The sequence below is a fragment of the Pomacea canaliculata genome, linkage group LG2, assembly GCF_003073045.1.
Source record: "Pomacea canaliculata isolate SZHN2017 linkage group LG2, ASM307304v1, whole genome shotgun sequence".
Lineage (NCBI taxonomy): Eukaryota > Metazoa > Mollusca > Gastropoda > Architaenioglossa > Ampullariidae > Pomacea > Pomacea canaliculata.
The window spans coordinates 2,115,910-2,260,088 of record NC_037591.1 but is presented as its reverse complement, the minus strand read 5'-3'; the positions used below and the strand labels follow the sequence as shown (position 1 = coordinate 2,260,088).

The 144,179-nt window shown below is 43.1% G+C and overlaps 5 protein-coding genes across 17 annotated transcripts; 2 read left to right on the top strand and 3 right to left on the bottom strand.

The window, feature by feature from the left end:
• Positions 1-10,406: 10,406 nt before the first annotated feature.
• On the top strand, positions 10,407-17,447 carry LOC112557554 (transcription factor HES-1-like). Its single transcript, XM_025227495.1, is given in 5 exon segments — positions 10,407-11,283; positions 14,414-14,509; positions 14,782-14,869; positions 15,114-15,620; positions 15,623-17,447. Coding segments are annotated over 5 exon segments (1,398 nt in total). The 5' UTR covers positions 10,407-11,208; the 3' UTR covers positions 16,255-17,447.
• Positions 17,448-81,178: 63,731 nt separating this feature from the next.
• LOC112557649 (dol-P-Man:Man(5)GlcNAc(2)-PP-Dol alpha-1,3-mannosyltransferase-like) lies at positions 81,179-88,699 on the bottom strand. Its single transcript, XM_025227639.1, has 9 exons — positions 88,518-88,699; positions 87,782-87,881; positions 87,151-87,298; positions 86,566-86,726; positions 86,304-86,424; positions 85,989-86,194; positions 84,334-84,398; positions 83,627-83,762; positions 81,179-83,430 (listed from the first exon to the last, which is right to left on the bottom strand). Exons 1-9 carry the CDS (start codon positions 88,666-88,668, stop codon positions 83,250-83,252), a joined length of 1,269 nt encoding a protein of 422 aa, XP_025083424.1. The 5' UTR covers positions 88,669-88,699; the 3' UTR covers positions 81,179-83,249.
• Positions 88,700-90,262: 1,563 nt separating this feature from the next.
• LOC112556221 lies at positions 90,263-102,395 on the bottom strand. 8 transcript variants are annotated; one of them, XR_003097643.1, is made up of 12 exons: positions 100,452-100,890; positions 99,676-99,934; positions 99,068-99,198; positions 98,350-98,489; positions 97,758-97,950; positions 97,172-97,432; positions 96,729-96,919; positions 95,990-96,101; positions 95,528-95,783; positions 94,822-95,021; positions 91,099-94,140; positions 90,263-90,667 (listed from the first exon to the last, which is right to left on the bottom strand). XR_003097643.1 is itself a non-coding variant. In XM_025225028.1 (11 exons), exons 1-11 carry the CDS (start codon positions 102,356-102,358, stop codon positions 94,034-94,036), a joined length of 1,944 nt encoding a protein of 647 aa, XP_025080813.1. In that variant the 5' UTR covers positions 102,359-102,395; the 3' UTR covers positions 90,263-94,033. The 8 variants fall into 8 exon arrangements, 6 of the variants coding, with proteins under 6 accessions (XP_025080813.1, XP_025080811.1, XP_025080814.1 ...); XR_003097644.1 differs by having other exon boundaries at positions 91,847-94,140; XM_025225028.1 differs by lacking the exon at positions 100,452-100,890 and adding an exon at positions 102,265-102,395 and having other exon boundaries at positions 90,263-94,140.
• A 340-nt stretch (positions 102,396-102,735) lies between these two features.
• On the top strand, positions 102,736-136,036 carry LOC112556219 (protein SFI1 homolog). Of its 6 annotated transcripts, none has more exons than XM_025225018.1 (36): positions 102,736-102,868; positions 103,942-104,028; positions 109,152-112,508; positions 113,167-113,278; positions 114,818-114,897; positions 115,103-115,328; positions 115,628-115,713; positions 116,102-116,215; positions 117,749-117,835; positions 118,782-118,871; positions 119,064-119,255; positions 119,677-119,907; positions 120,139-120,273; positions 120,547-120,644; positions 121,215-121,401; positions 121,686-121,790; positions 122,193-122,409; positions 122,663-122,838; positions 123,900-124,087; positions 124,397-124,478; positions 124,801-124,855; positions 125,067-125,273; positions 126,495-126,638; positions 127,040-127,241; positions 127,785-127,875; positions 128,111-128,228; positions 128,575-128,719; positions 129,441-129,531; positions 129,789-129,960; positions 130,171-130,384; positions 130,561-130,705; positions 131,092-131,308; positions 131,506-131,667; positions 131,922-132,057; positions 132,396-132,506; positions 133,502-136,036. In XM_025225018.1, the coding sequence occupies exons 4-24, from the start codon at positions 113,213-113,215 to the stop codon at positions 127,124-127,126; spliced, it is 2,853 nt and encodes a 950-aa protein (XP_025080803.1). In that variant the 5' UTR covers positions 102,736-102,868; positions 103,942-104,028; positions 109,152-112,508; positions 113,167-113,212; the 3' UTR covers positions 127,127-127,241; positions 127,785-127,875; positions 128,111-128,228; positions 128,575-128,719; positions 129,441-129,531; positions 129,789-129,960; positions 130,171-130,384; positions 130,561-130,705; positions 131,092-131,308; positions 131,506-131,667; positions 131,922-132,057; positions 132,396-132,506; positions 133,502-136,036. The 6 variants fall into 6 exon arrangements, with proteins under 6 accessions (XP_025080803.1, XP_025080806.1, XP_025080809.1 ...); XM_025225021.1 differs by having other exon boundaries at positions 127,750-127,875; XM_025225024.1 differs by lacking the exon at positions 117,749-117,835.
• A 101-nt stretch (positions 136,037-136,137) lies between these two features.
• On the bottom strand, positions 136,138-143,784 carry LOC112556220. Its single transcript, XM_025225025.1, has 7 exons — positions 143,705-143,784; positions 141,285-142,899; positions 140,720-140,968; positions 140,061-140,224; positions 139,173-139,412; positions 138,342-138,536; positions 136,138-137,543 (listed from the first exon to the last, which is right to left on the bottom strand). Exons 2-7 carry the CDS (start codon positions 142,873-142,875, stop codon positions 137,481-137,483), a joined length of 2,502 nt encoding a protein of 833 aa, XP_025080810.1. The 5' UTR covers positions 142,876-142,899; positions 143,705-143,784; the 3' UTR covers positions 136,138-137,480.
• Positions 143,785-144,179: the final 395 nt, after the last annotated feature.

Genomic DNA, 144,179 nt, shown 5'->3' with positions numbered 1-144,179 from the left:
CTCCGTGTCTAGCACGGCCACCCCATCTCACCCCACCCCACCCTACCCCACCCCCACCACTCCTGCAAGAAAACAGCAGAAAAAAGACAAACGACAAGAGTCGGTGTGTGGGGTCAAGAGGTCGTGGACAGCTTGTTGGAGACAAGGTAGGAACAAGCGGGTGGTCTGTGGAGGAAAGCGATACACACTTGTAGCCACGGGTAGTCGTGCGTCACCTCCCTGCAGGTTGGGGTGGGGATGCTGTGAGGGAGGGACAGGACAAAGATGAACACCGGAAGTTTGTGACAGGTGAGCTTGGTCTACGAGTTGGTTGTAACACCTGTATCAGTGGGTGTCCTTTGATGTTTATTGTCATAACACTAACGGTGTCGTAATTACACTCCATCGTCATGACAACAGTGATAATGAGGTAAAGGTGTCACAAATACGCCGACTGACCGAGACTTAATATATGACTTGTATTTAAATTATTATTAGAATGATGACAAGTCATCTAGTTGATGATCTTTGTTGTTGTTTGTGTATTTCTGGTGAAGTACCTTTCACACGAGGCACTGAGTAGCTTCAACGTGTCCGCTGCGGTGTCACAAGACACCTGGTGGTACCTTACACCTAGGTGTCAATAGTTATGTCACGTATGTGTCATTTCTCAATTGTCATCTTCCAACGGGTGGCATGCGGCCAGTTGCGATTACTGCCAAGTACACTGTGGTCCCTCCACACTGCGAGCAGGCAAAGATGAAAACTCACCTCGGACACCTGTGCCATCGAGCACCTGTCGACTTCGTGACCTCCACCTAGGGTCATCGCCGCAGTGCTTCCTTCTTCCTGGCTTGCACTGATGTCACCTTGCACTGCTGTCACGTCACTTTTCACTGCTGTCATGTCACTCTTCACTGCCGTCACGTCACTCTGCACCGTTGCCACGCCCCCTGCACTGCTATCACCTCACCCTTCACCGCTGTCGCGTCACTCCACGGTTGTCACGTCCCTCTGCACTGCTGTCATGTCATCCTGCATTGCTGTCACGTCACGCTGCGCCGTTGTCACGCCCTCCTTGCACTGCTGTCACGTGTCACTCTTCACTGCTGTCATATTCTGTATCGCTGTCACCTCACCCTGCGCTGTTGACTAGAGTGACCTGTAGTCGTGACTGTCACTGTCACTGTCAGTCTGTACTGTTGACTAGTGTGACCTGTAGTCGTGACTGTCACTGTCACTGTACTAATCACTGTCTCCTGTAAATGACATGTCACACACCTCTACATCCTGTGTTTGCCGGATGTGTGTGACGATGCGCCGCTTCATGTGTACGGACATCCACGAATCCTGTCGCAGACCGAGGAAAGGTTCGGGAGGGGAGAAGGTCGAGACTCACCGCCGGTCCAGCAATGAACTTACACTTCAACAAACATCCGGGGACTGAGAGCTCTCGAGCTCATCCTTCGGTCTCCTCCTCTTTTTTTTTTTTTTTTTTTTTCTTTAGTGCTAGTCACGTGACTACCTGTGAAACACCTCTACACGACAGCCATATAAAATAATTGGCCAAACAGTCCCATAATCGACTCCATGTACCCGGTTAAGAGGGCCCTTTAGGGTCCTGTGGCTGTGCCATGTGTGTACAAGGAGCCGATAAACAAACCGAGACGCCATGAGACTCAGTGGAGGGCCGTGAGGGCAAGAACCACTGCGGGAAGGAGGCTCGTGATGGGGACACCGCCTCCATCGTCACGAGGTGAAGACGACTGTTATCATGATGAGGAGGTTCAGAGAGTCAACTGTCATTTCTTTCCCTCTGCCTCTTTTGGCAACACAAAACAACAACAAATAAACAAAAACAAAAATACTGGGCACTTGGAGGACAGCATTACAGATGTTGTGGTGTAGTGTGAACTGTGGTGTGTGTCCTGTACATACACTGTCCTTGTCCTTGTCCTTGTCCTGGGCGCGCGGCTGGAGCGTGAAGTCTCGTCTGTCCGAGTGCATCAGGGAGTGTCTACAGCAGCAATACTGTGCTTGTGGGGAGGAGGACGAGATGGGAGGGAAACCTCCGGGCACTCATTGTATATTATGGTCACAATAGAGTCAAAGGTCTGTAAACTACGACTGTCACTACTCTACAGGACAGAAGTGGAAGGTGGTGTAGGGGGAGCCGACATGACCGGCAGTCACCTTACTGAAAGTAAGTCTTGTTTATTCTGCGATATTTGTTTACAACCCACGCGGGCAGCTGCTGCTGCTGCTGCTGCTGCTGATGATGATGATGATGATGATGATGATGATGACGATGGAAGAGTCGATCGCTTAGAGGCCACCTTCTCCCACCTCCCCAACCACCACTGACCGCAGACTGTAGCAAGTCTAAGAAGTTTTTAGTTTCTTCAGAACCAACTAAATACAAATAAATAAGAGGAAAACAAAAACAATACTCATGGGTTGGGGAGGAGTGTAGCCATTCACGGGACATTTGACTCACACACAGACGTACCACACACGGCCTCACACTTACCGCACACGTACAACCACCATGCCGACGATCCTCCTGTCTCTCCCCCTCCACCACCGTCTCCTCGCATCCCCCGCCAGGCGGAGTTGGATTAATTTTCTGGAGCACGCACGTAGACGTGCAAATCACGTCATGCGCGCGCTTAATGTGCCTCCATACGCCGGCCATAAATATTACAGCCGCCGCCTTGAACCACCTGATGCATGGCACAGCAACATCCACACAGGGCCACGTTCTCACGGAACCGACGGTGCGTATAGACGGCCCTCGCCTCGCCCTCGCCCACAGCTCTCGTCACGCTGGTCCAGCGCGCCCACCGCGCTCTTCTCCCGTCAGCCCTCGCGCCCCTCCCCCCCAGCCAGCCCGCCACCACCCCGCCTCCGGGAGGGACAGGCGGTCGCTGGAGCGTGGAAGTGTGGTCGTCACGCATGGCTGGGCCGCGACCTGCTGTGCAGCCAGCACGTTACTGTATCTTGCTGCACTGCGTCGTCGTCGTCGATGTCGCCGTCGGTGGAGCCACCCGCACGGTCGGCGCCGTCCGCTGCTGTACTTCTGCCGCTTGTCGCTTGCCGCGCGGCGTCGTCACCTGATGTAGACGCAGACGACTGTGTGACCGATAAAACATCGCTGATTGTCTGTCTCCAGTCCGCACTCAACATGTTGTTTTTACAGTTAAAAAAAAAAAATTCTGCATGTGTGTCGGTATGTTTGTTTGTTTGTTTGCTTGCTTCACAATCGCTTTCAGTTTTGAATACAAAGTAAGATGAGAGAATGTTTATCCTCCTTACGCTCTCGTTCTTTGAACTTTGAACCCCCCACACCTTACTGGGTCGCAATGGAAAGTGCTTCCACCTTAAGGGGATTTCGCACTCGAAAGAGAGCGGAGGAAACCTGAGTGCCCACAATATATAAAAAAATACAAAAAATAATTAATTATTTATGAAAGAAACACAAGAACACCTTTCTCCTCCCCACCCAGAAAAAAACGTGCAAAACAAATTTCCAAAACTAAAAACAGCAAAAAGCAAATGATGAATGTCGTAACCGCAAGCAGCATGTTGTTGTTGTTGTTGTCGTTGTTGTTGTTTCTACAAATCAAAGCAGTTTGCTGCACTCATGGCCAGCTGAAGCCACAGCAGCAGCGCCAGCACACGCACGAGCCCGACTGTAGAGTGGTCCGCAGTGACAAATGTCGCAGACAAGACAAAGTCCACAGACGCACGCGCTCCTCCTCTCGACACGCTGTCGTCATCGTCACCGAGAGATCGACGAGGGGAGAGATAATGGCGCGGCGTGCAGCTGAAAAGAAAACTGTGGGCGAGACGTGCCATCACGCGCCGTGACGTATGTCTGTCTACCTGTGCCGTCCTCCATTCTGTCTCGCTCACGTCACCAGCAGAAAGAACTATTTTCCCACACGACAGTGCTTCCAGTTTCATTGCACGCATGAAGGAACTGAGTTTAGAAAAATGGCGACTGCCTCCCGCCTCAATATAGACTGTAATTTGGATGTTGATCGATGGTATTGTTGCTTGTTTGTTCCTGACCCTGGGAGCGTGCGGAGGACCGGCGCTCATTTTGCTGTCAATGGCGGACAGGTAGCTATCGTGACTGTCACGCGCCCTGACAGGTGCGACTTCTTTCTTCTCAAGCAGTTTAGTGCAAAGATGTTTTTATGAGCATGTCACACAATCGTGGGCAGGCTGATGATGGTGTGCTGCAGTTGTGGTGGGATGCATTGAACAACTACAGCAAAGAAAGAAAGGATGGAAAGAAAGACAGACTAAGTAAAATATAGCAATGAACAATAAATGAATTTCCGGAGACATGTTTATCTTGGCGGCGGATCAGAAGGATTTTGATTTTGTCAGCCGTGAAACAGGGTCACACAGGGCAGCGCACTCTGGTCATCGTCACACTCCAGTCCCATGTCACCCATGTGTACAGGTACATCATGCCTGGTCACGTGACCAGCAATGACTTCCTCTCTGCATGTGATGTGTGGTCGTTGATCTTGTTTCTCAACAGAAGCAAAAGTTGTTCTGGCCAAGGGCTATGACAAAAAGCGACAAACATAATTCACTTAAGTCGCTAAAAGACAGTAACTACTAAAAGGTCATGAACTGCTGATCACAGAGGATGATCTCCCTTAACTGAGAGAAGTTTACAGATTTTCCCGTGTATTCGCAAGGGTCATTATGAGGATCCAAAATTGCGAAAGGTTTGATGTTAATCAGAGTGACCTGCCCCCCAGACCTGAGCTGGACAAGAAGTTGGTCTGTGAGGGTCTGAGACCTATCTATAGAAGAGTATATTATGTAATGAGGACGGGAGGAGGCAGACTAAGATGTCCGTGAACAGTCGACACAACCACCACTACAGAAGGTCGGTGGCAAGATTCTGGACAGACTGAGGGGCGAGAGGTCACAGGTCACTCCAGAAGCCTCCACGCTTCCTTTGCCAAGAACTACAAGCACAAGATTTTCTACAAATTGTTTTTGATGTGTGATGTGATAATACTGTAAATTACATTCTTGAAACACCCTGACCACCTTGGCATAATGCGTCCTAGTCATCCATGACAGACACGGTGACCAGCATAAACTGATGTTGTTTCTGACAACGATGACAGTAGTTGTTTGACTGCAACATCTCCTCCACAACTTTTTCAACTCTTTTACAAAAAATTATAAGACGGTTTTCGAAACGAACCCGTGGGACACTTGTACAATAATAATAAAGGTCATCGTCATCATCATCGTCGTCGTCGTCTTGTTGGCGGAGGACACACACACACATGTCACATCTCTCTCAAATCTTTTTCTTTCTCTGAGATTTGTTAAATAATGACAAACACAAAAATGTAATAACAATGCCATAGTTAAGAGTTAACTGCGTACACATCCGACACAACATCAACAAACAACGATTGACATAATAACAACCACAGTAACAAGGGGACTGGTATAACACTGACATGCTGACAGACATCATGTCACATGACTAACACTGTCACAACGGTGACATCACGATGATGAATTCTTTTCCTGTTTCTCCTCTCCTCTACCGACGTGAGCGACGAGGACGACAGGGACACAAGTGATGTGTTGATGTATCTAACATGGCCGTCACAGGTCACACGCACACACGGAGAGGAGTCCCCTCACCTACACCCGGGGTTGTCACGAGATGACAAGGTTTAGACTGTTGTCATGGCGACAGTCGCAGCAGTGGAATTCTGACATCCTGCAAAACTTCCTTCACTCAACAGCTTCCCAGCAGCCAGGGAGTCCTCCTCGTCCCACCACCCACACCTGTGGGGCGAGCGGGTGGATGGTGGGGACGAGGACCATCATCCTGTCGGGGCCGTTTATGTCCCCCCCTACATACCTCCCACCCTCCCTCCCACCCTCGCCGGTGTGACGGCGCTCGTGGCGGTGGTAGTGGCTGTATCAAGTGTCTCACCTGGCGACTACCCCTTTCTCACGCTCCCCTCGCCCTCTGCGCCTGCTCCCGGGCCCCGGCAAGTGACAGGTAGCCGGGTGGGAGGTGGGGTGGCAGGCCGGGAGGACTACAAGGCAGCTTGCGAGCAAAGTGCAGGACAAGACCCTCAGGCTTGTGGCTTGACTGCAACTGTGATGAGCAGGGAAGAGCCGCAGGCAAGCTCTCACCTGCACACCTCACGTGCCAGGTAGTCCGTGGCGCAGGTCTCTCACTTGTCAACGAGACATGTTCAACGGTCTTCCTGTGTCTGGAGACCGAGTTTCCTCCGTTTGTAGGCAGAGATGGGGACTTGTTCACAATCCACCCAAGACATGAACACCATTCATGCTGTCCACAGTTTCTGGGCTTTGCTTCCAACTGAAAACTGTTTTAAAGAAGCAAATAAAACTTTTTTCTCAAATCATTTCTTTGCCAGTTAAAAGCGTTCACAAATGCACGATCAAACTAACTGTAACGAAACACTTTTATTTTATTTAAAATAATTTTCTTATATTGCATTGTGTTTCTAAAAGATTATCTAAACAGATGTAAGGCCTAAAAGTGTTGACAATTTTACATGTTGGTGCTACTGACCCCACCTGCCATGTGTTCACTGTAAACTTCGTTTTTCGGTGTTGTCCCTCAAAGCCAGAAAAAAAAAATGTTTAACTAATAATAAACTAATAATGACGGTAAAGGTGTCCATTTTTAAAGGCTAACCCGAGTGAAACACGAGATCATGCTCAACATTGTTCACACCCAATCAGAATATCGTCAATCATCAATTTTTCACAAGAAGAAATTGAGATTTTTCTTTATTTTTCTCGGGAGTTAGTGGGTTAGGCGTGAGCGACCTCTTGACCCCCGGGTACTCCCTCTCCTCTCTCTTTCGCCGTCTTTCTTTCCCCGGGTAAGATACCCACTCCACAGTTTGGTCAACTGAGAGAAGTGCCATCATGCTAATGTGTCCAGTGAACCACTCACTCCACTTTGTCGGCAAGCACACGTGCATTGATAGTCTAGTAGCCGACATCACTGACGGCGAGGGCAGGACAAAAGCTTGGGTTCAATTCTCGGGAAAGCTCGCCAGAACACAAACCTACTTTTGTGATGTGGCGCCAGTGAGGTCTTGACCTCTTGAAAACACAGGTGACTCCGACACTCGAGGCTCGTGTTGATTGCTCAGAGTTTAATTATCAGTCTGTCGTAATCAACTAAACCCAGTCATGGGAAAAAATAGCTTGCACTCAGCTAACCCTGATTATTCATGTCGGCAACATCAAAGGACACTCTCAGCTTTTGTTTTTGTCAACAAGACATGTCGGGGTGTCGGGATCAGGATGTGTCCCTCGCTACACGTACAGCGGTCTGCGGAGTAAGTGTTTATAAACAAGTTTACAAACAAACCTCTTCTGTAAGTCCACCTTGACTGACACATCGCAAACAAATATTTGTGAACCTGTGTCAGCACAGACTTGGACTGTGAGTACACAAACACACAAATACACAAACACACAAATACACAAACACACAAACACATAAACACACAAACACATAAAAACACAAACACACACACAAACACACAAACACACAAACACATAAACACATAAACACAAACACACAAACACATAAACACAAGGACATGGCACACATCACCTCACAGGTGTTTCTGACACCTGCTTCTCATAAAACCAACATCGTGAGACATCCTCTCATTTCATCTCATCTCATTGTGAGACATCGTGATGATTGCTGTCTGTGAGTCTCTCTCTCTCACTTCCTTCTCACTTTATTTGTTCTTTGATCTTTTAGATCACATTTTTTTTTTCAAAGCGATGTATAAAATTAGAATTTCTATCGAGAAAGGTGATAATTCAAACCTCAAGAATACTGGTCAGTCAATGACAGTGATGTTGTGATGTTGGTACTAACGGTTTATTCCAGGAGGGAAGACAGGAAAGTCCAGATTCTATGAAAGTCTATTTGGAGAAGCAGAGGCAGGAAGGATAAAAGTTCACGAAAAAGTTGGATACGAGCTCTGTCAAAGGTTTGTGAACATTTCGGAAGTTTACTGTTTCAGCCATATTTAATATCTCGACAACCTGTCACGTGGTCTTGACGTAACTGTTCAGCCAGTCAGTGACCTTACTGCGCATGCGTGAAGTCTGCGAGATGGAGATGATTTGAGTTCCGCGTGATCGCGATGGCAGTTACAACAAGTACACGAGTGTCCCAGTGAATCAACTCCATGTCTGAACATCCACAGAGAAACGATCCAGTGACTGAAGGATGTCGGCGATGATCTGATGACAAAGCCACTGAGGTTCGACACTTCACAGACGTGAATCCGCTGAAAGTAAGTAGTTCCCGTCCTGCGAGGCCTTCAACTAAACACCTGGAAATGGTTGAGGTGAGGGTGGACTATACAATACAAATAATATTGCCACAGTGAGATTCGTAACATCGGGGAACTTCAGGAACTAAAATTTCACAGAGTCTGTCGGCGGATATTGAAACTCGTGATGGCTACATTCGGTTTGCAGATTTTCGCAAGAGAGAGAGAGAAAAAAAAACCCATAGAGACAAAGATTGAGAAATAATGTGTGCATGAGAGACAGATTGAGAAAATAGTGAGAGGGAGTAGTGAGCGACACACAGCAGTTGGTTTACCACAGATACAACCTCATGTATGACATTAATAACAAGGCTGCCATAGTATTTCAAACTATTATAGCTTATAACACTTCCTTGGTATTTTTTTTAAAGTTGTTTTTAAAATCAACAACCAGTGACCTTCAGGTAAAGAAAGTTCTCGGCGAACTTGAGCCACAAGTCGAGTGTAAACATCATAGTTGTCTTCCTTGCAGCTAGATGTCCATCTTATTCATCAAACTCAGTGACCCTCGGACACAGAAACAAGTTGGTGAACTGGAGACACAAGTCCGTTACAAGTGTCCGTTGTGTTTGTGTGTTTGTGTGTGTGTGTGGTGGGGGGGACCAACCCTCCGACGGCCATGTTAGGTGCACTGAGGCATCAGTTGTGTCCCTTTCTTTCTCATCGCACACATAGAAGTGAGTGAGTGTGAGATGGTGTGTGATCTGAGGGATGATGTACAACGGGGACACAGAGTGAGCTAAGGAGCAGCTAACCGTGTGTCGCCGAGTTAATTACTTCCCCTACCATGCTGACGTCACTAGTGTGCCAATATGGCGGAACTAATTTCTGCTTGTATATGATGTAGTCTAATGTACGCATTGCTGGTCCTTGTAGAGGTGGACAAACAACAGAGAGCCTCGCACCACACTTAACACCCTCTTAACATCCAACAAATCCCCTTTGACCTCGGGACTTGGGGACGCCGGGATCGAAGCCAGCCCCGTCGGCGTCTGGCTACACTAGAGATGTGAAGTCTTCGCTAGACTGCGATGTCCTCTCTGTCTCTCACCACCACCACCCTACCCACTCCCCTGCCTTCAAACGAGCGAGGACAAGGAGTGGCAGGGGGCTTTGATGTCTTCTCGCGGCCAGGTGAGCTAGGTGAGCCAGGTGAGTAGGTGATCGAGGTGCCTGGAGCGGGTGGGACCTGGCAAGGTAAAACGGGAACATCGAAAAAGGGGGCGGGGTTTTCCCACAGTTGGAGCAGACGACTGTGTCGCGTGCCGCCTGTCCTAGCGACAAAAGGGGCCCCACCTTCCCTCCCCCTCCCACCCATCCAGGCGTGTCCTGACAGGCGCCACAGGTGTCTCAGTGCCCGCGTTCAAGTTGCCGGCTTCTTCAGTGATGTCAAGACAACGACGAGGAGGCTGTTTCAGTCTGATGTTCATCGCCGCAGCCCTCGTCGCATCGTTGACGATCTAACACCTGGGGTTCAGATCCTCTTTCGGGGCATTTTCTCTGGAAGTGACAACTGACCTTTTGCATTGGTCGTCAAGGGAGATTTCCTTTCCCCCAGCTCTCCAACCTCCTGTCACTAGCTTCAGCACCATTGACCTGTAGATTTTCATGACCTGATGCCTGATGCTCGGCAAGTACGTCACATGTCGAGGGCACACACATGCCGATAGTACATTTACTACGTCATATCCTGACGATGGCCTCACTTCCTGCCTAACGTATGGATGTTCGTCGCTCACCCTTCGTCACTCACGTTCGTTTAATTACATTCTGAGATGTAAACATGTCCGTTGTCCACATCCTCTCCCCACTTCATCAAATCGCAGACTTGAGGGCAGAAGGCGACCACTCCATGGCGAGACCTTCACAGACCCTCAACAATTTTCGGCTAAAAGTTTCGGTGGGAACACGTGACTTCCACCTGGAGGCTCTCTCAAGCACACAGCCACAGGTGGGGAAGGAGTTGAGACACGCACAGGACCACCTCACTTCCATCTCCACCCTCCACCCCGACCAGCTCCTTGACGTCGTCGTCACGACCAAGTCTCCGTCGGCACGCGGGGCAGCGCGAGGGGAGGCGGGGCTGGCGGTCGTGTGATTGGCGTGCGAGCCGCCCTTTGTCCACGCTCGGGGGGGAACGAGTTTGGGATCGTGGGGGGACCTTGTTGGCACGCGGAGGGGGTCAGAACCCTGTGCGACACGGCCCCGCGGCGGAGCTCACCCTGCGACGGCCACCGGACTTGCGTCACGGCCTCGCGACAGCTCGCGACTCGCGTCCGGACAGAGCACAGGACAGGACACCCAGCTTCCCTCGGAACCGTGGAGTGTGATCGCAGGCTCCTTCACGACCCCGTCGTCAACATCTCGTCACGTGACCTGTTGCAGTTGCCAAGGTTGTCCACCAGGAGACCACAGTGTCACATTATTTCCAGAGACGAGGACAGCTGATGTCACTGCGCGGAGAAGGTTGGAGTCCTCACCTCGAAGCCTTGTTTGGAAGCTGCTGTGAGGTGCTAACGGCGATTAACCGACATTTTACACACACACGAGTCACTGACCAACAGACGCTCGTCGTGTTGTTGTTTGCCATCAACTCTCGACTGTTTAGGGAGGAGCATATGTGTCCTGGAAGTGTAGAAGTTGTCGCAGGCGGCCACCATCGACACCGACAATGAACTAGAAGTTGGTGTCAGACGCTGTTCAGTCTGTTCAGACTGACGGTCATGGACTGTAGTGTCTGAACAGACCAGACTGACTCAGCAACAGTGAAGTGGACAAGGATTTCCACCACAACCACCGACCACGAGCCATCTCCTCCGTACGCATGCGTGTCGTGGATAGACACAGACCAGCCATGCATTCCGACAGAGTGTCCACCACGGCTTCGGAGACTCGAAAGGTGAGAGAGAGAGAGAAAGTAGCACCTGAAGATTCTCAACACCAGGCATACATCCACTCATACCAATGTTTACAAAAGTCTTTAGTACGTACATTAAATATACACACACAAAATATTATTTACACATATGACATATATGATGTGTACGACAACCTGTAGAGTATATTATAACATATTCATGTTCATATACCGTGGGGCTGATTTCTGATGTTGTGTTCCACTGTAGATACCCGCTTTATTAAAAAAAAAAAAGCCTGAACTGACATAATTAACCTAGAAACAAGAGACTGCACAGGTCGGGGGTGGAAGGGGTGGACAGGTAGGGACAGGACAGGACCCATTGTACTCCGTCGGCAATCACGGACCTCAAACACCTTGACTGCCGTCGGTCAGTGTCGTGGTTGTCGTATTAGTCACAGTGACACTGTGATTGATTAAGAACAGTCTCAGTTCTAGTCGCTGACTGCACTGAGTGACTCGTGTTTGGGGAAGGACAGACAGGACAGACAGGACAGACAGGACAGGACAGACAGACAAGACAGGACAGACTTGAGACATCCAATGCTGCAAACCAGAGTCCATGTCGTCTTCTGTCGGTCGTTGGCCACGAGAGAGAATAAGTCGTTGTCTGTCAGCTAAATGTGAAACAGCTGTGGTAAAGTCATGTTTTCTGACATGATTTGGGTGGACACTACTTCTCTGGTGGCTAACATGGACTCGAAGTCCACCTTGTTATTGCAGGTGTCTGCTGACACCAACACGACCGTTAATGAGGGAAGATGGCAAACATGACAAACGTCTCACTGTCTCAAGCACATGTCATCAAATAAGTCTTGACTTTCCACTTGAGAACTTTCTACAGCGATAAACACTTTACACTAAGAAAAAAATTCTGTAACTTGTGAACAGTGATAGATATACAGTAACAGACCATGGCGGCAAGTATTTACAGCGACAAACATTTGATGGAAGTAACGGCTACAATACCTCGCCCCCACCACAACCTCCCACACAGACATTTACACAAAGACAATCGTTTCCACTGTCACCAGATTTTTTGCTGTCTTATACAAAGTATTTGTAAGAAAACCGTTGCTTCTATCGTGGCAGAAGGCAGAACAATGCTGGTGTACCTGTACGGCTGACATTTCTGGTGGTCACGTGATCCTCAAGTACTATTGTTTGTAGATAAAGACGACTTTGCCCGTTGCTGCTGACATTCCTCTGTGTCTACAAGTTGTAGACAAGCACTGAGAGTAATGTCGGTCACCACCTGGCACAGCAGCGACGTGTAGGTAGGTGTAGGTGTCCCAGGATCCGGCGTATGTAACGGCACCAGAGGCAAAGACAGAAGGAAGGAGAAGGAAGCGGCTGGAGCGGAGGCTGAGGAAGAAGTGCGGAGGGAAGAGGCTGTGGAAGTGGTTGACTGGTTCTAGACGCGACAGAACTCCATGGCGGGGAAGCCCAGGGGAAGGGGAGAGAGCGGGGACGAACCTCGCTGCGACTCTCGCTCCTCCACGCGACTAGCGCGCGTCCGGCGCATGCTGTGTGACGTCACTGCCGGCGTGCGGCCTGTCGCAACATGTCCACAGCGGGTGGCCGGAGACACGCACGGCACGTGCGACACCAGCAGTGGACGCGAGCCTCCGGGGATGTCTGCTGGGGGAGGGGAAGGAATAACACTTGGGGGTGTGGGAGGAGAGGGAGGTCACGTGGTGTGACGCCCCTTGGGTCATGATTTGCAGAATAGTCGGGTAGCGGTCCAGTGTCCTCCTCTTACTCAAACCCACACTTAGATAATTAAGATTTAAACACGGGGTGGGTGCATTTCTTCTTCATTCCCACACCTACATTGCCGTTAACGTAAAAAAAATATAAATAAATAAATAAATTTAGAAAAAATTGCTGAAGCACGGGGACACTTTACATGGAGATAAATATGAAGACATTTTCTGCCAGCAGTGGAAGAAAGGAAGGTATTCTGAATTTAATAACACGTCAGCAGTCGTGGGTGTCTTGTACACACCGAGAAAATATAACATCGCCATGAAAAAACTCTTCCGATCCGATTTCGTCCTTTTTATGACGGGTGGACTGTAAAGGGTGGCGTGAAGTCAGTTAAATAAAATCGTTTAAATGACAGGAGGCTGGAAAACAGGTTCACATGCAGTTTAAAAAATTCCGACATTTTATTATCGACATCAGCTGTAAACTTGTATTCGATTACTTGCCTCTAAAGAAGTCCGGTAATAATTTGTGCTAAAAAGCTGCTGAGTTATCTGCCTGCGTGCATGGAGTTGATGCCCTTTATTGCCTCTCCAATGAAACTCAATGCCGTCGGACTAGTTGGAAACAGTTGCAGGACTGTGCACACCAGTGAGGCGGGCGATAAAATTCTTGAAATATCTTCAGTTTAATGAGTCGTTAATGACAGACAACCCATGATGAACGATAGTCTCCCTTTGATGAGGCTGTTGTTGTTGTTTTGTTTTTTGAACTACTTTTGATGTCAGGTCTTGTGAAAACAGCTTTTATTACCCACAGAACGTTTTCCGTTAGGTCACTGACTTATCTAAGCCCGGTCCTAACCAGGCGAATATTCGTCGAACATTTGACGAAGTTTGTCACAGCTGTGCGACGACGACAAGTCAGTAGGTCTGCATGATGAAGTGTTTGTAGAAACAGAGACCATCGCATGTTATTTTACACATGATCCACTGACGAATGCACAAATATACTAACATCAGGCTTTGTTCTTTATTTTGCGTGAAGACATCAGCAAACAGTCATTTTGTGAAATTTCCAGAATTGTGAGATCTTTACAAGTTCGGAAAGAAGAAATATGTGGGACACTGTGTTCGTAGGCTCAGACACTCACACCGTGTGTGTAGAGCAGTGTGGATGGGAGGAAGGAGAAAGAAAGCAAGAAAGCTGCACGAGGGTTGAAGTGGGTCTTCAGGGTCGGAGGGGAACCTATGGTGTAGAGAGAGGGCAAAGGTCATGTTTATCAGCAATACCTGCTTTTAATGGTTTCTATCAACATAATGCGAGTGTAAGTACAGTTTATTGTTTATTGGATTGTTTCTCAGTTTGTTTGCTGTTCTCACTCTCGCCACTCACTGTCTCACAGAGCTCCAAGCCCATCATGGAGAAGCGCAGACGAGCTCGCATCAACGCCAGTCTGGCGGAGCTGAAGTCCCTCCTACTGGAGGTCATCAAGAAGGAGGTAGGTGACCCAGGAATTCCTTCCATCCCTGTCCTTCCCACTCTGTTTCCCTCCTGTTCTCGTGCCACACTTTCCTCCCTTCATCCAAGAGATGTGGCAGTTCTTTGGTGGATGCACACAGGGTGGGAGGAGTTTCAGCTGCAAGTAGTTGATAGCGAAACTGTGGAGGGTTGGCACCGTCCTGGCCCCGCACTGTGGGGTGTTTCTGTCTAAAGACTAGACACTCGGGGTGGAATTTATTCACACCATTTTTTTTCCATTGTCTTGTGCAGGGAGCACGTCACAGTAAAATGGAGAAAGCTGACATCTTGGAAATGGCCGTCAAACACCTGCGACAGATACAGCGCCAGCAGTATACTAGTGAGTATCGCACCTGCTGTGTGCACACCTGCCTCACAGACATTACCTGTACACGACATAAACACTACATGCACAGGACATAAACATTACATTCACAGGACATTAACACTACATGCTCAGGATATAAGCATTACCTGTACAGGACATTCCAGACGACTGCTTTCACCCATTGTCGCATTGGTAGATCACCTGTAAGTCTGTCTTGTGTAAACCATTACCTGTAACTTTATTTATTTTGCAACAGGCGGCGGCACCGATCCCACTCTGTCGGACAAGTACCGCCTGGGGTTCAACGAGTGCGCCCAAGAGGTCAGCAGGTACCTGGGTGCCTCGGAGGAGGACGACGCAGAGCTGAGAGCGAGGCTGCTGAATCACCTGGCCAACTGCATCGCCAGCTCCGACTCTCCCTCCCCCGTGTCCTTGACCCCGTCGTCCCCTGAACCCCTGCACACCTTCAGTCACGCGCAAGGGAACGTGTCGCCCGCGCTGTGCCCCGCTGGTGCCCCCGTCATCGTCAAACCAACGCCCTCCGTGCCCGGGCACTCGGTGGGGCAGGCGGCCCTCGCCAGGTTCGCAGTCGCCATGGCGTCCGCAGAGGGCGGGGAGGGAAACTCGTCGTCTGCTGCCGTCTTGATACCCACCACCGAAATAAACAATAACATTCCCACCATCGCCGACAACAACATCGTGTCATCATGCACTATTAATAGCACCACCCCGCAGGTCACGCTGACGTCGACGACGCAGTCGCAGGCCATCCCATCACCAAGCTGCTGGGGGAGTTCCAGGTGTTGCCCCCCAAGAGCACGCCGGGAGAGGTGGCCTTTGTTCTGCCAGCGAACATGATGGGTGGGGGACACTTGCCCAGCTACATCATCCCCATCTACGCATCCCCGGGTCTCGCCGCCAGCGTTTCCTGGGCAACAACCACCACCCCCGCGTCGTCCGCCGTGCAGGTTCCGTTTCCGGTGATGGCGGCGCCACAGGTGTCTGCTGGGGCTGCTGTGGCGGGCGGGGCGCAGGCCAGCATCGTGACTCTGTCCCCCCAGCAGATCGTGCCAGCCTTCCCCCCGGTCAGCGTCACCCAGGTGCTGGCGGCGGGGGTGGGCGGGTCGTTGTCGTGGGAGTCCAGCAAGCCCACCTACTCCCCCCTGTGTCCTGGCACCGCCGTGTCGGTGAGCGAGGCCTCCACCTCCTCCTCACCTTTCATCTCTCTCTCCAAGTTCCGTGCATCGCCATCTCCAGCTCCTCAACCTCCGCCGGCCTTGCCAAGCTCCGGAGACAAGGGCAACGAACTGCCTCACGAGGACCGAGAGAGCAGCGCCCTCTTCCGCCCTGCGCCAGTTGTGCAACCACGTGACGAACCTCTCTGGCGACCTTGGTGACCTTGTGACCCTACTTACCTTGGCGACCTCTTGATTACTGACTACCTTGGTAGATAACACGATAGACAATGTATTTGTGACACGTGTAGTGTGAGCTCGTGATCAACGCCCTCGACACCTCAACCCTTTCCAAGGTGAAGGTCAATGATGACCTGCCTTTATTTTTATAAATCTGATAAACGAAACTTTTCCAGTGTCTTACGACAGGTCGTGATCTGTGTCACTCTCTGTACTGACTACTGGACACGGTCCACGTCCACCCGAGTCGCATAATGGTGTCCGCCTTCGTGACATTGCACAGTACGTCAATGGTTGTCATGGAAACATTTACTATGCTTGGTCACATATCTCACAAAGTGTTTTTAATTATCAATATGCAGATCCAGCAGAAACTGTTTGAATGCTGCATCACACCTCTTCTGATTCACATGAAATTATTTTTGTCTTCCAAGAGAAATTCTAGACTAATGTCCGTTGTCACGAGCTTCCTGGGCCACGTGACCCAAGCGTGGATGTTGATGTCAGTGTGTGTGTTCAGTGAAGTGTACAAAGTTGAAAGTTTTCGATAAATATAAATTCTACTTATTCTTACACAAAGGGTTAGAGAAAGATTTACACAGAGTTACATTCCAGTTACACTTGTATCGTCTGCTGTTGATCATGGAGTTTGTATCTGTGTCTTGCTGATATACTTGTCTATCACTGTTATCTCGGATTGCAAAATGTCGGCTTCCATTTCCCCAACTTGTGATAATTGTCAGTGACTGTGATACTAGCAGCGAATATTTAACCACGAGATGTAAGGAAAGCTGGAGATGAGGTCGGAGGGCCTCTAGGGAGGTGACGACACGTGACCGAGCTCACCTGGCGGTGACCGAGGACAGCAGACTACAGCCATGGACTCTGCTTCATCTCGATATTTCGTTCCATCAGTTGTTTGTGTTGCTTTCATAATAACTTTGTTATCAAGTGTGTTTTGTAAACCGTTAGAAGTACCGTGCTACCTCTGTTCTCTCCTTCTCTCTCTGTCGATGTCTTTCTGCTCTCATGCGTTCTGCACTTCCGTGGTGAAACATTCCTGAAGCTGACTCAGGCTTTTGAATAAAGTTCATAACGGCTGACATTCCATTGTGTAATGTGCAGTAACTGTGATTGGACGAACAATGTACAATAAATACATTCATACATTCAAACGCCCTTTGTTTTGTGTGTGTGCGCGCGCGCTGACCCTAAAGATCGAGGGTTAGACACAAAGTCAGAGGTTACTGGTAGATATTTGCATATCAAATGTTATTGCACAATACCGACACGCCCATAGACAAGAAAAACAGGTTACTGACTGATCACCTGAGTGTAGTATGCAGAAAATGATGACATGGCAGCACTTGCAGACAAACAGGTCAGGTTACCTGTAGAGAAACAGGTCACATGTGGAGAAACAGGTCACATGTGGAGAAACAGGTCACATGTGGAGAAACAGGTCAGGTTACAAACAGGTCAGGTCACCAGACGGATGCGGATGTTAGAAAGCGTGTACTCATCTCAAACAACTTCCCGGGTGGGGCGGTGTTAGGATGAGGTGAGTGGTGCAGGCGGCTACCCACAATGCACTTCACTCACAGCTGCACGCGCCAGCCACCACCAGGCTCACTGCTAAGTTACACACGATGTATTTATTACTTGATAAACACAAGGACTGAAAATATACTCGCGCAAACAAATCAAAAGAAATTATAAGAAGAAAAGAAATGAAATTGAAAGCACAAAAACAATCACTCAGAGAGACGACCCACCACAGGTAAAGAAACACAACAATTTTTGTGTAATACTCCAGGTGCATCCTCACGATAAGTGTTCGTTGACACAAATGTCTAAAAAGAGAGGTAGGAGGATAGATAGAAAGTACCTGAGCCCGAGAAAAGTGAGGTGTGACCCTCACAACCTGACAGGTCACTGGACAACCTTCACCTTCCACATGTATCTACACATATTTATATCACAACACTTACACGTGTATGTATGCACCCAGACATTCACATATTGAGACAAATACGTGTATGTCTGAACATGTCGACATCAAAACAGTCATACATGTGTGTGTACGTGTGTACATAGAATGTCTTGCAGTGAGCGACACTCAGTCTCGCGTAGTCACGTGACCTGACATGAACATATTTTGTCATCAAGGATTCACAAGTATTTACAAGTATTCACTCTTTAATAAACAGCTTTCATAGACACAGTCGCACAAACTTGACATCGGTAGACACTGAGACCTGTCTACTGACATCGGCATAGACATCAGTCCTCGTCGCTCATCACATCGCCAGAGACCTCGCTGTTATCGTCAGAGTCGTTTGTGGGAAATAGTTGTCAGCAAATGCTTTCTCACGCTCGCACACACATACACACAGGCACAACAAGCATAGAACACACACGAGAGAAACACACACAGAGATACAACACGTATACAAACACACAAACACACACATTATCACACACACACTACAAGATTCTGTGATCTTTTTGTAATAAATTATTTAGACAAGGACACCTCGGTGGGAAGTGAACACTAGTCTCGTGCTGTCTCGTGACAAAGGTGAAAGAAAAAACCGGAAAGGCGACGGCATGGATTTGGCCTTGACCTTTTCTCGCGGGGAGGAGAAGAAAAGATGTTCGTCCATCACCCGATCAAACGCTCCCTTTGAATGGCACCACTTACAGCAAGCCGCAGATTCATTATGTTCTTAAACACACTCCCAGGACTTATCCGTTAAACCGGAAATTGCCAGCCCACGACACCTCACTGCGCAGGCGCAGTCTCAGCGACGGGTCTCCAGGCTCACCGGGCACCGAAACTCGATCCTGCGGCTCCACCGTCGCTTTCAAGGGAAGCTTACGGCACGGAAGTAACCTTTGCCCTCTGGTAATCTCTCTTTTTGTTGGCGCAGCCATTACAGGGACTTCCACGTCGCAGAGAGAAGCGAGTGCTTTCCCTTGCTTAGATGTCCACGCCCCCTCAATGGCTTGCAGCTGCTCCACAGATTCCTCGTTTCTCCTCCTCCCCACCTATAGGGCCGGCGTACTCATCATTACACTCACCTGTCTCAGTCTCCCGGGCCGGCAGTTTACCTGACGGTTACTCCTGTCTTGGCAAGTCGGCGCACAGTTACTCCCCTTCACAGGTCATCTTCCAGGCTTTGTCGGACTTGTCTACCTGTCCGACTTGTCTACCTGTGCTCACCGAACTCAGGTTCTAGAACCGAGCGGATGTGAGCAAGTAAAACCATTGTCCGAGTGTCGGTGACAGAAGTGAGTGCCAGGGGAGTGCTCACCGCCATGTCTTGCCCGCTCTCTCCTTCTCTGCTCAGATGGAGTGAAAGTGCAGCTGTACTACAGCAAAGATCTGGAAGTGATGGAAAGAAATATAAAATATATACACGACAATATCTCCTTTAAAATCTTTCTGTCAATACTAATGAAAACAAGTTGACATTTTATTTGTCGACCTCGGGGATATAATAGCAATCCTGTACATCTCACAACTTCACTACAGTGAGTCTTCAAACTCATTTGAGCTCATTGTACAGTATGTCGAGAAATGAGCGACTGAGCGGGATACAACGGAGAGAAAGAGAAGGACAAGTCATCCCACTTACCCCATTAAAAAAGAAACAATCGCAATTGTTCAAGAGAGAGAGAACAGGATGTAGCCAACGAACCAAGAGGCGAGTCAGGTGGGTTGTGCTTGTTGTTGGTGACATCATCTCACCTGTATGTACACCTGTACACATGTACACCTGGGGCTGTACATCAACAAGCAGCCTACATTTCCTGACCCCTGACACAGGGTCAAGACAGGGCGGACCCCAGGCAGCGAACCATGGCGATGTTGATCGCAAAATACGAACTGATGGTGAGGAGGTACAAATGTACAAATCTTGTCTTCAGTTGACAGACCCTGGGCGACATGGAGATCGTTGACCATGTTTATTTAATCGGGTATGTGATCAGGTTTACCACAGTAGCTGCCACAACTTTTATCTCGCACCTTGCTCTGTCATGCAATGTCTCCATGTTTTTAATCGCTAGCTTTAGCCTACTTTCTGTTTTAACAAGAAGCCAGAGCACATTTTTTATCACCTTTGACACTTTCCCGGCTGACAATAAACTGAAGGAGTCTTCTCGAGACCCGAGCACTTGTACAGGTAAACAAAGAGCACAGGAGTCACGTGGCTGGAGCGTGGGAACGAGCTGGAACAGGTGGCAGCCAGGTAGATACAGGTACATGCAAGGTACATACCTCACCATCGTCATGGTCGTCAGGACCTGAGGGGCTCCCCCCAGCCCCAGGCTGCTGCAGCAAGGGGATCCCCGTCCCCTGGCCTCCATCTTCCTATCAATAAATAATGGCAAGAGATTACGGGACGATCCACCGACAGGTCATTCCGCTTGGTCATCAAGGGTTTGTTTTCACCAAAGGCTTGACTGAAAATTGTTTTTGTAAAAGAAGAACAAAAAAAATTTTTTTCTCTCTCTCTTTCTCACACGAGCACAAACACAAAGAGGTTCAAATGACTAATTCTGAGTTGTCAGGCCAGTGAACCTTACCTTGGATTTGTAAACTTGCCCTACCTGGCTGTCCCCGCATTTCCACTGTAAATAGTTTTAGAATATAAACATTGTAACATGCCACGTGTTGAACTAAGCACAGAAAACAGTTTCTACATTAGCAATATAATCTCGCTCACACACTATCCTCACATTACATCCATTGTCCACTATTTTCCACATCCTTGTGTTAGTACAAAGTACATACATCGGGCGACATTTTGCAAATCAGCCGAAAGGTTTGACAGTATATTTGGGTATTTCTATATTTATCAGGTTCAAAGGTTAGCCTCGGGTCACTCAGTCATGCGCACACCAACAGAAAGTATTTCACCCTCGAGGTCAACGTACATAAGACCATCGGAGGAACCGGGTGTTGATAGCAGAATATCAGTTGTTATAAGAGTTGATCCTGAATATTCCTCTACAGTTGTCGACTCATGTAAGCTGTCAGTCGTATGTATAATGATATATCAGCTTGTGAGCATGTCTGTGTGTAGCTTTCAGTAAAGTATATGACTGAACAAAATCTGCTATAAGTACAATAGCTTCGCTGGTATGTCATCCTCTTCTTGTAGCTAGCAAGGCACTGGTAGTTCCACGACCATAATATTGTCAAAAGGCAAGTCTATTTTGTTTACATTATCGAATGTCAGGAATTTTTCTTCGTTTTTTTAATTAGTTGAATTCAGGCACTTTGGGTGGACTCGCTTGAACAGGGAAACGCTTGTAGCAGACGACACTTGGACATGTTTAATATTTTTATTTGGCTCTAAAGGGAGAGAGCAGATAAGAGAAGATGTCCGTCCACAATTAAAACTTCTTACTATGGCATTGTTTATGATTTAGCAGGCAAAGCTTCCTTAAAGTTGTCAAACAAGAATAAGTGAAGGTTGATAATAAATGCGCGCCACAGCAACATAAGATTAAATTCTCTGGCAACCATAATGAAACATTCCCAGCGCAGGCCAAACAGACAAACGGGCTTGCTTGCAAACAATCCCACGACTTCTGGTGTTGTGGGTGAGCCAGACCCTGTCCAGCCTCCCACTGCCATCATGGAGCCACATCACAACTTGTAGGAAATGAAGGTCCGTGATTGCAGTTGTTGTTGCCATCCTGCGGATGTAGTGGAGCTCTTCAAAGTTGGATTGTCCTGCCTGGTCTGAAGCCAGCCAGTTCTTGTCTGAACAGTTCCTTCACGGTGTTTATTATTTTCAGTGTGAATTTTCATGAGTGGCTAAAAGTGTTGGCATTGTTTCCTTGCTCCTTTTTCAGAAGGGGTATGACTAGTGACTGTCCATTCTTTGCGCTCAAAGCCAGGCGAGCCAAGATCAGACCAGATGCCAAGTTCAGAGACCAGATGCAGCAGCTGAGAACAGATGCCCGTCCTAGACACGACAACAACCAGAGGCCAACTCCAAAGTAAGACATCTGTCCGGGCATACATCAGATGCTACATCCTACGGGAGACAGTTGTTAGAAGGTGGAGTTGGTGTCCTGTAGGGTAGTGCTAGAAGATGTTTCCCGTGACCATTACATCAAGACATGTGTAGTCTGCAATCACATCTCTCGTCATGGGACCCTTACAGGGACCAGCAACGCCACCAAAGAGCAGCCATCGGCGATAACCTAGGGGTAGCACGTACAGCCCGGGTGAGCAGCACGTACAGCCGGGTGAGCAGCACGTACAGCCGGGTGAGCAGCACCTACAGCCCGGGTGAGCAGCACGTACAGCCGGGTGAGCAGATTAGGTTCAAACGTAATGGCTAATCCTTGCCGCCAACACCAGGCCTGGGTTGGAGCATTCGACACAAGAACAGAACTGGATGTCGCTATGTGCTTTGCTTTACGAAGCTTGCTTGTTGACTGCAACTCTCAGCCTGACAGATAAACTTTTCACCCCACTAGTGCCACCACATTCCTCCCTCACCTGACGCCTGCACTGACCCCTGGCAGCACGCGGTGTGCAGGTGAGGACGAGTGTGTGTGTGAGTGTGTGTGTGTGTGACTGTGTGTGTGACTGTGTGAGTGTGTGTGTGACTGTGTGTGTGAGTGTGTGACTGTGTGTGTGACTGTGTGTGTGACTGTGTGTGTGTGAGTGTGTGTGAGAGAGAGAGAGGTTGAAAGAAGGACAGAGGGAGTTAATATAAGTTAATAACGTAAGTTAATATTTTTGTGACGAAGTTTATTTTGTATTTTTATTGACGATTTGAAGTAGATCGAGAGAGAAAGAGAGAGAGAGAAGAGGAAAGGTGTGATAAACCTTTTATCTTCCTGACTGTCGATCCTAGCAATGGTCCTCTCCAAGTGTGCGGATCACAATGGGCAGGCCACAATGGATATTATTGTTATTAAAGTGGACATTATCACAGTGATAATGTCAGTGAAAATAATCACAGGTCATGGCCACAGTGGACATCATTACAGGGCAGGTGAATGAGCGGTTATCACAATGATCACTTCACACCGGGCATTATCACCCCAGCCTGCAAGAACTCTTGGGTCCCTCATGGGACCTCTTCGGGAAGAAAGTTGGGTCCCTCTCGGGTTTTGGAAGCGGGACCCTAAGGGGACCTCGTAGGAATTCCCACGGTTGCCATGTTTTCCCACGAAAGACCCACCCACCTTCCCACCAAAAAACCATTGCATACCACCGATCGCCCATGAGAAGTCGTGTTTTCCCATCAAACTCCAACTCCCACTCCCCTCTTGCTGCATTCCTCACCCTTTCTCACTTTTACTTACACTGGTACACAGGCTTGCACACCATGAAGAAAACATTCAACAGCTTTTCAAAATCTCGTTTCCTCACAACGCATAAATAGTAGCAAGAGATATCATTAAACAATTTTATTATTTACACCAAAAAAAACTATTTTAACAGTTTTACATTATTTAAAGCATTAAAATTGTTTTGAACATAAGCATTCATCCAATTATTTACATAAAAATTGCAGTCAATAATTTTTTACCCCATGAAAGTTACTTTTTTGAAATATTATTTATAACATAAAGTCAAACAATTTACATAAAAGATAGAAAAATATGACACCAAAAATCGATCCATGAGTGGTGGAATCCCTGTAGAAGAAGAAAAAAAGTTACAATGCATTTACATATTTTGATTTTTGCTATGTAAGTAGAACTAACCTCTCACATAGATGAAGCTTAACTCTTTCTTTATGCACTCAACACGGGTGGCCGATTTTGCCCTGCTCACTTGTTACGCAGTATTTACATTGGGCTTATGCATTGTTTGTAATTTTTTTAGGCCTTTACAGCTCGTGGTTTAAAGAAAAATTAATAAATAAGACAGTTTAGGCCTTTATGAACACAATTATCTCCCTTACATGACGAAGGACGTACGTTTGAACGAAAGTCTCGCCGATATTCTACACTACCTGTCCTTTTCGATGGTACACATTGCGAACATCATGCATCTGAAACGTCAAATAACAAAAGAAAGAACATCCCAGAGGATATTCCTGCTTCAGATGAAGGAGAATTTGACCACGAATGGTGTAAAAATGGTTTTCATCTGCTCCCGAATTTTTTGTTTGAAATGTGTTAAAAAAAAAAAAAATTTCCAAACTTCACATAATATACCTAATTTTGGTTGGATTATCATAAAAGTGAGTTCACGAGCAAGATTACGGTAAAATTGTTCCACTTCTACACATTTTGATCTGTCATAATCAATTTAAATTTCTGTCTTATCTTGTTTAGTTATTTTTTAATAATTTTTTGAAAAGGGTAAATTCATGCGTACAGGGGGTTTGACCGCCTTTAGCCTTGTGTAAAGAAAGAGTTAAAGCTTTCATAAATCTACTAATTACTAGTGAGATTAAAGAACTTGAACAAGAGTGGAATAAAAAGATTTTTAAACGGTAATGTCTTGATGGCCATTTGTGTGTATAAGAAGTTTTGGATAATATCTGAAAGTAACCAATTAATCTTTAGTACAAAAAGTAAAGTAAATAGGCCTACTGAATAATCCACGAAGAATAAAACAATGCTCACATTAATAATTTTAACTTGACAAACTCATTTTGTAATTCCACTCACCATTAGATGGCATCACCCTTCGAATCATTCCTCAATCCATGTCTCTTGGACTGCAGCTGTGCACAAATAGAAATTGTAAGGTAGACTTAAATGCTATTGTACACAATAATAAATTTGTAAATGTAGAGAAATAATACTTAGATTCACTATTTTTTTTAAATTGTTCGGAAACTTGTCCTTTTAAGTTCATATTGACGTACACCTCAAAGAAATCAAAACCAAACAAAAACTACACACCAATTAATATACTTCTCAGCTGAAGTGACTGGAAACTTTTTCCCCTTTGGTTCCACTGAGCCAACTCTGAAGATAGCAGCCGTTTTAAAATTTCCGTGCACGAGAGGTGCTGAACCTGTTAAAAAAAATCTTTAGTTGTTTCCACCATGTAAAATACTACAATACAAATGCGAAATAAATTAATTCACTGGATTGGATAAGTTTAAGATATAATGCTGAACCCTACTCCACTGATGAGGGATCAATGGTTGCATGATGAATATAGCTACAAACCAGACCCAGTCTCTTAAATAAACCTAGTGGGACTTCAGAGAAAAATAATGGCATTAAGTGACTCAAATCACCAAGTTAATTAAGAGTTTAATCAAAGCTGTTCTTTATGAAAGTAGAACAATTTTAGTGGTCATAGTTAATAGACACACAGACTGCTCATTTTGACACATGAAAAGCAAGTGACAGAAATTATTTTATAAATAAAATCTATGCATAAAATACTACATTATTTTGTACTTCATAAAATGTGTATTATTTTAATGCAAATATACACTGACCACACATTCTTGTCAGGAGAGTTAACCTGTAAGCTGATGCATGCTGCCTGTTTTGTTAAATGGTTTATCAGACTGTAAAGCATAACATACATATTAACTGATATATTAGCTAAGCTAAAGTAACATTAAAAAGGTGTCTAGTACTAACACATTATACTTAAATGACATACCACTTTGTTCTAATTCATTTCTTCATCAGCTCCTCTTTCCCATATTTTGAAGAAGCAGGGTGACTGATTCAGTTTGTGAACTACATTCTGTAGTGTTTTGCTCTGCTCATCAACTTTGCTGAGAACTCTGTTCAAAAATGTATTTGAAATCAAAATGTTACTTTTAGTCTTTAAAGTAATGACAAAACAAAAATATGGATGTAGTCTATGACAATTTTTTAATTAACAGAAATGTTTAGATGGATATATAAGGATGTGCATGTAGACCACTAAAAACACAAAACCTGTGCTTGTACTAGTGATCCTGATGAAATCATAGAGGGAGACAAATAAACTTACTGGTAAAAATTCACTGAGCCAGACCTAGTCAGTGTGATCTGCAATTAAAGATTGTTATAATTAGTTCTTTTTGTAAATCATGTAAATAAACTGAAAAATGGCATGCAGGCATTTAAAGACAAAGAAAATATATGTGATCAGATAAGTGATTGTTAGAAAATGACAGACTTTGACAAAGTTCATTGCATAGCATTGGATCATACATTTTGTTTTTATTTCAAAGTGTATAAGTACAAAAATAAAATTCTTTCTTTTTTGCTTTGCATTAATTTTCCAAAATTTTAGTTGTTCAGAAAGCAATGTGATTGTCTCGTTGCTTTCCCCTAGAATGCACCAAGACGGACACAAACGTTTGGTAATCGCAGCACCGCTGTTATTGAGAAAGCAGACGACGAATTTCAAGCATGACTCAATGAGTTCATGTCATAGATTTCAACTTCGAAGTTAATCATCAATGATACGAGAGATTGTGTGTGTGTGTGCAGTGTGCTTTACCTCTTGACTAGTTGATTTGAACCCATCATGCACTGTCCTCTTGCTTCTGCCAATCGTATTCGCGCTCAACATTTCGTTTCTGTAATTAGTAAATACGTGCAATTAGTAGGCAAGAGATACGATTAAACAATTTGATTATTTACAACAAGAAGGATATATGGTTAAACCATTTAAATTATCTACAGCACATATAGAAGACAGCGTCATGTAAAAGCGAGTTGCTAGCGATGTATGTGTGAGACCTGCCGGGTACAACACGTGAAACATTTCACAAAAAGCACTACACAATACTTATATATGATCATAAATTATTCATGACTATCCACTGTTATAAAGTATAGTTGTTTAATGGCATCTTTCACTTAACTTTATTAAGACTTACTTCAGAAATCGGCGGTGTTTCACTTGAAGATGGACGTACAGTTCAAAATGTCCGCGCGCCGGCCGGTGTGACCTTCCTGTGCCCTGTGACCGCCGTACCTTGAGTACACGCGGGATATCGGGATGCGACACGATCACGTGGCTACCAAATCGAGAGCGGCTGAAGAAAAAAAAGCGCGATGGACGCGTCAGTTTAGGATCGAATTACAGGCTTCCCTCCAAAGTCTCACTTCCCTATAGGGGCCGTTCAAACACCCAAAGCCCTTGCACGCTGGGACGGTGGTCAGGGGACGGTCGTGTTCCAGTGTGAAATCTCATTTATCGGCCGCAAAACCAGAAAAATGAAAACGTTAGTGACCAAGATGTCGCCATCTGAAAGACGAGAAAGGTGGAAGGTCGGTCGAGTGAAAATCCGGAGAGAGAAGATCTGATCCTGGTCACTGTCTTTGGCCACGGAGGATCGGATCTCGTTTTCAAACGTGAAATGACGAGACATGTCCCGCATATCAGTCTCTGTATACGTCACTAGGTTCGTTGTACAAGTCTTGACTGTCACTCACGTGACCAGGTTAGTCACACCCGTCATCAGAGCTGTCACACAGACCTCCCTACAACTGTTACACACACGCCACCCTCTCTAGGACGGGTGTCGACTGGAAGAGAGCCAAAGAAGATAAAAGTGTTGAAGCTAGCCTCTTTAAAACACAACTGTAAGTCGCTAGCAACATTTAGGTGGACGAGACTTGTCCTCGGTGGTCAACGAGAGGCAGCCAGGCTTGTAGCCACTGAAATGTATTCCTAACGGTCACTCAGTCTCCAGCAGGTGACAGAATGAACATCAGAGTAAACAAGTCGGGAGGATACCTGTCAAGACTCCCCACACCAAACTCTGGGTGCCAAATTCCATTTGAGGGTTTTTCCCGGCGACAAAAGCGCCGCCAGACCGAAGCTAAAGAACTAGGAGGGAACAAGATAGCCATGGCGAGCAATAAAGTGTTGCACACAAGCAGAGTGTGACAAACCGGACACTTGAGCTCGCCTGCTAGTAGAGATCAAAGGGTGTTGTGATGGTAAATAGGTTTTTTTTTAGCCATTTACACCAGGTTGTCTAGGTTAACTCTAAGGTACTGACCCCACAACCGACTAAATGGGAGGGGAGGTTGACACAGGATTCCGGACGGAGGAAATGGAGGAAAACAAGATGAAGTTCTCCAAGTTCACTAAATGTTAAAAGGTGCGCCGCTCAATCAGCTTCCTAATCGTTGTTGTTGTTGTTGTTGTTGTTGTTGTTGTTGTTGTTGTTGTTGTTGTTGTTGTTGGATTGTACAAGACCCAAACCTTGTGTAAATCTTTAAAACCAAAGTTGGACCCTTGCTGAGTTATGGATGAGAAAATGACAAGAGATGACAGCAAAGCGGTCTTCCAGTTGAAGACCCTCACCAAGAAAGTCATCACCTGACAAGACATCATCGAGGACATGATGGCCATCTTCCCACGAAAAGCTCGACGATACTCAACCGACAGACTGAATATTGCAAGGTCCAGCTGAAGACAGAGGCTAGCATCTTTCCAAACAACCAGAGTAGTCTTACCAGCGATCCTGCAGACATAGCAGTCCTACAGACAGAGGTCGAGAGAGCGGAACTGAGTCTGAGAGGAGAGAAATCACGTGACATCGACAACATCCTGGTTAAGCTGCTCAAGGATGATAAGAAAGAAATAACAAAGGACATTTGTAACTAAGAACTTAGGGACGCAAGAAAAGTGGCCGCCATTTGTCATACTTCTCTACAGAGTGTCTTGACATCGTGAACCATGCCAAAATTATGAAGCCATCACCCTAATCAGCCACATCATCAAGGTGATGGTGAAGTCCAGAGCCGCATCAACACCACCGTTGATGGACTGAAGAACAGACTGGCTTCACACCAGGCAGGAACACGGTCGACAGACTTCTAGCTATCAGCTCAGTATCCAGGCCACCAGCCGGATGTCCTCCACAACATCGACTTTAAAAAGGCATTTGACAGAGTCTGGCTGCCATGTTTTCAGGATCATTGTAGCGTGTTTTTTCTTTTGCTTTTAGACGATGTTACACCTGCTCAGGTGTGTGTGTCTGTGTGTCCTCGTCAAGTTGAAGACGATGTCTCGATGTTTCGTAGCTTGGGACACAGCGCGGTCTGGTGAGCTCAGTACCAGTGGGCAACTTCCGGTTCAGCTGTGTGGACAGCTGCTGACAGAGTTACACTGACATGTCAGCCCGTGGCACTGTTACAGCTCATGTTTACTGTGTGTTGGGAGCAGTGCACGCCGGGAATGTTGTGGCAGCTCAAAATACACCGATTGCCGTGTCACAGGCTTCAACAAGACAGACAAGAGATCCTGACAGTACAGACTGACAGACAGACCCACTTTCACTGCTACCCGAGTTCTCATGCATGTCCTCACTGACCAATATTTGTAGCCATAATAAGGAATGAAGTGCGCATGCGCAGTTAGGCCCATCCGGTGGGCATGTGAGTTACTGCCGAGTGCAGTGGATACAGATGCCGTGTGTACACAAACAAAAGTTGCTGACTTCACGACTATGATTGATTCAGTGCGCATGTCACATACTACCCCTTCAAAACTCGACACCCGTATATTGGATCCCGGCCTTTGTGTGTGTGTGGGTGTGGGTGGATGGGTGGGAGAGAGTGTATGTGTGTGTGTGCGTGCACCCAACGATAATGCTTTCAACTGTCCTTATTTTTTTAACCCCGTTTCAGCGAAGACTAAAATCGACTGAAATATAGAAAAGGACTTTAGAATGACAACCGTTTAGTTTTTGTCCCTGCGCACCCAGGATTCCAAATATTTTAGGTGCGCAAACGCAGAGGGTTGCACCCTTCACCCCGGATAGACCGCCTCATTAAGGCCGACGCTCACCCAGGGCTCACTCAGCAATCTGGGTGCTTCTATTTATTCCTCTACCCGTGGGAACCGCGGCGGACAGAGATATGAAGAGGGTGCTGTCGACACACCACTCAGCCTGCACAAACACACGTCAGCCCTGGAGTAAGCTGCCCTTGAATGCCAGGGGAGCGCAACATCGCTTTGTGTGCAAGGGGCTCGCTTTAAGGGGCCAGCCTTTCACTCTCCTACACGGGTGGCTTGTCTGCTGGAAGCGACCTGCGAACATCAAGATCTGGGGTGGCGAGAACAATCTGAGGAAAGCAGGAGGGGGAGCGGTTTGATGGCTGGAGAAGGAATTTGATGAGATTTGATAGCGGAGAATATTCCCACCAGTTTGTGTGTTTGTATGTTCGTGCGGGTGTGTTGTTTGTATTTGTGTCTCTATGTGTATGTGTGCGTGCATGCGCGTGCATCGATATGCGTTCATATGTGTGTGTGTGAAGTATGTAAGAGAGTTTTAGAACACACCAGCGAACAAGAGCAGCCAACAGCCAACAGGACGCGCCATACATACCGAGGACATGTTTGACTACTTCTGTAACTATGACCTTTTAAGGGTATGAGGGATGGGGGGAAGTGGGGTCGGGCCAACCACCCGTCCCCGAGTCTAATAAGCAGATAAGTAGTGTGAGTAGATTTAGCATGTAAGCACCCACTACATGCATATTCTGCTTTCTCTCATTGAAGTCGGATTACCGCCATCATCCTGAATCCTTCTTGTCGATGGCATACGACACCCGAGGTCGACACAGCGGGTTGATCCCACAGTCCTTTGCTTGTATTTCTCCTGTCTGTCTGCAGGACTCGAACACAAAGCCTCCTAAGCGCTCACAACCGCTTCATTGAATCCTGCGTGTTCTTCCGTTGGTGGTCATGCAGTGTCCTCGTCAACAGCAGGAAAGGGAGCCGAGTCTGATATCGGGGGCACCCGGTCACAGGATTGTGGAGGATCAAAGAAATGTCTTTGAGGAAGTTTCTTTTGCCGTCACGAGTGTGTTGGCCGACATCAACATGCGAGGGTGTGTGTACAAACACACAGGTCAGGGCTGTGGCCCGGTCCATACCTTGTCAAAACGTTTGTCGTCTCCGGTACTTTTAATGTCCCTCCGCCTTCACCCGCACAAAGCACGGATCATGGTGTTTGCACTTGCCATAGTTTCCTCCATTGAATGCAGCGGAATTCACGAGGAGCGGAAATAATAATGAGAGTTTGGAGTGAAAGAACCGTAACAAGACATGCTCGAGCTTTCCTGTTGGGAAATAGGACAGTGACGGCCTCGGCTCTCCACTTTGTCGGAAGACTGGCTCAAAAATAAGTGTCCTGGATGTCTGATTCCGGGTATCTATCTTGTTTATTTACCTTTTTATCCACTTATCTTTATATCTTCTCTGCTTTTCTCGATCTTCTTAGTCCTCTATATATTTCAATAGCTGTACCCACAACCATCTCTGTCTACTTGTCTACCTAGCTTCTCTATGTCATCGACCTACTTCGATCTTGTTGCAGGTAAGCTGCTGGAAGAAAACTTTCTGAACAATCGTCTTCTTCTTTGAAACCAAAGACAGAAATCAGCGTTGGGAAGCTGTTACGTTTCCATGAAAGAAGTCATCAGACTGTTACGCGCACCTGCGATGTCAACAGGTTGGGGGGACTGCTGTGCACGAGGAAGACACCTGTGTGTGACGTCATGCGCATAGCTCGGCAGCAGGGCGTCACATTCCTCGCCGTCCAATTCAGCCTGGAAGCCATTCACATCAGCGAACGAGGAATCCAGGACAAAGCAGCGGCTCGAACCGTTTTTCTCCCCCAACCTCCCGCCTCCTCCACTTGAACACAAAGCCAAGGTGCATCAAGACTGCGAGGTCAGGGGCCGAGACATCTCGTCTCGTTAGTGTGTGGGACTGTGAACGCCCTTACCGCAGCGCCCTCTGTTTGGCTTTCCCATGATCCACTGCATGGCGATGACAAAAGAAATACGTACACCATACGCCGACAAGCGCATCAGGAGCTGCACTGACCTTCGTCACCTTTAACTTTCCACCCATGACGTCACAGATAGCGGCCTCGGAAGTCACAGGTTGTAGGAGGGAGGGTCAGGTCAAAGGTCAGGCGAAAACGAGGTGAATGTGTGGAAATGTAATAACGGGTTATAGCGAGAGCTGATTGAGAACACGTAAGACGGGTCTCCACGGCAAGCCGAAGGTGTGTCTCCATGAGGACGAGCAACACCTCGGTCAACCCTCAGGTCTGTGTTACAGAAAGCAAACACGCTGACACGAGTCAAAATTATGTTTAATGAATGGGTACAAATTCCTCAAATCTGAACTTGCCCTAGACTTGAACACTGCTGTGCCCATCAAGGTTCAGAAGACATGTCCATACCTACCTTCCCGTGAGGTCCCAATGTGAACATCGCCTCATGGCCCGTGATCCAATCTTTGGCAGTAGCTGTCAGCTTCGTTTCCGTCAGTTGGAGTTTGAATCTCGCATGCTTTACGAAAGCTCAAACTAGCAATTCACTGGGTATTTTCGGAAAGAAACTAGTAACAGCTGTATGTTTTGTTAACTTGCCATCAAAACTCAGGGCTTGATGTCATGTCTGACGGGCTTGATGTATAGATGTGGATCAACTCGTTATTTACGACCCTCTCAGCACTCCATAAAAATATGACTGAGTTAAAAGACAATGACACGTGATTGAAGATGGTGAAGATAACAGTGGGAGATGTTTGTTTTCTCATTGCCGCTCTCGTGTAAACATGAGACCAAGAAACATATACATGTATATACATAACCCTTCCATGTCGCTCCCTTCCACCCTACTTCTCTCACCTTATGAGAATCACACAGGTATCCAACAATGATGACTGAATGCAATAGCAACTGGTTGGAACTTATCACAGTGAATAGTAATATATGCAGATTATTATTATTATTGCTATTGTTATTGCTGCTACTAGTACAGTTAATATTATGTATAAAGTACATCATTCTTTCAGATTAGGATGTGAGACGAAGAACAAACTGGGTATCTGATGTTACAATGAAGTCATTTAGTTTTGGGTTCGGTCTTGTTGTGGTGAATCACATGTTCAATATATCACGCCTGAAAGAATGATTAATTTAAAGCAGATTGAAATCATCGAAAAAGTAAAAAAGTTTTTTTTTTACTGTTCATATAGCATACGACTGCCCGTTACAACATATTTGAAAATAAATTTAGAATATAGCTGATAGATTTCTGTGGCAAAATTAAAAGCCTGTGTGTGTATTTAATGTTGTTGTCTGTTATCATCGTTGCAGAATACATGTTAGTAAATATTAACACCTCAGGTATTTCGGAAACATGTCATCCTAGCGAGAATAGTGGTTAGGGTGAGCCTCACACAGTCAGACTCCCGCCATTGTCGCTTCATGTCAGGGGAGACAAACTGTGCTGACAGAGCTTCCGCCGTGACGTCATTATCAGATGCTTCCTGATGTGACTAGTTTTTCGTCACTGACGTCATTATCAGATGGTTCCGTGATGTAACTACTGTATTTGTTTGGTCACTGACGTCATTATCAAATGTTTTCGTCATGTAACTATCTCATCGTCACTGACTGCGACTTTTCTCATCCATAACGTCATGGACGTACATAATAGTTGTGATGACGTTCACGGAATGGCGGCCAGCAGGGAGAGAAGTGAGTGGTACATGCTGACAACATGGACACCAACACACATACCCTTCCTGAACTTTTTTTGTTATTCTGCTTGTTGTTGATACACACATCCTGCAACATGTGAACGATACAGTTTACTTCTCTGTCACAAAGATGTTGCTACAAGGATCCGGTCTCGTTTTTCCGTTGATACAAGGCTAAGCTGCTGACACGACTCACAAGCCGGGTGCTTGAACTCCGGGTATTTATGAGAGAGAAATTCAGTGGGTGGGTGTGCTTGGGTGGGTGAAGGAATGGGTGGGTAGGTGAATATTATTATCGTACGCGTTGGAGCTGTGTAGATGTGTTTTTATCACAATCGTCGAAGTGGTAATTGTTACGAGATGTTGCGATAAAAGACGGAAATGTTGAGTTAAATGATGACGAAGCATAAGTCTCAGGAGTTGTCAGTGGTTGGTTCGTGGGTCCTCAATCTACGGTGCCAACCTCTCCAAGAAAAATGAGTCTTTGCAATCAAAGATATTTCAAACGGAGCAATTTATTTACAGTTTATACAACAATCTTCACTTGCAGACACACGTTGGAACACAGCAGCAACTACAGCGACTCCTGCTAACGGCGACATGACTCTAACCACAACAACTCACGCTGAACACAGCTCACGGCGACATCCGCTGGCTAAAGGTCACACACCTGACGATGCTTCCGCAGGTGTTCTCTCTGTCTCTCTCTCTATCACATGTTACCTGTCTGCTGCTACTTCTCCACTCACCCTCGGGGCTTGTACTTTGTGATAGAGTACAAAGAATCTAGAACCATATCGCATCCACCCGTCACGCATGCGCTGTCTTGCAACGAACATTCCAGGTGGCAAGGTTTGCGTCAGTCACACCTGCCAGACTAGTCTAGGTGGACAGACAGGGTCACAGCCTCGCGATAACACCGGCCAGGTCAAGCGGGGTCAGGTACCCATTAGAGCACCAGCCTCCCACAAATGGCTACAACGTTTAATTCATGAGTAATCACCGTCTACAGGTGAGCAGAACTGACAAACATGTATCACTAAAGGAGCTGGAAGTGATCCACTCTCTGCACTCACTTGCTCGCCGCAGGTAAACACTTTCCAAAAGTGTCATTTGAACTGGACGTGGATTAGTCCAGGCATGCGCAACCGAGCTGCTCTGCAGAATACCTCATATTATTCCCCCTTACCTTTGTGAATTATCAAACACCTTTCAACGTGTCGATGGTGGTGGGAGAGGATGAGTCTCTACACACCAGGACCAGCGCAGGGAGGTGCATTGCCATGGCGGCCATTGTACCGAGTGGCTGAGGCCGTCCACTGAGTCGAGATGCGCCGAGAGGACCTGCTGAGCGCCAGGAGTACGGTAACGCCCACCTTTTGGGAGGAACACTGATCTGCAACACGATGCCAGGCGATTAGCGATGTTTTGAAAGCTTCTCAAAACACTACTTTATTTAAACACGGCTGAGTAGTTCCACGCCTCCCCCGACGCCACCTCTCCTGCAGCAAAAGGTAAAATAAAAAGGAGAAAAGTTGTGGGCGTCGCTTGTGCTAAGGTGATGTTTAGTGCCTGTCAACCTCTCTCTGCTCAATGCATCGACAGACGATTCTCAACCACAGGGACTTCACTACCGTCTGTTTTCTTTTTTATTCTCTCCCGTCTTCTTTTCTTTCTTTCTCTATCCGTCTGTTTTTATCTATTTCTCTTTTTGTCTTTATTGTCTCTACAGCGGCAGTTGCCTTCTGTTCAGGAAAAAATTTCTAAATTCTCCGAAAAAGTAAAAAAAAAAAGGTCAGACGATGATGAAATTATTTCTTCATCGTCAGGAAACGAACCTGCTGGTGTTGCCTTGTCTGCAGTGTGGCTGCTGATGAGAACATCATCTCGAGGCTCACGACGTGCAACAGTTACAACAATGTTTGTCCTGCTTCAGAAAATGTCAATCCTCTTCACCATCTTGGAGGCTGGCTGGAATGACAGAGAGAGAAGGGAAAACTGCAAGAAAGAGAGAAACAGACGGACGGCTGGATCTGTAGAAGAGATGAGAAGGAAGTAGGACGAGAGGCAGAACGAGACCGAGAAATAAATAAAACAAACAAAACAACAACAACAAACAGATGAAGTCATGTCGCATAGAATCTCTCTCACAACCAAACCAGGTGCTCCTTCACCTAAAACAACTAACCGACCTGCTGCTGCTCCAGTCCTGATTCTTTTTGTGAAAATGGTGTTTGTGTGAGTGACTGAGAGAGTGAATGAGAGAGTGAATAGAGAGATAAAACCCACTTTTTGCGTTTCTCACTACAACACATCCACAAATCTTGCCATTGAATATTGAAAACGCTTCATGGTTTGCTGCAAGCGATTTCTCGAGTTCAGAAAAGACTTGTAGATGTAGATGTTGTCCTACCCAAGGCGGACCTGCAGTCTGCGCCATTCCTACAGCGCCGCCATAACTCTGATCAGCACATCAACCGCGGTGGCCTTTGGATCCTGTTCTTCTCAAGACGTACCCGGGGTGGGGAGAGCGTAGGGGTAGTGTCTAGCCTTATAACCTTACCGCACACCTGTGAGACGCACTGATGCGCTTGAATGAAAATGTCAAAAGGGAGTAAGATAACTTTAGAATGATGAGTTTTACAAACTTCTAAGCGTTTTCCCCAAGTATAGTCTTTTTATTTTCATCTTTTTCTTTCCTTTCTTGTTACTCCCTGCCTGCGCAAGGCTTTAGCTAACTGAAACCAGTTCACTGCTTTCTTTATTCCTTTTCAAAACTTAACCGGGTTCCGGAGACATCTTGGTGACCCCTCGGGTCTGGGTTAATGACTGAGTGTGGCGTGGGAAAGTTGCGTTTATGAGCGATGATGACACAGGCTGCTGACATGTCATGATCCACACGTGACCCACGTGACCCAGCAGCCTTGACCTCAAAGTAAGCCTGATACATGATGATGACGATGATGATGATGATTCTTAGGAGGAAAGATGTAGAGGTCAAAAAGAAAGAGGAGCGAAAGGATTAAATACTGTGGAGAACTTTTTTTTCAGTTTAATCTTGTTTCTTGGTTATTTTAAACCTCACCAGGGTGGACTGGGTGGCAATGAATTCTGTCAGCAGCAGTCCTACTCCGACTGGTTAGTCGCTTCAGAGATGTACTCGGGTGGACGCTGTCTGTCCACTTGGTCTCCTAGTTAGAAGACACCCAAGAGGTCACAGAAGGTCATCTGTCGAGGGTGGATTGTACCGGCCAACATGTTCCACTTACTCTGCCAACCTTAACATTTCTAAACACAACAAACTATTTATTCTTCTAAAGCATGGCAAGTTGTTTATAGGCGGTTACATCTGGTTACAGCTGTTTAAACTGTCTCGAGGCAATGCAGGCCGTGTGACAGAAGAACAAAAGCAAAGAATTCGTTTGCTCTGTCTATTCATCACATTTATCTCAGACAACAGAGAACATCAGATGTGCCCTGGGCTGTGTACCTGTACCTGTGTTTATGGAAGTGCAAGCTTGTTAATATTAACTGCACCAGGCGGTGCACAGACATTAACGGCTTTCTGATGACGTCAGTACCTGCTCTGAGTATGAGCAGACACGTCAAGGGAAGAGAGAGAAGTTTCGAGATGTTGACATACGTGTGAGAGACATAAACTCGGGTACCTGTCACTGCTATAAACTCGGGTACATATCACTGTCTATAAACTCGGGTACCTGTCACTGTCTATAAACTCGGGTACCTGTCACTGTCTATAAACTCGGGTACACTTCTATGACCCGTGGGTGACCTTTGATGTTGATGTTGATGTTGTAACAGCAATGTGATATCGCGGGTGCAGCTACAGCTTCAGTGTTGATACACTTGTCTGCACACACGTATCTTCGCACGATGTTGATGTAGTGCAGGACCTCGGTCTTCGGTCAACTGCTTTTTCGTCTTCGCTTTCGAGCGACAGGCGTGGGTGAGGAGGATCGCCATCTTCGCTTTTTATTTATTTTTCTCTGTAAATGGTACTTACAGCGTTGTTGACTGTTTGTTGTTTTTATTTATGACTTTCTTGAGAGCCTTCACATAATATCCTCTTCTACGAAATAAGTTGTGTAAAGGTCTATGGAGTGAAGAATAAGTTGTATAAAGGTCTATGGAGTGAAGAATAAGTTGTATAAAGGTCTGGTGGAGTGAAGAATAAGTTGTATAAAGGTCTATGGAGTGAAGAATAAGTTGTATAAAGGTCTGGTGGAGTGAAGAATAAGTTGTATAAAGGTCTAGCGGAGTGAAGAATAAGTTGTATAAAGGTCTATGGAGTGAAGAATAAGTTGTATAAAGGTCTGGTGGAGTGAAGAATAAGTTGTATAAAGGTCTGGTGGAGTGAAGAATAAGTTGTATAAAGGTCTAGCAGAGTGAAGAATAAGTTGTATAAAGGTCTGGTGGAGTGAAGAATAAGTTGTATAAAGGTCTGGCGGAGTGAAGAATAAGTTGTATAAAGGTCTAGCGGAGTGAAGAATAAGTTGTATAAAGGTCTGGTGGAGTGAAGAATAAGTTGTATAAAGGTCTAGCGGAGTGAAGAATAAGTTGTATAAAGGTCTATGGAGTGAAGAATAAGTTGTATAAAGGTCTGGTGGAGTGAAGAATAAGTTGTATAAAGGTCTATGGAGTGAAGAATAAGTTGTATAAAGGTCTAGCGGAGTGCAATACTGTTTGTCAAGCTCCGTGCAAGATACTATTCCCCAAACTGTGGGCGACTAACCCGCTTCCTGTCTAGAACTGCACGCCTACAAACATCCTCAGAGAGAGGTCATGCCCTCACATTGGGGCGCAGATGCGCCTAATTAACATATGGTCGCAGACTCCTCATTGGCTGAGGCCTTGACAACGGAAACGTACCCAAGTACAACCCTGATGTCACGGTGTGGACCTTGACATGCGCATGCTGATGTTCGTAGATGTAAATCTCGTCAACGGAATGGGACTTCACGCGACTTTGGGGAAACAGTATCCTACACCACGTCCCCAGGCTGCTGCCATTCGGGGTTTTATTTCCTGTGGCAAGACGGAGAGGGGAGGGAAATATACTAAAGACTTTTATGGATGGTGTTTCCTGGATAATTACACTGGTTCAGGTGAAACACCCATCATCGGGTGAAAGATTGATAAATTCTTTGTTACATATGTTTCCATTGCCCGTCCTGTCTACGTTTTATGTTACAGAGGGTTAAAAATGTATCTATTAGATTTTGTTAATATCTGAAAATGTTGAAAATAAACAAACAGAAAATGTGAAAACTGACAATGTCTTCTCTATAGTTTACAATTATAAACAATTTTCTCACTGTCCTCGATTCGGAGTCTTTGCAATAAAGGGTCAAATGTTTTGCACCAGCCTTTAAGAAAGTGTTTTTGCTGCTTGCAAAGATGCCTCGCACCTGAGTGAACTTAATGCCCTCACCTCCAGAGCTCACAAAAAAAGCGTTAACAGACGACCGTTGATGACACCCGCAAATCTTGACTTTAACATCCTCCTCATTCTGCAATTATCAGACTCTCAACAGGGTACAACAGACCGGGTGGACGCCTATTCTGAACGGTTTTATCCCCTCCGTTCCACGTTCTTATTGATACCTTCATCTTCCACTTTTTTTTCTTCTGTCACTTCTCTGGTCCAAAGATCTCAAGTTGCAGAAACCTCTCGGCGGTGATGTCCCTTTGCCAGCTGAAGACTTCAAGCGATAATAGAGTTCTTCACACAATAAAAGCAAGGTAGGATACTATCCTGACCTCTTGACCTCAAACCATTTGCATTCGAAATGTGGTCACCAGCGATCCCGATGATGAGTGTGCAAGGATTAGGGTGAGGGGAAAAGGAGGGAAAAAAGCATTTAAACGAGTCATAACTCGGTCTCAAGGGGAGAGAATACTCACAAAGACACGACCGCGAGTCTCACAGAGAGACCGGGGAGGACAACTCGGGACAGTTGAGGCACCGTAGTTAGCACCCCTTTTGCAGCCTCGTTATAGAGGCAGCAGGGGAGATAATTCCCACCATCCGTATGCAGAAAGGGAGGGTAATCACCCGCTGCTTGGTTCTGATTGCGATCGTGACGAGCGAGCTGTGGCAGGGGCGGTCACCTAGGGGGCGCCTTTGTGCGAAGGACAATGGGCAATCTGGTTTTATGCGTTGGCGACAAGATGCGACCCCATGCATTTACTTACTCTTCTCCTCCATTCTGCCGCAGCCGCAGGTACAGACACCATGTAAAGTAGGAGGATTTAATTTTATGTCCCAGGATCCCGTGCGTTCCGATGTAAGACTAAGCCATCGCCACGGTGTCTAACACGGGCAACGAGGGGTACAGCCGGTGCTCGCCTTCCCCCACTCCATCAGCCTCCCTTTCTTGTATTTCTTCTTCTCTCTTCGCTCACCCATCTCTCTAATCATTGTCTTTTCTCCTCTCTCTACACACCACTCCGGGACTATCACGATCATTTCTGATGACTACAACATCGTGTGAGGCAGACGGCGACTACACATAGTCTACAGCTTCTGTGAATGACTAACAGCCACACAGCACTCTTTATACCTCCCCCGCCACCCGACTAACATCATCTGCATCATGTAATTCATTCACTTGGGCTGTTTCATCCAGCAGAATGAAGAAAGGTTTTGTCTTCTCCATCAACCCACGAATCACGAACACCAAGGCAGAGGTTGTCAGAAGGGAGGGGAGAGCGAGAGGCGACATCTCAGAAGAAACATCAAAGAAAACAGCCTTGAGGGTAACAACAACAGCGATAATGACGATGATGATCGCTGATGATGAACGAACATGGGTCAATAAGAAAGTAAACAAGTAAACAACAGCGACAAACTAGTTGAATCCGAATGTTTCTAGAGATGCCTACCCGTCTCAGACACAAGTGGGCGAGAGAAGACAGAAAGGGTGTTGGTGGTGATGGGGGGTGAGAAGGAGGTGTGGGTAGGGGGTACAGAACTAACGACAAGAGGCTCTGCACGTGCTGTGGATGCTCAGTCAGGAGGCGGGACAAGTTTGCCTGGCTCTCCCCGTCCCCGTTTCTTTGTCCTCTGACCTTTAGCTTTTCTGCCTGAAACACGAAACTCGCGTTTACACTCGGACAGCGTTTCTTTCTCTTTTTTTTCTTTTCTTCCATTAACTCTTTCACTGGTGACCTTTCTCCGCCAGCTCTCAGCGTTACACGAGAAGAGTTTGTTCAGCTCCATTTAATGGGTTAACTAACACGATTATCCCACCCTCCACCTGGAGGATTCCGTCAACAGCCTCCCACCCAGGACCGAGTATAGGACTGGAGTGCAGTGCAGGTGAGAGACTGAGAGCAAAGCGGGTTAGAGGAGAAAGGCTTTGTGGGCCGAACAAAGATGCCATTTCCTTGAGTAAGCAGAAATGGAGAGTTGGGGGACGGGTAGAAGTGAGTGGCTCACTTGCAGGTAAGAGATGGATGTTTGTCGCGCTCAGCCGGCGACTTGTCAACTGCAGTCGTAACTTCACACCTGTAATCTGCCAGGCGTGACTTCCACCCTCGCTTGGTCACGCGCATCACCGTGCACCTCCACTGTTGTCCGGCTACAGGTCTCCCCGGTCCCCCCGACAGGATCCCCCCTGCCCTCCTCCCCCAGCTCATCGGACCTTGCGATCGTCGCGGCAGTCCGGCGGTTGCTGCAGGTCGCCGCATGCGACTATCGCGTCGTGAAGTGGCGGTGGAGATGGATCGTCGAGACCTGTCGTGTCATCGGATCTTCTGCATAATAAATCAAGACACCTACTCCACTGTCGCCGGGAGGGACCTCTCGTGACCCGTGCAGCTGCAACCGAAGCAGGGCTTTCGTTGCTGTGCTGTCGCGATGATCGACGAGTGAGGTGCGGGCGATATGACATCCCAACCCGATCATAGCTCGGTCCTGTCGCACTGTCACCACAATACCTGTGATTAGCCAGCAGGTCAATGAAAGTACCGCTGACACAAATCTCTGTTTGGGGATTAGTCAGTTTTGAAGATGGTCTACAGATGCAGCTTATTAACAAGAAAAAAAAATTTGTAAATGTTGCTGTCATAATGACAGATGATGAAAGCTCGGAAACAAAACAAAATATATGCGACCTACAGACTAACCCTGTCTCCTTAAAGGGTTAATGGGATGCAAAGTTGTCGAATGATTAAAAATGTTGGTACAGTATAGCTCGGTGCATGATGTTTCCCAAATCCACTTTGACTCCTGGTGACACGTGTCCACAAACATCACAAAGCACAAACATTGTCAGAACTGTTTTTGTTGTGGAGCTTTCAGCCAATGGGAAAGCTGGAAATAAATGTTAATTAGCCATACCGTGACCTCATGATTGTGACCTCTTTCTGTGCATGGAGATGTCTGCACTTGGGTTCTTAGGAGCGGAAAATGATATTCATCCATATTTGTGAAAATAATACCTTGAACTTCACCCAATAATTACACTCATTAACCCTGTGTGCACTCATTAACCCTTTCAGACACGTTAGCGGAAAGTCAGCCTCTTCCAGCTTTGCACGGTGGCATCGGGTGTAGTGGGTCGACATAATTGTTCTGACATTTTTTAGAGAAAGTTTAAGGTGTTTCAGTTTTTATTATCACCTTCAGATTTGTCATTCTTAATATAACAGGTGGAGGTGAATATTGCTGACCTACCGGCAAATTATCTGTAATTTCGAAGGTTGGGTGTCGAGGTCTCTTTCAAATACAAAAAAAAAAAAAATGATAACGATAGTTGTTTAGACGAATCCTCTCATAATCAGTGAAAATAAATCTGGGTCTGGCTTCGCCTAGTCAAAGTTTCGACTAGATTTCTCCGTTTCCGGTCTGTTATGAAATTTTCGCAGGAGATTAGGACACTGCAACCGGCAGACAGCTACAGCCATCACCGACAAACTTCTTTTCACGAGAGGTCAAAGGTTGTTTCATAAATACGTGTCAGCGTTATCAGTGATTATTCTTCTTATTTGCGGCATTGTGTGCAAAGACCAGTGGATTGCAGACGGTTTAGCCGCGACACCACGGCCCGGGTGTCCTTCTCTACCCATGTGAAACCTCACAACAAGTACCCTCGGGTGATTTCTTTCTCCTCCATAATCCTTTCCTGAGAAAGAAGAGCAGAGAAAAAGCTCAATGAAAAACCCATAAGTAGGTAAGTCTGTTTTCTCCCCTAGTGTCTACCAGATGCCTTTATTATTAATCCTGTGATATGTCGCGGGACGTGACAGGTCCAAAGACATTTTGTTGTGAAGATGAGTGCAGGTCGCTGTGAGACTGGAGTGTTTGACATCAGCAAACAGAATGTTCAGTTGATGTCGCCAGCTCCTCTTTGTTCATCTCCAGACTACAACAGCGCCCCCGCACGCAGAAGAGGGCATTTATTGAACTTTTCTCGAAAGAAAGGGCAAACAAAGTATCAGAAAGTGGCCCTTCACAACCCGAATTCTTTGGTCTCCTCGCTAATTAAGGACCGCACTTCCATTCCACTTCCTGTGGAGTCCAGTGCTCTTCCGGTACACTCCAGTCTGACGTCCTCTGCAGTCACGTGACGAGGCTGCGGGGAGAAAGGATGGAGTAGATAATGAATGGAGGAGGGGAAGGGAGAGGGACACCTGGCTCGCTTCATACCCGACTTCCACCCTTTCACGTCCACTCACCCGACTTGTCATGAACAGGTAATTCCTTTCACTGGCATGCGCTGACAACACAGTTACGAAAACAATTTAAATGAATATTTTTAAACTAACAAGGGCAGACACTAAATCAAATAATTACATACATTAATCTCGTGGCGAGAACTATGTCATAGGTACACATGTACAAACACAGGGTTCCGTTCTTGAAACAATACCTCCATGCTCTTCAAAATCACTTGCATGCCTCCCTCCTTCACACCTGCTGCCGGAGACTGTCAACTCACTCACAGACAGTTGTCCTGCTGGAGTAGGAGAAAAGGCGAATAATACAATTCTGTCCTAAACTTTATACCCGTCTGAACACGTGACTACAGAGACAATTCTACCCTACCCAGATTATTGATACTTTACTAACTACTGTATATTATTGTACCCCTAAGTAGATGTACCCTGCCTCCCATCTCTAGGTTCCATCACTGCTGCCTGTCAGTCGTCAACATGGACAGAAAGACTTCCCCTCCGTTACCCACCTTTAATAATAACCAACCGCTAGTCCACCATTGTTGTGGCCTTCAACCAGGCGAGTTCACGACAAGTCCAAACCCACTTTGTTGGGAAAAACCGTCAGCAGGAGTGACGATGAAACGACTGCTTGTGACAAATAAGCACTTCAATGGAGAGGTCTGGTCACAATCCAGTTTCCTGGCGGCTCCCTGGTCTGTAAATATTTCAGACGTAGGACGTAGTTTGAGTGAAAATGTGTCTTTGCCCTCGTTATGAATCTTTTTATGATGGGACTATTTTCTGGTGGTGGAGGACTCCAAACGTGTAAAACGCAGGGCGACACTAAACAGACTGTGAGCAGCCTCAGGGTTGTACAGGGTACAGGGTACCCAGGTTTGAGACATTTATCCCGGGTGGTTGTACAGATGAAGTACAAACCACCAAAGGGTGACTAGTATACCACCTCTATCATCGTCACCTCCACACTACCCTGTTCAACACCACCACATCCACCACCACCGCCACCAGCACCCCACCACAAACAGCAGCGCCACCTGTACAGCGCTGACGCTCATTGCCGCCATGTTTGTTTTCTTCGCAAACACGTGCAAAATACCCGCAAAATACCCGAGGAGTCGTTTGTTTGCACTTTTCGTGTTCCGGTTGTGAGACAGTTGGACAGTCCGACACAAAGTATCTTTGCTGCACTGAGACCAGTGATATAGCCAGTAACACCATCATCAACATAAGGACAATGTCAACTTCTTTCTCCTTGTCATCAAGGCCGTCAACTGCCACAGCAACATGTGAAAGGTCAAATATCCTCCCATTCGTAGAATCATTTACTAATTTCTCAGTGTAAATGTATATTAAACATTCCGCGGGGCGGCGGCGACGTTTATTGCCTGATGTCGGCCTGTGAGAGGATACTGTAGACGAGGGCAACGATACCCTGCACGTTACAGTCGTAAGGGAATGAGGTGTTAAAACCTCCACATACCTCGGGGGTCAGCTGTTGTAATGATATCTCCTCGTCTTACCTCCTTCAGCCATCACATACCTCCTCTACGACTGTCTCAACTGTGGGTTCGTAACCGGCGAGTGTACGTTGTTGTTAACCACTAGTCTGAGACTTTTTCGGCGACTAACCCTACTCCCTACTCTCGGGGTAAAGGACTAGCTCGCCTTAGTGAGTCTCAAACATTAATCTCACTTACAACGAACAAAAGCTCTCGTGCACTAATCGCATATTACAGGATATTGCCCTGAATGCCCTTTTCCGTTACAGACGGGGTGGGGCAGGAGGCTGGGTGGTCGTGAGTAGCACGTGACAAAAGATGTTGCGGCGAGCGGTTCAGGCCTCCCACCTGGCGAGCAGGCCTCGGGTGGCTGCTACATTCCCCACCTGACTGCTAACCCTGAATACCTGGCATTGCTGACGTACACCTCACACAGGTGTGCATGCTGCTTCTCCTCCTGGCCGCACGGACCGTAGCTGACGTGGCAACAAATCACTGGATGACTACCTGCTCACTAGCGGACATTACCTGACGGCTCTCACCCACTCACTATTTATTTTATTCTTTCTTCTCCTGGGATGTCTTCCTTTCTTTCCTTTGGCATTGTCAGGAATGAGAGGACGATACAGAGACAAATGCAGTTTTCAAAGGAAGACATCTGTTTGCTTTCGCCTTCCATTTCGAGGATGAGCCTCCTCCACTTTCTGTCAGATGTGTGCCGCGATCAACAATGTGCTTTGTCCTCTTGACTCTGGGGATTCCTGTGGGATTACAGCACAAAGATATCCTTCCTTTTACCTATTCAGATGTAGTTTGACTTCATGATTATTTTGTCACCGGGAGGAGAGCAGAAGAGGGACAGAGAGCGAGGGGAGAGACAGAGGCCCTGTCGTCCTCTGCGTGACTCAGCATCGGGAAGCTGAGACTCGACCCGGCAGTTGAAAAGCCGCTAATCTCCAGCTCCAGCCCCTAAAGACCTGCCAATGAGTGGCGAGGTCGGGTTGTGTCGTCTATCTGATACCCCGACACCTCCTCCAAGCTCTGTGCTTCCAATACAAACCTCGGGATAAAGTTGGGCGAGGGACGCCGTGTCGCCCCGGTCCAACCGGATGTGACCCTCGTGCCCCGTCACTGAGCATGCGCGGCTTATTTGCGCCTCGGAACAACTTTTCGCATTCCACAGATGTCTCCTCCGAATGGGGGCCTCCCTGCATCGAAATGTAATTGTTTCTGTGAAATAAATGTTTACCCGGGGTGACCGCGATTTGTTTCGGAGTGTTCAATGCACGAGACAAGTGTAGAGGCTGTTTGCTCACCTGTCCTTTGTCCTGCACGCGTCACGGGTCAAGGTTTATTGGCTTTACCTTTTGCCATTAAACACAGTCACACAGAACAGGAATTTGCCACCTTTGTGGCGAAACCATTTGATAAATGATTTATTAGACCTTCTGACTGAAATCGCTATAAAAATGGCTAAAACTTGAGAAATAAAATAACAGCAAACGAAGGTGAACTCAAAAAATGTAAGATGTCGATTTTTTGTTACTTTACAGACAATAGCGGAAAATAAAATAAAAACAACAATTATTTAAAGTAAAACGAGAGAAATGACAGGTAATGCAATTTTATTTCTGTGGCAGGTAGTCATCAGAGGCCACAATCATGAAGCGAGTGTAAAGTGTTGCCCTGGGCAACAAGGAGACAAATGTCTTGTCTCCCGAGTTATAAAGCAGGTCCAGGCTCCACAGATGTTTCATCCCTGGAGCCATACTTACTTAGAAAGGGGTGTCAATGGGGTCCAAGGTAAAGAAACATGAAAAGTGTACCCGGGGTCTGCATGTCGCTTCACAACCTCGGAAAAAAGACACTTCACCCTAAGTTCCCCAGGTTGCCCCCAGGGTGTCTTACTCTCGCCCCACGACTGCCTCCTCTGGTGATCTTGAAAACACTGACCACTCGCACCTTGTCTGACAGTGATATGACCAGTCAACAGGTAAATATCCCGCTCCACAGACATGCGGTGATATTGTAGCAAACAAACCTGGGGCTGTAGCAGCCCTTCATTTCCTGTAGGGGCCTGTGTTGACAGAGACTTGTATTTCCGTGTCACAGGTGTGTGGTCCACTTTCATGTCAACGGCGGTCCACGTGCACCTCTCACTTCCGTGACTGGCGTGGTCACTGACCTAACGGCTTTTTTGTCCCTTGCCTCTGGCTAGCCGCGAGCCTCAAGTACTTCCGTGGTTGCCTGGCAACCTACCTGACAGGTGAAGTCATCTGTCTGTGGTTGCTAGGGCGCTGACCTCACAGGTGAAGTCGCGTGTCTGTAGATGCTAAGCACTGACCTGGCATGTGATATGGCGGTGTGTACATGTGACACGTGACACGTGACCAGTGCACACGACAAACACGTCATCTCCTGTGTCGTTTGTGACGTGGACGCTGTTGCAGCCGTTGGTATGATGTTTCGATGTTGGGACCAGACAGGAGTCTGTCTCGATTGTCCAAAGGGAAGTTAAGAGACAAAGTATGTCATGTTAGGCTTAAATAACGGGTCTAGTGATCTCTGGTCCCCGTCCACCCGGGTGCTCGAGTGCCCCTGACCTTAGTCTAGTGAAGGTGTAAAAGTTTCCCCACAAAAGAACAGTTCGTTATCTGGCAAAGGTATTCGCATTTTTACTCTCAACTACATCAGTTCTGTCCTGCCCCATCTGTTTGCGAAGTAGGCAAAGTGCAAACCCCAGGGTATAGCGAGTGTCTAATGTGTGATAAACACAAAAGGGAAGAGAAGGAAGGAGAGAGAAAGGTCAATACTAATATTTTCACTAGAGAGGTCTCAAACAAGTACACACTTATTCTGTCGCCCTACGTTTCCATGCATATCTCACCTGGAATTTGTAGACCATTCTCTAACATTTGTAGACCACGAAGTAACACTCAATGCAGCTGAAGTCTATTGTTTGAATTTTAAAAAATAAACTAAGAAAATAGAAGCCGCCCTTAGGTGACAATGCGGAATCGGAATAAAAGTTTCGACGATTCACTACCGAGAGCTTTAAAAAAGAATCGAGAAAAGTTTGAAAAAAAATTTTTGAATAAGTATTCGCGTGTGAGGTGAGTGAATTTGTGAGTGAAAGATAGAGAAGCAGCCGGAGATGACAATTATCAAAACAGTTTTATTCCATCCTACTCGGTGTCTTCGTGGCAGAGAAGATTGGAGCTGACGAAGTGGAGGTGATAACGATGGCGATGACAGGGGCGGTGCACTGTGTGTATCACGAGAGAAGAGTCCTCCGCCAGCGACTAGCATCAGCGGCTATCGCAAAGAGCCACCAGCCACCCAGCCACCCGTAATTACAGATTCTTGTACAGTAGGATGTCCGGAAAGTTGAATCTGTCAGAGCTTTTCTCAAGAGGTCATCTTGTCATCTTCGTCCTCATCGAGTGCAGTGTCACTGGCCAGAAAAAAACAGACTCGAGGGCGGGACTCTCTAGTGTCATCGGCAACAATTCGCCAGAAGAGAAGAACTTAGATAACATTTTTGTTTTTGTAATGTTCTTAGAGCACAGGATATTCAGAGTGCTCTCAGAGTTTTATTTTTGTAGAAGCAAAGTATAATAAATAAATATGTAAATATGTGTAGATGGACCAGCAGCACCTAACAGAGAGAGAAACAGCCATCCCTCTACTTGCTGTTATCCGTTGTTTTCGTTCTTGTTCTCCTCCTCACTTCTTCTTTCGTTTTGTAGTTACTTGAAGATAATTTTTTTTAAATTTTTTTTCTTCCCATGCAGACTTGAGAGCAACTGAAGCAAGACGCAGGCAGGTCTAAGTTAGTGTCACGTGATTACAAATTTTTGTTTGTGAGCCGCTGAAGACAAGTCCGAAATATGTTCGTCTGCCTCCGCGTGCCCCTCCTGTAGTAGGAGGGAAGGAGACAGATGAGTTGCTAGATAACATATCTGTGGCTACATAGATGACATGTCTTTCTGGCCCAAGGACCCATCACCCATAGCTTGAGCGTGACTCACCTCACAGACCAGTCAGGAGGCGATGTTTAAAAAAATACTTTTGTCTTGTTCATAGGAAGCTTGGGTGGCCCCAGCTACAAGACCGAAATAAAATGTGAGGAGGAGTCCCCCGTACCACGACTACACCCACCCCGCCACCCTGCACGTGACTAAGGCGTCGCGCGTGCGGTACGACACGCCACCTGTAGGGTGGAAAGTCCCCCAGTGTGGGAGGCTGACAGGGTGCAGGCTTACAAGGGTGGGAGACTAATGACGTCATCGGGTAACGAACCTTCTCGATCATGCGTGATGGCGGGTATGATTAGTGTGAAGATTACAGGGAAAAAATTAAATGCCACCCACGTGCAGTGTAGAGAGAAGTAGCACCACGCTCCTCCACCGCCATCACAAAAGCCCTTTGACCTCCTGTGGTTCTCTCTCTCCCATTGGTTGTAAGTTGGACAAAGTGGGCTTAACTCTAGACGCCGTGGATATCATGGTTATGTCCCCTTTCAGTGCTGGATGTTTGTAAGATGATACCTGCAGAATTTTAAAGAGTTATTTCCGGAGTATGCGGAAAATAGAACTTGACTCATTCTGTCTTCTGAAAAAACATCTTGTGGACTTTTATTCTCGTCACACTTGGAGTCAGGCAGTGCACTGTGGCTCGGAGAACTTTGCTGTCATTCCTGTCAATCCTTGAAGATTTCCGTGTTTGTCTGTATTTTATGTCACAGTTTTTGTCTATACTTTATGTGTGAGTGTGTCAGTGTTTGTATTTCATGTCTGAGTGTTCAGTGTCTAAAACTTCGAAGCAAACCGAGAGTCGACCCTGAATCACAGATGTCGGGAAATCCACACGAACATCGCCCGGTATTACCCTGCATTACCCTGTATTAATTAACCAGTGACAAATCTCGCCATGCATTTCGCTATCCTGCAAAACAAACACAACCCCCCAAAGCCCCAATAAACTGCCACCAACAGCACCCTCGCCACAAATATTTGTGTGCTTGCTCAGTCTTTGTGGTGGCAGCCTGCGCCTCCATGGCGTCTGCGACAAAGGCGGCGAGACATGCGCAGTGGGGACAGCCGTCACACCCATGTCACCCACGTGTTAACAGTGCTTTACTATCACAGCTTTAATTGGTTTTGGGGAGAGAGAGAAAATATAGGAAATTCATTGTACAGGAGGGTCATTACATACGACTGCAGCTCTCGCAATGCGAGTGTCAGGGGTTCACATCCCTCCGTGGCTCTGCACAGCAAAAAAAAGTGAAACTGTCTAAAAGTCAAACGTCGGCAATAATTTCATATTTTTGCAAGGACTAAATAGTGAATTAAACGATCATAGATGACACACTGCACGACACTACTGAAAAAAACGGCGATCTTTGGTTTAAAGGGAAAGGGAGATAATTGTACAGCGAAGGGGATAATCGTACAGAGAGAAGCAAAAATAAAGTCCACTGAAGGTAAGCTCATCCAAAGTCTTGGACTGTAACCAAACTCAGTATTTCAGCTTTAAGGGAATTGCATCAACCTTTATTTCACTTCTAGATGCTGGATTAGAACTCCATAGTTTGTAAATATTTCTGTTTGTTGTTGTTGTTGTTTCAATGTGTCCACCTTGGTGAGATGTGCTTCGTTTCTTCCCAGTTTTTTTTCTCGTGTATAAGAACTCTTGTTTCACATTTCATTTGTTTCCCCTGTTCCGCCCTCTAACTCCTGCTCCCTTCTCAAATCTCATCACAGACTTTTTCACTTGTATCTTGTTTTGTAAATTGTAGGTACGACCTCTGAGGTATAGGGCATTGAAGATTTAAAGTATGAAAAATATGGTTTTAATTAAATTTCTGAGCAAAAAGACATCCTCTCATATAAACAAACATCCAGTGAGGTTAACAATCCATAGTTCCACCTTCAATCCTGTCAGAAAAGATATTCATACATTCTTCTGTCTGCGGTGTGAGCTTTATTGTCCAGCCTGTACTTTTAATCAAACTCAGACACGAAAGGTTTTGCACCTGATGAGAAAATGTTTTCTTGTCTAACTTATTTTAGTGAAGGATGAGTAGTTTTCCTTCGAAACCCACACGTCCACTGACCAAGGCTTTTGCTAATGTTGGAAATGTTGCCATGGAGACAGGAGGAGAAGCCTGCCAATGCCCAGGGCACAGGCCGTCTACCTCTTGTGGGACGTGGCGGTCCCTCCCGATCCTCCCCAGGTTTGCTTTTATGGCTGACTGGTCTGTTGCCTCAGAGAGTTAAGTTAACCCTCTCCAGGCATTTCCCTCATTTTATTGGCTCTCCAGCAACTCATACAAAGTCCAGGGCCAGCGGCGGCGGCTGTGTGCACCTGCAACAGGTACTTGTCCTCGCTTGAGCCCCGAAACATGATAGAAATATCAACAAATATTATTCCAGCACTTGCTCAAGTGCTCAGAGTAAGAGGATAGCTTTCTCGCACCCTGCTCCAAGTGGCGGATGAGAAGGAACATGTGAAATCCCATGATCTCGTGACTCATGCCTGTCTGTGGAATTCGTGGCGGATGGATGGCTGCCTGGTGCCCCGAGGAACGAGCTAATAAGCCTGACAGGCCTTATCTTTTGGAGGGGAGTTAACATTCCACTGCACCGCACTCGACAACAAAGACGAGAATATTGTGAGGTTATTGCTTGCCTTCCTCTGATCGCATTAACCCTTTCCGCTGTGTTGCGCATACGTGAGTGTGTGTGCGCATGCGTGTGTGTGGGTGGGTGGGTTTTTTGGTCTCTGTGGTGCGGTCTGCTTCTCATAAATCAAAAATTATTCAAATATTAACCTCCTCCCCTCAAAAAGCGCCTAAATTACCAAAAATGTCAAAATAATTTTTCTTTCACCTCTAAAATTAAAAAATGCACAATAAAGTAGTTTTATTTAGCCAGACCAGTCTTTGCCGGAAGGACTACAACATTACTCATACTCACAACATTAATCATACTCAATCAGTCGAGCAGAATGCGGGGTTGAGTCAACGTGACTCGCCAGGAGAGACAATCGCAAATGCAATCTGTGTTTTGTGACCTGACACGTTGGAAGCCACGAAGGTAATGTCTGATGGTCGTCAACAACTCTAAAGGTTTGTGTTGACCGAGCGACGACAGGTATGCAGGGTATGCTCGCGACGCCAGGAGAACTCCCGCGTGCTTACCTGATCCATCCGGGTATGTCGCGGCTTTTGTTATCGCCTTACGGCAGCGCCCTTTGAAGTCTCGATGTTTCTTTGATGTCTGGGGTCTGATGCAAGTGTGCATTGCTGGTTTATAGTAGCAATGGGAATGTCACGCGTCTTTAAATGAAGAGAACTTTCGAGATAACTAGACTTAGAAAATGTCTTCAGCCATGATTTAGTAGGAGAGTGCTTCCACCTTGAGGCGAGGGAAGAAGGGAGGGAGGAAACCGGAGTACCAGAGAAAAAACCCAGATGCCAAGGGGGCAAAGTGACAAAGCTTCGGAAAAAGAAGTTTTACAGTTTTTACCAGTTTTTTTGCTGAGAGTTTGTCTTAATATTCCGGGCAGAAGACGACTAATTAATGGCGACACTTCTGTGTATCAACATGGACAATGTACGAGGCAAGCAAGCTTCATGCGCGTTGGTCAGTCTGATCGTTACCAACGGAAGCGTTTTAATTTGAAAAAAAATGTTTCTAAAAAAACACATAAGAATTTAGTGTTTACAAAAAAATAGTAGTGTAAAAAAGTACAGTTAATAATTATGGGAGATGTTTTAGAGATTGTTTATGTGCACCATGTTTATTTGTTTAGTTTTCTTTTTTAGATGACCTAATGTCTGAGTTTGTGTAACTGTGTGACAAAAGATGTTTACAAGAACTTACTTCAGTTGTGAATAAATTTAGCATAATTCAAAAACAAAAACTTGTAAGGAGTGCATTAAATAGTTGCCATTTTTACTAGACTGGCTTAAGTTTCTCATTAATTATAACTACATGTATATATATAAACAAAGCATACCATCACTATATCAAGTGTGTGTGAGTACCGTTCAGCTTTCATCTGATCATTGTTCACAATGTAAGAGGTGCTCGTCCTTCTTACATTTTTATTGTAGTCAGATCATAAACATCCCCTAGGGACCAAAGTACATCCGTGTGTCTGTCAATGGATGAAAGATATTCAGTGTGTGTAACACATCTGACATTATTGTCCGACAGTAAGCTGTGTGCGGACAGACTGTCATCAAAATATCACACGAGAACATTGTTGTTATATCACAGTGCAGTCTGTTGATACTCATTCCACAGGAATAAATAATGTCTTGCATCTGTAAATGTTTGCGAGAAAACTTTCTTTTCTGAACTTTACACCAAAGAATATTCTAGTACATTTTATATTATTAAACTTGTGTACTTTAAATGCAACTCGTGAATAAATAAGGAAATTCTACTTTGCGAAGTCAATATATTTTTACAAAACGAAGAAGACCGATAATACAACAAACTTGTTTTTTTTTTTTTTTTGAAAAAATGTCTTTATAAAATGTTTTCACTTCAAAAAGGTTTTTGTCCATGTATACTATTCACTACTTAGCGTACAGACTGACAAAAATTGATATTTAAGTCAACTTATATAAAACTCTCTGAAGTATTTGAAGAGGTTCATGCTGTAAGCATGACTGAACGAATCCACCCTCGGCAGAATGTTTTCTGTCATCTGAATGTCGTCCTCAGACCTCTGGCGATGACTGCATGTCCCTCGATGGCCAAGTGTTTGCAGCAGACACTGACAACAATATAAAAAAAAAAATGGTTGGAGAGAGAGTTTTGCCCTGTGGTTGGGGTAGCCACCCGGCTGCCTCTCCATATTTCGCTGCACTGGGTACCGTGTGAATCCTCCACAGAACAAAGGCGCCGCTGTGGCTTCCGGTGTAGGTGAGGGTCTGAAGTTCGTTCCCTGCACACTTACGCATGTCCACCGCCACTTGCAGAGCTAATAACATTAGGGGCCACAATACCAGCAAGCACTGGGGCCTGGGAGAGAACAGTAAGGTCCTCTTGCTTCTTTGTGCCCTGCACGTCTCACCTGTAAGCAAGGTGTGCAGGGGGGGCGCTGCAGTGCAATTCAACGGCCAAATACACGGCCATTGGAGTTATCTAAACCCATAGTTTCATTGTTGTCGACTTCTGCTTTGGAATTGAACGTAAGGGCTAAGCTAAATTTACTGTTTATTTTTTGCAGCGGGGGCAAAGTCACAATCGAGAGGAAATCAACAAGATAGCCCCCCTCGTCAACAACAAAAGCCCGCAAGACTTTTCCCAGCACGCGTTCTGATTTTCCACGCTCGGGATTTTGTATTTCCTTTCAAAGGAGGGCGAGTGTAGGAGCTAGTTTATTATCTGGACAGAAAAGACCAGGATTTTTTTACCCCCCACCCAAGAAAAAAATGCAAGATTTTTTTTTCTTTGGCTGCTTGCACTGATATTCAACTTTCAAGCCGGCTGGAGGTGTGTGTGAAATGTTCCCGCATTTGTTAGCGGTCTTCCCAGCAATTTTTGCTTTCTTCTTGCTTTTGAATTTGTGGGTTTGTACCAGATGATGTTTGTGTTCTTGAATAAGTAAAAGGCTTTAGCAAATAGAAAAGTAATCATGAAAAAATCTGCTGTAAGCTAGCAGATCGTCGAACAACCGTTCTTGTGTCATCTCTGTCACAAAGACGAGTGAGACACCGATACCGAGATAAAGAGAACACACAGAGAGATGGAGAGAGAGACAAACGTGGTTGGAAAGACAGAGATGCATGTCAGAGTAGGAGAGAGAGATGGGTTGACAAGTAGAGAGATGAGTGACAAGTACAAAATGGAAGGGATGAATGAAGATAAAAGATAAAGACTAATAGAAAGACATAAACGCAATGCAAACTTCTTTCGCTCAATTTAATCTTTACACTAAATTTTATTCGAATTGTAGTCTCAAATTGTAATCGTGTCATTTTTTTTTATACGGAAAATATTTCGGCCATTTTCTATTTCGAAAAATGAAAACCTTCCCTAGACACAGTGAGCCACTTACAGCTCACTCTACCTTATCACCCCTCGGCTTACAGTCTTTCACCTTCACTTTCATCTTCTATCAAAGTCTTGTGATCCTGACTGAAGCAGTTAGTAGAGTTGGATAGCTGCAAGGTGCCACAGTATCGTGTCTGTGGTGTCACCCAAGTGTTGTGTACTGTACTGCCAGCCATCACCTGTACATCACCACCTCACTGACACCTGTACCACCTGTCATGTCTGCTCCATTGTCTTAGCATGCTTCAGGTCCTGCCTGTGACACAACCCACCTTCTCTCGCCACTGAGTAGCTTACACACTTAGAGTGCTCATTTGCATATAACCCTAACGCTCAAAGGTAAAAATCCAAATTTATTTCAACTCAATGTCTACAATCAAACAGTCCGTGAATGAAATATCATTTATACTCATGCATCATTTACACATCCTTCATTCACTCCCTTCATCTACGACCAGAGTAATATAAGAAAGTCAGTCAGGTCTGGACCTCAGCCTCCTTTCAACTGATTGTCGATAACAATGAATTCTGTTAACCGATAATTGTCAGTAAAATTCATACAAAACTAAACAAGCCACGATTCTCACTCACACTAACACTCAAGGACTTTGCCTCGTTTAGACGAGGTTTTTAACTGCGTACTTCAAAGCAGGAGACCACGTTTGTCCCTCAGATTTTGTAAATTAATATTTTATAGCGACTTAAACACGAATCATTGAAAATAACTTTGCGCTCAGAACGACTTTTTCAAACGTATTTTTTCTGTTTGGTTCCGTTCTCAAACAGCGAGGATGTGCATGCCTATATTTCCACTCGGCTTCGCTCACCTTAAAAAAAAATCCTGTCTCAAGATGGGAATAGAAAAATTCGATAATGAGGCTCATTACGACACTATCAGGACAGCTGTCTGCGGACCCGTGCATAGTTGTGTGGGACTTGAAGGGACTGGAGGTAGGCTGATGATAAGTTCCTGCTTGACTGCCTCCTCAATCTTCATACAAGTGAGCAAGGGCCGCGGTGGCTGTCATGATGAGCCACTCACCCCGTCACCCACACCCCGGGCCGACATGCGGATGCAATCTTCATTCTGCCTGCAGCCTGTCGTCGATAGAGAAGCATTCACACTCCTCACAGCCTGTCATTTGCTGACGCCACCGCGGCGCCCTCGGGCGGATGAAGTCCACAGCGAGAGAAAAAAGAAAAAAGTTTTTGATGATTTGAAGTCTTTGCATTCTGTTGTCTCATTGGAGATGGAGGGACAAAAGAGAAGGGATGTACCTGGTCACGAATGATGATGTGTGTGACAGAGAGAGAGAGAAGGAGAGGGTTAGAGATAGAATAGAAAGTTCTATTTTCTCTTCAAATCTGGACCAAAGACATTGTTTTTCAAAGTTCTTAAGTCATTTTGTGTGTTTTTGTGTTGCTAGTAAACAATAAACTTAATAAACACTTATTGCAAGTCTCTTGCATAACATTCAGAGATTGAAGTGTCTCAGAAATTTCCAAAGGTCACTGAATGTTTTTTCTTTCGTGATCGTAAGCATTCTGTCAGCAAATGATCTGGAACTGTTCTAAGATAATATTTTAATGTTTCTGATTGGCAACATCAGAATCTTTCCATCCGATTTAAACCGCTCACCTGAAATTTAGAAAAAGACACCGGACCTAAGCTGAGACTTGAACCTCAGCCGTCTGCACCTAAAGGCTGTGAGCAGCAAAGGCCAACAGGCAAGTGCGAGGTGACAGCAGCGCCAATAAAATAGTCGGGTGGGCAGCAGTGGAGGTAGGCAACTAATATTCATCTTCGCTCACAGGAAAATTGTTTCCTCTTCAAAGCAAAGCGATGCCAACACCTGAAAGCAGATATGAAAATTGAAATGGGCCGTTATTTTATTTGCTTCTTAAACCGTTTGTCCTTGCGACAATGGCGCGCAGCATGAGCAAGGGACCAGCAAAAGCAAGGCCGGGTAGCCTACCGGGTAGCCTCAGTCTGTCAACAGCACGCCACGAGAAATGACAACTCCACCCCTTTCAGAGCGAAACCTGTACCCGCAGACACTCAGACACTCCAATCTCGTGCCTGGCCACACCTGGGGACCCGCAGCGCTTTCTCTACCCACCCGGAAATGTGACGAGAGCCACTTGGCAGATTCGGGTATCTTAAAACCATCTAGGGGGCGTGGTTTTCCCACACGCCATATAAGGCATGTCGCGTGCCGCCGCGCCTGTCGCTCAGCGTGCCTGGACACGTTCCCACACTGACAGGCGCCTGGCGGCCAATCAAACCACGTGTGAGGCGACAGGGGGCGTGGCCGTACAGCCCCACCGCCCTCGTGTACATCAAAAATAAAGAGTAAAAACTGACGCACGTGGGAAGATCTGTTTCTCCGCGGCACTCGAGTACCGCACGTCTGGACACGCAGCGTGCAAAGGGCAAGCTGTGACCCTACCCGTGTACCCCACGCTACCCGTGTCCCGCAGCTCTGTCGGTGTGTGTGTGTCTATGAGTAAGCCTCTTTTTTTATTCTGGGAAAGTCCCGTTGGTCTGTTGCTCGGCGTTTGAGTGGAAGTGTTGAAGGGCAAGCTCGTGCACCTGTTGAATGCCTGGTGCCACTGTGGACATGTTCAGACAGGTATGGCTGCCTAATAAAACAGACAAGAGCAGATATGCAGCGACTTCAACCGTCCCTCGTTGCGAGCTCGCTAACTTCAAAGTCAGTTAACGAAGATGATTACCTCCACCCACCCGTCTACCTCCATCTACCTCCACCCCACACACGCACACCTCCCAGGGGTCGTGATCAATTGGTCAAAACAATTGTGCAAAAGGCGAGACAGAGAGGTCATAAGGGGTCAGCACGCATGAGTGAGCTCACTGGCTTGAGACTGGCTTATCGCCACAAACACACAAACACACGCATGCACTTACCTATGAATTAACATAATTACCCAGAGATCACAGAGTCGGGTATTAACGGTTGAAACTGTTCACGTCCTGTCACAGTCACAAGTCAGGGAAGGTTACAACATGTCCAGACTCATTGACACCCGGCAACGCCCCCTACACGTGACCCTGCGACTTTGAAGAGTTCGATTGAAATATTCTTCGATTTACAATGTTGCAGGTGTGGATGAGTGTCGGGTGTCTGTACCACGTGGACATGTGTCAGGCAGGTCAGGTGTGACACCAGCTTCTTGTGACTTCTCATCAGACGAAAGATGGCGGTTCGCAGCCAGCATAGACCTGGAGGACAACTTTCTTTGTGGCCATGTTGTTTGTATCCAGTTGGTAGCTGCAGGATTTACTAAATGTCAGGTGAATGTAGATGCGCACACCACCTACCTACGTGTCCATGACCTATCCGCGGCCATTGAAGGGAGAGGTCACGAGAGGTGGGCGAGAGGGAGGCCAGCAGTCATCGCCGTCTGTGTGATGGATGGAAGGTAAAGATGGATGGGCAATGTCTACAGAGTGACAGAGGACACGTTTGTAACAACACACGTTAGCTGCTGTCACCACCATCATCTTCTGTGACTGGCTCGTCAGGAGGGTGGACACACCCGTGTTTGTCAGGGTGTCCGATGTGGCGTGTTTGTGATTGCGGATGTTTGGATTGTCAGGCTTGCACAGCTGGTGGCTTCGACTGGTAAACAGACCGTGTCCACTAGGGTAGACACCCAGTGAACACCCAGTGAACATCTCGTGAACACGTCTACAACATCTCAGAACATGGTTAGAACATCACGTGACCAACTCGTTCAAAGTTCTGTTTTTCTTGCTGACTTCTGGGATATTTCAGCCGCTTGTGGTGATGATCGTCGGGTACTTTAGTACCTGTACAGTCAAATATTTTATGTTTGATGTGTTCAGTGGCACAGAACACAACGGACACACGTCTGCTCCTGCACTTTGTCGGGTATCGTAGTTATCATCAGGGTGATGCGCGCTTGTATCTATTTATATCGTCCACCCGAAGACTTAGTACCTATATTTGTATTTATAGTGTACATGTGTATGTATGTGTGCATGGCATCATTCTTCCCTCTAAGAATGTCGGATGCAGGTCCCCCACCCCTGCCAGGTGAGGGCTGAACTGTAATACAGGGGGCAGGCTGAGGCACGTGCACCCTACCCACCCCGCGCTAGGAACTGTGGGTAGGGCTATAGAATGCGTGTGATGATGTTTGCATTGCGCAAGTCAAGTGAATCTGTTCACAATCGGAGTTTTATTGCAGCAACTGTATTGTCGGATCATACAGTATGTACTGCTCTTGTCCAAGGTGGAAGTTGTTGTAGTACTACTGTGTACTACTGGAAGAAGAAAATAAATTCTCTAAAGGGTGTGTAACAGCCTGAACGATTTAGTTTTGGGTGGAAGTGGGATGAGTATTTTTTCTTGCCATTATTTTGAGGAATATTTTGAGTTCGTTTGTGAAATTCATGGATTAGCTGACATCCTAGTGTGGCGGATGAAAGGCGGTTGCATCGGTTATAATGAGGCCCTCGTAAGGTCTTGTGACTAAATTTGAAGCTCCACACACTTTGGTTGAGTGGAGCACCGACTGGTACTTCCCCCAAATCAGGTACACGTATATCCTATGTGGTCACGTGACTGTCTTTGGCATTGATTCTGGTCCACAGAGGAGCGAGAAGTTCGGGCATGGAGGGTATGTAGTTCCTGTCTCAGTGATACCTGGATTTCCACAGATCCCACTTGTAGATAGGAGCTTACCTACAGGGTACAAACACTCGACAGCTCATGCGCGTGCTCCACGTGGTGACACGTCACGAGGGTATGCCAGGGAGGAAACTGTCGACCCCCTAAAGGTTGTCCCCAAAACGCCTTGGTTCTGCGGGTGGGAAGGGGGTGTGGAAGGAAAGGGTGGCGAGTGTTGAGCTCCTTCATAAAATATGGACAGCGCAGCCAGTAACGGGTAGATACACCCTCGCCACGAGTCGTAAATATGTCGCCGGCTCTAAGGCGGTGTTTGCATTTCGCATGCTTGGCGCTTACTCTGCGCAGCCTCTTGTGTGCAGGATGTGTCAGGATCTGTCCCTGTCACCCGTACAAAGCGTGGGAACGGGGTGCACGAGACAGTAGACGATTAGGGCTCGCTCACACCGTGCGACTGCAACCAGTGGTTCCTCCAGCCACATTATTTCTCTAAGGACAGATTATTATTAATTATTATTATTTAATGAAGATAGTCATAATATAAAACACTATTGTCTGAAGTAAACAAATGTAAGAAAAAAGAAGAATGCAAGAAAACAAAGGATGCAGGGTCTGTGGGGAGGGGGAGAGAGGTAGGGTTGGTGGGGAAAGTGGGGTGTAGCGAGGTATCCCCCTACATACCAGTTATAAGACAGTTGACAGAAGAAATGTGTTTTTAAACCTGGCTTGAAGGCTGGAAACGAAGACACAGACTGAAAGGAGAGAGGTAAGGGTGGGTTAGTGTACAGTCGGTGTGAATCACAACAGGGAGTGAGGAACATGTGAAAGAGGATCCCATCTTCACGCTTTGAGGACGAGACATGGCGGCGAGGTCTGCACCTTGTGAAGTTTATGAATGACAGACAGACGAGTACAATGACAATCTCCGAGTCTGACAGAACAAAAGGCCGCAGACAGGAGTGCTAGGTACGAATCGGGTGGGATGGCACTGATCCTGTGGAGTTCATAATTAGCAAACCACCCGATCTTTAAAACGTGTTTATCAAGTGTCATGTCGTCCGGGTACCCTACCCGGGGTGTTGCTAACACTCTCCTGTAGACGACTGTGGCCAGTGGAAACTTGCCTGAAAACAAATGTCTCAACCTGCTGTGTCATGGAGATACCTCAGCGACCTGTCGACACTGAAGATGGAGAACTCTGATAGCTGCTTCGTCTCTCAGGTCCACCCTGAGTTTACAATAGGTCGGGAGGTCAGTTAGCTAAACGAGTGAACTAAAGCAACGAAAAGACAAATGAACTAAACCACAATCAAACCAAGCAGCCAGCTAGTCAATCAACAAACCGACTAACTAAAGGACTAGCCAGGTAATCAATCAACAGAGATAATAAAATAATAAAGATAATATTGCCTCACCATCTTCAACATACTGGAACTTCGTGTAAACATCCCTTTTATCATCATTTACATTTAGTCTTAGTTTTAGTGCCCTCCAATCTTTGACATTTGCGATAATATTTGTAAATCGACTTACTCAGTGTGAGTCGATCTTCACCATTAGTACAGCAGGTTAAAGGTTAAAGAAATGGTTTATTGAGCAAAACGTTCCAATCTCTGCTTTTTATCTCTTGTATTGCAACAGCTCACTTACCCCGGGTATCAAAGCCAGATTCTCTCAGGCATTCTTCCGCTATTTCTTGACATTTATTGCTTTTATGTTTGCGACAACTACAGGAATGGTTATTGTCGGTCACCAGGGGAATGTCCCGGGGTCCGCTGATGGCGGGAATAAACATTGAATAATTTTCACGCCAGCGCTCGTCGCACGGTCGCCTCGTGCCATCGAGATGAACCTCCTCACACCCACAATCTTAATATTTGACAGAGGAACTCATGCAGTGAGTAGCTGGGGACAGGACGGTAGGAGCAGCTCGTCCAAGTCAGAAATCCTATGTTTAATGATCCTTCCACTTGCACTCATCGTCGACAAAGTTGTCTGCGATCCATCAGTGATCCATCAGGAGAGATCCCTACCTGTCCCTAGGGTGTGATGTCACTGATGTGAAAGCACTTCTCAACCTGCAGGTGGGTTAGTCGCCACCAGTGGAGTAGAGGACATGACAGGACAGTTTGCTTGTCACTGGCCTGTAAATTCCCCTCCCCTCCTCTCCCTCCCACCTCACTACCTTGTCACCTGTCGGCTTCTTACCTCCGACATTGTAACAGGGAGAGACCGACAGCCACAGCCCCTGCAACTGCCAAAGGTCAGGTGACTGAAGATGGCGGGGCCACGTCTGACGTGTAGCTTGTATTTTCAAATATTGCATTTCCTGTTGGTTAACTTGACCAGCTGTTTGTGTGTTTGTTTGTTTGTTTGTTTGTTTGTTTGTTTGTTTGATGAAGTATCTATCATAAAACTTTCAATGAAAATGTTAGTTCGAGTCCCTCTGCCTCTTTTTGAAGTCTCGCATTTTTTCCGGCCCATACTTTAAAATTACTAGTGAACAGCTTAGGTTGATTTCGCTTGTCAGTAATTTTTTATTTTTTTTTAACTTTTACAGTACCGTTAAAAATTTTACCTGTGAATTTAATTTGCCAACACTGTTCATTAATCTAGTTTATATCACCAATAATAAATGTTGCCTATATACCATCAGTACATTTAATAACCATTGTTTCTGTGAATTTATTTTATAAAATGTCATATTTGTTATCACAAAAAATTGTCTTCCAGTGTTTCATCGCCCAGGTTATCGCCATCACGTGGAGGTCTCTTTGCTGTTTTCCTCTTCTTCTTTCTGCTTTGCGAGTAGATGAGAGCACTGGCTCACAGGTTCGATACCTCCGTGGCGCACTTTATTTTCCCAGTCAATCCAGTGTCAGGTTTCGTAGCTAACCCCTAATAGGGTTTTAAGGGGAGGAAATAGTCTCCTCCCTGACAAAATTGCCAGTTTGTAGAAAAGGGAGGTCTGTAACACCTCTACGATCCCACAAGTTTAGGGGACAGCCTTTCCTTACTTACAAATATACTCACAGACACATTTATATCGTGTGAATACTCCCCTGTGCCGGCATGTGTTGCTCTTTGTGTATGTTTGTGTGTGCGTGGAAGCGTGACTATGAATTGTATATCCAGAAACTCAGGTACATTTTATACTTCTGTGGTGTATCTCATCCTACAGTCTATTGACTCTTCCCTTTTCTTTCGTCCTACTTTTGAAAAAGTACGAAACCTTTTTTTATCCTCCATGAAGTTTTATCAAATGCATTTATGACATCGTGAAATTTGAAACGGCTGATCAAAGAAAAGCTCGCCATCAAACTGGTACACCGGACTTTTTTTTTCAATACATTCCACACGACACGTTTGGAGTTCTAACGGCCAACGGCCTGGGTCTTTTGGAGACAAGATGCCAAACAGTATTGACACAGTCCACACAATTCGTCATCGGCCCTCGCCGCCCGAGACTCCACAAACACGCCTGCTGAATCAGTCGACAAGGAGTCAGAGAGTGAGAAAATAATCTACTTACCTGGGTGAGAGACGGCCACTTCACGTCTCGCCTCTCGCCCAACACGCGGCTTTGTTCGAGAAATTACGAGATAAGAGCGGCGGCCGGCGGGGTGCCTTACACCGGCACGGGAGCCGCAAACAGCGGGTATGAAAGGCCTTCTGGCTGGTCACACTGCCGGGTGGCGACGCGTGTACAGCCTGTTGTCCGAGCTTTCTGGGGTGGGAGTCTGTTGAAAGGCAAGGGAGAGGGAGGAGGGAGGAGCGAACCCTTCTCTGGACTGCAGTTCGCCTCCACACGGTGTAGATGCTCATTGCTTACAACACTGACAGACATTAACTCGAACAGACGAGCAAACAGCAGGTAAAAATACAGTGCTTGCCTACATAAAGTAGCATAAAGTCTTAGGAATGTAACAAAGTAATAACTTTAAAAAAATCACACATTATTCTAGCCATAAGCAACTACACATACATCTAATACATATATGTGCACGCACTTCGTCAGGACATGGTTTCATGGACAAATAATTCTGATCAAAGATCTTCAGGAGCAGAACGAAAGAACTGGAAGGGTATTCGGGGTATTCCCGAGGCTTACCGAGGAGTTACACCGTGACGTCACCACCAGCACGTGACGTATGTCGCATGACGTAATGCCCTATGTCAGGTGTAATCTCCACCATTAGCGCTGGTGAAGGTGGTAGTGGAAGTGAGGGAGAGAAAAAGAGGAGATAGGAGGGACAGACCTGCTTTCATCCTACCCTGTCCTTCTCATGATTTGCTGTCCTGGGTTCAGATCTCGTCTCCGATACGCTGTTCTTACATTTGTTTACATGGCTGGCTTCTTTCCCGTGATACAGTCTGTTGCTGTCTCGGGGTCAAACACAGTCTGTCTGCCTGCGTGTCCGCTTGCTAGCTCCACACTTATCATCCGATCGCATTTACCAAGTAAACATCTCGCTTTTTCTGCGGTTTCTCGAGGTTAGGTCAAAGGGTGCAAAGCAAACACAAGACATAAGTTCTGTTGAGCCAGGTAAAGTGCGGTGAAAAGATGCATTAGCCTGAAATGAACAAGTACATATGTACACATCACGAACCGAGTATTGACGAGAGAGCACTACAGGTAATCACGTGAAGTGGCTTTTCACAAATCACATCGTGATTACTACCAAAGTGTAAATATCTCAACAGCAAAAGGAAATATTTTCAGGTGAAATTAATGTAGACATTGCGTACTGCTGACTGTGTGGTGAAACATTGAGTAATTAGATGTAGATGACAATAAAATAAAGTAGCAATAATTCCTTGTACTTCTCTACGGGAGGAGAGAGTTGGGTGGGTTGTGGAGGGGCTGTCGAGGGGCTGAACATGGTACAAACAAGGTGGTGCGGCGGTACGGAGACAGGTAGACAAGAAACACCTGTAGACGTCTACTTTGTGTGAGCCTGGACTGTGAGTGCACACAGGTGAGGGGGGGATGTCCGTGTTTGCTGCTCACAACACTTACCCGGGGTAGGACACGAGCAGTTTGTGAAGCTATGTGTCGCTACAAACACTTGCAGGTCAGCAGAGGTCAGTCTTTGTTACTTACCTGCCCAGGTGTGTGTTTGCACACAGACGCACGAACGGGACAGATGTGTAAGTGCGCGTGCACGCCCACCAAGAATATACATTGTCTCATGCATTCACACACACACACTGCGAGAAAGAAAGAGAGAAAGGGAATAGACAGAAGGAGAACAATATTGAATCTTTCGTTCATTAGAGTAAACATGTCGGCAGGTCACAGTTTTTCATCTTTAAAAGAAGTGTGGTAAACAGCAAGACTGAGACCACAACAACAAGTATAAAGTAAAGTGAGACGAAATTGTGAAAAAATATAATTGTGATAGGTTTTATCAATCGACAAGACCTTTTTTAGTGGAAAGGGCAAATATTTTCCTTCTAAAAGTTCGCAACGGCTCTCACGGATTGTGCTGCGGTGGATAGACGACAGCGAGGAGGAAAAAGTAGACAATAACATGGAGAAAAGGGGAAGAACAGAGCAGAGCGAGAGAGAGGAGAAGCGAGACAGAAAATGGGGAAAGAAAGAAGACAAAAAGGAAGGAAAAAAAGAAAAAGAAAAAAAGGAATAGAGAAGGCGAGTGAAAGGTAAAACAGAAGGAATGTGTGTGGAGGGGGGAACAGAGGGAGGGAGGGGTTGGAACCTGTGAGTGCGATGTAATAGAACGTGAAGGAATGCACCGTACGTGAGGCAAGGCGCCGGGCGCAAGTGGCGACCTCTCGCGGCGAACTTCTTGTCAACGTCAACCCCGGGCAGGTGAGAATGCCCGTGAGAATGCCCGCCGCCGAGCAGTCGTATTGCAATTTGCCAAGATTGTGTCCCTTTGACGCCTGACGTCACCCGCCAGAAGGCGCTAGAAGTCCGATAAAAAAAAGAAAAACTCAGTTGGCGCTGCTTCTGGTGGAGAAACTCGTAGCCCGCCCCGAAAGGGCAACCAGGATGGCGTGGGACCACTTAGTCTCCAGGATCAAGCGACCACCAGCCTTTGTCGAGGGCGCGATCGGACCTTTGTGGCGATGACATGACGTCGCGGCTGATGAAAGACTTACGGCACTGTAACGTCTTTCACTGGCTCCACTGCGCCACCTGCTGAGTCATTCACAGTGTGTGGCGCCACCACACGGTTCGCCACAGCACCAAGTCAAGCAATTACAGGTGTGACAAATGTGTGGACGTCGTCAACATGATGTCACGTGCTTGGTGTCTTCCACACGGTGCATCTCAGTCTCGCCCTTCCTGTCTCTGTCTTCTGTCTTTCCTTGAAAAGTTGTCTCTGATTACCTTTTCCGTTTGATTGATTGCTGAGGGAAGTTTTGGCACCCTGGGTACGTTGGTGTAACCTAGATAGTGAGTATATTGACTGTAACAGCATCTGATACAGCGTGACAATAAAGATAATGAAATGATGCTGCAGGCACACAAGGTAAACAACTAAACCCTCCCTTGAGAAGAGTAGTTTTCAGTTCACACAGCAGGTCACGTGACTCCTGACCACACCCATGGACCACAAGGACAGACCCTGTGCCATCTGCACACGGCGCCATCAGGCTTGTGGACAACGGCAAGTCGATGTTGTTTACAGCTCTCACACGACTTTCAAGATCAACAACACAACATGCATTGGAGACAGATTTACGACGACAACAACAAAACAAAACAAAAAAAACCACTGGACTGTAAACAGCCAAGACTTCAACACTTTGTCATCCTGTCGCGGTGAACGTAAGCAAAAGCAATAATAATAATAAAAAAAAACATAAACTTTTATTCGAGAAGAGAAAAAAACTCATTTTCAAGGCGGACTTTTCACCTCGTGTTTTTTTAATTATTTTCACTAGTGTCGGTCCCACCAAAGACGACAGGAACAGAGGTGCACACGCTGTAAAAAAGAATGAATAAAAGGCAGTGGGACTGGAAGACGCAGGACACCAGAGTAATGAATATCAGTAGGTGTGAAAGTCTTGGTTCAATTCTCGTCCCTTTCTCACATCATCTGCATGTCATCAGCAGGGTGAGAACGGCGAAACACTGGCTTCCTTTTCTTCTCGCATTTTTCATCCTTTCAACGGCTGAGAAGATCAAACGATCGCAAGGTGCCAGCATCACTTCTCGCGATCGTTGACGAGGTTCACGGAGAGTTCACCTTCCCTCGACCCTACAGACCCGAGAAAACTGTCGGTGTCTCACGTGGTTTCGTGCCCCATAATAATGAGGGAAGTGATGGGAAAAAATGTTGGAAGTTAATTGTGTTTCAGGGAGCATGAAAAGCCCGTTGTTCACTCAGTCAGGATCTGAAAGTACAGGTGAATGAACACGTGACAGCTGCTGACAGTAGACAACAGTAGGGATGGAACAGACACTCGCAATTTTCGTACGATTTACACGAATATTGCAATACACTGAATGATTTTCACATCTCTAAACACAGGATGTGGAGGTACAGTGTGTGTGGGAGGGGAGGTCTGACAGTGGGAGGAGTACTGGGTCTACAGGTACAAAAGCTTGGCGGGGCTGTGAAATGACTTATGACCTTTGTGTTCCGGAAGTCTTTTCTATTCAGCGGAGGTGTTTCATTGTTTCAGATTTTTTGTGGACAATACAAAAGTCGTCTGCTGTTGTCAAAGCTGAAACTGTTGTGGTAAATTGTAAAGAAAAAGAGAATCCGTCGAGCGGAGTGTTACCTCCTGAAGAGCTTAAAAAGTTTTTGTTGGGGGGAGGATACAAGTGCAGTGAGACCTTTCATCTGTAGTCAGGCCTCCCGTCTGTCTGCTCACCCACTCCCCCCATCTGCACAAAGTCAGCCTCAGTTACCGTTCCTGATATTTCTGAACACAAAGCAGGTTGGTCGACATCATAAACAACCAGCGGCTTATGTTTTTATAGAAGAGGAAGTGAGAGTGTGTGAGAGAAAGCTGTCTCAAGGCTGGATTTATGTTGTTCCCAACACACATTTGTTTTGTCACACAAACACACACACAAACACACACACACAAACACAAACACAAACACACACACACACAAACACACACACACAAACACACACACAAACGCACACAACACACGTGAACTGTCACCAGCTGATTTGCATAAAGATCTAAAGGTCACCTGACCATGACACTCCGAGCTTTCTCTAACAGCAAGCGATCGACAATTAAACAAGTTGTGGTATGTGCCGGGGGACTCATAAAAAAATAAAACTCAGCCGACTGTGACATGTCAAAGGTCAGCGCGGACTAATCAGAGTTCAACGAACATGCTTTTCGCTACGCTTGGCTGAGAGAGAGATAGTATGACCATGGACAGGGAGGCTGGGTGGCTGGCTTTGTACTGTCCTCAATCGTTTCTTGTTTTGCCAAGATGTCCCTCAACTATCAACACTATGGCAGGACTGAGATGTCTGTCCCTTCACGTGTCTCGTGATCAAACGAACGGTTAATGCTCGCTCGGTGTAGGGTTCAAAACAGAAAACCGATAACTAACAACAAAAACAAAAACAAAAACAAAAAAAACAAAAAAAAAACAAAAACTAAAAAAAAAACCGAAAGCTTACTGACCTCAAAGGGTAACTTAAAGCCTCTTCGGATTTGATTAAGACTTTTCTGCTCACCATCATCTACTCCTGAGAATTTTTCTGGTTACGGTTAAGTTGAACAATGTCTTAGAAAAAAATGTCTCTGAAAAAAACTGAGATTATCCCTCTGGCTTGTGTGTCTGTCAGGTGACAGAACGATAACTCCCATCATTAATGCGATATGTTAAACATTTCTTCTGCAATCGGCAGCCGACTGACACATGGCACACCTCGACACACTCGATCAAGGCGAACAAACATGGATGGAGCTGCCAAGTGAAAGGCGATATCAGCAAACACCAGAGGCCACGAACATCCGTTTCCATATTCCACTACCATGCTAAAACCTCCTGACACTTTCCCCAAGCCATCAAATTGGAGGAACAAACAGAACCCCTTTCTACCTGGAGTGTCTGCGAGGTGTTCCTTTTCCAGATTAACAATGCTAACCCCCCGAAATCTTCTCCTCATCCCCACTAATCCATTGAGATGACGGAAGTTCGCTTTTCATGAAACACGTTTGTTCGATGAAACTGATAGGTGTCGGAGTTTGCAGGGCGATTTGGGTAATGGAGGAGAGCATTATCCTGAAATACAAGGCTGACCTGTGAGGACAGACCTCAACAGGAATGTGGAGCTGTGTAAACAAAAGAATGTTGACAAAAAACATAAGCCTACAGCTGCACAAAAGGTGAGGGATGAAGGAATGGGATGAGAGAAAACTTTCTCGTTTATTTATTTTTTTAAGGAGAATCTCAGCAGTGCAAAACCTTTCTGCATAAATGTGTCAGGGAGGATGCAGCCTGTGAACCAAGCGACCTCCTCCCTACATCCCCCATGTCCAGTGTTGAGGTGCATGGACATTAAATTTACACAAAGCAGGAGGGCGGCAAGTGCAAGTGTCAACCGTTGTGTCGACTTATTCTGATTGTTTTAATACAGCAACAATAACAAACAAACAAACAAACAAACAAACAAACAAACAAACAAACAAACAAACAAACAGAATTTTCTCTTTCCTTCAACCAGACAAAGTCGTGTTAAGACGAGCAGTACCACTAGATTTCATGTGTCCAATCACTCCACCTCTGAATGTGTCCATCTACCCGTTTGGTTGGTCATTCCATGAAAACATCCGATCATCTTCACCCTGGTCTAACAGAAGTGGAGGATGGGTGTGAGGACAGCCTCACAGAGAGCAGCTGTGAAGACTACAATCCATCTCCTGGGGGCTGTGGACAAATAGCAGGATATCCTTTCCGTAAACACGAATACAAATAGAATATTGTACACCTTGTTGATACGACCTGCGCCTTGTGTTACATTCTGTCATGTGAAGTAGGGAATGAGGTTGGATGAGGTGTGCTTCCTCCCCCTCCCCAGTCTCCTCCCCCACAGGTATGTCCGTCTGCAGCAAGCCTCAGTCCGTCAATGCCACAGACCTGATGGAGCAGCTTGTCATGCTTCTTATCAACATGGCAATGAGTTCAATGTGTCATTATGACAACCATCCACATTCTCAATACATTCCAGGTGAGCTTCACTGTGTTGGTAAAATACACCTTTATATGTTTCGTGTGTGACGAGAGAAAGAAAGAGCATGCGAGTATTTGTTGCGTTCTTGGGTGAGAATGAGTGTTCGTTCACATGTAAACACATCACTTCCCATTCTTATAATAACAGATTACACCAGTAACATAGCACAACAAACGGTTGGCAGTGTTCACAGTTGGACTGTTTCATTGAAAACCCTAAACTTCGAGATGCACTTGCAGCTGGACCAGTGACTACTCGGGTGCACAGCCCATAATGCACTTGCAGCTGGCCAGTGACTACTCGGGTGCACAGCCCATAATCCGCAGGCAGACGACCTCGGGTCACGTGCACAAGATTTGGTGGATTAAAGCGGGTGTCTTGTGTCACGTGTGTTGCCATTAACATCTTCCTACACCCTGCTCACCTGCAAGTTGGTGGCTAGGTGTGTCTTGTGAACAGACCCATTCACTTTAGGAAAGACACTGTGCAGGGCAGTAAAGTGTAATGAAGGTTCTATTCATTTCCACCGCGGGGTAAGGTTTCAATTTAGGGGGCACCCGGGTTAACAGAAAACGTCGATAACAGCTTTTGTTGCTTCACGTTAGTCTGATACGGCGACTTAGATTACAGGTGAGCTTACAGGTGAGATGAGTTGTGCCCAAAGGCCTTGTGGCCACGCGACTTCTCGCCAGCCCCGCCTGAGTAAACCGCCAAAACCATTTATTCCTTGGCAACAGCTCAGGTGGATTTTCTGAGTCACACCACTGCTTCCATGTCGCCATGGAGAAGACAGTTTCAGTGTGGAGACTACTTTGTACTGCATGAAATGTACAGGTAGACTGGGGTAAGTCTTCCTCTTGAAAGACGAATCAAACTATTCGCTAAAGAAAGACAGAAGGACCTCCAAACGTTTCCTTCATTCATATCATCCAGTCTCCTGGCTGTGAAATTATCACCAGGAGATCGTCTCTAACAAACTGCTCTTGTATTTCTGACAATTTTCACCTGGTCGGATGCTCGGTTGGTTCTGATCACATGTTCCCCTGATGACGTGGTTCTTGCCAACCGTTATGTTGCTATGATTCCTTCCACGTGTTCTCCTGTTGTCACGTGTTCTGTCTGATTCTTGTTATGGACTTATGGCCACTTCCCCAAACGAACTAGTCATCTCAGCAATAACTTTAATTAATTTGAATGTGATTTTTGACTTTGAGAAGAGAGTTACTGGTTCTATTCTGATGTGGTTCAGGTGTCAAGTCTTGCTCATTGGATATAATGGCCAACCGAACCAATCTCACATGAAACAATGTTGTTCCTGATAATTTTTAAGTTTCAACTTTGAGAAACTTCCTTTTTCATTGGTAACAGCAGCTTGCAGGCCCCGTGACACGCCAGTAGTGGGTAATATACAATATAATATTATATATATATAATATAATATTATACTGGATAATCCAACACCTTCCTCTCCTCCAGTTGCACCTGCATTGGCTCCCGTCCGTGAAAAAGACAGACTAACGAATAGAAAATAAAATATAAATAAAAATATTTGAATAAATCGAAGAAAATGAGGACAACCAGGACGTGTAAGACTCACTTCAAAACAGAAGCCAGAAAATAAACGAGAACAACAACAACAACAACGAGCCTCACATTCTTCAGCGGCTGACCTCAGTCTTCACAGAAATGAATCTCCAAAAACTGACCTTCAACCTCAGCAATTATTTTGAAATGAAATTGGAGCGCATGAAATGTTGGCTGACTTTAATCGCACACCCTTCATCAAGACTGCCCTTTTCTGAACTTAAAAACGGCATTTAGCTGTGAAAGGGGCAGTAACTCAGCGTTTAGTCGTGAAAGGGGCAGTAACTCAGCGTTTAGTCGTGAAAGGGGCAGTAACTCAGCGTGTGTGAGCGTGTGCACCGGGCGTCATGGCGTCTGGAGGTTTGTCGCCCAAGATCAGTTACTGGCGGGCAAGGGTATGACTGCCAATCGTAGAAAACTCCACTTCCGATGAAGGCAGGTAGCCGCGGTCACGTGCTTGCAGGTGTAAAGATGGCAGGAAGGAGGATATTGGTTGAGAAGGTTTGAGCACACTAACCCCGCTAAACCATCTGCTGTGGCGAGATAAGTCGACAGATTTATTAGTCGCGTGCTTTGGGGCTTTCTCAGCTCAGAGGTGGTTAAAAGCACCTAAATGACACAGGGTGGACATCCATCGGGTACATATATCGGGGTGTAGAGATGATTATAAAGATCGTGTAGCGTATTTAGTGAGAGAGTCAACGAGAATCGCTTTTTTTCCTCGGGGGTTGGGTGGAGGGTGTCTGAGGACCTCCAACCGTCCATCTTCTCCTAATAAAACAATAACAGTAATAAAATTATTCAAAGTATCAAACATATAAAACACAATAAACCAATAGAGCAAACACGCGTAGTTTATCAACAAACTGGACTTGAATACTGGGGTTCACACATACCAACTCATATAAATACGAACTGATGAATCACAATTCAATAATGACTCAGCTTCTTCTCCTACCTGGACACTACCTGGACATTCTTTGTACAGCACACCGAGTCTACAGGACAATCAACAAATGTGTAGACACATCTCCGTTATTATCATTGATGTCTTGTATTGCAAGCAGGTCGGTAGACATGTGTGTGTGTGATACAGGGAGGTCAGTAGACTAGAGGGGTGTGTGTGTGTATATGTAATGCAGATAGGTATTACGCATGTAGGCAAGCAGGTAGATTAGGTGTGTATATATACATATAATGCATGATAGAGACTATTTCACTGCCGCACCTGTCCTGTGGATGCAGAAGCTGACAGAAAAGTTCTCGAATGTGATTTGCCGCAGGACCTTGAGGTACAAAGGTGGGAGGCACGGAGATACAATCACCTGCTCGGCCGTTTGCCTGACAACAGAAGCGATGGAGCGTGACTAGATTACAGCTGCAGGTACAGCAGACCCCTGGGCTTCTTGTTCCGGTAGTGGCGCGCGCACACACATACATACACACACATACATAAACACATACACACATATACACTTACACACACACACATCTGACTCTGCATCTAGTAACATTGTGTGACCCCTGCACTTTAAGTGACTTGTATCATTATAAACACTGCTGACACCTACATCTAATGATGTCACATGATGAAAACACACAAAAAAACAAAACAAACAAACACACAAACAAAAAAAAAACCAAAAAAAACAAACCAACAACAACTTTCAATTCACATCGGACTCCACTTCGGCAAAAATTCGGAAAAACTTTGTCCGTTGTGTTGATCTGTCACATGGTAAAATATCGTCAGTCGTACAAGTTGTTGTAGGCTGCGATGTGTTTGGTCTTCTGCGCTGTAAGACAAACTGACGAACACACGCAGACGAACAGACGGATGACAGCAAGAAGGAGATTCATATCACGATATGCTACCTTTGATCTCTAGGAGCTTTCGAAATGTTTTGTACTTTCCATATCTACCATCAATGTCCGGAAGGTGATTTGAGACAATAGGTGGCAGGTACTCCTGTGATGTCACGGCTGTGAAGTGAGCTCGGTACACAGGAACCCAAGCTTCCAAACAAGCGTATCTTGCTTTAAATCTGGCGGGAAGCTACCTACAGGTGGGGTGGGGTGGGGAGGGAGACTGCCCCACAGGTACAAACAGATAGAAGGAGGGAGAAATAGGAAGAAGTACATTGTCTCTTCGTAGTCAACCGTTTAAATTGTTGTGAGCTCCTGGGGTGAGCAGCAGTCAGCAGTCAACTCGCGAGAGTCAGGTGGGTGCTGGTGCTGCACGAGGCTGTGCAAGTGTTCACGTTCCCGCACGTTCACACTTGAGCGTGTCTGAGCATGCTGTACATGAACACGTCCCCGCCGCGGGTCCCACTCCAGGTCTGCTCTCTGTTGATTTATATCTCTCCTACCCCCTTTTTTTTTAATCTACGGGTGTCAACTGCATCGCTTCAATTATAGCTTTCCACTCCACGTAAACACCAAGTTTGTAAATATATTTTTTATTCGAGTTGATATTGTCTACTGTCGTAAAAATACAAGTAAACTGCGTGTGTGTGTGAGAGAGAGTGGTGTGACGTGTCCAGGTCACCGGCGCAGACGCCACTCCCTAACTAATCCATCCCAGAAGACAGTAGGTGCAAGGACCGAGGTGATCACGAAGGAAGGCAAGCAGGGAGAGCGAGGTTGTTGGGGGAGGGAGGGAGACAAAAGGGAAGAGGGGAGTCAGGTGCTTAACGTTTTATTTACCACAGGTGAGCAAGCCGTTTACACGGAAGGGGAGTGGTTTTCCCACGGCGTAAGCCCCGCCCTGTCGCGTGCCGTCCACGTCCGTCTCCAAGCGTGCCGACACCTGGACTGGGGGGTAGGGGGGGGGGGGCAGATCCTGACCGACATGCACGGCGACAGGCGTGCGCTGGGGGGTGTGGGGTGTGGGGGGGACTCGCATGCCGAGAGTGGTTGAACGCGTGCGCGCGCACCTCGGCTTGTGTTTCACCTGCGGCTGGGTGCACAGTACCGTTACCTTGATGCCGACACACGTCATCCTTTAGCTATTAGCTAAGTATTTAGCTGTTAGATAAGTTGTCATGAGTCTCTATGCGCCGGTATTTACCCCCTACCCGCAATACAAGTTATTTTGTTTCCTAATGGTTTCGAAAAATTCTGATTTCAACAACAACAACAACAACAACAACAACAAACTTATGAATTGCCCTGGTCACATTTAAGTTGGTTTGATTGCGACGAATTTCTCAGGTGTGTGTTTGTGTCCCACAGTCTGGCAACCTGACAATACAGAGGTAAAACACTGACAGTGATAAGGTCGTGTTTGGTCTCCTTATCCTGGGTGTGACACCTGCTCTGACACCAGCAAACCAGCAAGGTGCTTCTCCCCATTAAACCCTCCATCAACACACACACACCAGGGAGCGAAGTCCTCACCAGAGTGAAGCGCCTTGATATCAAATAACATCTAATCAACTAATCAGTTTAACTGTCATGCGTTTACATCGTACTGTCTAAATGCTACGGTATTTGGTCACGTGTTGGTCACGTACATCAGGTATACCACTGTAGTGTAAAGGTATGTGGTCACGTGTTGGCCACATCAGGTATACTACTGTAAGGGTATCTGGTCACGTACATCAAGTATATTCCTCTGTAATGTCAGGGTCACATGTTGGTCATACATCGAGTAGTGTAAGGGAATGGACACTAAATGACCCACTCATCGCATCCTTTATTTGTAATTTATTTTTGTACAGTTTGTCGGGAATGTGTCTTCCTGTCTGTGTACGCGTACGTGCCTGGAAGCATGTACACGCGTGCGGGCGATACACATCAGTCCAACAACTGTGTCCCAACTCGTGATCTGTCCACTTCTTGAAACAGTCGGCCTGGGGTGTCCCTGTGACAAACCTGTCCTGACCTGTCTCTGTTGTGATTACACCGCTGTGGTCGTGGTGGCGGTGGTGGTGGAGGTACGAGTGGTGGTGGCCGTGTCTCCGGTGCCGTGTCATCTCACCACACGGCCAGCTGTTAAGATTAAACAGTGAATTTCAATTATTTTTAAAGTCATAATTAGACTGAGTCAGCAAGGTTGAGCTATTTTGGTATCAAAGCGCATACCTGAACTCTCCAGGAGGGTCGAAGGTGTGTCGCCATGCGCGGTGACTTTGATTGACGTGCACAAACTCCGCCCACCGACTTCACTCACTTGTGTCGAGTGGCGGTCACGCGCTGCACTCACTCCCACGCGTATGGCCGCCGCCCGCTCACTGGCCCCAGTCTTCTCCTCCCTGTAGTTTGGGTCTAGCTTGTCGTCCCCTGCAAGTCTGGAAGCTGACAAAAAGCAACAAAGAGCGACTAACCTGATCCCGTGCATGGACAGTGTCAAAGGTCGACTGACTCTCACTCTCCCGACCCCAGGGACGTGTCAACAGGGTCACGACAGCAGCAGGTCACCCCTTCTGACCCCGGTCAGTAAAGGATAGTCTGTTGTAGAGTTTTGAGTGTGTTTTACTTTGTGGAAAGGAGGATTTTACGTGGGTTTTTTTCCCCCACAAGAATCGTGACATTTCATCGATGTGACCCTTGTACTTGTGACTGCTGCCAAACATGTTTTATCACATCTGAGTTCTTCGTCGGCTTTTTAATCGTCTACTCTGAACTCAAAGAGGGTATTTTTAATTAATTAGATGGAATACTTGCGAGTCTGCGGCAGGTACCATCTAACAGACTATTCAAAAATTATTGACGACGGTTACTATGTTGACTGACGGAGTGTCGCGCCCTGGCATGGGTGGCCGAAGGGGGAAAATTTTATTTTGGTTGTATGGTCCACACAGAAGATTTTTTTAGACTGTCGTCAAAGAATACTTTCCAAGTAATTTAAAGTCATCTCCAGGAAAATATGTCTGTCCTTAGTCTCAATGCTAAATGTCACTATTAAACAGCTGTCCCACCTGTGTGTCAAATTGTCACATGGACCCTCTTTCTGCAGTCAAATCTGCGAGAATCATTTCATATTCTCTCAAAGATTCACTTCTTTTGTAAGTTTGCATGGTGTCGCATGACCTGTTTGCACTGTGCCCATGCACTCCTCATCACCCTCTTGACATCTCCGTCACGTGATATGTTCTCAGCAGAAGGAAGAGAACCCAGACTGCAACAGTATGTGTTTGGTAATCTAGTAATGAAGTAACCTCTGCCAGCGGCTAGCATCTATTACACAGCAATCAGGTGGTCAGTGCATCTGTCAGTCTTGTTTCAATCTGATGAAAGACCAATACATTTCTGACGGGATCCCTGGTCCAGTGGGAAAGTGCCCATGGTAGGGGAGGAAACTCCAAACATGTTGATATCATCGACACTACGACTTGTCTCCCTTGTTCCCTGATTGCCCAGCGATAGACTTCCATTGGTATCTAGGTGTGGACATCTATGTTCACGGACCTCTGCTTCTGAGTTAGACCGAGACTGTGGCACTGTCTTGCTCCATTGATTGTTCAAGTACGACCAGCACAGCCACCATTATTTCTGTTCATTTGTCGGTGATTGGTGCCTTGAATACAGAATTAAATTAAACGTTATTTCAAACATATTTTCTGAAACATGAAACATGTTCACATACACATGGTATGAACGCGAGCGAAAGAATGTCAAATATGCTGATATTTTATTTTCCAGCACTTGTTCTTTTGTACCTTCTCTGTAGTCTTACTCCGCGCTATTCTTTTCGTGCAGACTTTGCGATCAACCCGCGAGCTGAACAAGCACGGGGTTAAAGGTCATCGCCGAACTTGCACGGGTGTTTGTAGACTGTCAAAATTGCTTTGTCTCGCCCTCTTTGTCCGCAGGAGTTAATCACGTATTCATTGTATATTTTTATTATTATTGGCATGTCTCCAAGCTGTTGGAGGAAGCGGAGCGCGAGTTCAATGGCAGCCTATCGGAGATTAAGGCCCTTCTGCTGGATGTCATCCAGACAAAGGTCGGAGAACCCAGGCTTCACATATCTATAGCTAGCAGTGTCTTCTTCTCAGCCTTTTCTTTCTTCGTTTCTAACCCTTCACCCGCCCAGTCCTTTCCTGACTTTCTGGAGACAGTGTAGATGTGCATGGGTGGCCAGAGACATGTCAGTGAGGACTATACACGAGCTGAAACCCAACTCCACCAGCTTCTACCTCCCGCCTTTATTTGTGTGCACGCACCAACATATATGGCACAAATATTGCACGCACACACACACACACTACATATACCCTACACGTACAAGACCCACACTTGACTGCAAGTGACCACGATGCTCCTCAAGCGTGCGATGGTATCTAGAGCTACCCCCCATTCTCTGATCGTCTCACCCCTCTCCACCGACTTTCGCAAAAAAAAAAAGAAGACAAAGCTGAGGGCACCAGATCGCACCTGCGTTTGCCAGCCCTTCTGCCCCTGCCCTACCTCCAGAGTACAGTCCTATAGGTTTTGGCCACTGTCGGTCCTTACTGCTTTTGTGGCAGGTTTATTTTTTCCTTTTGTGTTTCGCTCGCCGCTTATCGGGATCGGTTGCTAGCGAGCTTATTAGGCAGTTTAATGAAGGTGGGCGCCGTGGGTGGGAAAAGTCGGTGTGAGTCAAGGACTGGTGAAACGTACCCACCGTCCGTTAAAACAGTCTCTAGCAGTTGTCTTCTTTATAGGCTTCTCCTTCTGTGGGAAAGAACAGAACGGAATGAGATTGACTAAATTTGGTACAATAGACAACCAGCAAATTTGAAAGTCACGACAGACATGAAATACGGTGATGATGATGAAGGATGAACAGTATTTTATTTTATTTTGGGATTTTATTACACTGTTACGTCTTAAGTGATTATATATGATTCAAAGTATGTTTACAATCAATTTGCAGCTTGCTTGTAACGGTCTCTGGGTAACAATATGTTTGTATCCGTTTTCTATTACGTTACATTCGATTCTATTTGTAGCAGGTTTATTATTTTTCACTTTATCATTGTATGACGATTTATTGTTCTCCGAGCCGGAATGAATGCCAGCTGGTGATCAGGGATCCGATGTTAAAAGTAATCTCAACGACGTCCAATATTTCCTCAGGTGTTTCATCGGGTTGGAAAGTTTACTCTTAAAGCCTCCTTCCTCCCTATCCTGGCAGCCTGGTGACAGATTAACTGCCTTTTACATTACCAGGCACAGGCACACCTACTCACGCACTCACCCACCCATCCTCCCAACGCACGTACTTACCCTGGGTGCGGGGGACAGACCAGAACCACAGAAACAAAGACTGCTCTCTTCCTTCTTCGCTGGTAGTGAGTCCAAGTATCGGTGTTGGAGGAGTGTTGGAGGATAGTTGGTGGTGGGAGTTGGAGGAGGTTGGTGTTCTAGGCGTTTCCCGGGTCAAACGTCGCTTTTATAGTACATCAGAATGGATACCGTCACGACGACGGCGACGACACGGCGCAGTCTGTGAGACCAGTAAAGGCAGGCTGTGCACCTTGAAAGCGGGAAGGGGAGGACGATGGACGTGTTTGCCCTCCCACGACGAACGCTACCCAGTCCACCCTTAAATCAAAGGTCACGTAGCGACAATAAATGAACGGGTACGTTTCCCTTAACGCCATTAGCTGAGGGTAATTGGGGTCAGCACGTGGGGGATGTCACCTCTCGCGTCACAGGACGAGGGACTTCCTCTGCTATCTTCTTGCACCTGAAGTTACACCCACGCAGATGGCCACGCCCGTGCCGTAACTCCACTTTCTCCTTCTCTTTGTTCTTATCTGGAGGTGGGCAGTGTAAGTGAAGGCCAGAATTGTTACACTCCACTCTATTGCTGTATCACTCTATTACTGTAACACCCCACTTTACTGTATCCCACTACTTTATTACTAAATCACTCTATTTTATTTCCCTGTCACTCCGTGTGGTCGCCATATCACTTCATGTCATTGCCATATCACTTATTACTCTACCACTTCATGTCACTCGCTATCAAATCACTTCACACTCATACTGTATCACACATTCTGTCTACACACTACTAACAGTCTTGTTTGTTTTATCCAGTCTCGATTACTGTAACTCCTTGCTTGCTGGCTGCCGTGTATACCTTCTTCACAAACTCCAGAAAGTATAGAACTCTGCTGTTTGATGCTAAGAGTTGGGAAACCGGCCACGCCACCCCTCTCCTTTGTTTTTTGCTTCCCATCCATTCTGGCATCCAGTACAGACTGTCCGTGCTGTCTTTTAATTTCTTTGCTGGCACCTGCCTTGATTATTTCTCTGCTCTTCCCTTACATCCCAGCTAGACAACTCCTCTCCTGGTCTGATGATCGTCTCCTTACTCTTCTTGTCACCAGAACAACATATGGCCACAGGATGTTTAGTTATTGTGCATCGAAACAATGGAACTCTCTCCATTTCCATATCCTCCACCTACCCACTATTGAATCCTTGAAAGGTGCACTGAAAACGCACTTCTTCCTCCTTACAACAGTCCACACAATGCAAGTCCTTTGTCACACTCCCCCCTTCCCTTCTGCTTATTGTTACTTCTCTACCCTCTTCTTTTGCTAAATCACAATACTCTGTCCTTGTTTCTTAGCTCCTCTTTGCACTTTCTGTATTTGTCTTTTATTTGTCATCATTCCTGTTATCTTTCCTTCATTCAGGTTTTTCTATCCCTCCTATATTGCCCATGTCTCATTCCTTAGGAGTGTGAGTATGCACTTTACAAATCTTGTGTTTATCATTGTTATAACCAGTTATCTGCAAGAGCCCAGCCAACAGGGGGATGCAATCTAAACTGTAAGAGTTGTATCGAGAAGAACAGTGGAAAGGGAGATGAATGGAAAGGGCTGGACATGGGGTCATCTAGAGCGGGTTTCAGCCGATTGACATCGGTGGCGAACTCTGGATGATGCCTTGTGTGCAACCTGATGCACGAAGAGGAATAGATAGATAGAAGAGTTGTATCATCCTTTCTCTGGAACTTACTTGTTGTGATGTGACAATATGTCGAGTATTCAAGGTAAGGGATGGCAAACTGTAATTTTTTCTCTGCCTAAAATGGGGACAGGAAAGTTTTAGTCAATCGGAGTGCATGAAAAATGTGTTCCAACAGGTGAATTCTACAAGAAAACTGATTCTGCAATGAAAACTGATTCTGAAATGAAAACTAATCTGCTTTATATTGGGATAAAATAATTTATGATATATTGACACATCTCATTTCACCTAACTGTACAAATTACCTCACTGTCCAATGGCTGTTATCTTTCTATTATCATTATTGGTCAGCACAGAGAGTGTGATGTCTTGGTTGGGATGCTGTTATAAGTTAACATCATTATTATTATATTTGTCTTACTTCAGGCACATAAACAGTATGATAGAAGAGGCTGAGTGAGTTTCAAACATATATTTAATTCATACATAAAAGTATGTTGAGATGTCTCTCCTGAGTCTATAGATTAACCTTGATATTTTGCCCTTTTGTGACACATTTTTGTGCATGCTGATCTGCTGAAATTTTCCTGAATGGGAATTCAAGGTGGGAAAATTTTGTGGGCAGATGAAGGCGGGACAATGAATAAAAACCTCATACCTGAAATGTCAAACAATAGCACAAACATCATTAACATTTATCTTTTACACAAGGAAACATGCAAACTTATTTTAAAAAGAAAAATTATTTTTGGATAATACAAGAACACAATATGAACCAAATATTGCATTTATAGTACATCTGTTTTATTAAAAGTATAAAGATATTAGAATGTTTCACTGCACACTTACTACTGTGAGCTGCCAACAACAAACTGCAAAGGCAATATTTTTGATAACATAAGCTAAACACGAGCAAACTATAAATAAAGGTTTGGAAGTGTGTCAAAGTACAAAATCCCACAGCTCATGTCACACATTAAAGGGTGTTGAATTAAAAAGCATGCAAGGTGAAGGCCCTTGTTTGTATTTAGAACAGTTGACTTAAGTGTTCTCTCGGAAACAAAGTTTTGTATTTTGTTAGTTATCAAATTTTGGGGGAATCTGTATTACATTGCTAATTCAATATAGAAAATAACATGAACTAAAATGGTTTTATTGTATAATCCAGTGTAAGAAAAAATATTTTAAAAGAAACATCAGATGCAAGTACAGAGTAACTGAAAAAAAACGTCCTCTGGTTTGTAAGAACATTAACTGGCACCTTAACTGAAAGTACTCACGAAAAAGTAAAACAGAATCTTCACACTCCTTTCTGCAGAACAGAATTTCTTCATCATTTTTTCAGACCATCCAACTTCAGCTTCATGACATATAACACTCATAACTCAAATATATAGACATTATTATTATGAATAATTTGTAGTGATTTTATTGACGTTGGGTAACCCGTTTGAAAAGATGTCGATCAGTCTTGGTAATGATGGATATGGATGAAAACTTATGGTGTTTCTTTAGTTTTGTGAATTTATTGCTGAACTATTAACCTTTGAAACAAAACTGACAGTGGAATTTAAGATCTTCTGCAATGTTGTGCAGTTAATCAGAAACTGGGTTGGTTGAAGTATTGTCTTTGTAGTAATTGATTCAATTACCAAGGCCACAAAAAGAAAATAAGATTAACTTTTGCCGCCCTGTGGTGTCATGGAAAAATGGTCAGAATGGAAATTCTTAAATAACTGACACAGGAAACCTTGTTTCCTGTTAAGATATCATGATATATGTTTCGGGTTGATTGTGTTTGTTAATTTGTGAAGAAAATGTATTTAATGTTACTGATGATGGTAATATGTTTACAGGAATGTTAGTTGGGCCTATTTCCTATAATGTAATGGGTTAATGTGTCAATCTTGAACTAAAAGCAGCACATTGTGTTACACAGGAGTTGAGAGCTTACTCATAAAATAATTTGAAAACAAAACTATTGTTTACAAGGATGAGAAATTTTACTTTCATTTTCTCTTTAATACTACAGAACACAAACTTCTTGTTTCTTTTCCTTGGTTGCTTGCTCTTTTATTTTCCTTTATATTCCCTCAAGCAATAATTTATGTTCCCCTCTTAATATTTCTTTTATTTTATATATATATATACACTCACACAAATGATACACATAGATAAAATGCTACAAATATCTAATATATGCACATACGTTCATACTGAGAAATCAATAGAATAGATGGACTGAAGTCTGACAGCCAGTTGATTAGGAAAACGATATTACTTATCGTAAATTTATTTGGGGAATTTCTATCAACTTTGATGATTTCAGTTCACAAAACAAAATGCATGCTCACACAATATGCATATGCATACAGCAATCTTAATATCAATAATTACAAAGAAGGTACTTTTCCCTTTGCACCAAGTAATGTTGAATCCACAAGTTAAGATGTAAGGAAGAAAGACCTAACAACCAAAAAGACCTCCCACAAAAAAATATAAACCAACAATACAACTAAAAGCACTTGAAAGGAAGACAGAAAAAGGGAATAAAGAAGAAAGTGGTAATGTAATCCCAGTACTGCAGGACATGGTGGTGCCATGAAAAAGACACCACTGAAACCCTTTACCCCAATCATGTTCATTTGATATTTTATTTCAAAACTGACATTTCACATTTAGTAAGGGATTCTTGGTGCCATTAAAAAGCAGTCAGATGTAGATCTTATAACTCTTATCAGCAAGAAACCTGCCCTCACTGAATATGTTACTTCATTTACACAATGCTGGCTGCATGTAGCCCCATGAGGAGACAATCCTGCACCACTCTTTCCCATAAGTCACTTTTATACTGTTATCTACTTCATCTTTTTAGCCTGTGTAGTAGTAGCAGTGACCCCTGAAGTTTGTCTGGAGAAAAGTGGGCTACACCACAGTGCTCCCAGCAGCAAGGCATGGCACACATGAAGTATACTACTGCTAACCACAGTGGAAGGATATGTATTCCAGCTTAGCTCCACAAGCCCCAGCAAAAGAAGCCTGAAGATCAAAACAACAAACATTTTCCTGATGTAATATTTGTAGCTGCAACACATTACTAGCATTCTTTTAATACAATTTTTATTGGAAATAAGGATACCATAAACATAAAAATCCAAGACATTATTTTGATCAACAGTACTTGCTGACAGTAGTTGATGGTGGAAAAACTGCCATCTGACAAGTGAAGACTGACCTCAGCACAACTGGAAGAGTCGTAGACCACAGGAGTAGGTGAAGACTGTGGAAATACCAGACGTAAAACTGGTAGTGAAGGGACCGACTGAAGCACATCCCAATGAAGTTGGCTGTAAACAGTGGCAATAAAATCTGTATGCCGTGTTAAGGATACTGCTGATCTACATAAGACCTGTCATAAAATCTTCTGCAAAGCACACCACATCATACACATACCCATATTTGTTTTTGCTACAATAATAACAAAAGCTTACTTAACATCACTGATAAAAAAAAATTGATGAAGATATTAATAGTAATAATGGTAGTGAGCACAAATATTACAATGGCATGAACAATAAACTCTAAGCAGTAACGCTCATCATGAAAACTTTATTATTCCTCTCTCAGATATCAAATAATTAAGAAAATGGAGGAAGTATCTTGTGTATCTCAAATATACAGTTAAGAATCAAATTATGTAAGTTTAAAAAGATATAGCAGATTTTGTTCAAACTTTTGATAAAGCCTCACAAGTATGGCAGAAAAACAGTTAAACACAGGAACTAGATAAATACTAGAAACGAGAAGAAAATGCAACAAATTAAAGACAACCATAAAATCAGGAATAATAAACAAAAATAATACATCATTCCCATTAAGTAACTGGAAATACTCAGAGATGTCAGTCTATTAATATATTATTTCAGTAATCAAGAAGGATATGAATTGGTTTGGGAAGATTCTTGGTTTTTCCCATCCAAAGACTAAATTGGATCTCAGGAAAAAGTCTACAAAAGAAAAGAAAATGATGTTTAAAAATCTCACAAAGGAAAATAATTTTTCACAGATGAAACATTTTGTAAAATAATTACAATGTTGTTGATGATGATGATGATAATAATAATAACAATCACATTTATATCGTGCCTTTCTCCTGCATCAGTTGGACAAAGTGCTTTACAAAGAGACATGCGAGCACACTTTCTTAGGGCAGCATCTTCATGAATTCACAAACATTTTGTTGATCAAGACAGTGCTTCACCTATACTAAAAGGTAAGCTGGATAGCCCACAAAAAACACAATAATCACAGATAATGGTCTTAAAACATGCCCCTGTAGAGTAGCCATCAGCACAGATACGATCGGCACAGAGTGAATTGCATGGAATCTTCTATAATAATGTTGATTCAATGTCTTTAATTAATTCCTTATGTATCAACAATCCACTACTGAACAGTGCTGTATACAATGAAATGGTTATGAAAAAAAGGAATGTCAAATAAATGCAGCTCTTTTCAGAGAGGCAACAATAGGGTATAAAAGACTATGAAGGGAAGCAACTTAGCTGATTTTCCTTTTTATTCCTTCCCCTCCCCACAAATCCTAGTAAGGGTTTGGTTTTAGATTTGGAAAGTCAGTTTCAAGGTTGTGAAGATTCATGGTCGTGATAAGTCACAGAGATTATTTAGAAAACAGGAAAATATAACACAAAATGAGTGACTTTTAAATTACACACTTTTATGCTATAAAATAGTCAATTGTATGTTTATGATCATCAAGTAATGTTGATGATGGCATCAAATACATTTTTTAAAGTTTTTTGGAGACACATTTATTGATAAATTCATTCAAACTGTTTTATGCAGCTTCATACAAGAAAACACTTATTATAAACTTTATATCTGAGGAAAAAAACCTATTTCTAAACTTTTATGAGTTATACGTGGTAGATGAAATAATAAAGATATATATATTTAAACTCAAATTGTGCATTTACTAAAAGTTCTTTTTTTCACCAATGCCATCAAAGAAGCAAAATCTACCACCTGAATGTGTGAAAGGGAAAGCACAATCTCTGACTTTTTGTTCTCATAATGGATTAACTCCACTAACAACCTGCTAAAATTCTGAGTCTTGAGGGACAAACACAAACAAGAATAGATTCTGCTTTTTGGGATGTCTCCATAGCATTGTTGTAAACATGTCCAGCTTCTGAGTTGGTTGCAAGTTTAAGACTTGCTTGGGCAGAAGAATAAAAACCTCCATCCACACAACAATGATGGGTACCACTTTATCAGAGAATGTAAAAGATTTTACAAAAGAGAGCTGGGCTAGGTTAATATCAAGTCTAAGACATGGTAAAGCACACTTCACTGACCCCATGACCAAAAAGATTCAGGGACTTCTGCTTTCACTAGTTTTAGGCATGAATCAAGCACACATCCTACCCATGAAATGAAGGCAATCAGCAGATGATCAATACATGTCTTCGTTTAGTAAGATAAATGACTATCTAGCTTATTGAAACAGAAGTACTTATTTTGTACAGAATAATTTGGTTACACTAAAGCATCCAGGAGAACCTTTAAAAACTTACTTCCTCCACCTGAAGCAGCAGAAGAGTAACAACACTGCAATATGGCATATCAGCAAGCTTATCTGGAATGTCCTGTTCAAGAACATATCTTCTGGCAACAGACGCCAGTTCACAGTCCACTTGTAGAAAAACTGACGACTGAGGTCAAATGAACGCACAATGTAACCTGCTGGATTTTCAAGAAGAAAGGGTAAACCAAGAAGAACCTGAAAATAAAATTTAGAGTAAACCAAGATTCTTCTGAAATATATATATCTCTCTCTCTCTCTCTGTCACACACACAAATAATTTCTGGGCAGCCCACTTGTTTCTCACCTGTGGTAAGGCGCAGATTATTAAATGCTTCACTGTTCCTAATGTTCCTTGTGTTACCAGTAGTAAAAACAGCAAACCCGGTGCAAACAGAAGAAGATTCATTTTGATGGAAACTCCTAAACTGAAATTGCAGATGTATAAGATACTATAGCAGCATTCCATAAACAAAGACACAAGATCAACAATTTAGTAACATACTGATGTATTGATAATACTACAATGCTAAGATGAACAAGGAAAAGAACAATGAATGCACATATACCTGTAGAAAAGACAACCCCATGACCAATGTCCATGAAGGAAAAATGCTATGGCAATGTAGAGGAAGACCATAGAAACTGGATCGTTAAAAAGTCTGAGAACATAAATGGAATGGATGCGATAGGAAGTGCAGCACATGAAGAAAAACACATATGGTGGTACCTGCAAAACACAATTAGTTGCATCTCATGAAAAGTGATTTTACTTATCAATTTCCTAAATGAATATTGTTATATATTGTTAAGGATAGGTGTAGCTAGTGTGCTAAATACTCACTAATCCCTGACTCCCTTTTTAAGCTTGAAGCAGTTTATGGGTTGTCCTGATACTTCTAGTACCTTTTCTTTTATGGATGGGTTCCTCGAAAATAAACATGTTCTGGTGATATTGTAACACTTTTCAGCCCTCAGTAAACTAGAACAAAATATTTTTCCATCTCACCTAATTTTTTGAAAGAGCTAAAAAGTTAACAGTTCTAAAGTTGACAGTTTTAAATAAACAAAGTAACAAAAGTACAGTCCATTTATTCGCTGATGTTTGCAACAATTGCAATACACTACGTTCAAAACAGATTCATCTTTTATACCATTTTTGTCTTCCGATAAATGTGGAATACAATGACGATCGTAAGAAGATAGAGTGCAGCAAAAAAATACTGGCCAAGTCGAATATTTATACCATGCTCTGTGGCATAGTATAAACCAAGAAACACATACACAAAACCAGCTGGGTACCTGGAAACAGTAAAATGTATAACATGTAAAATGCATGAGACATGAACCATAAGTCTTGTAAATTTAATCATTATTATTGCTGCCATCCACATAATCAAATTACTATTATTTACAGCAGCAATATCCAAGAGAGTAATTTCTGCATAGACATGAGAAATACTTATAAATAGCAGTTTACTAAACATTTGTAAGTACTATATAAACACATAGAGATGGAGTCCCATTTTGTCAAATCTTATCTACCTTTACATAATTCATCATACAGAAGTCCAACTTAATAACATCAGATTTTATCTAATTATCAAGAAAATGTTTTTAAATCTATGTAGTGTGAAAAAAACCAAGATATCAAAATTATGTAACTAATCTACTTTTATTATTGTCTCAACAGGATAAAAGTTTCCAGTAAATCAAGAAGCATTGAGTTTTGATATGAATATAAATATTACATTAAAAGAAATTTGGGTCAAATTATAGTCTTACACAAGTGGGCCAGTGTCTCCTTTAAGTTGAAGATAGTCATAAGTTCCATTGATAACACCTTCCACCTCTTGCATATAGGCCACCCAGTCAATTTCTGTGTCTAATCAACAATTGTCATACATGTGTCTAGTGAATGAAAGTATGATCACACAAAAATAAATGAATAGGTATTTACCAAGACTTACATTTACAATGTACGTGATAGCATCTTCAAGGGACTTATAAGATGAAAACATATCTCTTTCTACATTTATTATGTAATACTGGATACGTACGAAGAGCTTTTGAATGACATATGACACCGTGAATTTGTTTCATCTTGTGCTAATGTTCCTCAAAGCTAGTATTTCTTGTGATTTCAAAATGAAGCTTTAAGTTAAACTTACAGAAGTCATTAATATATCTAATTAATTTCAAAAACACACTAAACTTCCCTAAACTATATGTTAATGAAAAATAGTTTTATGGGATTTAACAATTTTTACATAATTGTTAAGAAGGATCTGCTGTCAGATTTTCCTTTCCTGACTCCGGCAATTTTCTGTCAAAAATACATTTCTCTCTTGTCATAGCAGGCGACTCTCCTTTTAACAAGAAAAAGTTTCATTGAAACCAGTAAGTGTAAGTTTTATCTAGCTGCGACGTTATCACAAATATACACAATGAACTTAGCAATAGTGTAGCATCCCTTATGAAGATTGACTAATGTACCGTATGTTGCGTCATTCATACGTACATTTGATTTTTATGATAACTGCAACATTGACTGCCACCTCGGCGATAAAAAGCAAGATAAGGATAGGCAGTGCGCTTCCAGGATCGAACAGAAAACGCTTCCAGTAAGACGGTGACAGTCTGTCACGAATACGCTTCATGTAGGCGGCCATGTTGCTTACATCGCAAGGGGAAGTCACTCTAAACCCCACTTCTGTCAAGCCGCGCAGTTATGTGCCCCTAACACTCACACACATTCAAATCAAATCAAACTTTATTGTCTGTCGAGGAAACCCAAGACAGAAATTTTTCTTTTGCTCACAAACACATATAATGTGACGGGCAGGCCTACATACTCATACAGACATTTAACACACACGCGCACCTTACACATTCTCACACACAAATAGGTAACTTCACAGGATGCCAGTAGACCTACGAGTGCATGTGTCTTTTATTTAGGATGGTGATGGCTGCTGGCACGAAGGACCTATGGTAGGCAGTTTTTCGTACATGTGGCACTTTATAGCGCCTGCCTGGGGCAACAGCTGGAAGATGGGATGGAGAGAGTGCGTTAGGTCCGAAATGATGTTAGATGCCATCTTTCTGACTGCATGAAGGTACAAGTCAGAAAGTGGCAGCTGTGATATATTTCCAAATTCAAACACAAAGCTTTACTCCAGTTTTACAAGCTATAGAAAAAATCGTTTGTTTTTGTGAAAATGTTTAAATTTTAAAGGTTTGTAGTGGAAGCGCAAGTTGAGGGCATCGCTGACAGTGACAGTGCTTTAATTGTTTCCTCCACCCTGCATCCCTTTTCTTTCCCACCCTATTCACTGCAGCACGAGGCAGACTTTCCTTTGATTATTTCGAGTAGGAGAGACGCACCTTAGCAACGTGTAGGTTTTCTGGTCCGCTGTCAAGTGGATCACGGTATCTCGAAATACTCGATCTTTGCTGTTATGTCCCCTATTTTGAGTGTAGGAGAAGCACCACTGCCCCATATATATATATGTATTATCGTAGATGTAATACAAGTTCTTGGTATTATGGTCCGCTGACAAGTGGCTCACGTACCTCGAAATCCTTTTCACCTGTTATAGTTATCAGTAATCTAGTTACTCAAGTAGAACTAGGCATTCGAAGTATACGCGATAGGTATTAGCGGTGCAGAAGTTAGGTAAGTGTAAAGTAGGGTTAAACTGCATGGTTTGCATGTGTAAACAAATGTAAATAAATCCATTTAAAATTTACATAACTCTTTGTGTGTGGACGTATATTTTGTCCTAATCGTATGAAAGACATAATATATATATATTCCCTAAGCGAGTGAAACTTTTGTCGTCTCGTGCAGGTTGAAATGGAGAATGTAAGCAGCTGTGGTGAGCACGCATGGCGAATGATAGAAAAGTTAAATTAACCGATCCGAAGCTGAACGACTCACCGAAGATAACACATTTTTGTATGTATGTGTGTGAAAAAAAGCTAGGAGCCGCGACTAACCGATGGTTAGTGTATAGTTAGCCTTATAGTCAGATGATCGAGCGGATCAGTCCGCCTACAGATTGGCGGCGTCGTGCCCCACATCGGATTTTGCTCGAAAAAGAAATTGATCAGTTTCGGTCACAGGTTCTTATGTTTCGTGTTAACCTTACATTGGAATGATTTTTATTTTGTAAAATTACAACAACAAATATTGTCCACACCATATGCAGCCTTCACTACCAGCGTCGCATTCCTTCACATCTTTGCAAAAACGAGTGCATATTATCGAGTTCATTACTTTATTGTTCAGTGGTTTTAAAAAGAAGCAATTTCTCCTGATACTACAACACGTTTCAACTTCTTGTCTGCATATGAGTGTATTTTGACATAATGACAGCATCTTTTAAAACTAATACTTTTGGGTTGTAACAGTGTGGAACTATTTCTAGAGAATTATTTTGATGAATATGAATTCCGGTGCTCGCGTAAAAATAAATCCAGAATCATACCCACAAGCAAACGCACGTGTATAATAACTATTCCACACAATGAGTTCGCACGCACATGGACACACGGACAGGGACACACACACACGGACACGGACACACACACACACACACACACACACACCAGTGTACTAAAAGCGGCGCATAACTAAGTGGCACACATCTTCAAACACAACGTGGCCTGAAAAAAGAGAAAGGACATCCTGAATTAGAGTGTATCTGGAAGACAGGGCAAGGTACACTACACCAACAGTTCGATCACATGTTCGATGAGATTAACAGTTGACTAACTCAATGTAAGTCTGTAGCACGTGCTGGAGAGACATATTCTGATCATTTGATGAACAAGGAGAAAATGAATGTGTTGTTGCTGCTGTAAGACAACCTACATCAGAAAAAATAGTAACAACATAAAAGTGTGAACAGATATTTATACTGAAGTAGGTGTTTGTGAGCTGAATGTCTTTTCTGTGAGCTATTCACGTACAGTCTGTTGCTATTATTGATATTATTCCATCATTAATGAAACCTTCATTTAACAGTTACAATATTTCTTCTGCCGCCATCGTTTTCTTGCTGTACCAGTCCTTAGAAATTTTGTCAGTTTTATACCTGGTGAGGATTCCAAGAAAATCATCAGTTCCAGTGGTGACATCTAGATAATCATCAGTTCTGATCCATCCAACCATCTGGGCTCGGGTGGCTCGTCTGTGTGGCGGATAGTTCACTATTTACTGACGGCTCCGAAGAACTTGTGGGTCTCATGACCTGAGAGTGACTGGGGGAGCAAAGGGCACAGTTCACGGGGAAAGGTGACCCCGCTGTCCACTGCCTCCTCGTTCTAGGCGAAGGAGACGACATACTCGGCTGGCTTTGGGTCGTCAAACTGTTATCGTTGATGACATTATTTGACGATGTACAAAGTTGTCTCTGAGGTTTCGCGGCTGAGTCGCCAGCCAGACATGGCTTCGTCGTCTGGCTTTCTGATGGTGGTCTTGTAGAAGCCGCCGGTTGTTTTAAATGAATTTATCCGTGCGAGCAGGGAAGTCGTTTGCTAAAGGTTGCTGAACGCAGGGGGATGCACCAGTGGCCTGGACTTTGCCTGCGTCTGTATCTGGTAAACACAGGTATGGGTGGATGACAGAGGCCGGCTTTGCGACTCTGTGGGTGTGTTCATCATCAGAACCAACAACTGTACTGTGCACATCCTCTGGTTTAGTAGTTCCGGTTGAACACACTATGTACTCATTGATTCTTGGATTAGGTGCTGCACTTTCATATTGGGTAATATCTTTTGGATTGCTTTGATTCCTGTTTTCCCTGGAAAAATTTGTGTTTAAGAAACGTGAGTGAAGCTTACCTCTGAAATTCTTGATTGGTCGCACCTGCTCTATCGGTTCTGAGGTGTTACCATAAACAGGTGATAACGTCCTCGGGCTTTGACCATCATCTGCGATTGGATTCGGGTACTCATCAAATGCAGGAGACAGTTTCAGTATTTTAGAAGCCCTATGTTTTGTTGTGTTCTCAGAGTATTCAGCTTTATTTTGAGGAACGAGCTCGACTTTGTAGAAAGACTTTCTACTTTTAGATAAAGATGCGTAGCCTTTAGTTATCCTTTGCAACCCTTTCAGCAGATCCTTGACTTTGCTTCGGGTCCTGTCTTTTGGGTCGGAGATTTCAGAAGTATGAGGGTTTTCTGAATTTAAATAGTTTCCCATCGTCGGTCTAGACGCGAGACTCTCTCTCCAATGACAAGATGTTAACTCGTATGTACTCTCTTCATTTGATTTCTTAAGCCATCTCCGCTGTCTTTTTTGTTTAAAAAATTCTTTGTTTTCAGCTGAAGACATCTGCGAGCTTGCCTCTGAGGCCTCAGCCCCTGAAGTATCATGCTCAAGAAAATGTGGATCCCCTTTGGTGTCTACTGACCGAGCGCCCACGAACTGTTCTCCTTGCTCCTGGTAAGCATTTCTCTGTGAGCTAGCCTTTTTAGTAGTCACAGTTTTTCTGTCATTGTGGTTGATTTGGACTGACAGCGAATTGGTCGAGACTTGTCTGCCCGAGATTTTTGTTTCTGACTGTAAGTCTGAATTCGTTCATCAAGTCCTTATGTAATGGATTCTTCTTGACCATGTCAGGCGTGACGGAGACAAATTTGGCAACTCTTGGGAAGACCTCCCTACCAGCTAACTCCTGGTTGCTTGAGTTCGACAAAGTGTGGTATTTTGGCTGCCTTGCGAGAAAAAGACTTTTGCTGGTTCGACATCCATCTTTGTGTTTGTTCATCCCGTGCAAGAAGTCGGGAGAGACTCTCTGCCTCAGCAACACCTTGCGTCGTCCCTACGTCCTCTGGTGGCTTTTTAGGGAAGGCGATGGGGACACTTGCACAACTCTGATCCTTGCCTTCTGCTGTTGATCCCATTGTCTTGGAAGCAAAGCACCCTTGTGGCACTTCTGCACTGGCATCATGGGAAACGCCGCCTGGTGTGACATTGGAAGTGGTGCTGCCCATGAGCTCGCGATCTCCAAGAGAACGGCAACTGCTGGAGCTGGAGGCACCTGACAAAACACTGCCGTCCACATCTTGGCGAAGATTGTCCTTAGGACTCTGAGTGCTGTCTGAGTGACTGCGAGCACTGTTCGTTATTGCTAGGATACGTAGTTCCTCTGGTTGTCGCACGTACACCGGGTCCAAACAGATGCTGTCCTGACTCTGACATTTAGACTGCGGGGACTATCACTCCTGGAGTCAGGCAACCGCGTGGTGGAGGAATCTGGAGTTGACTTCTGCGAGTTGATGACATCAGAAGTACTGGACCGGAGGGTTCGTGTGACAGTTGACCTGCGCGCTGATCTGTTGTTGTTTCGAAGGCTGGAGCCAGCCTCGTAGACTTTTTCAGAAACCTGACTGAACTTCTGTTCTTGCACTGACCTCTCCTGAACATTTCTTCCTGCTTTTTCGGCTTTCTGCTCTTCTTGCCTATACAAATTAGACAAAATAGATTGCTTGGGACTTTCCTTAGTCCAGCTAAAAGAACTTGAGTCCTGTCTAGATTGCCGAGACTCGAGTTTCTCAGGTAACACCTGCGACTTTTCTGTACCTGCCTTCTCGTCAAGCAGCACCATGGACTCATATGTAGAGGATTTGGCACTTTGCAGAGACTGTTGCGCTGGGCTCGATGTTTTGGAAGGTATATGTTTGCTGGTTTCCATGGAGACAGTCATGGTGACATTGTTGGACTTAAACAATAACTTTTTTGCTTTGCCGTCACCCGTGACATCCTCATGAGGTTCGCACAGAATATTCTGCTGCACGTGCATGAAATTCGGGTTGTTCTGCTGTTTTGTCACCTGTCCTGCGGTACCTTGAGAGTTTTCATGCATGTAACTCAGGTTTGTACCCCTGGGTACCGTTAATGTAACTGTTCCTTCAACTCGCCTGCCGCTGGCAACACCCCGAGTGTCCTGGGAAGCGCTACTCACATTGTTTTCCCCAACTTCCTTTTGTGCAAACATTTTCTCCTTGGTGGTCTCATTGGCATACTTAACACACAGCTTGACAGGTTGGATTTTCCCTGCTGGGCTGAGCGGTCCGTAGGTCTGGATTCAGATTTCCCTTGTATATTGGCCCATTTGTATTCGGTGATCCCCCTGAAATATATAAATAAATTATCTTCTTAAAATGTCAGCAAAGCGTGTTTATGAAGTGTTTAATCAGCGAGACGAAGTACACTGCTTAGTGCTCATTGCTGCCAATGGTGTGATCGGCGCTCATTGATCGCAGGTGCTAATTGCGTACTTTGTTACCGGATAATTAATTAACGGATGGGTTTTGAAGGCTGAAAGTTAAATGTTTGTTTTATATAGCTTATATATACCGATGTGTAAAAAATACTCAAACCATTCCGGTTGGTCTTTAAGTCGAACATAAACTTAAGCTCAAGGCAGCCGACAAGTTTTCAGAACATGAACCTGTCGGTAGCCTGATACCAAAATGCTAAAATTTTAGGGGGTTTAATTCAGAAAAAAACAAAAATTTATCAACATTTTAGCTACTGACTCCAATGAAGGCCGAAGCCAATGCTCATGAGATGTGACCAAGTCCCTCACCACAACTTTTGTGAAGTTGCGGGAAGTCAGTCACGAGACCTATCAAAACATGTTAACAGTTTTGTCTCATAAACATCAAATAGTGTTTGCCTCAGATATTTTAGGTATTAATTGATTAAACCTATTTATTGCAAATAACATTGCTAATGGGGTTTGACCTTTGAACATGTAATAACATGTTACTATTCTTTTTCCCACTGTGCAGTTTCCTAGAGAATGTACCTTGCGACAGACGCTTAGTCTGGAGGACGATGGCTATTATGGCGAAAGCGATGGCAGTCAATAGACATGTCATGACAATGAAAGCTGCTGTCATGGTTCGCCCTGCGATAGTCTCGGGTCGTCGGATCTTCACCAGGAACGGCACGTCCAGAACCCCGCGTGAGTTGGACAGCCGCAGCACGTGCATGCCCGTGTCCTCCCTGAGGTCCAAGGGGTCCAGGAGATGCAAGGACGGGAAGTGAAAGAGGATTGGTTAAAGGGTATGCAAAACAGTTTCAAGAAGATCAAGATACACGATGCTAGGACAACGGTTTCCCGAAGTGAACTAAATTTGGTTCAAGGACATGCAAACACATTTCTGGAAACGTGGAGCGACTTCCAAACTTGTTTCCGGAACCGAAAGACACATGCGCAAGAGGTAAAGAAGGACATGCATAGCGACGTTGGTCAAAGTAAACGAGTGGCAAGAGGAAATTCTTTGAATTTTTTCTGCAGTATCCGCAAATGTTACCAAACCATATTGGAAAGGACAAAAGCAGATTTGCCAGTTCGCTTCTAGCCACTGGCTCGATGGCCAAGACCTGGCAGGCAGCTCAACTACCAAACCTTTGTAACTGTTTAGCTGACTGCTGCAGGTCAGGTCTGTAACTAACGGCACTCATGACCCCGTGCACCCGGCCTCAGGTTTTCACACATGCAGACTTACTGCTTTATTCCTCTGGCGGTGATAAAACAGACCAATTTGTTGTTGTTGTCTTTATCTGCATGTAGGCAAGACACGTTCAGACGGTCGCTGTTTCTCGTGGCCTTTTTCTGGCCTGCCAGGGACAGTTCCCAGCCGCTGAGGAAGGGGTAGGCCAGGAGGTTCAGCCGCAGACTGTGCCCTTTAGGGGGGTTGTACAAAAGCTGCAGGGGTTCTCTGAATGTTGACTTGCTCGTCTGAGTAATTAGGTGGGGGGCACCTGGAATTCGTTTTACGAAGAATATGTTTTGTGTACGTGCTCCGATAGAACCTCGTCATAATTACAATGCCCCACGACACATGAAAATTATACGGATTCAGAATATTCTCTCATGAAGACATCATTGAAAAGCAAATTCTTGACTAGTTCATTCATCTGACCAACCACGGAAGAAACAAATGCAATCCGCGCAATGCCTGACTCACATTCCACGCGCAGTCGCGCGTATCGGATGTATTCGAATCCTTCGTCGTTTCTGGCCACGCAGGTGTAGATGCTGGAGTCTGTACACGACACGTCCGACAAGGTGAAGATGACCTGGAGTTCACAGAGTCACAAAACACATTCACTTTCAAAAACTTGTTCCTTCTGCCTATCTCTCTGTTCCCTATGTTGTCCCTAATGACAACCGTTGCCAGTGGTGGGGGCGGGGCGGAGAGGGCGGAGAAATAATACATGTGGCGATCAAGACTGGTATAAATTCGAACATGTTATAAAAAAATCCCTTCATCCCCCAGAAAACAACTAATGAACTGTTGCTAGGCGCTCATTTTTGTAAACAACTCCTACATTCCAAGGAAAACAGACGAGGAACATTTCGTAGTAAAGTTGTAATATACAAGGTGAACAAACAGTCCTAGTGAAAATTATACTTTATGTGGCATGACACAGATTAGTGGAAGGTAGAACAACTTCATCATCAGTCTTCTCTACAAAGAATACTCTCTTGACCTAGAATTCTTAGAAAATGTCTTTGGCCTTATCTCACGAAAATGTTCTTGAGAGAAGAGAGACAGTGTTAAGAAACGTATTTTCTTTTCTATCGTCGGCACTTTGGGTATGGACATATGTGTGTATGCGTGTGTTTTTGTTTGTGTGTGAGAGAGAGAGAGAGAGAAAACAAAGTATTCCTTCCTCCTTGAGAAAAACAATGACAACAGATACCGCTGTATTTTTTTGAAGAGCATCAAGTTCGGTTTGGCCAGACGTCGGGTAGGGGTAGGCGCCCTTGAGAATTCGTACCCGTGGGGCCGGCTTGCCCGAGACAGAACACTCAAAAGTAACGAACGATTTTTCTGTGGTCACCAGCTCTCCACTCAGTCCATTCATAGTGAAGCTGCGGATGTATGGCTTGCCTGTTGGAAACAATCATCATTTCAGTCCACGAGGTCTACCGCTTGGCACATTTGTAATGGGAACTTACTTATAAACGTACTGTACCATAAGGCATCGAACCCTAATCCTATTGTCAGTGTAACCCAACGAGGGTTAATTCAGTCGCTGTGGATTCGACACGTGCATTGACTTACATTATCATAACATGTTATTACTATTATCTAGGTTGTCATTGGAGTGGCGTCCCTGTTTGTTGGGTTAAGGTCCTTTACCGTCGGGTACGATTCTGTGACGAGTCACGAAGCTTTTCGCCCACAAAAGCTCGCACGTGACCTCGGTTTCGTCAGATTCAAAGATGCTGAGGTCCTGCAAGCCCAGTCGTAGAAAGGACTGGCCCGGCTCGCCCCTCGCCAGGACATCCAGGCCTGCTTTCCACAAGAGTGTGCCCTTCGGCTCCCCGATGTTGGATGTTTCGCACGTGCAGTTGAGTCCCTCACCTGCCTTGCACCTGACGACAGGGAGTGACGGAGCCTCTGAGGAGAAAACAGACAACATAGACGAAATTCTTGTTGTAGACGAGCAGCCCGACCGTTCCTTCATCCCTTACATCTTTCTCTCCATGACTCTAAAGCATTCTCTCATTCCTTCATTTTTTTTCTTTTTTCCTTTTCTGTTTGTTAAATTTTGTGTCTCATCGTTCATATCTGCTTATCACTCTTTCTCCTCCCTATCACTTCTCTCTTCTCATGTTCCCTTGCTGCCTCTCACAGTCATATATGCTGCTAAGCTTGCTCAGTGTGTGTGGGTGTTCTCACCAGAGTGCTGTAGGTGAGGTGGGTGGGAATAAGTTTATCAAACCTATTTTCAATGTCTGGGCTTCAGCGAGGACCTCGCCCGGCTGGATGATGGCGTGGTATTTGTAGGACGCATCGACGAAAGGCGTAAGCGAGTGTTTGAAGCTGCAATTGCCTGAATTGTATTCCCTCTTATTCTGAGGATCGATGTACGATTTCATAGAAAAGCTTATATTTTCTGAGGGTATGAGCCACTCCTGTAATGAGAAGTTTAAAATAATGTGAGACTGGACCTGTGTGTGTGTAAACAAAAAGTTAAATTAAAAAAAGTTCGTTCCCGTGACATCTATCATATTCCTTTACCCACTAATACCCAACATAAAATAATTTTAAACCAAAAGACACAATGCAAAATAAAATATCGACAACGACAGAATATAAAATATTTTAAAACGCCTTCTAAATTAAAAAAAAAATATGTAAAAGGTAGATTAAACAGTAAATGTGAATAGAGATCGTTAATGAAACCATTCTGGGCGACACATTACATTGATGCTGAGGACAGGAAGCAAGGCGGCGCGTGTGATGACTGTTGTGGAGGTAACATGTGATAATTTCTGTATCAGAGAATGTAAATGGCGGGTGCACATACTTACCGCACCGTTGGTTCTATGCCAGCTACAGTTGTACATTTTATAGAAGGAATAGATTTTAGCTACAGTGCACCACCCTTCCACCACCCAGTCAGTAGTTCGGAGCTTAACATCGCAGACGATGTCTGAGGGTTGGGGAACATCTACACACACAAAAATAGTTTTTACAGCACCTAGTACAGTTGTTTCTTTCTCTCTTTCACACACACATACACACGCGCGCGCGCGCGCGCACACACACACACATGCACTCACGCACACGCACTCACGCACACGAAGAAACTGGAGTAGCCAGAGTCAGCCCGAGAATAGCTGTCACATTTAAAAACAAGTATCAGAGCCAAGATGTGAACCTAGACACCCGATTCTCACTGCAGGGGTGAAAGGTACTTGAATCACTCCGCCACTGGCCTGCACCTGACGTTCAGGCGTTCGTCACTCACACTTGACGCCCACGTGGCATCTGACGTTCACGGGTCCATCACTCACATCTAACCCCACGAGTCCATGACTCACATGTGGCGTGTGACGTAGCGTGTGTCGCGATGTCTTACTCACGTGTGACGTCGCGGTGCGTCTTTATGTGACGTGGCGTGACGTGCGTCTTACTCACATGTGACGTGGCAGTGTGTCTTACGTGTGACGTCGCGATGCGTCTTACTCATATGTGACGTCGGGGAGTGTCTTACTCACATGTGACGTCGCGGAGTGTCTTACTCACGTATGACTTCGATCCGGCACTTGGCGATTTTGTAGAAATCATTTTCGCTGCTGACGGGGTTTCGCACCCGGCACATCCACACTCCTCCCACGGTGTGTCGCTCAACCGAATGAACAGTAGTCATTTCAAGGCTGTCAGACAGAATGTCAGACTCATCGTCAGACTCTGTCGAACAAAAAGACGGAGAAAAGATAGATGGAGGGATGGATGGACAGACGGAAGTATACTGTTATATTTCTATCCTACTTTTTTTTTTTTTTTACATCCGGCTGTGGTAAACTTTAACAGCACGAGTTTATTACACGGCGAAGTTTAAATGTGCATAGTGTGTTTGTTTTTGTTTTGTTTTCGTGAAGAGTTCGCACATGCTCCAGGAAGGTCACGCGTTTTAGTTTAAAAAAAAAAAAAAAAAGTTCCGCCCTCCGTTTACAGTATCACAGACCTGCGCACGTAAATAATCGCTGAATACCCATACTTGGGGCGGGGTAATAAATATCAGGGAAAGTGGGAGGAGTTCTGCACATTGGCTCAAATCCCCCATCCCCCGGTTTCAAATCACCCAAAAGGTCGTGGTATTTCTAGGAAAAACAGTATTTTGCGATACGAACCCAAAGCCAGTCTTGTACGTGACATTATACACATTTGGCGCCGCACTTGTGCAGACATTTGCGACACACTGTCCAACAAGGTGGAACTCAGTGGACTCGTTATTCCCAGGTGAGTGGAGTATCTCCACTTGCTCACCCGAGACGTCTACTTTGCAGCTGAGGTTTAGTTGCACTCTGTCTTCGGCTACCGGTATGATGCACTCCACCTGGTCACTGTCAGAGCTGTTGCTAATAATGGTCCGGACCTCAATATCGCAGACTGGGGAGCAAAAGACAGACACCTTGCATTTAGACATGGAAGTATAAATATAGTTCATCGCTACACAGATTTATTAAAGAACTTACATAAAGGTTATAATTATCATATGCAAACTCTAACATGAAAGAAGAGACAAAATAAAAATTAAGGTGTAAATGCAAAATAAGGTATTTAGCAAATTTCAAGGATCGTCTCCGCACTAAACTAACTCTCTCTATATATATATTGTAAATGAGAAATTGTTGCCATATCAGTTGTTCTTATATAATATACATTCACGTGCTTACAAATATAGTTTTTCTGATTCTCTCTCTCTCACAAACACACACACACACACTCACACATCATAAATGCAATCACAAAAAATATTGGCGACAAATGAAGGCTTCATTCGCTATATAAAATATTCTTCTAGGAAAGGACTGCCAATAGTGTGGCAGCTGGTATCGATGATAAATGAAGGAGAAGAAATGCTTGAAAGATAGAGAGAAATGGCTACGACCAAACAATACCATACACGAAGGTGGCAGTAAGAGGATGCTGAAGCCGATGACAACAGCAAGGAGGCCCCCGTCTCGAGACATGACATCACCCCCAAAACATCTGACATTCATCTCTTCTCTGGCCAGGCGGTGGGGAGAGGTTAATGAGGGAGGTGTACAGTCCTCTTACTGCTCCTGTTCGTACATCTGCTACACCTGTAACACCAGTCTTGGTTGCGATGGTGAATACTTGGGATCGAATCCTTTCCTAAACGACCACCAACGAAAAAGTTCCGCGAACCTTTTCTGTTGGTCTGCCGCCTGCAGAAGGAATTCGCCAGCCTGGCAACCTGAGAGACGAGAAACGGTTTTGTGAGGGGTGTAAGGTAAGACTGCCGCACAGAGGTACATCAGCACCCAGCTTCTCTTCCCTCCGCATGTCTCTTGATGTAGATGATGGTTGTGCAGCTTGTGACGAAACTACGCGTGACGACTCGTCACATGGCGTTAACATTTCGTCGTTTGATGATACAGCTCTTTCATCGCGATCATCGTTTTATTTTTAAAAGAAATATTTGACGCAATTTGTCAGATGATGAGAATCAATTCATGACGATCACTGATCATCTGTGTCGAGAACGAAGAGAGACAGGTCTTTGTCTGTGTTAGGGTACGGGTACCAGACTTGAAATACCAATATTAGTGGATGTCAGTCAGAAAGCGGGTGGATGGGTGGGTGGGTGGATACATGGATGGGTGGTTAGGGAAGGTGGGTTGTGTTTTTGTGCATGTATCGTGTGATTGTGTCAAGGATCCAAGGTAACAGCTTACGAGTCGCCGAAGACCACCAAACGACAGGGCGAAAGGTTCAAACCAATTATGAAAACATGTTAAGGGGCTGTGGCGGGTTAAATGTGACACTTGTGTAAGGATTGTACACAAGGATAGTAAGGATATTTTTTTTTTTTTTTTTTTTTAGGCCCTTTCACCCCTCCTGGGGCATAGGCCATCGACACAGTCTTAACTGTTGTCGATGTTTCGGTAGCAAGGATTTGTTTTTACGGGGGTGCTGGCCCCACGCCCAACCCTCCTCCTTTTTCAGCCGGGCTTGGGACCGTCCTTGGCGGAGGGCGGCCAGCCCTGTAAACAGATGCCACGTGCAGAGAAAGAACAGCGTGCCCGAGACGAGAAATGAACTCAGGGCAGCCAACCTTCACTGTATTGGTGACAGGCGCTAACAGCGCTAACCGTTGCGCCACCGGGCCGCTTTCAGTAAGGATAGTACACAAAGAATTTTAGTTTCGATGACAACAGAGACGAAATGATGTGAAGATTCCAAAGATCCTTCCCTGACTGCACTGTTCTCGAGAGATATCGTGGTGCAAATACACCTTTGGCAGAAAATCAAAGACAAAATTTTGTAATAAATTATATTTGAAAACCAAAGAAAGTGTGAGAAAAAACTTGCAAGAAAGTAAGACTCTATCCAATGCACTGTTGGTGTCCTAGGCCATAGAAACAACTCTCAAAACAAATTTCCAGCAACACTTTTATGCCATCACTGGGTCACCTTGTGCTGCATTCTGACCAGTGACCATATGAGGCTTGTGTGCGGAGAGAAAACGATTGTAACACAAGAAATTTACAGGGTTTCTGATGAAAGAAATGGAAGAAAAAAAAACCCATAGTTAAATATTTTCCTGTGCTTTAAACATGAAAGTCTGCAATGAACTCATGAGCTGACAACAATATTAAGCACATCTAAAGAAAAAAAATCAAATAAAAATGAACATAAATTGGAATTGCGAACCATTGTGATGGATCTGGACAAGCACAAATTCATCTCACTTTTTGTGTGAAGAACTCGCAAGATTTTGTCAGAGCTGAGGTCTGTGGACATTTGTTGGTAAGAGGGTAGACTTCGAGTTACCCAGGAAGTCATTAGCGGCAGCACAAAGGAGTTTGCAGGAGACCGTGCACTCAAAATAGTCTTTGGCGAAGCTCCATGGCGAGGTTTGCAAAGCGTAGCGGAAGGACTAGAAACTTTAACCCCTTTTACCCCATCTACCCTAACTCTTCTTCCACACACACTCTGATTTTTTCATTCTTTTTTTTTTTAAGCGGAGGGGAAGAATACACGAGAGTGGAAGGCAGAAGGTGTGTAGTTACCTCCCTCTTCACGCGTGTCAGCCATAGTTGAGAGTCGTGTCCCTTGAGCTGTTGCCGAGGAGCCTCGCGCTGCGTCAAGTATGGCGGACTTTTCAATTCCTCCAACATGTCTCAGCAAGTTTTTTTTTAATGCTAACCCCCAATGACCACCTATTTAAAAGCTCTTCCTGGCTAGAGTGCTTATTAGTAGTGACACTGACATACTATGTCGTGGTATTAGTTCTGAAAGTGTAACACTGAGTGAATCTGCCGGGAAATGACATCAAACGACGTTTCAGCATGGGTAAGTGTTTTATGTATGCGATAGCAGCCGTAATTCCGTTTACTTGTTGTTAGAAAAGAAATCTCGATGTGCCAATATTAAGCGGATATTTTTCAGAAAATATATTTCTTATTTATATTGACTCTAATTGTTACAGATTACAATCGATCTTGATTCCAGTTGTGATACTGTGTTGAACGTTTCCCCGAGCCTTGATGTTATTTTGTATTAAAAACTTTCTTTTTTGTTTTTCGAATGGGAAGACAAGTATTAAAATACCAACCTGACACATTCTCCCAATTATGCACTCACGTATATATAATTATTTTCTATAGTATAACTAAATAGAAGGCTATAATTTGTAGTAAACAGGTTTTGTTCCCTATTTATTATGCTAAATAAACATGCGCAATTATCGCTACTGGCAACTGTGCATGAGCAGCTACATACCTTTACATAAGAGACTAGATGTCAGCTGGATCAGTTATTTACACTATCCAAGTGCAAGTTTCTGCATGACTATGTCACTGTTTACTCTCTTTCTTTCCTATTTTCGATTTGGTTACTAATGTTTATTGCCGCATAAACATGCATCTCGATCAGCACATTAGTACTAAAGCACATTAATAAATAATTTCTTTAGTTTTGACTTCATTTGGGAGAATATGGTGTACTCAGGAATTTTCTTGAAGTAAATAATAAAGAGAAAGCAAAGGGACCATGACTTTTTGGTTCACACTTTTGCTAACAGTTGTCTACTTAGTCCTTTGTTAATTCCATGGCATGTTGTTATTATCATGATAGAATTTGCTTTGAGTTGGGCACATAGCAGAAGAGACTCATTGCAAGATTGTGTAATGAGAACAGTTGTTTTGAATTGAAAACCATGAGAATAGTGTTTTGACCATGGAAAAAATTATAGAAAATTCATACCATTCAATTTTATCAGTATGTAAAGAGGAAGGTAAAACTTTTATTTGACATGATTTGTATGGTTCCAACTCCAGCAGGGATCTCCAGCTGAGCTTAAATAATTGATAACTTTTTTGTTTGATTTCTGAGCACATATGCTTCAGGTTGTTTTCCATTTTCAGTACTGTTTAAAACATATAACAACAAGTTCTGGCATTATGATATAAGAATCATCATCTGCTGCTAAAAGACAGTGTGGCTTCTTGATGGTAGGTGCTAATACATGCTATACATCACATTAAATTTATATTCATTTATCATACACTTTATTTTTAAATTTTTTTATTTATCCTAATACATTTTTACTAACCTGTTGAAGCAAAATATTTACAGTTTAGATGCTAATTGCTCCCCTTTTTTAATTATTGACACTTTTCTCAACACTGCAAAGAAGACTGATACAGTGATACTGCATTCATTTATTTCAGTTGTTTATATTAGGATACAAATATTTCATAATATGATTTAGTTTCTTCACTTGTAGTGTAGTTCATAAACAAGATGAGTACTATATGGAATGTTTCTAGTTAACAAACTTATGTTGATATTTCTAGTACTGTTATACAAAAGATACAATGAATGAATTAGTTTTCTTTCATTAATTATCCCTTTCCCTTCTATATTTGTCTTTTATTACTCATCAGTACTGCTGTTAATCCTTCTGTTCCTTTGTATGCTTTCCATATCTTATTCTTGTCTCAAGTCCTAAGAGCATGCTCCTTATGAGCATTAATATGCACTATACAAATCATGCATTTTTTATTGATTTCTTCTCAGTTATCATTGTCATTTTACTACAGCTGGGACTTATGGCATCAGTTGGTGTATTTTCAAGTTTCTTTGTGATGATTCTTATAACAAGAAGGCATGGGTTTTCTCATAAGCTACACTATATATTGGCTAACATTAGAAATGTTAACATCAAAGCATTTCCTCAAAAAGAATCTGTGTGTAACAGCAGATGCATATGGAAATGCCTCAACTGCTGATTTTAGACTTGGTCCAAGCTAAACATAAGCAAACATAAAGAGTGTGCATACATGTGTGTGTGTGTGCATATGTGTTTGTGTTTTGTGAAAGAGTAGAAGGGATTAGTAAAGAGACTCCTTATACCTTTGCTTAAATTGTGAAGCTACTTTTATCACTCTTTAGGAATCACCTGCACCTATGGAAAATATGATCAGGTCATGCATCAATAGTCAGATGGAATCCTAATAATGTGAGCACAGTGTGACACTACTCAAGACTACTTAACCCTTAGCCACCTGTATTGTACACTTGAGTGCAATGCCTAGCCTTCCAATGCTGTTGTTGTTTTTTTTTTAATCTGCTATCTTCCAGTATATTTATTGCCATAATAAATATTTCTCCAATATATATACTTGATATTATGCATTTCCTTATTATCACCTCAGATCATAGGAGTTAGTGTTTCATCTGCATACTTCACTCTGGTTTAATCATTGTCTTTCAAAGTTTCAGTGCATGAACCAGAGTGAGCACTAGACTAAATTGTATGTGCTGCTTTCAGAGTTGTCACAGTCTAGCAGGTGTATCCATAAATATGGGCAATGCTTTAATACAACTCAAGGTGTGTAGATCCTGGTTCTCATTGTGGTATTGGCAGTCGATGTTGGTAGACACAGCTTCACCATTAAGCGTGAAGTGTAACATGCACTGCCATAACAAGAATAAAACTCCAAGAAGATTATAGAGAGTCGATGATAGGTAACACTAGAACTCCACTGGGTACAAGTTGTGCTGGAAGACACCCTGCTCTCTATCGCCCCTTGTCACTGTTGTTCGCGGTACAGTTGTCGACCAGTTCCATTTACATAGACAGTTATCTATTTCCTAAATGTTTGTAAGCAAGCATTTACTTCAGAAGCCATCAAGCAGAAAGAACGTTTTCGTTTTTCAAAGCTTGAATACTCAATTGCAAAGCTTAAATTTCAACTTCTTTGTTGTGATTCAGAGAGGGTCTTCTTAAGTTCGCCAGGCTTCTCTTCCAAGAATGCCAATCAATTAAAAGATAACGGTATTCAGTGTAAATCCAAGCAGTCAACACGCCAGCCATATCTGGCTATCATCTACCCCCTCACCACCCTTTTTTTTCCCACCCTGAGGTTTAATCAGTCTCAAAGATCGATAACCCATATTTCAAGGGTGGATTAAGGACTGGAGCAGTCCCGACAGATTTCTATGACTTAGGCCTGCTCAGACCTTCTCGATCGCCATTGATCTCAGTCATGCTGTAACCGATAGCCAGCGGGCTATTGTCAGGTGCTAACACTCTACCTCTGCGGGAGGCGTGCGGCGCTGTCTGTTGGTTGGTTCATCAAATGATAAGTCTTTCTAATGACGTCTACCTCATGGACTTAACCAACGGCTTAGAATAATGCAGTCGCCCTCCCTTATCAAGCTGTTGGCTCATCGACATATATGTTTTATATACACATATGGCGAGAGACTTAACCTTGTGTATTTATTTTTTAACTTGTTGATGTGGATATCAATACACTGAGTGTTTTACCATCTTTCTATGCTGTGGTGTTTCTGGTTTCGTCAAGTAGATTGAGCCTCCCTCAGTCTTAAGCTCACACAGATAATTTATATCAATTTGAAAACTGTTTGAAAACCGTTCTTGTGCATCAGTGAGCATTCTAAATGAAATTCTTCAGATGCCACCAGAAGGCTCTGCAGTGATCTGTTCCAATTTTCTCACCATCTGTGCAGAACACATGAAGTCGTCTTCCATTGCATTTAAAAAGTGTGGTGTAAGCTGGTAAACTTGTAAACGTGCTCTGTCTGTGTTTTATGGCTGTAGAGAGTCAAGATTACAAGAGAAACTGCCAACTCTGTTATACTAAATTTGCACCTGGTAGCACTGACTGATTTGGATTTGATTTCACTGAACCGCTTCGAACCCAGGTGTGCCACTTGACATTTTGGCGATTCTGGGTCTTGTCGTTTCGGACTAGTCTGCGGTCAAACGCAGTTTGTTCCCAATCATTTAGACTTAGGAGCCTTCCTTTCCACCACAAATAAAAATGTCGGCTAAAGTGCTCTTGCTTCAGGCTTTTATTCTGTCAACTACAAACTTCCGTTACTATAGGAGAAACAGAATTCTTTGTCTGTGAACGATCTCCTCCTGTTTGATTCCCGATGTCCTTCTCTCTCTCTTAAAGATGTGTAGACTTTATGCCTGAATTGTGATTAATATCCTTTCCTTACTGCTGTCCTTGATGGCTGAAAGTGGTGGTGGTGGTGGTGGGTCTGAAGCGAGTGTCAGCAACAAATAACTTCACCTGTGACTGCCTTTCGAGGGGGCGAAAACAATGTAGACTGTAGAGAGATCAGCAAAAGCTTTTTGTTGCCTTGACATTCCCTTGGCTTTTGTTCCCACCGCATAATACACTGGGTATGTATAGTTCAGGATCGACATGCTCCTGGTGGAATCCACTTGATCTCTAATGTCATCCTGAATTCTCACTTCGTGTTATATGTTTCGTGTTCATTGTGCGAAGCTTGTAAAATGTAAATGTGAACATTGCCAGGAGAGGGCACTGGAGACATGTAGAGCAAGCGCCTGACAGTCTTGGCAAAGATAAATAATGTCTGTTGATCTCGCACCTACAGTAGTTGCCAGCTGGGATAAGCTGGCGGGAGAATCATCTGTGTGTGTGTGTGTGTGATTACTGGTCGCCTCTGTCTACCTGCAGACTATGTCATCAGCTTGTTGCCAGCAGGTTTTAATGTGACTATTTACACCAAGTAGACACAAGAATAGACAAGAGTTTGTGGCCCCAATAGTCTTGATGTCAACTGTTCTCTGCGGACATGTTGGACAGCAACTGCACCTGAGTGTTGCTGCCGATTATTTGCTAATCCCACCAGCAGGCCTGAGTGCTGACAGGCAAGAGAAGAATCAAAAGAGTGAGTCGGCACTTCACAGCCTTCTTAAGCTTTTACAACTGACAGGCTGTTCAGCTGGTTGATGTTTTAAGCCCAGTCATCGACCGAGTCTATATTCCGGCGACCTCTCCAGCCCTATCATCAGTTGCCACATCCAGAAAGAAATTACATCGATTATGAGATCTGAACTCACAGCCCACCGTCGTTGCAAACGTAGCACCATTGGATCCTCCTCCCCATTGGTAGTACCATGATGTGGTAAAATCTGAAGACAGTGGCACTTCCATTAGGCGGTGAAGACAGGAGTGGTACAAGGACCCAAAAAAAATGCTATGATGTGGTGAAGACAGAGTGGCAATAACAGCAGGATTGGTGCCGTGATGTGAAGATAGGATTGATACCATGATTTGAACAAGACATAAGCTGTACTGTGCGGTGGGGAAGATGGATGTAGATTGAACTGTCTTATTGAAGAAACCTCACACAGACTTTCAGGCATTGCAGAACGATCGCTGGCCGCTTTGGAAGGCTTTGGAGGTCGCTTGCTCTTTTTTAACAAAGTGTTGTAAATTTATTTAAACATAGAGTTGCACTGACCATTGTCCTTATTTCCCTGTTCCCATCATACCAAAAGAGGATACCTCTTTGCTGTTACTGTTCTAAGCTATACAAAATGAAACTGAAATTCAGTTTTAAAAAATAAAAAAAAATCAGCTGCCTTGTACATCCATAATTTATGGCATTAGAAAAACAAAATATGTAACTCTGACATGAATTTCACATAGACCACCATTTCTGATAAACATGTTGGTGCAATACTTCTTAAAATGCAGTCAAATATGAAAATACCTAAAAGGAGAGATGCCGACATTAAAACTTGCAGTAGAGGGAATACAGTCCTGTCACGTTATCATGCCCAGTACATTGCTGGCTCTCATCCTGCATCTGGCTGAGTGTGAGAGAGAAATTTGCTTACTTACACCATAAACCCCACTACTTGGCTACAAACAATAATAATAAAATGTTGTTTAAAGAACACGTTACCTCACCAACAAAGGCAGATTTAAGGTGTTTAGATACATAAAATTGCATGAGTATATATACACACACAGAGAGTAGGCATCAAATGCATCTTACAAATTCATTCTCTATTATTCGGATCATAACTATTTGGTCTCTCTTTCACACACACATATGCACACATGAGTGCATGGATTCAGAGACACACATAGAAAGGGTGGAGGAAACTAGAGTACCTGGAGAAAGCCACATTCCTCTTGTTTTTCCTATTTTACTATTTGCAGTGCAAATTTTTTTGGACAGAGCAGAATGTGTGTGTGTGTATCTAATAAATAGAAATGAACCTAAAAATGTTTTGTAATCCAAAGCTGATAATTCACATTGATTTTTGTTGCAGAAGCTATTTTTCAAAAAAAAAAAAAAAGACAAGGAAGTTTGCTCAAAATATTCACAAAGAACCATGTGTGTTGCACAAAGGATTAAGCTTGAAGACGCATGTCAGAGTGTTGTCCTTATAGAGTCTATATAGAGGGGACATTAACTATGTTTTAATAGCGAAGATGTAAATTTGTGTTTTCTCCTTAAGGATTCTAAGAAAATCCATCTGGCTGGAGATGGATAGGCTTTTCTCAAAGCCCCCTTCTGGAAACAGACGTTCACAATCCGTCAATGCCATATCCTTGAATCTTAAAAAGGATCCACACTACTGTCATGTACCAGTGAGATCTAGTACCCCAGCACGAGTGGTGTTTCAGGGATGTGAGGAAAGTAGTTATCCAGAGCTAGATTTTGCAGAGAAACTGAGAGCTCTGCGGGAACTAATTTCATCAAGTAAAGCACGACGGGAATTAAAACAATCGCCTAGTGACAAAGTGCCTGGTCGAGTCATTGCCAAACGCTTATCATCTCTCAGCTTTCCTGAAGTCCAGGAGGTTGATAACAAGATTCGGTTCACAGCAAACAGTTCTACAAGAAGAGAGCTAGCAGACGACAAAGAGAGAATAAACATAAATGTCACTTCTTCTGATTGTGTTCTGTCCAACAGATATGACTATGAATGTGATTCTGTACCAAATTTGGAGAAGGAAGTGCTTAGCGCATATAGATCATCACCTGCTGTTGCTGAAAATGACAGAAATCTTTCATTTGTAAAGCACTCCAGCTCATCAGCATTTCCTTCCAGGGAAAGCAAGCTATCTTCACACTCTCCAGTAATGGAAGTTTTAACCAATGACTGTGAAAAAATAAGAGGTTTAAGACAGCAAGCTTCATCCTCTTTAGGTTTTCAGTATCCTTATCATGATATTTTTGAGATACCAGAAAGGGACTGGAACAATTTAAAGACGCCACAAGGGTGGGCAGTCACTTCACAGGGACGAAATTGAAAGGAGCATTGCAATTGGTGGAGATTTACAGTCACCATTGTCAGGTGTGGAGGAAAACAGATACGATATTTATGACTTAGACACAACTGGTGCTGTTGACTTTGCTGCGAACATTAATGAGACAGATATAAATATATTAACAGAGAGAGAGGGTTCTAGACCACAGAAAAATGACTGTACTTTTGCTGAATTTAAAAAGAACAAACAAACCAATCTTCAGATTTTGGACAAGTCTTGTTTGGCTGCTAAATGGCAACAAGCACAAGGCCATTATCAACAATCACATTCCAAAAACAGCAACATAAATCTAGGTGAAATAGAACACTGGACACAAGTTCTTTCTCAGAAGAGGAACAGAGCTGAAAAAACCTGTTTTTCTGCACCAAGCAGTCCAGCCCCAAAGCAAACTAACGTGCCACTTGATTTGACATACCTGTCCTTATTAAGCTCACATCTCCAGCAGAGGTCACCAACACAAAACACCATAGATAGGGATGGTAGCACCGAGTCAAAAGTTGACTTGTCTCTTCAAAAACATCAACAGGCATTGTACAACCCAGGCAAAAAATCACTTAAAAAAGTAAAACATTTGAGAGACTGGGCAGGGCTTCAGAACCTAATCCTGAGGATAAGCTGCAGGATGCTGAAGTAGCTGCAATCACACGGCAGTCACAGGTAAAAAAGATTATTGTCAGAAAAGGAGTTTCTGCAAGAGTGCAAAAAGAGTGTATCAGTCAAGAGATGAACCAGACTGCTGCTACCGTCCAGCCAACTTCGACCGTGAATGAGCCCCAGAAGTCCAGACACCTGGCTGAAGAGGCAAACAAGACTGGTGTGACCTTGCAGCCACAACAGCATGTTCAACATGGGGATTGCTCCTCTGAAAATGTGGAACGTATTCCGTCAGACAGGTATCTTAATCACACAGCTTTTCTTGTTCCCAAAGATGAACACATCATCACCTTGAACAAGCTAAAGGCTCTTCTCAAAAGCAGAAAATCTGAGCTGAGATCCGACTCCAGAGGATCCTCAGCAAGCACAAGCTCACCTTCTCCTCTAAAGGCTTTTCACTCCAATTGCCATCACTATGACAGATTTCAAGCTTCATCTGGTGATCAAGCACAAGTTGATGGTTTGGGTGAGCAAGATTTAGTTTCTAGCAGAGACATGAAAGGGACAATGGTGCAAGCTACTCATAGAACTGCATCCAGAAAGCTCATCAAGCGACCTCCAGATGGAAGTAAACCTAACCTCTCAAAAAATGATGTTAAAAAACGGAATTTCAGGAACAAAGAAGCACATCTGTTTCAAAATCATGGTGTATCCCATCAGTCAATTCAGGACTCAAGCACCATGAAATCTAGTGGCAGAAGTGACTCACACTTGCTTGAGCGGCCATTATCTGCACCTTATTCCTGTAACACGCAACGACCAAAACTGGAAAGGTCTTCTACTCCAGAAGTGCCACACAGAAATGGAGCTTTTTGTAGACCACACACTACCAGAGCAATCTCTTCAAGGTCTGACAGAGATCTGAATCCCCCAGGAAACAACCAAAGTCAAAGTCAGAATGATGCAAGAAGGAAATCAGTTACAGATCTCACTAGCAATGAAATGAGCAGTGCCCATTGTCTTCGAAAAAACATTCAGCGCCTCCACCAAGAGATCTCCACTAGGATGGACCAAGAAGAATACATTTTGCAGGATTTGATGAGCAAGGCTAAGCAACAATAACAAAAATCCTGGCTCATCATCGGTAAAGATGATTAAAAGGGATGCCAAACAAATCCGCCGCCGACTGAGTTTTGATGGTGGTATCATTGGATCTGATACTGAAGAATGTCAGGAAAAGAAAGAAGTTAAAGATGAAATCTCTGATTTTATCACTAACAAACTTCAGTCTGAAGCAGGAAAACCACAACCCATTTCCTGCTGCTGGAACCTCTTGCACAGACATGGAGATGCTGACAAGGAGCTTGATGACTAGACCAGTGACTGCCTTAAAAGATGGTGATGAATCCACCATACTTGCAGACAGACTTGCCAATTCTGCCAAAGTGGCTAAGATGGCATCTGTAATGAGGCACGGCTTTTTTCAGCTCTGACACAGTGAAGGACATCAGACAGGACTCACGTCATCTTCATCAAACCAACAGAGCTGGAAACACGTTTCCTCAGGATGAATACTCCAAAAACTGTCTTAAAGACAATTTGAGACAAGATGAGTTGAAAGGCCTTCTGAAGAAACATTTAGCTACCAACAGTTCTGGCAGGATACAACATGTTAATTCAATTGCAGTCTCTGAAGATTTTGGCTTCCAGACTGAGCAGCTGCCAGTATCAGACACAAGGCCTTTGTCATCACCCAGGTTAGCTGAGCATTATGTTGCTTAGAGAGGTGCATGTGTGTGTGTGTGTGGGGATATGTACATGCATGTGTGTGTGTGTGTATTCAAATATAATCAACTTGTGACATGTTTGTAAGTGTTCTAGAGCCTAATTCCGTTCTGGCTTATGGCATATGCAGACAATAATGATTGCTTGACTGGTTGATTGATTATCTGGCATGTTTTTTAATGCAGTGGTTGCATAACTGCCTCTGCCATATATCAGGGTATTGGCAATTTCTGAAAGAGAAAATTGAAATAAGATCATAAGAAGGATGTTATTTTATGTAGAGAGTATTTTTTAAATTCTCCGATCAGTTTGTCTATCCTGTGGCTTTACAACATCTTTAAAAATTTAAACTGCCCCATGAATCTGTCTTGTGATTATTGGATTGTTTGTTTCAGAGTCACTGTGATTCCATTCTTGACTTTAGCAATAATTTCCCATTAGAACTACACTGCCATTACTGATGAATGCTAGATTGCTTTCTTAACTAGTTAAAAGAGAAAAAAGATAAAGTATGGATAAATGTTGTTTATGTTTATTCTTAATATAGTCTTGTCACCAGAGCAGTTTAGATTTTTGTTTGTGATTTTTGTTTTCATGTGCCTAGATAATTTTCAAGCAATATTTGTGCAGGTTTGATAGCAAGAAGATTATTCTATCGCAGCTGGGGGACATCAAGATGGTGAACTTATTGCAGAGATTGTACTCTGCAGATGCTAAGACTCGCCGTATCATTATTTTACAGGTTAGAACAGATGTGTCCACATCTTTTTTTGTCAGAACTAGAAGAATGCAGTTATCAGATACTACCATGCTAATGTGAATTCTGGTTTTATTATGATTTTCTATTCTTGACAGTAGGGCCAAGTGAGTGCATAGCTTATTTTATTGGACACGAGTGTATATTCATGTTGATACATATCTATCATACATTTTATGATTATTAAATATTTCACCAGTGCATGCATGTACTTCACTGAAGGATGCTATTTGTCAATATACTTTGCTGAGAAGAAAAGAACTAAAAATATACAATTACTTCCTCTGTAGACATAGTTCATTCTTCTTTCTTTGACCTTGAGCAATGGCTTATCAGATTAGGGGCTGGGGGAGGGAAGTCATTGAAATTGATTCTCTACTGCCTCCTGTATTCACAGGCATTCTGTGTTTTATCATACAAGTAAACTTGCATCAGTGTCAGATATATTGTACTCCTGTACTCCAAAGCAGTAGGTGCATTTGACTGAACATTGTTCAGCATGTGATCACCTGCGCAGTTGAAGAATCTTACCCCTCCCACCCTCTTTCCCCCCTTTCTGTGTTGTGAACGTGGAGTGCACACGCCTCACTTTCTCCTGCCCTGGCAACTTCAAGAGACACCAAACAAGTCTGAACTTAAGTGTTGTCATCCTTCCTTCTCCTTGTTTGCTGAATTTGAGTCGACACTTCTTGACACAAAGTCAAACAGCAGCTACTCTTCATTCAGACAGCATTGTAAAAGATGATGAGTTCAGTCTGTTGTGGGCTTATGGTTGGTACTAATGACAATTCATTGTGTGTGTGAGAGAGAGTGTTTGGGTGCACATGCATATGCAATTTTTTAATAAAGGATTCGTTAGCTTGTATTACAGTTGTGACTGGTAGCATTCTTGATAAATGATAAGCAAGTTCTTTTGATATAATTTCGTAGTAGAAAGAAATTTTATTTAGCAATAGACATGCAATCATTTCCCTAGCAGATAGAGGATTTTGTGGTCTGCATGTTAGTGTCATCCATGAGGTCAGAATGAATATTTAGGTTTACCGTGTCTGCAGTTATTGTAAGTCTAGGAAATGTCATCTATTTTTGAAGTTAGTTGTTCAACATTAACTGTTGCTTGTAGTTTTTACGGAATGTGTTTTACAATCTGCATATCCTAAAGCTGTTATGCTTACTACTATTCATGGTTCATTATGTTACTGATAGACTCATGATTTTTTGCTTATCATTTAATTTTCCTTTTCTCTAAAAACCACACTTGTGTACATTTACCCACCAGCTGCCTATCATATGGTTGGTAGAGACTTATTAACAGATAATTAAAATTCATTTCATCAACTAAATGGAAGACATTTCATGACAGAATTCTCTTATTTTGTGTAAATGTTCTTTGTTCTTGTTTCCACATCTTCTTAAGGATGCCCATATATCAATAAGCGTTTGATAGCAAGAAATATTTTTTTCTATCAATTTCTCTAAAGTTCATTCTGTTTCATGCATAAAGATTCCATTTCTGACTAATAGGCCCAATACTTCAAGCACTGGCAGAACACAGCCCACATTCGCAAAAGACAACGAGAAATCTACGAAGAATCCTTATGCAGGCAAGTAAAATGATTTTCCTTTTCATCTTTTTCTTCCTTTTATTTGTGTGGCAATATTTTTCTCATCTTATTTCTTTATGGTGTTAACAGGATTTTATTGGATTCTTCATCTTTTCCTTTTCATCACTTTGATGGTTTTAGCTATTAAGTGACTGCTTCATTATTCAAATGTCAACTAAGATGATGTTACTGCACTTTATGAAAGGGCCCAGTTTTACATTGTCCACAAACTTCAGCATCGGTACTTCAGGCAGTGGCACACTGCAGCAGAGGAACATCGCAAAACCAAGTCAGCAGATACAATCCATCGTCGCCACATGCTGCAGAAGGGGTTGCAGGCTTTCCAGTGGGCCATCTTGCAATCCAAGCATCAGAGCAACACACTGAAGCAGCGAGTTCAAGCTATCACTGTCAGGGCTGCTTTTACCAAGGCATGAGTGGCTTATCTTAGCATATTAGACCATTCTTTGAATCTTCAACAACTTAACACTGAAAAAAAAATTGTTTAATCTAGGTGGGAAAATTGTAAATAAAGTTAAGTTTTTGTGAACTTTAAAAAGATAAATTTTTCATAAGTGTCTAAACTTTCAACTAATATGTAAAAAATAATCATTATTTTCAACAAAGATTTGTAATTTAATGATCATTTGATAACTTTTGGGTGGATCTCATTCTGAATTTTAAAAAGTATTTGATATATCGGTGATTTTATTTCTGTTTTTTGGTTCAGTGGCAAACCCTGGCCACAAGCAGGAGAGACTATCGTTTAAGAACGGCATTTGTGAGGTGGCAGGAGTACACAAAAGAAGAAAAAATGTATGTTGGCCTCATTTCCTCTCTTTTTGATTGTCCTTCATCTGTATTCTTGGATCAGGTTCAATAACATTTTTGGCCATTTTTTATGATGGAGTAACTAAATTCAGCTATTCTGTTCATTACATATCATCTGGGATCTGAGCTTTACTGCCAGTTTTTTTAAGAGTATGATGTGTTTTTTGTCTTTCTTGTCCAGTCAGTCAAATAATCTCTCCAACGTGTATTTTTCCTTTTATTTGAAGATTATTTCAAACAAGATTTTTTGCTGCTTTGTAAACTTATTTATTTTCTCGTCAGTTAATTCTGAAAATCCGGAAAGCCTTCATATGCATAGTCCATGGTTTAAATTCTATCTCTTACTCATTTACTGGTACTTGTGTCCATGCAGCATCAGCCGTATGCAAAGAAACTTGAATGGAAAACTGCTTTACCAAGCAATGGTCACATGGAAGTGTGTATACTACAGAAAAGTAAAAGAAAACATTGCAGAACATCATATCAGGTACTTTTCTGCTAACATTTAAGAGGTCCAATTTTGATGCTTAAAATTCATTGCAAATACCTACATGTGTCTCTGAATAAGTTCTTCTTGTCCTTATCATTCACATTTTAAGTACAAACAGAATGACAATGTAACAGGGTAGATGGGGGCTGTTTTCCTGACCTCACCACAAGAACCTTTTACTTAAATGCCAGTCAATAGTTCTGGCTAAGGCAAAACATCCACATCAACATTTTCACTCTGAGTTGTAGCTCACACCTCTGCGCCATCTCCTCGAGCTCTGTCCTCCTGCCCTCTTCACCTGACCTTCACACCCGACTTCTCTCCAAAACATCCCCACACCTCCATCATGTTGACCCCCTCCCGCTTTTCTTCGGTCACGGGGTTGTCACCTGGCCAGTAACTGTACCCCCACCGCCAACCCTGTACCTCTCACCTTTCCGTCTGTGTGTGTGCATTCGTGTGTATGCTTACCTTGTTCCATACTCCTATGATAAAAAAAAAAACTAATACTTAAACAGCAGATCTTGATATGTCTTCTTCAACAGGAAAGATCCCCATACATGTATGTTGACAAACATTCTTATGCAGAGGATTTGTATCTTGCCACACATCAACCATCCCACCCCTTGGTGCACAAAAATATGCCTCGATACCAGTTTTGAGATAACCTGAACTGAACATATCACAGGGATATACTTACAGAAAATATTCATACATATGCAGAGGGCTTTAACTATGTCATTCATAAAGAACCTGTGGACTCTTACATGTTACAAAATATGTTATGTATTCACATGACCTAATTTTTAACTTAGTCTCTTTCATTGTCCAAACTTATGAAAATATGGTTAAGTAGTCAAAAAAATCAACAGCATGCAGAGATAAAAATGCATCTAGTTTCTTATAATGTATTGAGAAAATATAGTGTCTGTGACAAAATATTTTTAGTTTAATGCAGCAACAATGCTTCAAACTGTTGAATTCTGCAGCATTAGAGAATGTAATAAATACTGAGCCTTTGGTAAGCTACATTTAAAGTTAAGTCAAAGGAACAGACGTATTAATATGCCTACCCCATATTGTGAATACCTTCTTTATTTTTACGAACTGCATGTGAGACATCCTACACTTCAGGAGCAGAGGTGCACTAACCATTCACATTCATTGTGTACATGCAAATATGTGAATGTGTGTGCGTGTGTGCGAGGTGCGTTCTTAATTTTGTAAAATGCAGCTGCCTGCTCATTGTAACCATCAGAGCTAAAAGTTTGAAATGTTTGGTTGGATTTGTGGTGTTTCTAATTGTGTTGCAGACTTACTAAAACATGCATGTCTGATATGCATCAGACATAAATTTGCAGTCAGTAACATAATTTGTTGTGCATCTGATTGTTACATTCTTACCATGACTAAAATGTGAACTATTTCCCAGGTTACATTATGCATACCTGTTGTATGCATACCTGACATAATACACAAACTTGATAGCTTGCAGTGTGTACGTTTGTTGTGTATCTGACCCTGTTCCAGACTTACCAGATTAAAACATGCATGGCATGCATGGCGTACATTTGCTCAAGTCTCCAAGGATAAAACACGCAGCCTTCAGCTAGCCATGTGAGTGTTCACAAAACCTCACAAGCACAATGTCTGATGAAAAAATTTATCCATTTGTAAATAAATAATTCTACAACTAATATTTGTTCTACATGTAGGTTCATGAGTAGTCTCTTCAAAGGATAAACTGAGTTTTAAAGATACTCTGAGGGTGTATGATGTATATAATGCTGCATTTTTGTACACCATGTATGATAACATGTGACTGTTGTGAGAACCTGTGAAACAGCTAGGTGTGTTTGACTTTTCATAATCAATTCCTTAAATATTGAAATGTGTTACTCTAAGTAAGTGCTGTAACATTAATTTTTAAGTCAGCATCATTCATCTGTTTTACTTTATTGATCTAAACTTACATCTAACACAACATTCTAATATAATCCACTTTTCAGTCATCAACTTAGTTTTGAGTGCTGCTTTTTAAAACTTTTCTGATGTGCATATTTTTATGGCTTCAGTCTTTCATTCAGTGTATTGTGGGGTGTGAGGGTTGGAACTTCACTAATGTGTTTGCGTCTTTTACTACAAAATTCTGAATCTCATTTTTTCAAAGTTCTGTTTGCCACTGTAAAGATATAAGAATAAGTTCTTCAGCTAAAAGCTTCAAAACTGTTCTGATCAATATCAGTCGCTCCAAAATTGTTCTGGTAGTAGAGAATAGTAACAATCTTTTGCCTTGACAATGACTATTTCAAAACAACTTTGTCAGTCTGTACTGACCTGTCTGTGGGCCCATGCTCCTCAAGGAGTAGCAAGAAATAAACTAAAACTAACTACTGACCTGTCTAGATCACAGAAATGACAGCAAAACATTTTGTGTGATGATGAGATAGTTTAACGTAAATGCTAAATAGCTTTTGCCCATTAGTTATGGATAGGTTGACTAAGCCATACTAAAATGAAGAAGAAAAAGAAAATGTTCCTGGCACATGCTGTGTCTCTGCAGGAGTCTCCAAAGACACAATACACAGAGAACATCCCTACATATAATGATCAGGGCTTGGCACCAATCCAAGAAGGCCAGGCATCATTTCCGGTAAACAATCTATCAGCTATACTGCTTGAAAGAAAAAAAAAGAATTGAATGGAAGATGGAGAAAGATAATATATGTAAGGATATATCTGCACCTTTGAGTATACATAATACTTTGTGTTTTAGACTGTTTTCGACTTGAGCAACATCATGTGCAGCTGGCTGATTTATTTTACAATGTTTGATGTGGTGCAGGACAAAGTGGCTTGCTTTCATTCTTCACCAATGGCATCAAGGAACACAAATCAGCCAAGCAGAACACCAGCAAGACATGGTTGTCAGTCTAGAACACTGGCACAAGAGTATCACAAAGCATTTTTTCTATAACTGGCTGCAGAAGCTCTTCTTACAAAAAGCTTTGCGATTTGCTCATAAATGTTTGTATCGGTAAGGGACAAATTAGAAAAAATTTATTTAAATATTCTTTTTATGGATTGTTATCATTTTCTTTTACTATGTATTTTTCTCTCTCTTTCTACATTCTGACAGCTCTATAGCATCACAAAAATATGCCTAAACACTGACAATAACATTCATAAATTGTCTACATTGTTCATTGGAGATTCTTTAAATTACAGGAGATGCTTCTGATAAGCAAGTTAAGATTAAATTTGTGATATGTAGTTACTCAAGGACTTGAACCAGAAAGTTTGAAACAGACCATTGATATTGATGTTTTATACCAATTGAGGAGAAGAAAATGTTCTGTTTACAGAGCTAAAAGTTTAATTTGGAAAATAGTGTCAATGAAGAAAATGTGTCCTAAGACAGTATTTGTCATGAAATCTGAGTCCTGATGACGTTACAGGAGTGCATTTCATCACTGGCGCACTGAATGGCAGAACAACATGCAACGCCTGCAAGAAGTTACTGCTGCTGTTATTTCAAATCGTCTACACAGATGTCTGCTCACGTGGAGAAGAAATGTAGTGGACCAGCGGCGAAGGCAGAAACAGGCAGTGGTGCTTGTGGAACGTTGCCTCTTGCGCAGTGCTCTGTCATCATGGTGGCAATACACTGTCTTCAAGATGAGTTTTAGGTATTAGGCTCCTTTTTATTTTGTTTTACATATTTAAATGTTTTTATCATTTAATCTTTTCAGCATCTTCCTGAATTTTGTAATGCTTTTAAATAACTTGTGCATGAAAGACACCTCTTCCTTCATCAAAATGTCTTCCAAGTTTGATTTGTCATAACCAAAGATGGCTAATACTTATACTAATGTTGCAGCCAGATTGATGCAGAATATTTTTTACTTCTTTGTCTCAAGGATCACCCTGCAGCAGCATTTGAAGAAAATCCAGAGGGTGACCATAAACTGCTGTTTCGCAGTCTGGAAAAAGTCTTTATTTCAAAGACTTGATGAAAAACATAAACATGAGCTGTGGACACTTTCCTGTGTCAGGTAATGCAAATAAGTAAATCATAAATTTCAAATGAACCTCTGGGCACTCAGTTCATTCTGACTTTGATTTATATTATTCATTTTTAGTTTTTGTACTAATTAATGTAAAGTTTGATGCTTATTATTTAATTATTGGTGTTAATGGATGGACTGGGAATTTTAGAATGAATTGAATAAATATGTCTCTAATTATGTGTTGGCTGGAAGTTTTGTTTCAAGAAAATTTGTACAAATAAGTTTAAATTCTGAGAATGCATTTTCTGTCATTTATAGAAAAATGGCAGGTCACTGGCGGCATGTTTGCCACCTTCGTCATTTGCAGTCCATCTTGCACAACACAGAACCAGACAGACAACTTGGCCTCTTGAGATGTAAACAGACTTTAATCATATTTGTCTAAAGAGATTAAAATAGAGCACGAGTGATTATATTTATATGTTTATACTGCATTGTGCATTAGCTGACTGGTTAATTAGGAGGGTTTAATGCTTCATAAATATCATGCCTGATGAAAGTGTGTATTTTGCAACATCCATGAAAGATAAATAATAATAATCTTCATTGTTATCGTCATCATCATCTTGTTGCTTTTTTTCTTTGCTTTGTACCCTCACCTATGCCTTTTGGTCTGTGTTCTGTGTAATTGTTTCTCCTCTGTCATTTCTTTTACTGTGAATATTTCTGCTGTTGTTGATAGCATTTTCTTTTAACCATATTTATTTATCCTTGGGGGCAGCACCATAGCCTGGTAGTTAAGTGGGGCTGACTCTGGAGCAGAAGGTTGCAGGTTTGAGGCTTACCTGAGTCTGTGACTAAAAAACTGAGCATGAAACTACAGACTATCTGAGATCACTGCTGTCTGATGCAAATCTTCTTTAAGCACTCATCATTTTTTTCATCCTGTGCCTGCTATTATTATTGTGCTGTCATTTTTGCAACAGATGTATTTATAAAGTGGACAGCTGCGAAAAGAAAAGCTGACAAAGAAACTGCAGAGGTTGTGGCCTCTCAGCATGTTCTTCAACACTGTGCAATGCAGAGGTGTTTCCAGGAGTGGCGGTTGGCTGCTCAACGTGTCCTTGTGATTAAACCCATAATCCTGAAAAAGGAGAGATTACTTTTAATCTGGTGACAACTTTTTTCCTGTCCTTTTTTTCTCTGGGTTAACAATAATTTATAAACTTTTTGACTTCTGCAAATGAGAACTGTTTGACTTTCCATGTCTTTATGAAGATGCTAATATTTTACATATAATTAACTGGAAAATATTGCAAAAAACCATCATATTTCTATAGGTGATTTGGTGACTTCATTAAGTGTTTCATTTCATAATTGCAATTGCTTTGATATGTAACTTGACAAATTCTTAGTATTAAGTAGTGCATGGCAATAGTATATTTATTCTGTGGCAGGTACTTTGATGCATGGCATGGATATATTCAGAGGAAATGTCAGAGGCAGCACAGCAAAAAGGAGTTTGAGCAAAATCAGCTGGCCAGGGTTTTTGCCTTATGGAGGTACTTTTCCCTCTTTATATATTCTGGGGATTGGCAATATGAAAGGAATTGCTGATGGATCATTGTTTCATAGCAGACTGAGACTTTGTGCCATTTGGGTCACATTATATGCCAGTGTCTCAAGGTTTGTTTTTCAACCCATACGAGTGCTAGAGCAAACCAATCCTAACATGGAGTGACTAAACAAAAGCCTAATACAAACACCTACTCTATTATTCGAGATAAATTGCTTATTGAGTTAAACAAGAGAAAGATCTCAGATAGCCATAATTTAAATGAGCCTATGGAAAGTCATCTCTGTCATGAATCAATGAAAACTGACGATGACATTGATGAGGAGGGAAAATAAGACCATGTGTATAGTAGCTTTATAAAATGTGACAAATTTTCATCTGTATTCAGGCGCCAGCAGGAATGTCAGCAGCTTGCCAGGTGGTCACAGCAGCAATTTACACAGCGACTGGTCTTGTGTCTGCTGTGTGAATGGCATGCTATCATACATAGAAAACATCTGGCATACCACTTTCACAACAACAGCCTTCTTGTTTCCTTTTTTACACTCTGGACCTCCCGTTCCAAGAAACAACAACATAAGAGGGCAATACATCTTGCAGAACAGGTGTGTCTGAAGGTATATTAGACTTAGTACCAGATTAGAAAGATTGCCATTTCATTAAGACACATATTATGAATACTGTACAAGCTTCAGTAAAAATACATTCATAGTAAAAGGAAAAATCAGCTTCTACAAAAATGGTCTCTAATATTTGGATAATGAAGTACTCTATATTTAGGACTGGTGCCCAAATATAATTTTCAGGGATGATTTGGTTTTTTAGATTCTTAGAGCAATATTTCTTTGTTCTCTGCAGTCATTGAACCAGAGACTAAAGAGACATTACTTTGAGTTTTGGTTATCTGAGATGTACAAGCAGATGGCTGTCACAGACACAGCAGTAGTGCACCTTAAACAACAACAGGCTCAGAACTGCTTAAGGAAGGCCTTTTTCAGGTGGCGTCGTTTTCTTCATGTTCATCTCATGTCTCGGTAAGTGTGCACCTAGAGATTCCTCTTTCAAGATGGAATGAGAAAGAAATCTTGTTTTCTTTTATTTGTGTTTCCTGTGTCTTTTTCACTTAATGAATAAGATACTTAGAAAAATTATCAGGTTATTTGTTTTTGCTGCATGGTGAAGAAGCAATCCAATGTACTCTTTGATGTGAGTATCCCATTTTCAAAGGGTGAGAAATTTTGGTGTGACCTTTGACACACTGCTCTCGCTAGAGAATTGCGCTTATAAGTTTGAAAGTCAATTTTCCTTGAGCTTTGCAGAATTCACCAAAAAAGGCCTTAACAGATTCTTCCACCAAGAAACTCATTTTTGCATTTGTGCTGTTCTGGCTGAACTATTTCAAATACCTCTTTGCTGAGCTTCCCAAAAGGCTGTTTGACAAGCTTCAAAGAGCCCAAAACCACACTATAAGCGTGGTTTAGAACTTTAGATCATATGATACCAGTCTTTCATGAGTTTGTATTGGTTACCTGTCCATGTCTATATTGACTACTCTGTTACCACTATCCCGGGATATCTGTCCAAGTTATTAACACCTTACTGGACTATATGGTCTCTCCAGTGCAAACCTCCTGTATGTGCCATGTATCAGATGGCAGAATTTTGGCTTCTTCTCTTTCCCTTTTTCTGGCCTCATGTCTGGAAAGCTTAGGCACCGTCACTGTGCGCAAGTACCTTCTTCAATACTTTCAAGTCTTGCCTTCAAATACATCTTTTCCAGGAAAACTTTACTGAGCTGGTGGCTTTTTTTTCTTTGTTTATTCCTTCTGTTTCTTGTGCTCATGTGTCTGAATTTGTTGAAACAGCTTTGTTTGTGTGACAGATGTTAAACAAATTGCTAATGTTAAACCGCATAGAGCATTGGCTGATTGATTGATTCTTGACTGCAAAACCATGATGTGTCCTTCTGTACAGTAACATTTTGTCTCATGAACATTAATTTCAGGAGACATGTTGAATGTAGTGAATGTTGCAGATGCTAAATTCTTGTTAACATGAAGACATGGAAGTTATATAATTGTTGTCTTTTGAATAGGGCATATCAGCATTCAGCAGAACAGCGTAAGCTACGTACCCTCTTGCTAGAGTGGCATACTGTTACTTCATGTTCCTTGTCTGAGGCTGTGCAGCATTTCGCTTTGGAACTTGGGCTGCAGCCTCAAGAGAAGCCAGCTGTGGGATCTGGTGAACTCAATTCATTTGATGATGGCAAAGACACTGAAGGTCACAACACTAATGAGTCTGTACTTATGTCAATAGGCAGCCTGTGTTTTTCATGTGTATTATGTATAACTAATTTGTATGATATAAATCTGAACTGTGAAAAGTGAAAAAACAAAAAATTTCTTGAAAAACATGTATGAGTGCAGTTGAGGTAACACTTGCAAAATAGAGTACAATGCATGTAAATGTTCTTTCTTGCATGCATGTGTGTGTCTGTACATGTGAAAGAAAAGGACAGTTAAGAGACAAACCCCTCAACCTGGGAGTTTTATTGCTGTACTGCATGTATTTAATGAATGTTTGCTTTAGGTCATGTTGGTTGTTTGGGCAAGCTCCAGATTTATAGACAGGCCAGTCATTCAGAGCTTTCTGCTGAAGCTTCAGTGAAAAGGTGAATCAAAACACACCAAGAATTGCATTTTATGTTTATTTTCGTCTGCATCAAATTTTTTTGTTTTAATGTTTATGAATGATGAAAATGCCATCGTTGAAAAAGAGTGGTTCTTTGTAAATGTTATATGTTCCACATATTTCAGTTTTTTAAAGTCATTATTTGGAAATCATGTGTCTGAAAGTACATCTCTTTCTATATATACATATATATGAAAACAGTTTCTAGATTTTCCTTAATTCTTGCTGTGAAATGTGTTCAAATGTGCAGTCAATAAACTTTAAATCTTTAATGCTGATACATATTACCTGCAATTTCTTAGTGCTGATGGACTTGAGAATACAGAGGAATGCTACTCCAAAAAACAGAAAATGCAGGTACCAAAAATTATTAATAGTTATTTGTATTATACAATGTTTAGTTACTAAAAATAAGCATTTATTTTTTTATTGTAACCTTATGTAACAAAAAACCCTGCTTTAATGTATACCATAAGAGATTTTGTGACAAATTTCTACTTCAGATTTAACTGTTTAAAAGTTTTTAACTGTTATTTCATGTCTTATGATTAACAATTTTCATTTGCAGGAAATAGCTGTGGTTTTTGTGACACGATTAGCACACTGGCCAGCCAGCTTAGCATTCTCACTTTGGTGGGACTATACCCAAAACCAGCATCATCTTCGCTTGCTGGCACAACAGGCCTATGCTGTTCACTGCTCAGCAATGATGTCCCACACACTTAAACTGTGGCAACTGCAACTGATGGGTATTCAAAGGGCCACAGCCTTCAGGGTGATTTTTTTGTCTAAATGAGAAATTTTATGTCACATGTACTTAAGAAGGTAGTCTGAATAGAACCCAAGTGTCTGCAAATATGAGCACCTTGTAGTGTAATGAAGGGGCATAGACCTTACTTCGCCACTCATACTTTGCCAGTCTTCCTCCTCCCTATCCTAGTGAAAATGGTCCCACTGCTTTGAGGGTAATCTTGGAAATTAGACTAAGGGAGTTAACTCCCTACAGCAAACAGTGATGTTAACAAAGCATCACTGCTAATCTCCATTTGCATCTCTGCCAAGCCTCACAATGTCACAAGAAGGAAGACAGTGAAGTATTTACAAAAAATAGAAAGCATCAAAAAGTCATACTAAATGAAACTATTGCCAAGATCAATCCAGACACCTACCACTATAAGGGGCAGTAAATAAATTTGACCAAGGCGAAACCAATGCTAGGGGCTTAAGAATCTGCACAAAGCCACTGACTGACTTGCCTTAGCCAATCTACTCCACCCGTACAAGGAAGACAGGACAACAACTTTGTAGTCTTAAATCCAGCATCAACAAAACCAAAATAAATGTTATACCCATGAGCTGACACAGGCAGTGATCGAAATCTTGTTCTCACAAGCCTGAAGTTGCAGTAGAAAATGAAAGACATTCATTAAACCCCTGAATTCACTTTGATTTTTGAAGCTGCAAGACTTCTGAGATATTCAAGGTCCATTCTGGCCTGAACCTTGTGGACTGTGATGTAGTTACCCTCCCTAGACACAGGGAACACCCTTCTCACACAGTCAGTGTAAGCTGGACTATCCAGCCATGTGACCCAGCATGACACCCTAACACCAAGCTCCAGAATACCTTGGGGTTGGGATCAATGCCTGAAGAACTGGCCTGAAAGGTTAAAGGAGTTACCTGGTTGTTCTATACAGGACCTGCTCACCACCATCCCTAACAAGAGTAACTGTCAAGTCTTGTCAATTGCTTTATCTATCAAGTTGTTCCTCCCGATGACCAGTCCCAGCAGACTAGCATATCTGTTCATCAATTAGTACCAATCAAGGGACAAATGAATGAATGTACTTATTAGATGCGATATTGCAGTTTAATTATCTGTGCTTTTTGTGTAAAAGATTAAGTTTTTTAGTTGGGGGGAGGGTAAAATGATCTCTACAATTCTTTAGTTAAAAGACTTTTCTAGAGCATTTAACCAAAAATGTTTACATTACAGAATAAACAGCTGCTCCAGAAGGCCATGAAAGGACTAATTAAGTACAGTCAGCTGCAGAAAGACAAAGCATTGCTAGTGGTCAAAAGCCGAGGCCACTTAGTTAAGCATGTTCTGAGCAAGGTGTTTCCATTCTGGGTGACAAAGGTAAGCAGTGAATTTCTTGCATTAAAAATCACAAATGAATGAAAGAGAGATACATCTAACAAGGTGTTTCCTTACTGGCTGGCACAGTTTGCTGGACAAGATCTGTGAAGTTTCTCCTGAGTGACCAAGATAATTAAACTGTTTTTCATATTGGACTGGCATCAGAAGGCAAACTTTTTCTCCCTTAGAATATGAGCACTAAATTGTTAGTTTATGTGCTTCAGTATATTTGTCTTCTCTTGCACCATGTTAAATAGCTGTCTACCCGATTGTGAACAGCGATGAGGAATAGAGATGAAGCAGCTGAAACAACTTGTATCTAGAAATTTTTTTGCAAAGAGCTACATTTTCCACTCAAACTGTATGCTGGAGCGAGATCGCATTTATCCATTTATCACCAGGCACAAGAACAGCAGTATCAACGAAACATCATTCACCTGTGGACATCAGTGACCCAGAAGAAGCACAGTTATTGCCACTGGAAATGATGTTGAACCGGCAGCTACGACAGCGTTGTCTGAAGTTGTATTTCAAAGACTGGAAGTTCAGTTTTCTGTTTCTTTTTAAGCTGAAGAATGCATATCACAAATATCTACTTAGCAGGTGAGCTTTTGATGAATAAAAGATATTTTTGATGAGTGATCACTTTCAAAACTCAGATAAAATGTTAGTGATCTGGATTATAGACACATACAGATTTCACCTAAATAAAAATTTATTAACATATGCACGTTAAATTTTGTTTAACAAAATGCAAGAAAGCGAAAAATATAAAATGTTTAAATGATGACTTTTCTTATGTGAGGCACATATGACTGGCTCAGTGTTACTAACTTTAATGTGTAATGAAAGATTAAATATTATATTATTAGGAACTAATCTGTGAAGATAGAAAAAGAGGAAGGTTGCAAAAGAACTATAATATTAAAAACAAATAAGAAGTTGTGAGATAAATATGCTAGCTTTGAGAGAAGGAAAGGCATCAAAATGAGTGATGAACACCACCCTCACAACAACTGGTCGTGAGAAAAGCTTCTCATTCCCCAACAACCAAAAGGCTATGGAACTACTTTTACTTTTAAGATTTTTTTTTCGTTTTTCTTTTTAAAAGAGTACAAGGTTTCAGATTTTTGAAATTTGCCTTAGAGTGGTTTCTGCATGGCATGAATGGGCAAGAATACGCCAAGGGGAAGAGCACAGAAAACACGATTTTCTACACACCCGAATTTTGTCCCTTGTGAGTAATTTCTTTCAAGCTGCATTATTCTTAAATGAACATTGCATACACAAAATGTCAAAAAAATGTTTTCCCATCCATTCAGTTCATCCTTCTCTAAATACATCTATTATCTGTCACACTCATCTGAAAGTCCATGCAAATGAACACAAAGATCTCCCTGCAAAACACACACACACACACATATACACATACATACTTTCTTGTATCTATATGTGTGCTGTTACCATCAAAGGTATTTAGGACCTGGTGTCGACGATTGCACCAGAAACAAGAGACTGAGCGACGGTACCAAACTGCCAGACAGACTCGTCTCCATTGTATCTTCCAGGAATGGCAGGCCTGGGCGCATGGTGAGTTTTGTGGCCCTCATTACAGCTTATATGTGATGGTTTGGCACCTAAGCTTGTGACTTATTATCTTTTGTGTATGATCATATCAAGTGGAGTTTTCTTTCTTTTATATTAAATGTTACTTAGGGTTGAATTTTTAAAGTGCATTTGTGTTTGTATTATTAGTTGAAAATGGATCAGCATCTGCTCTAAAAGAACAGCACACAAATAATGCACTGCTTAAAGCAGGCGTTGTCACGCACTAGACAAAGGGGTGTTAGGAACACGTACAGTACATTGAGTTGAAACAGCAGGAGTTATCATACATTAGAGGAAAGTATTAAGGAATACATTGTGGTTGTTTCAGAAAGCAGGAAGCACAAGGCTGCTCAGCAGTTCCTGGAAAAAAGACTTGACAAGGAACGCCTAATCTCCAATTTCAGCATGTGGTGGCAGCTTACAAATCGACTTCACCTGGCTTACAAAGTACAGAGAATTCGGCTTATTCGCAGGTTAATAAAAAAATTTAGCATAAAATCTAGTAAGGCTTAAATCCTAATTTTCTGACATCAGATAAGCTGCTTTTTTAAAAATAATACCTCCTTTTCATGTGTTATTTATATTTTTCTTAGTGCCAAAAAAAAATTGATGTGTTCATAGTAGCAACACCTGTTTAGCTATATTTTTCAACTTTTTAAAATTCATATTCACTTTTGTTTGCTTTGCCAAGAGGCACTTGTTTGCTGTGCCCAATAAATATGTCCAGTATTTGTGATTTAAAAAAACTTTGAACTGTTACCTGCAAAGTGGGAAGTAACTGTTCTGAGTAAAGATGATTCACTTCCGTATTTTTAAATTTAGCAACAGTATGTTCAGTTATTTGCCAACATATTCTTTTGTGGAATGCATAAAACATGATACATTTTTCACAAAAGTTTTACGAGGCAAAGTCATAAGAATCGTATTTGTGTTGATATCCCTCATTCTGGATAATATTCATTCACTTTTGGATGATTTCAGTTTACACATGACCATATAAGTTTTAAATAAATGCCAAGTTTTTACAATAACATTACTCCAAATTTTTTAAAAGCATTTTGTGGTGAGCACTAATATCTGTGAACCTTGTGAAAAAAAATAACACACAGTATCACCTCAAAGTAAGACTTCATAATTTTGTGAAGAGTAAGGAATGCCAGATTTCTCATCGGACTGCTTCTGATTCTGTTCCAGGGTTTTGGGCTGTTGGCAGAAAGTTGTTCTTAAGAAACGACAGCAACGTCAGGTCATCTTTACCTTCCAGGTTCAATGCATCACACACCTAGTAAGATTGTTACCATCTTCATTGTCTCAAAACAGAGCTAAAATGTTTGTGATTGAAAAAAAATCTGTGGAACATTTTTGTTTATAACAAACAAGTGTTTACGCTTTAAATATTTTGCTCATTATTGTTTGCTCATAAATTTCATACAGTATAATATGAAATGTCATACTGAAGTTACAATTTTAAGAGAAGATTAAAATTGTAGTATGCCTGTGCAAAGGTGTACACAGATATGCATTCACACAATTTGTTTCCAGGTCAAACGTCTGTTTAGACAATGGCAAGACAGATTCCACCACCGAATAAAAGCTTGCAAGCAGCGACAGGAACTGGCCCAGCAGTGTGCCCTTTGGTGTGGTCGGTAAGTGGCATCAAAAAGCACAAAACACTCGTGGGTGCAAACTCGTAGAAGTGTTTAAATACAAGAGGGTGAGCCACTACCACAGGGTGTCTTTGTCCAGTTGTTTTCTGTATAAGTTTAATTAGAGGCTAGACTAAACCTGTGTCTTTAGAAGCAGTTGTAGAATAAACTTTCATTATTTATTTTTGCTGTTATTTTCAGTGTCAATTTTTTTAATGCAAATTTTTTTCAGAGATCTTTAGTTATCAGTTTTGTTCCTTGTTCATATCTGTGTACAGCTGATGACATACTTTTCACGCTGGCAATCAGCTTTGAATCATGTGCAAGAGTTAGAGCAGCGAGAGGAGAAATATGTAAAGGAAAAGAACAAAATTCTCATGGAGCACTTCATGGGAGAGTGGCAGCAAAACCTCAAGTCAGCCATCATGTCTCGTTCCTTCTTTTGCAAACTGCAGGTCACCATACTCGAGGCTTGGCATGTTCACTCAAAAGGTGATCTTATTTTTGCATTATAAACAGTACAGCATTCAGATCAGAAAGAATAACAACAGCTTATGATGTGTTGGAGGATCAGGTTCTTGTTGATTAAAGCATACTAGTGTTAACATTAGAATATGTTCAATGGAGGTTTACATTTCTTTCTAACAAGCATTTGAATCTTCTCGCAGCTTCCAGGGACAGGTGCATTCGTGGTGTGGCCCTAGAGCGTGCACTTCAAGAGCAAAACCTTCGGAGTTATTTTCTATACTGGCGAAGCCTGACACAGCGAGCTCACTCTTTGCAGAACAGCGTGGAGCTGAAACTTCAACTGAAGTACGAATGTTGCATCAAAAATACATCTCCTAATAATAGAGATTTTACCCATTTAATTATATTTGTTCCCCCAAAATAATTTGAATGAGTATAATTAAACAGTAATTGTTTAATAGGTTTGCACTATAAAAGTGAAAATGCTACTGATTTATTCTTCTTGAGTTTTTATCTACAGTTAATTAAACTGGTTAAAAAAATAAGTATATGTTTCAGCAATCTTTTATTATTAAACAGCGTTTTGGAGTAGTTTCTGATAATTTTCTTTTCACAGAAATAGAGTAGAACAGGGGGGCCCAGCTTAAATAACTAATGTAGCTGCATTGCTTTGTTATTGCTGCTTTTCAAACATTGGAGAGGATGTAACAGTGTCAAGCTTTGGATGTCAGGGTTTTCCAAGCCTGGCGATTCATAACACGCAAAAGAACCAGCCAGAGGCTGTTGGTAGCAAAGTTTGGTCGACAACATCAATACCGCCTCATGAATGCTGCATTCGTGATGATGCGATGTCGCTTTGACTATTGCCAAGGCCTACAGGACACAGGTGATGGCATATGTGAAGCCAGAAATGTAGTTCTCATCAGACAGGCTCTCAGACGATGGAAGGTGAGTTTTGGTCAGGGTTAGTTTTTGGTCAGTGACTTTGTAAACCACAGACTTGTATTTGTGATTATTTGGAGTATCCCAAGGATTTTGTTTTTTTTTTGTTGAAACTGTAGGTATATGCAGCATAAATTCTTGGCAATATTCTGCTTTTCATCTGATGTCATTTGTACTAAAGTCAAAAGCATGCAATTTTTCAGGATCGACTTGATGAGCTCCTGGCCAGTCGTTTCTACGTGCAGTTATTGGCAATGAGGTCTGCACGGAGGTGGCACCAGTTTGTGTTGAAGGTCAAGGCTGAACGTCAGCATGAAAGAGAGCAGCAACATAGAGCTGTTAGTCCATCACAGCAAACACATCTGGTGAGACAAGCCCTTCAAAATTCTCTTTCATTTTCTTGGCTTTCTTTCCTGTCATAAGCTTTCCATCACAACAGGAACATACTTTGAGGTTTGTACATCATTTCAATTCAGTATGACCAAAGATTTTAAGGATTTTTGACAGCTTAATATTATGGCAACTACTATATGATAGTGCTGTATAAGGTGTCAATAGTATTGTCACAGGTGACAGTATCAGAACATAATCGTGTTAAAGGATCATATGGCTTTCACAGTCGTCTAGTGTTCAAGGCATTGAGAAGAGAGGTTAAAGTTAGTCGGAACCTGCAGCTTCACCGCCAAAGATGTGCCAACAGGTGCGTGTGGAAATGGAAGCATGCTACAAACTTGTCTGTCACCGCTCGTATCATGGTAAGGCAATGAAAATCTTTGATGGTTGTCTTGTAACTTTTAGTTACGAGAAAATGTATGCATCTCTTGCTTTTACAGAAAAATATTTCAGATAAAAATTAGCTAAAGTGAGGAAGAGAATGTTTTTAAACAATGGGGAGATGTCAAAACCTCATATTTTATATATATATACATGTGCACCCACCCACCTGTATATAGAGAGCTCTGACTATGCATGGCAAATGATAAAAAGACTGCAAAAGGTCTAATTTGTTTATGTATATTCGCATGAAAATGTGTCTTGGCTTATGAATATGCATGTTTTGTATGTAAAAGTATGAGGCATGTCATTTTTACAGGAGAAAGAGACTCTGATTACTTCTCACTGGCGAACTTGGCGGCTTGCATGGACAAGACATCAGGCTGCAGCTAGGAATGAAGCTGCAGAGAAGAAACAGATTTTGTCTCAGGTCCTTCCCATCATACAATTTTTTTATTTTAATTAGCTGTTCTAGAATGTGCTTGGCTTTATTTTAAGGTACCAGCAGATTTTGTTGCCATTTAGTTTGTGCTAGTAGGGGTTCCCAAAAGTCATGTTGCCTCTGGCTCAAGTTCTTTGAGTGAGAGTTCATTTAAGAGCTTAATCATTCTTTGTAGTCTATTGTAAAATAAATTCACACATTTCTCTTGATTCCTCCTTCTTCTTTGCTGTCTCTTCCCCCCTCCCTTCTTCACTGCTCACTGTTGCTGGTATACCAGATCAAAGTTCAGTTCAAGAACCATCAGCCTTGTTTGTATGAAAGAGATAAATCACACAAGCTATACACCTATGGAACACTCTAGATAGTAAACAGAAGGTAATTCACTTGCATAAACGCAAACCTTAGAATGTTCTAGAACTTTCAGCACTCCCTATGCTCCTGTACCAGATCCAAGCTCAGTGCAGAATGCCGCTTTTTTATCCATTCATTCAACACTAACCACCGCATGTCTGTCAGTCTGTGTCTTTCATGAGATAATCACAGATATGACATAAAAATCTTTGCTGCTATTTTCTTTATACATAGATTAGTAGACAGTTTAATTTGGACCTCCTGGTAACAATTCATAGTGTGTAAACATTAAAATAAATACGCTTTAGAGTAAATATAGTCTCCAACCTTCCCATACATGAAAGGAGTATTCCTGCAAACTTTTTTTAAAGACTGGATAGTGTGGATAGGTCTGGCTATCAAGGTAACATACCCACATCACCACATTGCTTCAATAATAAGACAGTAATTTGTTATATTGTATGTTATTCTATGAAACATCATAGCTGCATGTTCATACATTTATACATGTAAAATCTGTGCCTAACTGAATCCATGCCTGTGCATAAGTTCTTGTTATCAACTTTATTTCTCCACTAAATACACGCTTGCCACATGTCTTTGATTGCTTAAGCTCACCTGTTCTTTTGCAGGTGTTCACAGCATGGCGAAGTCTGTGTCCTTCTCATAGCCATTGTGTGATGCAAGCATCAGGAAGGGGCAAGGCTGGGAGGCCAGCTTCACCAGGGAAAGAACACGTCAGCACACACATGCCTCGCTCACTTTTACCTGTTCCTGTGGGAAGTGTGCGGCAATCAACATTGGAGTCATTTTCATGTTGAACCTTTCAGATGAATACAAGCAAGAAAAAGAAGCCTTGAGAGGGTGATGAACTTTTTTTTTGTTAAACTGAAATAAAAAAATTGCATAGCTTTCTGTTCTATGAGAGGTGGATGTGTGCTGATCTATTTTGTCAGCTTACAACAAACTGTTCTATTAAGAAACATGTGAAGAATGCAGGTTTTTTTCCCCCCTCAGCTTTTTTGAAGTGCTGGGAATGAACAATGCCAAATTTCTGTCTTTCAGATAGGTAACATTTGTATATTATACAAGCATATGTGCCGAATCTTTGATCCTATTTTTTGTCGTTATCCCTATTTCTCCTTTATTAATTTATAAGTTTTAAAAATGTTATTAATCTATTTATTGCCTTCCTTTGACTTCCAACAGAATTTTTGGGATAAAAATGAAAGCTTTGGAATGACTTTGCTTTTGCATTTATGCAACATTCCAGATAACTTTATTTTGTCACCAGTCATATATATATATCTGTTATTATGGATATCACCCATAGGTGCTCAATAAACCCACTTGTTGATATCACTAAAACTTTTAAGATTCTTATCAAATACCAAGCGTTTTTAAGCTTCCAGCATCTTTGATACCAGTGCATGTGCACTGCACTTGTGTGTCATTTGAGTATTTTTGGTAAATGTTTGGCCTTATTGCAGAACAGTACTGATTTGAGCTACTTTTAAGCTTTTATACTTTGTATAGTTGAGGAGATATATAGTGCATTGATCCTATTAAATAGTTCAAGGCGCTTAGTAGAGTATTTTGGATTCTTAGCATTCAACTGGGAAGGCTAAATGCACAAAAAGATGCTCAGTGAGGAAGTGTGAATAGTGAGTTACACTGCATGGTAGGAGTAGATGAAAGCAATGTCATCTGCTGGTGAAGGAAGAGAAATGGGCGTGATCTGGTAGTCTGCTAGGGTGAGATGCTTGCACTTCAGGTCATCACCATCATGTGACCATGTTTCAGTGAAAATAAAATTCTCATGTCAGGAAGTAGATACGCCTTTGAGAGAATTCACAGACTGCAAGAAAACAGCATCAAAATCTCCTGGCATGTTTTAGAATGCCACACTGGAATGGAAAGAGGTGATACTAGATGTCAGTGTGAGTTATAATCAGTCACCATGTACATTAACGATGAGGATCTACACATCATTGCTCTCCTTACATCTTTAGATGTTAAACAAGTTCTCTTTGTAATTATTAACCTTAGTTTTCACCAAAAACGGTTTATAAATCTACCTTTATTGTATATTTTAAAAACTGCATAGTGTAATACCACCTTTTCTTTCCCAGGCATTGTTAACTATACTTAGTACTCAAGCAGACTGTGATAAATTATTTAATTATATCCTGACTTATTGATGATCTTCAGAGCACCATATTATGAATTGTGCCAATGAAATGTATTTATTCTACATAAAAGCTTCCTTATCAAAATATCTGTGATGCTCAGCATTGATCCCAAGTCATCTATTACGTTTGTCTGTAATACATGTACATGTTTTCAGAAACTGTTGCCATGGACAATATAAGACAGTTTTGAAACTGAAATATGAACCTAATTACAATATACACTTTAGTTTGATAATTTGTTATTTTTTAAATCTTTATAGGAAAAGGAAACTATACAACTTTTTATTAATTATAACACAATACATCTTGACATCTTCATGTATCTTACTGTTAAGGTTAAAATATATTCTTATATGTTTTTTACCATAATATTTTTGAGTCTTTGAAGTAGGAGGGCTGCATGCCTTCTGTATAATGATGTTCAATAACTATTTATTTTTACTATTTATATAAATATTTATTTATAAATGTAATAGCTGTTTCCTTTGCCCCAGGAGGCAAGAAAGCTTGGTAACTGTGTTAAACAGTTCTTTGTGTTTTGAAAAATAACTGTTAATTCACAATTATTTTGTCATTTTCTTTGACTAAAAGTACTTTAAGTATTCTGCATTTGCATTTTATATTCATTGTAATTAACTGAATAGCAGTTTTACACAATTGTCTTCTTGCAAGACAACTAAACTACTATTCATTTTTTTATAATCCTTTCATATTCTATATGCCAAATGGCACTTAATGAGCTGGTATAGTTTTATCATTGGTCATGTTTGTGTCATTGCTGTAATCAGAACAAGTGTTTGGGTGACAGTACATGTCTGCTCATTTGACTGCTGCATGAAAATTACTGAAAAGGAAAGTGCATACAGTTCTTGAGATGTTTGCACATTTTAACATATATTTAATTTAGATTGTTTTATTACACTTTCATACAGAAAAGTCTGTGATGTTATATTAAAATTTCTGGGTTTAGAGTTATTTTCTATGGCTCTCCTCTCTATTACCTTTTTTTTCCAACCCATACTCACAAACGTGCGGGTACATGTCTTGCATGACAAACTGCAGTTAAAAAACAGCATACAACTTCAGTAATTGTTTTATTCTTTAAATTAATTGGTATACTAAGCAGAAGGGCAGAGGTGGGACACTTTGCATTTATCATTTAATGAAGACCTGTGTACCAAACTGATCGAGTTTGCCGAAAATCAGCTGAAAAGCAACTCGATCCGATGTCGGCCGATCCGAAGGTCCAGTTAGAATCAATGGTCACCGGAGCAAGGGTCTATGTAGCTTATGTACGGTCCGTGATCGGAGTCTTCCAAAAAGAAAAAAAAAGGCACGTGCATGTTCCTTGGGGAAGAAGTGATGCAAAAAGATCGGCCTGTTGGTGGGGAATGCTGAGATCAGCATGCCGCGACTTTGCGGCTCCTCAAGCTCCAATAAAACCGCCGATTCTACGCTTAGCCGAAAAAATCAGCGAGTCCATCTGCTTTGTCTAAAGTTTTGTTTAAAAAAATCAACAACAAACAATTCAAATCCAACAACGGCTTAGCCACATGCAAAAGATAAATCTTCACAATCAATAATATCATGAGCTTTGTGCAACCTAACAACGAACACAGGCGGTCGTCTGCAAGAACCGGAAGTCCCTTACCCTGGCAGTCACGTGCCACCCATGCGCGATAGTCGTCGTTGTCAGTTGCGTTGTCTGGTACTAAAGCACAATTTTCGATGTGCAGTGAATTTAGCAACAAAAAACATCTCGTTATTTGTAATGCAATGCGCCCTAACACGCTTATCTCATGCACAATGACAGAAAACTGACAGGCTTCACACGTGCACCTAACACCAAGATGACCGTCAGAGATAATGGTAGAAAATACGGATCTTTGCTCAAGGCCGTCTCTGGTCTTTTGCACCTTATTGTTATATAATTTTGACATTTTTTTGCTGCAGAGATGCTAAGTATACTGCATGAAACAGGATGTTAACCAGAAGACGGTGTTCTGATGTCTGCAATCAAGCGCAACTTTCCGACAAGAATCCGTCAACATTTTATAAACTGCAGACAACCCTCTGTAATGCTGGGAGCACACCTACACGCGATACATATACCGTGCCAGTGTTTGCCTCTACCACTTCCTCGGATGAAAAGTGTGAAACCTGACGACACAAGTAACAGAAATCGAAGAAATAATTGAGTTTAAAATCCCGCCCGCACTCAAAAAACTGTCGTAGAAAACACCCGTACGAACAGAATAGCATGTTTGGGATAAAAACAGAGTTTGCTGGATTGGGCTATCGAAAACACGACTGTTTCTAAGCATCTCTTCAACGGGTCGCAACTCATTTGGCAGTGTTTCAGCTCCTAATTAGGTCCATGCAGGATTTCTCCCTAGCTAGTCTGTGAATGAGAAGACTTTCAGGCCACAAGCGGCCCTTTGGGTCTTTGTGTGAGCACAGTCTCTCTCTCAGGATTAGCTGCCTGAAACACCAAAAGTTGAAAATATTCGTGCAACCAAGCCGATTTTTTTCAAACTCCATAAAACTAGCTAATGCAGTTGTAAGAAATGAGTGGTAACATGGATTTGTCAAGCGTAAAATAGCGCCTGCACTAAGGCGTGCCCCCGCTTGAGACAAAGAGACAATAAAAACAGACAATAACATTTAGAGGATCAGAATAACATAATAACGATAAAGTTCATATCATGTGAGTCATAATATTACTGGGGTACATATACACAATTGTCGAATCCATAATCTAGTGGACGTTGAATGGATTCGTATACCGAAAAAGTCCGGTTAAAATTATTGTAAACTCATCATGGGAAGTACAGGAACTCTTCAATATATATCAGCGATCACATGACTACATGCTTCCGTACTTCAGTGACCTCAGATAAGAATCATTCCCAGCGAGGCAGTACATTTCCCTTTTCTTCAGCTTCGTAAATGTTCCCACATCCACACATGTTGAATAACAACGTACATGTACAGCAATATTTATTACGTAAATGCAGTTATCTCTAGAGTGCTCGATTCCAGTTAACCGTATGATCCTCTTGGCTTCAATAATCACAGAACAATTGATACCATCCCGCTGGTTTGCCATACAGTTTTAGAAATATGTGAGCATCTTTTTTTTATTATTATTATTTTGACGAAGAAGCATAATTTTTGTCAAATCGTGTGATGTAAGGAGACACGTTTAGGAAACTTGAAAGACGGGACAAATGAGGAAACAATTAACCGAGCGTGTCTTCCACCTGTCTTGAGCACTTACCTTGCGGTGCTGGAAGAAGAAGAATACGTCATGGATGATGTCACGCTTGGACTTGCTCTGCCAGCTCCAGTCCGCGTTCCAGCCACTTGCACTGCCAGCGGCAGGACGACCCTCTCGAAAGTCGATAGCATGGGCGTTGAGTGAAGGAAGCTGACGCTGCATCCAAGCAAGGAACTTAGGACTTGGAAACCGCACCTGTCCGGTGTTGAAAACAAGAATGACATCATAATAACTTAGACAAACCTCACTTCTATATTGGCCTTTTACACACAGCCAATTAAAAAAAATGAAATGAGTCTCATGTCCAAGAGATCATAGTAGAAGCAGTGAACTGTAAGCGGTTCGTCGTGTATAGAAAACAGCATGTGAGTTCAACACTCTAACATTCTCCTACCGCCGATTTTATCTCTGAAAAGTGAGGTGAGCGGAGAGGGTTTTTACGTCTTAGTCCAGGTGAGCCTTTCTGCTCTGAAGAGCACCATGGTAAGAAAGAGATTGGTGCACCAAGCTACGAAATCTTCCATTTCGGCGATGTGCGCGAATCCATTTTCTATAAAGAGCAAATAGTTTGGAGACCAACAACACTACCATAACGCAGTGGCATAGGGAGATGCCCGGTTTTTTGTTTTTTTACTTTTGTTGGAGGGGGAGGAGAGCAAACTACATACTGACAGTGAACGAAGAATATGAAGAGAACACACTACAAACAAAAACGTATCCACAATGTCCAATGATGGCACCAACGTTACTCGATTTCTCTTTAAAACGGTCACTGATTTACTTTGTCTTAGTTTAATATTTAAAAAGTTTTTACTGGACATGTGAACGGACCTTTTTGCGCAAAGATTCGAGGAAGTAGAAGTCATCTGTGTGGAAGAGATTAACCGGAAGAGTGAAGGCTCGTGAAATCTGGGTGCGATCTTCGTTCTCGTGGATGAGATAGTCGATGTACCAGGCAATGATGTGACCTGGTTTCAGCGTGTGCACATTGGAGGTAACAGAATAAGGGGCGTCTCTCTGCCGCTTGCGGGCCTGTGGGTCCTTGGTGGGGAAAATGCCGGCACTTCCTGCCTGATATCAAAACCAAGGGGCACTAGAAACCAGTCTTGTGACAAATATTGATAGTTTAAAAAAAGGTGATTTCCCGTTTGACTATACTATAGTTTATGTTGTATCCATAATTAAACTATAAGACATTGTTTAATTATCACCTTTACCCCCAAAATATGTACCCGCAGCGCAGTAGTATCTCACTTCTCTCTATCTCACTCTCTCTCTCTCTCACACACACACACATACACGTATGGATCGAAACACTCAAACCCAACAAAACCACACATTGCAAATACATATCGTTTTCGCTCCTTGCACACCATCATCATCTCTCTTATTTCATATCATCCCTGCAACACCTCCAAACACATGCAATATAACTAGCTCACGAAGACAAAGCTAATCACCAGTAATTATCTCCTTACTGCCTGCAGCGGTGTACGTTCAAACACACGCAGTCAAGAAATAATATACGCAGCGACACCAACACAAGCACACTTGCATGTACGATGAAACACTCAAACATCACACACTAATACAAATATATAAAATAAAAATATATGAGACGCCAACTCTGTTGTTTCTAAAGAACGTCTTATTTGATTATTTGCTTAGAATCACCGATCAGCTTGCTTATGTCTGTAAAACGAACCTATCACCGCTTGCCTGGTATGTGGTTTTGTCGTCTGCTGTGCCGTCTGGGAGGGAGGCTGTCCGTTTGCGCGTCCTGCCCACGAAGTTGTTGCTAGTGGTCGCAGGCGCTGAACGAGTATTGTAGTTACCTCCGTTGTAAGAGTGTTTGCCCTGGGCAGCTGCATCCACTCTGACACCTACGCACAGAGCATTAGGCATTTCGAAAAAAAAAAAAGTACGCAGATGCATCTTGGTGTAACTGGAGTTTATCAAGAAATCAAATGTCCAAAATGTCCAAAAAAGTCTTGCTAAGAGTTCGCGTTTATGATTTTTAGGTTTGGTAACTTCTGGAAAATGATGAGGAGATGGAAAAATAGGAGAAGGATGATATAGAGCTTGCAAAAAGAAAATATCTCTCCTTTGTAATACCGACGTAAGCATAAAGTATATTCACGTAGACAATGAAATATGTGTGGTTCAAGAGAAGGCACTGGTAGGTGTGCTTTCCGCCAGAAGACTTGTGATTTTACAAAGCAATCAAAAGCTTCTAGTTGATCACTGTTGTGTAAAGAATACTTGCTTTAGAAAGATTGTCTTCTGTCTATTTTGTTAGTTCATTGGCCCTTAAAAGACAATGCATAAATAAATAAAAAGCGTTGATAGACTGGTAAAGAAAACTCAAACTGTATTACCTCGGCCACGCCCCGAGGCTGTATACCGCGCGTTTCTCTGGGTCGTTGTGTCCCAGCCAGGAGAGGGACAGGAGCTGTCCCATCCCCGTCCCATAGGGGCTGGAACACTGATGTGCTTAGGTATTCCTGGCTGCAGCTGCTGTTGTTGCTGCTGATAATGCTGATGGTGATAGATGGCAGCATCTCGAGCGACACTTCCGGTATGTCGGCCTGCTGGAACGTCCAAAGCCTCTCCAGCGATGTTCTTACCTGAGTAATTCATTAAAAGTCATACCATTAGCTCTTCCTTTTTTTCCCCCCTTTGTATACAGTATCATAATAGTCAATTGGGTTAAGGTTCTAGCCCCTCTAATCAGTCATATAACATTAAAATCACAAAAAGGAAATGGTTAACATTAATGTACACAACGTACTATTTATGTCCATGCATATTCATCTGTATTTGTGTATAATTTTTTTTTTCAAAAGACCAGTCTGTTTCCAGAAGGACACCATTGGGACGTAACGGGCGTTGATAGCGAAAAGTTTAACATAAGCTTGACAAAGGAAGCCACTATCCGCTTACCTGAATGCCATGTCCGGTCACCCGCGTAGCCAAGGTACGTCGTTGACGGAGCAGGTAGGTAAGTAGACGGGTAGTGAGCCGGGTAGCTTGCTGGTATAGAGTGTGCATGGACGTGTGGGTAGCCCATTGCTATCTTGTGCTCGGCCTCCGGCAAGGCTGCTTCCATGGGGTAGCTATGGTAGTTCTCTGGGTGACCAGCCGACGTGTGACACGCCGCAGGCCAAGAACTGTAGGGACTGCCATACCCCGGGTAGGCGCCACTCAGATCCGTGTAGTTAGGGTGAGCGTTAGTGATGGCAGGAGTGTTGGACATGTAGTCCTCATACACCGGGTGACTTGTTGCCATGGAAACCGCTGAAGAAGCGCCGGATGTGGCTGGGTACGCACAGCCTGCGGATTCGCCTACGTAGTGATGCTGAGTGAGCGGGACGTCCCTGTCCGAGGAGTAAGTCCACGTCTTGACGAGCGGCTCAGCCTGTTGATTTTGGCTGGGTGCATCAGGGTTAAAGGCCGAAGTCGCAGAATGCCGATGGCCTTCTCTGTTCCCGTCACTACTGTTGCTGTTGCTGCAGTTGGTACTGGTCAACGGAATCGCTGGCCTCGGACAGTCGTGCAGCAAAGGTCTCACGAGGTTGGACTCACCGTATGTCGTGCGCCCCATTTCTTCTTTCTCCGGAAACGTGATGCAGTGCCTCCCGCCCCGTCCCCCGCTGTACCCTCCCGGCTGCGGGATCTCAGACATGGGTACACTGCCCCTGCCGCTTGCGCGCTCGTCCTGGCGGCTGCAGCTGCCGGTGGTCGGAGGATAACATCGAATGGAAAGGTGCGTCTTGCTGGCGTTTCTGCTAGCAAAAGCAGACTCCCCAGGTTCGTCTGACTCCACCTTGCCAACGGCGACGCCAGGATAACCCCCGGCATCGTTGTCTAAAGCTTCGATGGCTGCGCCCTGCTCGTAGACGATGATGTGACCATCCTCGATAACTGTGACAGCGGTGTCCTGCGCCCCGGCAGCAGGGGAAGAAACCCTGAACGTCGCCACACCATTTCCGTCGTCGACTAAGTGAATGACGTGGCCATCCGAGTTCTCACATCCGTTTGCAGTTTCGTTGCCGAAGGTTTCGTTAGACGGATAGGAGTCGACTGCCCCAGAATTTTCGTTCTGACATGGCACTGCCCTCTGACAATACCTGTCAACTGTCTTCTGCTGTGTTTCCTTCTCACCGTTCGTGTTCTCTTTGTCCATCGACAGAAGAGAAGAAACCCCTGTATAACGCTCCCCAATATGGTCTTCTGCTTCCCCAATGATCACGGGAGCCTGGCCATCTCCAGCTTCAATTTCAGGTTTTACCAGTATGGTTATGTTTTTCTCATTTTGGCCATGGCGAACATCAACGGCCTCCTCTGGCCTTCTCTGCTTGATTTTCGGGCTGTTTGAGCTCTGTTCTGACACGCGGAGGTCTGGTAGTCTGCCATTGCACAAAGGGTGCGTCGATTTTGACACTGAAGGATACTGTCCAAGTCTCAGATTTGTTTCGGTGGCGGCCTGATCTTCTCCTACGAAAGCTGTCTCTCTGGTTGTAGACGACTCCATCAGAGATATCCAGAATGCCAGGAGCTGTATATCAATGTTGTGTATGGTAGTTATATTTCCAGAGATTTCCGCTCCAGTTTAAAAACGTGAAATTTAATCGGATATATGATCCAGAAAATAAATTTACAAAAATGTTAGTTTCCCCGGGATATTAGATTGAAAGTAGAAAAGGAATAAGCGCAAGTCAACAAGGAAATAAAAATGCAATAAAAATAGTTTAATATTGTCGTTGGATATTGAAAGTATCAAAAAGGGACGAAGTAGACAACAGAACAGCTGTCACTGCCATGGAGGGGGAAAAAATAAGCTAACATAGTTTTGCAGGACTGGAAAAAAGAACCATCCCTTCTTGGTATAACCAAAATTTAGATCTGTCAGACATTTTACAGAAACGTATGTGACAAAAATCTTAGGTGATAATAGCTTTTACACTTAGGCTGGTTTTTCAAATCCCGTAAGTACTACTACTAATAATTATTATTATTTAATATAATAAAAAAATATGTGATTTATAAAGTACATAATCAAGCTCACAAAGGAGCATACTCTCAGCGCTTGAGACAAGTAGCAGACATGGAAAGAACACTAAGGACGGAAGCAGAAACAACTATGCAGACAAGCAATAAGAAGATAAACATAGAACACGCAAAGTGAAATTAGAGAGCAAACGATAAGGATGGAGAGTCTCATACATCTGCAGAGAAAGACGAGTAGTGCGGACTAGTCAATGGACTATAATCACAACTATTGACATTAACTATTTTTCATGAACTCAAGAATAAACTTTATAAATTTTTTTGGTGTAAATTTGTTGTTGAAAATAGCTTACTGAATTCTGTATCCCTCGATACTTTTCTGCTGACCCAAAAATATTAACGATTACCGGTAGATCTGCAAAAATTAGTTCTGAGATTTTGGATCTTTACTTTAGCAACGTTCTGGTTTAAATATTCGTTCAGTTGATTAGAATTCCATTTATATTTCAAAAGATGTTAATTATAGTTTCGACCTTGCTATCAGATAAACCTTTTAACAAGAGAAACTTGTGAATATTGACTTCGATATGTACGATGAAGTACTTTTGGTCCCTCGTGTAACAAAGGCAATATCTGGCATCACAACTTTTAAATTATCGTTTTTAGGCACATGAAGCCATTAAAAATCAAAAGTTAGTTCTGGCCGTAAAATGTGACACAGAAATTATTACAACTTACTTCGTCTTCCAGAAAATTCCGATAATTTGCAGACGCAGCAACGTCACTGAAGAGCCTCGTATGAGTGCTGCTAATTTCTTAATGAATCAT

What these genes read in the sequence shown, in the direction of transcription:
- LOC112556219 (XM_025225018.1), top strand. Translation starts at nt 113,213, where the DNA reads ATGGTGAACTTATTGCAGAGATTGTACTCTGCAGATGCTAAGACTCGC. An exon ending in AGGGTTTTTGCCTTATGGAG is followed by an intron (nt 121,791 to 122,192) that starts GTACTTTTCCCT and finishes ATCTGTATTCAG; the next exon opens with GCGCCAGCAGGAATGTCAGC. An exon ending in TTCCATTCTGGGTGACAAAG is followed by an intron (nt 126,639 to 127,039) that starts GTAAGCAGTGAA and finishes ATTTATCACCAG; the next exon opens with GCACAAGAACAGCAGTATCA.
- LOC112557649 (XM_025227639.1), bottom strand. Translation starts at nt 88,668, where the DNA reads ATGGCCGCCTACATGAAGCGTATTCGTGACAGACTGTCACCGTCTTAC. An exon ending in AGTTATCATAAAAATCAAAT is followed by an intron (nt 87,882 to 88,517) that starts GTACGTATGAAT and finishes ATTGTTGATTAG; the next exon opens with ACACAGAAATTGACTGGGTG. An exon ending in GAATCTTCCCAAACCAATTC is followed by an intron (nt 83,763 to 84,333) that starts ATATCCTTCTTG and finishes AACACGGCATAC; the next exon opens with AGATTTTATTGCCACTGTTT.
- LOC112556221 (XM_025225026.1), bottom strand. Translation starts at nt 100,548, where the DNA reads ATGAATGTCAGATGTTTTGGGGGTGATGTCATGTCTCGAGACGGGGGC. An exon ending in GGCATAGAACCAACGGTGCG is followed by an intron (nt 97,951 to 98,349) that starts GTAAGTATGTGC and finishes TTCTCATTACAG; the next exon opens with GAGTGGCTCATACCCTCAGA. An exon ending in AGCCCAGACATTGAAAATAG is followed by an intron (nt 97,433 to 97,757) that starts GTTTGATAAACT and finishes TTTTCTCCTCAG; the next exon opens with AGGCTCCGTCACTCCCTGTC.
- LOC112556220 (XM_025225025.1), bottom strand. Translation starts at nt 142,875, where the DNA reads ATGGAGTCGTCTACAACCAGAGAGACAGCTTTCGTAGGAGAAGATCAG. An exon ending in AGCCTCGGGGCGTGGCCGAG is followed by an intron (nt 140,225 to 140,719) that starts GTAATACAGTTT and finishes CTCTGTGCGTAG; the next exon opens with GTGTCAGAGTGGATGCAGCT. An exon ending in TCTTCTTCCAGCACCGCAAG is followed by an intron (nt 137,544 to 138,341) that starts GTAAGTGCTCAA and finishes TTGGTGTTTCAG; the next exon opens with GCAGCTAATCCTGAGAGAGA.